Consider the following 111,000-nt stretch of genomic DNA (forward strand, 5'->3'; position numbering starts at 1 on the left):
GATCATGTTATGCTACAGTTACTACCCACTTATAAACAAAGGCAAAACAAGCTAAACCAGTAAAGAAACCGATTTGTTCATGGACTGATGAGTCAGGTGAAGCATTGCAAGACTGTCTGGACTGGACAGATTGGGACGTTTTTAAAACATTAATGAGATGACTGCCACTGTGACATCTTACATCAGCTTCTGTGAAGAGGTTTGCATTCCCAGTAATCTATTGTGATTTATAACAATGGAAAGCCATGGCTCACCAAAGATCTAAGGAATCTCCATCAGGTGAAAGAAAAAGCCCCTAAAACTGGTGATAAGGACACCTAGAGACTGGCCAGGAATCGGCTAAACAATGCAGTCAGATAAGCTGAATGGAAACACAGAAATAAACTGGAGCTTCAGTGTAGAGCAGACAGTTGCTCCTCTGTGTGGAGAAGGCTTCAGTCTGTTACTAATTCCTAAAAGTCATCTCCCAATGCTCACTCAGATCACAGGCCTATTTCTCTTACGTCAGTTTTAATGTAAACATTTCAATGGCTTCTTCTAAGCCATCTGAAGTCTGTCACTGCTACTGATCTCGACCCTCTTCAGTTTGCATATTGAGCACACAGATCTGTGGACGACGCCATCAACATGGGCCTTCACTTTGTGTGGAGCACCAGGCTGTAAAGGAACTTCTGCCAGAATCCTGTTTGTAGATGTCATCTCCGCCATTGGGCCTGCGCTGTTGTTAAATAAATTTCTACACACTGAACTGAATCTTTTCATCTGTGAATGGATTTACAGTTTTCTGTTAAACCTGAAACAATATGTTTGTGTGGACTCCCACCTCTTAGACTGTCTCTGTATCAGCACAGGTGCCCCTCAAGGATGTGGACGGCCCCCCTACTTTACTCCTTGTACCCCAATGACTGCAGGTCCACTGATCCTTCAGTTAAATCATTAAGTTCACTGATGTCACCACCATTATTGGTCTAATTACTAACAGCAATGAAATACCTTCTAGAAAAGAGGGGTCTTGTCTTGTGTCTTGATGATCTTCAACACCCTGCTGCTCAAGGCCCCCAAGACAGTTTAAATGGCCATTGACTTTCACAAACAGCAGTCACAACCTCTGACACTAGTAATGAATGATTCAGCAGTCAATATGGTGGACTCCTTCAAAGTTCAAAGCACAACAATCACAAACACTCTCAGCTGGGACATGAACACCACCACATCACTAAGAAGGCACAGCGGCGATTGGACTTCTTACGCTAGATAAAGAAATGAAATATTTCACAGCCAATTCTCGGTCAGTTTCACAAAGCCGTAATTCAAACTGTAATCACATTCTCCATTGGTGTCTGGTTTGGCTCACCAATGGGACACTCCATAAATCAATGAGAGCGTGTGGTGAGGTCTGCTGTGCTCTTCATCTGTGCAGACCTGTAGACATCTCGTGTCACTAACCGTGTCATAAGGACCACCACGGACTCATCTCAGCAGCTCAGCACTTCTTCACACAAACTCCCAAACGCTTCAGTCAATTCAAATTCAAACTAACAGACACCTCCAGAGTTTCTTAGCCAGAGCGACAGCCTCTCCCAGCAGTGACTTAGCCGTCTTCTGTGTGTCTTCATGTGTTCTGTCAGAGACTGTGTGAAGGTGTGTGTGTGTACAGTGTGAGGACATGTGTGTGTGACACGGGAATACACACTCCACACTACACACTCTCACTGGCACATCACTATCAGCACATCTCCTTTATAATTGGATTATTCAACAACTTGGTTTGAAGTTTGTCTTTTTAACTTTAGCTATTTCTGTTATTTGTCTGTGATGTTGTGTTCTGTTATAAGGAGCTCCAAATCTACCAAGTCAGATTCCTGCACACGAAGTACTGGAGAATAAAAGGGATTTGGACTTATTGTGATTCCAGAATTTTATTTAAAATCCCCACAGATTCTGTCCAATCAGATGAGCTCTTTACTATTAGTGTCTCATCAGAGCAGCTCCTGATTGGTTCTTGTTAATTGTCTGTGTTGTGCTCAGCCCCCAGTCCCGTTACACACTCCCAGATTTCTTCACTCATTTTCTTTTCTCTCCTTTCAGACTTCTGTCCCCTCACACTGGACATCAACACGGCACACAGAGAGCTCCGTCTGTCTGAAGAGAACAAGAAGGTGACACGTGAGGGGACAAAAGCCGAATATCCTGATCATCCTGATAGATTTGACCACTGGCCTCAAGTTATGTGCAGAGAGGCTCTGACTGGGACTCGCTGTTACTGGGAGGTGGAGTGCAGTGGAGACTTCATGAGGACTGGAGTCGCATATAAAGGGCTGGGCAGGAAAGGACTGTACAGTGAGTGGTGCCTAGGAAAGATTGACAAGTCCTGGTGTTTGCTGTGTTTTAATTCCCAGTACTTTGTGTGTCACAATAACAGGGAGGCTGAAATCAGCGCCCCCTACAGCCCCAGAATAGGTGTGTATCTGGACTGGCCTGCTGGCTCTCTGTCATTTTATAGCGTCTCACACACAATGACCCTCCTGCACAGGTTCAACACCTCCTTCACTGAGCCCCTCTATCCAGGGTTTTATCTTAGTCGTAACTCCAGTGTAACAATCAGCCAATTGACACCATGTGACCTCTGACCGGTACCCTCCATCGGTCAATTGATGTCCCACAAGCGCAGGTCCTCTTTGTGTTTGTAATTTGGGGTGAAATTAAATTCACAGGATGGGTGGGTTTGGGGGGGAAACACCTCTGTGAATGAATTTGTTGATGAGAATGCGGGGTGATTGCGACTGTCAGGGTCTCCATTATTATTTGGTTTGAGTAGCCAATCAGGTGTGTGTGTCATAATGAGAGGTGGTGACACCTCAGACCTACAAGATTTAAATGAATTAAGATGATACACGATCACACAGTCACATGACCTTCAGAGTTGACAGGTGAGCTGACTCTTCTGTAGCCAAACTGCCCCCTCTAGTGGCCACTCTCAATATTAAATGAATGGCAAGGCTGAGGGGGAGGAAAGATTTGACCACTGGCCTCAAGTTCTGTGCAGGGTTTGATCAAATGGATATTTAGTGGAGATTTCTTAATATTGTCATTACATTTAAGGACAGTGTAGCTTTGTTAGGTTATGTAAGATTCTCTATGGGAAAAGAACATTTATTTTAATTAATCTTTATAATAAGTTTAATGTATTAACAAAACACAAATCTAATAAGTGTTGACATTTTGTATAATAAACTCCCAATGGTGTTTGGTGAATCAACAATAAGGATGACTGACATTTGTTAAATCTGCTCATCTGTGACCTTCTGACTTGTCACCACCTCTGGTCACATCTCCTGTGTTGTCTGATCTGAAGATATAACACTCCTTATTGATGATCCATTTCTTAATAGCGCTGGAAAAGTCAGAATATGCTTTTTAATTCTCAAGACAATGGGGTGAGTAACAAATAAGATGTTGATTTGGATTGAATATTTGATTTGTACGTCTAGCAGTGAAATCGATCATTTAGACCTGAGCAGTGCTCTCCATTTCACATCTGAGTGTCTGCGCTCTGTCATGTGTCCCGTGTGCCCCTGTGTGTGTGTGTGATGTTGTTGTGCCAGATATATTTTTGTTTTCCTATATTTACATTTACTCCCTTAGGAGTCGCTTTCATCTTAAACACATTAAGAGTAATAAAATAAAAAGTATACTGAAAACTCCAAAGCTTTCTTTCTTTCTTTCTTTCTTTCTTTCTTTCTTTCTTTCTTTCTTTCTTTCTTTCTTTCTTTCTTTCTTTCTTTCTTTCTTTCTTTCTTTCTTTCTTTTGTGACTGTGTCCAGAGCCTTGTGTGAGTGCTGGTGTCGTAGCGGCTGTGGTGATGCCAGTGACATCATGGTGCCAGTGTCCCTCAGGGTCATATGACGTTTGACATGAGCCTCTGTCGTGGTGTGTAAAGTCTGTAAATTGTGTTCTGTATCTTCATGATATTTAGCTCAAGACTAAACAGATGACCTTAAACACAGGGCACTGCCATGGACAGTTAACATCAAAGCCAGTCTGTTCTCCAGAATTGTACCCATCACAGTGCCATCTGTTGGAGCTGAGCAGGAATTCAGGAGACCCTCCAGCTGTACTGATGATCTGATCACATGTGGAGTGAAAGGCACCAGGACTACATTGGTGTACAGCTTGGGAGATGAAGACATGCTGTAGTCCAAGCTGTGGCTGATTACTTTACAACCTGTGAACAGAAGGAGATGCTATGGGACTGGAAATTACAAATTTAGACTGGAGATTGTTAAAAAATTAGAAACTTTATTGATTCGTAATCTTTTCCTAAAGACTTTATATATCCAGACTTTGCTCTCCACGTTGTGTTTGATGCTTTTCTCTACTGGTATCATTGCTCTTTAATAAACACCACACTGCTTTTAACTTTATACACTTTGTCTTCATATCCAGAGTGATTGAGGTACTAAAGTAATTTATGAAGAGCGCCTGCCGCAGTGTGAAGTGCCATATGATCCAAACTGCCAGGTTTATCGAGCTGCAGACAAAGAGCTCAGTCCAGTAATGAAGAGTGTGTTAAAGTCAAACATTCACTGCTGATAAATGGCCGATAGCTGGGGATGTTGAGCCTTTGCATGTCTGAATATACTGTTGGAGACCAAAGGTGATATTTAGGTGTGAGATATATCGGAGACATCGCCCGTTGTTCGTGCCTATGATAAGTAAGTCTCTCGGAGTGCTGGGGAGAGCGGACTGTGCTTGTGTTATTCAGACGACACTCGTGTGTGTTAAAGTGCTGAGAATAACGTGCTGTGTGTACGTCTTTCATACGGTACTTGTGTGCTGAGGGTCTGTGTGTCTGCGTATGTCTCTGTCTGTGTGTGTTCATCTTAAAGTGCGACAGGAGACCAACCCGGTGACGAACTTGACGAGCACACTGACCATTAAAGAAAAGAGGTAAAGGGTAAGGAGAGGGAAATGCCACAATAATACAGCCTCGAAGCGACACTTCAAACATCTGCGCTTTGAAATCTCGACACGGCGTCGACACGTCAGTATTGAGCAGACCACCGCTACTTGTGACCCCCTGGAATTGGGGTAACAGTCAATAAAAAGTGAAAGACTCCGAGGTCAGTGAACATCATTGGAAGAAATTACTTTCACTGCGGACAATGTAGACGTCTAACGTTTTTGTGAAATTAAAACTAGCTATACACTGAGGACACGGAGTGTTCAGAACTTTGAAAAATCCTTGTTATTCATGTTCAATTATGCCATCCATTCAATGCGCCCATCCCAGAAAGCATCGCGTGCTGGCAGGAACAATTCCTGAACGGGGCGCCAGCTCATCGCAGGGTGAACACGAGCAGCACTTACACCAGGAGGCAATTTAGCAGAACAAAACCTCACATCCTACATGACTTTGAAAGGACACAGAAGCACGCCGAGCAAACCCACCAGAAAAACTCGCAAACTTAAGGGAGAGCACACCCTGGACCCCCATGCTGTGAGAGAGCAGTGTGTTGTGTGTGCTGATCGTAGTGATTAACAACTGGCTCGGTGAACACTTCATACAAAGCATCTGTAGTGCCGTGCGAGAAAAGAAAACACGCCAGACAACGTCTTCATAATGCAGGCGAAAACTACTGACTGTTTACTGAACGGCCTTAAACTTTATAGAACTGTCACCTCTGCACTCGTCAACCCGCCTCCTCCCACAGTGCACTGCGCGTGGATCGTGTCTTTAGAGGCGGAGCGCCGCCAGCCGCAGCTTCACATTTAATGTGCTGCATTAGTTATGACGGGGTGGAGAAAATCTACGAAATTAAAAATTGATTTATAATTGAAGTTTAGGACATGGCAAAGTTAAACTAGAGAGAGAAAACACAAGGGTTTAAAGTGGAAATATCGACTGTAATCTGGACCTAACGGCGAGAATGAAGTGGAAATGTCAGCTTTATTCTCGACATACACCTTTTTTTTTCTTCGCTGTGTCCCTAGTTTTTTTCTTCTCCGTGGCCCTAATATGTTTCGGTAAGTCCAACATAAAATTGGTAAAATAAAAACACTATATAAAACAAAGATTGAGTAGTAAACAGGAAAAGCATGATCAGAACGATAAATAAGCATGAGCCGAAAGAAAGAAAGAAAGAAAGAAAGAAAGAAAGATTTTTTTGAGTTATAAATCTACCTTTTTTTAAACATCAACAATCATTAGAAAGCATCAAACCAGAAAACATCAAAAGAGACAAATCCTTCTGTAACCTCTGACTGTGTACAATGTCATAGTGTCACACAGTCATTAAGTCACAATAGTCGCAAATCCTCATTAACAATTTTATCACTGTTCTATAAAAGTTTATAAATTGTCGGTCATCTTGTAAAACTTATAATCTCCTGGAATTCTCCATTTTAATTGTTCCCTACAGAAGCCCCCCAAGTCAGACTCTCTGTCTCTCTTCATCTTCTCCTTCCTAGTCACATTAATGGCCACCTTCTCCTGACCCCATTAAACTTTTGCTAACCTCCTAAATTCTTTTTTGCAGCACCATAGACCCAAACCTGATCATTAACACAGACCCCCAAACTTTTCCAAACCCCACCAAGTTCAGCTCAAAGAGGTTGACTCCTCACCAATCCAATAAACAGTGAAGCTCAGTCTCTCTCTGCTGTCACAAAGGACTCGTCTCTGAGACGTCGGGTTAATTAAAGACAACACAGAATGAGCCCCACAATGCCGTGTCCAGTTCTCCATTGCAGATGGCCAGTTCTCTTGCTCCATGGTGGTCTGTACAGACTGTCCTAAGTGTGCCGGCTCCCCCAGTGTATCCCTCAGGGGTATCTTCATATTTCAGACTGGTATCGGACTTGAACTCACACTTTTTCTACTGGAGCTCCTTCCCTTCTGCAGACTCAGATGGCAGATGTTTAGTCTCTCGGTGTCCTGCAATTTTTCTCCATCAACTTCTCTCTGGGTTTGAGTAATAAATTTAGAATAGCAGACCAGGGCTCTGATAATCCACAGCTTTAATGTCGTCTTGCCACAAACCCTCAGTGGCTGAAGGCCCATTCAATCAAATCAGTCATCCAAACCTCTCTGCTAGGCACAAAGAGCTCAGACCTAAAGCTGCAGACACCTTCTGTGCGCTCAGCCAACTGAGGAGCTGTGGTTCAATCAGATGTTTGATTTGTAAAATGCCAGCACTGATCAGGTGTCGTCTCAGAGATGTTGGCTCTGCTGCCATGTTAGAGATGTCTGGCATTTCTAAAGTCCAATAGCAATTCTGAGAACTTTCCTCAATATGACAGCCCAGTTGTTGTCAGATTCTCAGCACACTCAGTGAAAGTCTGAAACATTTCTAATGTTGAAGGAGCCACCTTACATTAAGTAAAGTGCTCTGTCCAATTTCAGGTTGCACACTTGGCACAGGAGGGTACACACTTATGTCTTCCAGGACACAGCCGTATGACCAGAGAGCAGCTTTGGCAGAGTTTGTAGTCTGAAATCATTTCTTCTTCTACAAATGTCTGCCAGTCCTTGTCCTCCTTCACTCATCCTCAAGTACAAAACACCTTCATTCAGCCAATGTCTGCCATTCCAATAAAGTTAATGAACTCTCTTTACACTTCAGTAATCAAATCAGTTGGGGGATCCAGGCATGCCAATCTGTGCCAGAGAGCAGATGCCATGCGACTGTTCTTAATTGGTGTCTGCCCTTCTGTGTGACAGTCAGGTGAGTGGCCATCACCAGCATTGTAGTCACTTTCTGACATTTTCTACAACTCCCCCCCAATTCTTATCGTCCCTGCTTATTCCTCCCAGTTCTTCATACCATCCCTTGACCATTTCAGTCCAGATGGTAGTGAAGGTAAAGGATTCATCCAGTTTCCCAGTACTGCAGAGCTCTTGGTCCAATTCATGTGAGCTGAGGACACTGTTTAGACCTCATCCAGCACAGATAGCAGCCCACCTACATCTTGTCACTTTGCACCTACCACTGTGAGGTCACCTGCTATGTCGAGATCTTCAAAGGAGCTTCACACCCAGGGACAGACAATCCAGCCACTACTCTCCTTCATTTGATAAGCAGAGTCTTCATAGTGAGGGCTTACAATGTCTGACATGGAGCAACCCTGCCTGACCCCTCGGTCAACTCTAAACGGAGCATTGAGACCACCACTGATTATCAGAACACCCTGAATTTCACTACAGAGCACCTGAATCATGGAAACTAAGGAAGGTGGGAATCCAAATCCCATTAGTACTCACCACAGGTACGGTGCTCCACCCGATCAAAAGCCTTCTCCTGGTCCAAGGAAATGAGACCACCATGTAATCCAAACAGTTAGGAGATATCAAATGTATCCTTAATAAAAAGATGTTGTCATATTTGGTTTGGTAGACAGTGACTCTGATCAGGATGGACCACACACCCCAACAACTCCTTCAGTCTCGTAGCCAACGCTCTCAAAAGTAATCTGCACAAAGCAAGGCTACTGGCCTCCAGTTCTTATTGTTACGCGGACCACCTTTATTAGAATGAGGCAAATAACAGCTCTTCTACAGCTCAGGGGGTGTAAACCGTTATCAAAGCACTCTTGAAGAACAGCAAACAGGTTAAATGTCATGGACCCCCGAAACAACCTGTGAAATTCTACAGTGAGCCCATCAGTACTGCGGGCTTTACTAGTGTTTAGACTTCCATCACCAGTTAGTGTTCTTCAAGGGTAAGCCCACCCTATAAAACTGTTAACTCTTCCTCAGTCACCTGTGACAGCCCATTAATAAAACTCTGACCAGTGTCATCCTCCTCCATCAGCTCAGACGACAAAAGTTTAGAATTAAACTCAACAGCAAATGTCCTGATGTGAGAAGATCTTCTCAATTCACTTCCAGAGGTGATCACACACACAATGGATCAGCCTGCTGTGGCCCCGTTTTCTATCCATCCTCTTAAAGTCGTTGGCTGGAGCATCACACTCAGTCTGTGCTTCACATCGAGCTCTGAGCAGAGCACCTTGGACTTTCTAATCAGTCAGCCTTTGTCATTTTCAACATGTCCGGCTGCTCACGGCCCCTGGAGGAGTCAAAGTCCTGCTGGAGTGCTGCTGTCTCGTCCTGCAGGGCTGTCATTGAATCATTCAAGCTGTGTGGGACAGAACTAGTAAATCTGCACGTCACCGACATCCCACCGCTGACTGGGAGCAGAGGACTGATTCATCACTTCATGCCACTGAGTGCAGAAGTATTTAACACAGTTTATAAAATGGGAGTCCTGACACTAAAGGCTATTAAAGTGACAACGAGGACTTTAAGGTGACATAAGAACATTACATGCAATCAGCGTGTGACCAGACAGACTTGTGGGCACAATGACACACGACATAAACTGAGGAAAATGATAATCAAAAGTATAAAACTGATCAAGTCTGATGAGATAAAGAGTGTCACCTGACACCTGTGCCCACAAGTGCTGCCTGTCACCTCCATTCAGAGCCCACCACACATCCTTCAGCTCAAATCACTCAATGAGCCCCTCAGCACTCTAGCAGATCACTAGTGGGGGGCTCTGCGTGATTTCTGTCCAGTGCTTCATTAAGGGTGCAGTTGAAATCCACACACATCATCGGGGTCCCACTCTGATAAAGTAAACTCGGCATTTTAAAAAGCGCACTCTTTATCTGCCAATTGTTGGTGCATAAACGTTAATAAAAACCAAACGGCTCTTGTCTAAGTCAGCCTTTACTTGAAGTATCTGCCATTTTATCACTTCGATGTCGGACACACTCGCCTTGACATCCCTATCCCTATCCCTCCTAAACCACAGTACTCCATTAGAAACAAATTAAATTCTTTCACCAGGATAGATGTACCTGATTTACATAAAATAATTTCTCAACTGAAACCCTCCACCTGCGTCCTTGATCCAATACCAACAAGGTTTTTCAAAGAAGTATCAGCCGTGCTAATTGATAATGTTCTTGACATAGTAAATTCGTCATTAGATACGGGGGTCTTCCCAGACTGTCTTAAGACTGCTGTAGTTAAACCCCTTCTTAAGAAACATCTTGAACCCTCGGCTCTTGAAAATTTTAGACCCATCTCTAACCTGTCTTTCTTAAGTAAAGTTCTAGAGAAGGCAGTCATTATGCAGTTAAATGACCACCTCAATAAACCTGCTATTCTTGATAAATTTCAGTCGGGTTTTAGAACAAATCACAGCACAGAAACGGCACTCGTTAAACTAGTAAATGACTTGCGAGTGAATGCAGACAGAGGCCATTTATCTGTTCTCATCCTCTGAGATCTGGGTGACGCATTTGACACCATTGATCACAACATTCTTAGAAATCGCCTTAGTCAATGGGTGGGCCTCTCTGGCAGGGTCTTAAATTGGTTTGAATCCTACCTGGCAGGGAGAAAATTCTTTGTTAGTTGTGGTAATTACAACTCAAAGACACGTGATATTCTATATTGTTTTCCACAAGGCTCTATCCTGGGTCCGCTGTTATTCTCAATCTACATGCTTCCGTTAGGTCAGATTATCTCAGGGCACAACGTGAGCTACCACAGCTATGCTGATGACACACAGCTGTACTTATCAATAGCACCTGATGACTCTGATTCTCTTGATTCACGAACACAATGTCTGACTTGTATCTCAGAATGGATGAATAGTAACTTTCTCAAACTAAATAAAGAGAAAACTGAAATTTTAGTGATCAGCAATAATGGATACAATGAGGCTATTAGAAATAAACTGGATACATTAGGATTAAAAGTCAAGACGGAGGTAAAAAGCTTAGGGGTGATTGTTGACTGTAATCTGAATTTTAAATCACATATTCATCAGACCACTAGGACAGCATTTTTTCACTTAAGAAACATAAGTAAAGTTAGACCTCTTATATCATTGAAAGATGCTGAGAAATTAATTCACGCTTTTGTTTTCAGTCGACTAGATTACTGTAATGCACTCCTCTCAGGACTACCCAAAAAAGACATAAATCGTTTGCAATGAGTGCAGAATGCAGCTGCTAGAATCCTAACTAGGAAAAGAAAATCCGAACACATTTTTCCAGTTTTAATGTCACTACACTGGTTACCTGTGTCATTCAGAATTGACTTTAAAATTCTGCTTATGGTTTATAAAGCCTTAAATAATCTCGCTCCATCTTATATATCGGAATGTCTGACACCTTATATTCCAAATCGTAACCTCAGATCCTCAAATGAGTGTCTCCTTATAATTCCAAAAGCTAAACTTAAAAGAAGTGGTGAGTTTAGATGGCCGGCCAGCTCTAGGAAGAATCCTGGTGGTTTCAAACTTCTTCCACTTACGGATGATGGAGGCCACTGTGCTCACTGGGAACTTCAAAGCAGCAGAAATTTTTCTGTAACCTTCCCCAGATTTGTGCCTCGAGACAATCCTGTCTTGGAGGTCTACAGACAATTCCTTTGACTTCATGCTTGGTTTGTGCTCTGACATGAACTGTCAACTGTGGGACCTTCTATAGACAGGTGTGTGCCTTTCCAAATCATGTCCAATCAACTGAATTTACCACAGGTGGACTCCAATGAAGCTGCAGAAACATCTCAAGAATGATCAGGGGAAACAGGATGCACCTGAGCTCAATTTTGAGCTTCATGGCAAAGGCTGTGAAAACTTATGTACATGTGCTTTCTCAATTTTTTTAATTATAATAAATTTGCAAAAACCTCAAGTAAACTTTTTTCACGTTGTCATTATGGGGTGTTGTGTGTAGAATTCTGAGAAAAAAATGAATTTAATCCATTTTGGAATAAGGTTGTAACATAACAAAATGTGGAAAAAGTGATGCGCTGTGAATACTTTCTGGATGAACTGTAGATAGATAGATAGATAGATAGATAGATAGATAGATAGATAGATAGATAGATAGATAGATAGATAGATAGATAGATAGAGCTGTAGATTGTGGTGGTGAAGGCTTTGACCTTCAAACCCTGAGGCTGTCTGTTCAAATCCAACTCCTGACACCACTGTCTGCCCCTGAGGTGGTCACTTCACCTGCCTGGGCTCCATTTGGAAAAAGAAAAGAAATGGAAGTAATTGTATCACAACAGTCAGATAAAGACATCAGCCCAATAAATAAATGTACATTTACAAATAATTCAGAGCAAAGTCAGGCAGGTGTAGCACAGAGTCATACACATCAGTCAGGAAAGGCAGGAAAAACCAAAATGGTGGAGGAGTCGCCATTGATGTCAAAGAGAAGTTCAACTCAGTCAGGTGGAGAGCGGCGTCTCAGTGTGGATGTGTGGATCTGACTTGACCTCATCAGGGATTGAGGTGTCATATTAGGACGTTGTTAGAGACAATGCTGATAAGTTAAATAGTTAAATAATATTAAAAAGGCAAATTTAAAGGGGGATATTATAGTCCTGGTGGGCTTGAATTGCCCAAATATGAACTGAGCTAACCTGACAAACAGTGCAGCAGAAGAACAGGAGTTTGTAGACGTAACCAGTGGCTGATTTTTAACACACCAATGAGGAGCGATTGTCCCGATGTGAAGGTCTGTAATAATTAGAGTGGAGGTGAGGACTGTTGGAATGCAGCAGCGCTGTGTTGTGCCACCATGCTGCCTCTCAATTTAAGCGTCATATCTCAAAATACAGTGAATTGAGAAAGTCTTCAGACTCTTTCTTCACACTTTATTGTGTTATGGATTTAATTTGTCATGGATGAATTTCCCATTTTTGTCCACTGAATCAACATTTAATAACTCATCATGATAAAGTGAAGACGTGTTAACAGAAAGGTTAATAAATTTATTCGGAATCACAAAATGAACTCTTTCCTTCTTAGACGTATTCAGACCCCTTCTTGTGTAACTCATACTGCACTCTGGTCCATCCTGTCTGCTTGAGATGTGTCCAGAGCTTCACCGGAGTCCACCACTGAACTGAGTGGCCGTCGTTTAGAAAGTCAGTCGTGTTTCTGTGTCTAGAAGGTCCTACAATTCACACAGCATGTTAGGAGAAAAAGTAAGCCATGAAGTCCAAAAAACTCTCTATAGACCTCCACTAAGATCACATTCTGGCAAGATGGAGATCAAGGTGAGGGGATCAAACCATTTCTAAAACGTATGAGTGTCCTCTGGAGCACAGTGGTTTCAGAAATTGAGACACAGAAGACGTTTAGGGCCACCAGGACTCTTCTTAGAGTTGACCATCCCGTCAAACTGACTTAATGGACAAGAAGGGTCTTGGGTCAAGGAGGTGACTAAGAACCCAATGGTCACTCTAAGACAGCTTCAGAAGTCCTCTGCTGAGATAGGAGACTCTGTCAGAAGGATGACCATCTCAGCAGGAGTCCAACAGTCAGGTGTTCATGGTTGAGTGTTTAATGGAAGGAACTCTTGACAGTTTAGAGGACTCTGAGGACATGAAGAGACTCTCTGGTCTGATAAGACTCACTGACCAAGAGCAGGCACTGCTCATCACCTGCCTAATACCATCATTAAGATGAAGAGTGGAGGTGGCAGCATCATGCCAGGGGGACAGGGTGACAGGACAGAATGAAGGGAAGGAGGACTGCAGCCAAACACAGAAAGGTCCTTAAAGAAGACCTGCTGCAGAGTGGGCTGACAGTTCAATGACATGAAGTAACGAGCCAAGACAATGATGGAGTGGATTCGGGACAAGGGTGTCCTTGAGTGGTCCTGGTTTAGACCTCATCAACTGAGCAATTCATTTTCTGAAGAAGATCCAGAAGTTAAAATCTGTGCAGTCAACATGACACGAATAGCGGAGTTGACTGAGCCCCTCAATAAACTCATCACTTAGTTTTCAGAATGGCAACACTTGAAGAAATCAGTGGATTGGCTCCTCAACTTTAAAGACTTAAAATGAAAGATAAACATTTCAAGTAGAAGTCAGCCAATCTAAAGGTAACCCCGAAGAACAAGAAACACTCTCCGTCGAGCACATGAAGAGGTGCAAACTGACAGTAACACGAAACCCGATGTCACCAGAAGACTCGGCTAAAGATGAAACAGAACTTAGCCACCTCAGTCAATGGCAAGAACTTCTAGAAGAGTTAAAGGCTTTTAAGAAAAGGGCTTGTGAGATAAAGAACAGAACAAACTGGATTGAGTCACAATAGATGGAGTAGTGAGAGCTGGAGGAAGACTCAGCAAAGCTGCAATGCCAGAAGAAGCTGAATGTCCTGCAATTCTACACAGATATTCACATACTGACCACCTTATATTTCAGCACATTCATAAAGAAATCCGCCATTGTGAGCACAACTATATACTGGCACAGCTACACCAGGAATACTGGACACCTCAAGTAAAGTCAACTAACAGATAAATCATTTCAAAGTGTCCAACATGAGAAGATACAATAAGAAAGCAGGGGAACTAAAATGGCAGATTAGCAGAAGATCATTTGTTTCCTCACCAGCCACCTTTCTCCAATGTCAGAGTTGATTATTTTGGTCCTTCATAAGTTAAAAGATGATGAAGTCAGGTCAGGAGGTGCGGAGTAATCTTCACGTGTCTGACAATCAGAGCTGCACACACAGAGACGGCACTCAGCTTAGACTCTGATTCTTATATCAATGCCACACACTGATTCACATGCAGAAGAGGACAAGTTAGAATGACACGATCAGATAACGGGACAAACGTCATTGGAGCTGAAAGAGAGCAACGTAAAGCAATTAAAGATCTTGAGCAAGAAAACATCAGCAATGCTGTGATGAAGAAAGAATTCAATTTTAATGTCTTTAGATGAAAGCGTCTCTTAAGTGAGTAAATGAAAATGTAAAAAAAAAAAAATATATCACAGACAGAGCTTACTGAACATTTAAATGATAAAAAATTAAAGAAAGGATTAAAATGCACCTAGAAGTAAAATAAAAAGGCAGGCATAATAAAACAAAAACCTCAAGTGACCAAAATCCAACAAACCTAAACCAGAGCAGGAGACTAAAAGGACCACTAAACATAAAAACCTAAAGCAGAGCCCACCAGACAGGACTGAGCCCAGTGTTGGAGCGACTCTTTCATCTTCAGCTTCTTCTTAAATACCCCTGGGGGCGGAGCTCCAGCTGCAGTGTCAAGTGGCCCCACCCTCCTGGGCTCAACATGAACTACACAAAGAAAAAAATTAAGGACAACAAAACTAACCAAATACATAAACATGAGAATAATAAAACAAAATACACACCAGCACACCTTACATACAACAAAATTAATACCATTTAAAAAACAATACATAAAAATAAGAAAAAGATTAAAGAAAAATCAGAAAGGCAAAATGAAACCCAAAATGAAACATCACAGCTGACTTCAGATCAGACAACACAGGAGATGTGACCAGAGGTGGTGACAAGTCAGAAGGTCACAGATGAGCAGATTTGACAAATGTCAGTCATCCTTATTGTTTATTCACCAACACCATTGGGAGTTTATTATACAAAATGAAAACAATTATTAGATTTGTGTTTTGTTAATACAAATTATTAATTCAAATAAATGTTCTTTTCCCATAGAGATTCTTTCATAACCTAACAAAGCTGCTCTGTCCTTAAATGTAATGAAAATTTTTAGAAATCTGCACTAAATATCCATTTGATCAAACCCAAATCTCTCCTCCCCCTCAGCCTTGCCATTCATTTAATATTGAGAGTGGCCACTAGAGGGGGCAGTTTGGCTACAGAAGAGTCAGCTCACCTGTCAGCTCTGAAGGTCATGTGACTGTGTGATCGTGTCTCCCTTATTTTGCTCTTAATTCATTTAAATCTTAATTAGTTTTAGATATAATATTTAAAGTTCTTTATTTCAGGTGTTTTATTCTTGTGTTTTTACTTTATTCTTATTTCTTTTACACTGCACTGTATTCTGTCCCCTTCACTGCTGACCTTTCCCATGTGTGTAATATAGCGGGTGTCCACTAGAGGGCACCACTGCACTTCAGTCCCACCCCTCAGTCCTCCTGTTAAAGTCTCCATTCGTCTGACTCTCTGATTGTTTCTCATTCTCTCCTTTCATGTTTCACTGCTCAGGATTTCACTGAATGCTTTCTGCTTTTATCTTTTAGATTTCCTTTTTATATAAATTGCTGTTTAATATTCAGAGTGGCCACAAGAGGCAGTAGTTTGGCGACTGACCAATCAGTGACGCCTTCTCTCCATTCCTTGTCTTTCTTATCCGCTTTTCAATTTAAGGTTAGTTGACAAGGTGGGCCAACCCTGGACGGGGTGCCAGTCCACTGCAAAGCCACACATGTGCACCCATGTCAAGTGTGTAACCAACTGACTAGGAATTCATTTTGTGAAGATTTTGGAGCTTTCAGGGTACCAAGAGTGACAAATCTGGGGACAAGGAGGAGGTGCAGTTTAAAGTTTAATGTGACATCAACTAAAACACCAAACTCTGTCAGTATGGCCGACATCTGACTGACTGGTGATTCCTCGTCTTCAGACATTCACACTGAAGGACCCTTTAAGTGACCAATGGAGTGTCACAAAATGTCTGGTGAGTGGACAACACTCTGGTCACATCTGTTACTCTCTGCTCCTACATATAGTCACTATTCAAGAGCTCTCCATACTGAGCCTGTATAGCGCCTTTCAGTTGTGCTGATCCAGCAGGACCACATGCCTTTCGTACTTAACAGGTGACATTCAGTGACACTTGGGGGCCTCAGTAGTTGTTGGGGTGTCAGCCTGAAGGACATGTGGCTGTGAATCAACAGTGACCCCTGCTGATCAGTCTGGTATTTGTATGCCCAAGGTGTCTCAGCCCCTCATTATGACACACACACACCTGATTGGCTATTCAATCCCAATAATAATGGAGACCCTGACAGCTGCACTCGCCCCGCATTTTCATCCACAAATTCAATCACATTGGTGCTGCACACCCCATTCCACCCATCCTGTAAATTAATTTTGATCCCAAACTACAAACACAAAGAGGACCTGCACTTGTGGGGACATCAAGTGACCGGTGGAGGGTACTGGTCAGTGGTCACATGGTGTCAGACAGCTGATTGTTACACTGGAGTTATATTTAAGCCCAAACCCTGGATAGAGGGGCTCAGTGAAGGAGGTGTTGAACCTGTGCAGGAGGGTCATTGTGTGTGAGACGCTATAAAATGACAGAGAGCCAGCAGGCCAGTCCAGATACACACCTATTGTGGGGCTGTAGGGGGCGATGATTACAATCTCCTCATTATTGTGACTCACAGAGTACTCAGAATCAGTTCACTGCAAACACCAGGACTCGTCGCTGTTGATGTCCAGTGTGAGGGGAGAGAAATCTGAAAGGAGAGAAAAGAAAATGAGTGAGGAAATATGGGAGTGTGTAACGGGACTGGGGGCGGAGCACAACACAGACAAATAACAAGAACCAATCAGGAGCTGTGCTGACAAGACTCAAATGTTGTCTTCCAGAAATGGGGTCTTCTACCATGAAACCCCCTTTCATTCATTAAGTGATTGACGGTGCTACTTGAAGCTGTGGTACTTTGATCGTGGTGGTCAGCCTGACTCTGTCCTGATGACTGCCTCGGTTTGTTCTTCACCTCTTAAACTGTCCTTCTCATCATTATGGGGTCATTTTTTATTTGTAGTGATATCCAGTGAGTTGGGCTGCAGTCCCATGGACCTTCAACTTCTTGATATTAGCTGCTGTGGCCACATGAATATGAAGCTCTTTGGAGGTGGTCATGTAGTCTTGACCTTGACCTGTTCAGTTGTGACCTTTGACCTTTCCCCTTCTTCCCTTGTCCATGTTCAGTGTGAGGCACACAATGACATATCACAGCTAAGTTAGGACTTTACTAAGTGACTGAATACCCCTGAGATTCTCATTAGAGGGATGATTCTTATCCAATGATGTATTTTTATATCTAAGGTCTCCCAATATTTTCTTCTGTTATTTTGATTTAGTTTTATTCTTACAATATGTTAAGTTATGAATCAAAATCAAAGTGTCAGCTCTATGGAGAACAGAATGGCCAAGTACTTTAGTCAACTTTAACTTATTTCACAGTAAAGCTGGGATTCTTTTATAAAACAGTCCTTTTGTCTTCATCTTTACAAACATAGACTGTATATGTAGATATTAATGGGAGTGGACGTTGTGTTTTTATGGGAAGCACACTGAGCTGCTTTCATTGTGTGCCTTATGCTGTGTAAATAAATAATTATTATCAATATTGTAAAGGAATGACTAAAATTAAAAGAAACAGAAAGGAGAAAAGGAAAATAACAGAAAGGGAAATGAAAAAAATGAGACAAAGGAAAAAGAACAATGGAGGTAGGACTGGAGTGACAGGAGGACTTGGCGTAGTCGGCAGGATTTCATTTTTATTTTCTGTGAGTGCACTTGACACTTAAGAAACTCAAGTCCAACAGACTGCTTTGGTGCCTCCCTATCCTGAATTTCAATATCCCATAATGTACCAGTCACTGGACCCCCGTCACTTTCAGCTCATCAGTCCCACCATACTCACATAATGCTTTCATATCATAAGTCTGGCCTGAGATTTTAAAAGTGAAATGATGATAAACACCATGAATTGAAAGACTCACATTGTAAAAACTCCTCTCTGCTCTGAGGTTCAGGGGGCCGTAGGGTGAAGATTGAAGCTTCATGACCTGAAAGTACAAAGAAAAGAGAAGAATGGAGAATGTTAAGATGGAGTTTTATAATGTTACATTCTTAGACACTTATTACAAACACAGTGCATTTGAATAAAACAACAAGACATGCAGATCAAGTTTGTGTACTGAGCCCACTGGCGTGTGGATGATGACGTGAATTTTATTTACCACCACCTTGATCAGCCAGAGCAGATGTCAGGGTCTCGTTTGTGGACCTCTGCTTTAGATACCAACATCTCAGAGCTTCAGAGTTCAGCCTGCCCAGTCCAATCCACCATTGGATCTCAGACTTTCTTCCAGGTAGTAAACAGTGCCGGTGCAGTTGCACACACATGTCTGACCTGTTAACCCTCGTCACCTCACTTTCTGTGTTGTCAGTTGGCCACAGCTCAGCAGTTCTGTTCATGGACAGCCATTGTTAGGTTCCATTTATGTTCATCAGAGCAGAACTGCTTTATCTTGCTGTGTGTTTAAACAAATCTGTACAGCACTTTATAACCTCCACAGATTATCTACTACGTCAGGTTAGGTTAGGTCAGGTAGGGGGGCATGCACTAGTACAGCACATTGCTGCACCCACCACACGACAAAACAGCTTGAGATTCTGGCTGGAAACCCTCCAGGCAGAGATGCAGTCCAGTCCTACCCTCCGGAAATGACGCTCTATCTACTGCAGCCAGGTGTTATGTGGGTGTCCCCTTGGCTGGGTCCAGCCACTCAGGTCCTCAACAATGATGGTCACCCTTGGGGAATCGCGCCACATGGCCACAGTGTCGTAACTGACGCTCCCGCACAGTACAAGTACAGTCGACCCCGCAAAGTCACAGTTCAGAGTTTGCAGCCTCAGTTGTTTGCGGAGTTTTCTTCAGAACCTAACTAATAGTTGTTGGCGGAAACTGCAAATATCCTCTGCAATTTTTTTAGGCCTTTTTTGTGGCAATATATAATTTTTCATGCGTTTTAACGCTAAATTATTAAGAACAATATAATTTACTAATTTTGAACACAAATATTAACGTAAATTCATCTAAATTTCCAAATAAAATAAAATACTGTATACATTTTTTAGTACTGTAGAGAGAACACAAAGCAACCATAGAGGAAAACACAGCTTGGGATGGTGAAATACCCCTCTACTCAGCGACGGGAGGTATGAAAGTAGCCAATCCGAGAGCGTTATTCATTTCTTCTTGCTGCTGATTGGCTGCTGCCTGTGACACTTCTCCAGCAGATGCAGCCTAGTATTCCCCCATCATAACTGTTTACCGCATGTAGCTCTCTTGAGTGTTTCGCTGAGTGTTCTCGTGTTTTCTGTTTTGTTCTTCTTAAAGCTCTAAGATGCCGCCCAAATACCCTGCACATTCTAAGGCTTCTGGCAATGAACCAAAGCACCAGAAGAAGTTTAAGACACTCCAGAAGAAAGCTGAACTAATGGATTTGTCCCAGGAAGTAAAAAGTTATGCCACAGTAGCACACCATTATGGCATCAACAAAAGCACCGTACGCTACCTAAAGAAGAATGAGGAAGTGATCAAGTATACCGTATCAGTAAGTTTCTGTGATAGTGCCAAAAAGGCAACGACCACAAGAAATAAAAATATCATCAATATTTTTTTTTTGGGTAATGTATTAATCTGAGATTGAAATGAAATCAAAGTGTTTTCGGGGGATATTTAGGGTTTCAACTATAAAAATAGGCATTTATAGGCATTTTTTGACCACATCCAAAATTTGCTGTTTTTCACAATTCTCGGGTGCTCTAGGAACATAACCCCCATAACCCCCAAACCAGCGGTACCCAAGGATTCTCCGAAGAGTCACAGTATACTTAGTAATGACAAACTCTACATTTGGCCTGTCGTTTAAGGCAGAAGTCATTTTTTCTTCCAGTGTCCATAGACCTCCAAGTATTTCACTTTTTATTGACCATAGCACAATTCCAGTGGGTCACAAATTTACAGACACTTTGCTCATATTTGCCAACGACCTCCTGACCCCCCATGCTTTCCCAATCCGTCTACAGACTTTACAAGAAGAGTCACCAGAGATATGAATGTCACTGCCAAGGTAAGTAAACCTCTCAACAAGGTCAACACTCTCTCTGCAGACAGACACACTGCTGATGGCTGTGCCCAAGAGGTCATTAAAGGCCTGGATGTTGGATTTTATCCAGGACACTTACAAGCCTAGACACCAAGACTCCTCGCTCAGTTTCTCAAGCACCCCACGATCAGAGTCTCCATTGAAACGTGAAGATCACAGCATCGTCAGCAAAGTCAAGATGCGTGAATCTCTCTTCACCAATAGATGCCCCACAGCCGCTGGACCCCACGACCTTGCCCAATACCCAGTCCATACAAGCATTGAACAGAGTAGGAGCAGAACACACCCCTGACGAACCCCATAATCAACTGGGAAAAACACAGAGGTCCTGGCTCCACTCTTCACAGCACTCACAGTACCAGTATAAAGGTCAGCCCTGATATCCAGCAACCTCGAGGGGATCCCACAGACCCTTAGGATGTCCCACAGGGCAGCTCGATCAACTGAGTCAAACGCTTTACGAAAATCGATAAAGGCTGCAAAGAAACTGCTGATATTTGCGTTTGCGCTTCATGAGAACCCTCAGTGCCAGGACGCAGTTGATGGTAGACTTCTTAGGCATAAACCAGACTGTTTTGGTCACTGGTAGGTGAGCAGTTGATCACGGATCCTATTGAGGACGACCCTAGCAAGGACCTTACCCGGCACCGAGAGCCATGTTATCCCCCTGTAGTTGCTGCAATCCAGGCTTTCACCCTTCCCTTTCCAGATAGGGATGACAAATCCTATTTTCCAGTCAGTTGGGATGGTGCAAGTCTCCCAAATGGAAGCAAAGATTGCTTGCAATGCCAGGAGGACAGTCTGGAGAAGTTCACCCCGGATATCACAGATCCCTGCTGCTGGTTCCCCCGCTTCAGCTGGTTCACCACCTGTGCTATCTCAGTGAGATTGGGTGGTTCACAGCTAATTGGAGGATCAGTATACAACACCACACATATAACACACTCAAGTCTGTGGAAGAATGGCTGACAGTGGCTTACTGTGAACTTTTAAAGAGGAGCCCATCTGAGTGAATGTAAAGGACAGAGAAGACAGCAGAAGCTCCTTCAGACTTCATGATATCACAAAGCACTGAAGTTGATCCCAATTCGATTTCATTTTCCTTTATGTCTTCATTTGTACGCTGAGATGGCATACAACTTTAACACAACTTCCCGCTCCTTATTTTATGTTGGCCGTTACACAGAGCACATGATGGGAATTGTGGTGTTATGGGTCCACAGCTCGTTGAGTAAAGGCCATTTTTTAATAAATAATCACCGCACCCGAGGCGGCTTCGAGGGGGGGCGTTGTTCTAGCGAGCCGCGGGCCGGTCGTCGATGTGGGCGTTTCTCACCGTGTGCACAGGTGAGGAACTGCCCACATTTGTGATTGTCCCGTGACTAATGCTACAGCTGTGATGGCCCTTCACATTTTAAAAAGAAGCGCGAGTCGGTTTTAAAGGTGTAAAAACGATCGGAGAGAAAAAGGAAAGGAAAGAGAGGACGGAGGTTACAGGGAGTGTGGAAGCAGGCGGTGCTGGAGAGAGACAGACACGCTGTGCGTGCATGTGGTGAGCGATCGATTGGCTTGTGGGTAGCTGTATGGAAGCTGGGTGTTAGGCCAACACCTAGACGTTGAGTTGAGGTTGCTCCCGCTGAGTGAGCAGGTAGCGGGAGTTCCTAGAGGAAAGCGACGGTGTTGGGTTCAAGTGCTTCCAATAGCAATGGGAGTGTGGAGCCAGAACCCACATCGTCACATTTGGTGGCAGCGGTGGGATGAGCTAGCAGTGGAGGCCAGAAGAGGAGACAGAGCAGCAAGTGGGATTGGTAACTGACTTTGAAGAACCCATGTACCCAAGCCGGAGGAGGACATTTTTAAGGACTGAGCTTTTTAAGGACATTTATTTATTGCTGTCGTTTTTAATTGTCTTTTAAAGTGCTTATTCTGTTAATGTCCTGTTTTTATGAAGGGGGCTTGGGTTGGTTTGTTTAAAGTGGGATTGTTTTAGTGCTTTTATTGTTTTAGTGCAGTGTAGAGTGGCCGAGCTGTGGACCTGAGCTCCAGTTGCATTGGGTTGGCAGTGGAGTGGAGCCTTCCCATGCAACTGGAGTTTTATGGGGGGTGGAATGTGGTGTTATGGGTCCACAGCTCGTTGAGTAAAGGCCATTTTTTAAATAAATAATCACTGCACCCGAGGCGGCTTCGTGAGGGGGGCGTTGTTGTAGCGAGCGGCTGGCGTGCGATGTGGCGTTTCTCACCGTGTGCACAGGTGAGGAACTGCCCACATTTGTGATTGTCCCGTGGCTAATGCTACAGCTGTGATGGCCCCTCACATTTTAAAAAGAAGCACGAGTCGGTTTTAAAGGTGTAAAAACGATCGGAGAGAAAAAGGAAAGGAAAGAGAGGACGGAGGTTACAGGGAGTGTGGAAGCAGGCGGTGCTGGAGAGAGACAGACACGCGGTGCGTGCATGTGGTGAGCGCACGATCGAGCGCTCGTGGGTAGCTGTATGGAAGCTGGGTGTTAGGCCAACACCTAGACGTTGAGTTGAGGTTGCTCCCGCTGAGTGAGCAGGTAGCGGGAGTTCCTAGAGGAAAGCGACGGTGTTGGGTTCAAGTGCTTCCAATAGCAATGGGAGTGTGGAGCCAGAACCCACATCGTCACAGGAATCACAATGTCAAATGAAGAAGAAGCTTTTAAGGGAGTAAATTGAAAAAGCATCCTCTACATATAAAAAGAAATAATCGGTCCAATGTGCGACATCTGTGCCAGGGCATAATGTCATCGAGCGTCCAGCAGAGGCCAGCAATGTCCAATGAACAGAGGAAACAAAAGCACAAAAAAACTGATGGCTGTAAGGCCTAACATGTCTGATGAGCCAAAGGAGCACAAAGTAAGAAGGACGTAAGAGTGAGCATGTCAGGTGAACAGAGCTCCATAAATATGCGACATGATCAGAACAGACGGACTTACTATTGTACCAGTAGCCTGTTTTAATGAGTGGCTGTTTCACTCTCCTAGGAAGAGATATATTGTGAACAGTAGGGGGCACTCCAGCTCCTCAAACACCCAACACAAACAGGCACAGACACAGGTTAAAAGGCAAAGAGTGTTTTATTGTGGGAAAACTCTTCTTTTATAAGGGTTTCCCACCACCACAGCCACAAGTACACTAAGATCAATACTCTCTCTCTCTCATTGCCTCCTCCATTCATCTTGCAAGATTTGTCCTTCTTCCTCCAGACTCTGGCCCCCTGACACAAGTTAGGCAGTCCCTTTTATATTAGCTACCCCAGAAATGGTCTGTCAGGACTTCAATGTGAGGCAGAAACCCCATGACATAACCATTCCCCTGTCATGCACCTCCCCCAGGTGGCCCCCATGGGACCCAAAAGGGCTGTCCCCTGAGACTACAATACCCAGCATGCACTGTGTGCACTCATGTGGGATTCTGAGGCTGGGCTCACTGCCATCTAGTGTCCTGGGGAAGAAAAAGCCCTGTGTAATCTGTCACCCCCTGTTGTTCTATCCTAAGGGTGTCCTGGCTGGGCAAAGATACCGGCCGTCCTTCACAATATCAAGAACTCTGAATAAAAGCTGCTGCTCTATAAGAGATGCCCCTTCGGTCTCAGCTTTTAAATCCTGGCTGAAGACTCACTACTTCAGTTTAGCACACCCTGACTAGTGCTGCTGATTAACTGTACAGACTGCATCTCTGTTGTTAGTCATTAGCACTAAAACACAAGTAACATGATAGTTTTAATTTGATACTAACCCTCACCTATTCTGTTTCTCTTCTTGGTACTCAAATTTGGCACTTGGTGCCACGGCCCACGTGCCAAGTTGTTTTGCCTGCCTAAGGTAAAGTCATCCCTGATGGAGGATCGCAGGAATCATTGGAAAGAGGGGTTCTTTCTTCGGAATAGCGCTATTTCAGCTGTGGAATGGTCAAATGGGGGAGGCAGTTTGATGAATGAGGTCTCCAGGACTCTAAACAAATCCAAATCATATTATGGGATATCATTTACTGTTAAATTCTGCTACGTACTTTTAAAATTTATATTTTTATACTGTATTGAGGATTTATATGTATTGTATTGTACCCCTTCTTTTTTGACACCCACTGCATGCCCAACCTACCTGGAAAGGGTCTCTCTTTGAACTGCCTTTCCCAAGGTTTCTTCCATTTTTCCCTACAAGGTTTTTTTTGGGCGTTTTTCCTCGTCTTCTTAGAGAGTCAAGGCTGGGCATTGTCAAGAGGCAGGGCCTGTTAAAGCCCATTGCGGCACTTCTTGTGTGATTTTGGGCAATACTAAAAAATAAATTGTATTGTATTGTATGTATATTATCACATTTGTCCAAACCAGATTTAGTTCCTACCAGAAGAACCTCTGTTTTATCACTATTTAATTTAATAAAATTAACAGACTGCCATGATTTAACTTCCTGAAGACAGTCAGAGAGAGAAGAAGGTGGAAGAGTGGAATCAGATTTAGTAGACAGACAGAGCTGGGGCTCATCAGCATAACAGTGAAAGAGAATATCAAATTTCCTAAAGATACAACCAAAAGGCAGAAGATAAATAATAAATAGAAGGGGGCCCAAGACAGAGCCCTGGGGAACACCACTAACAACTAGGCAAACTTGGGATCTGAAATGTTTTAGTTGTACAAACTGTGCAAGATGTGAGAGATAAGATTTGAACCAGGCTTGTGGAGTGCCACTAACACCAATCGATTTTCATCTCTCGAGGAGAATACCATGAGATATTGTATCGAAGGTAGGGCTCAGATCAAGGAGCACAAGTGTGGTCAACAGCCCCGAGTCAGCTGTCATCAGCAGGTCATTGGTGATTTTAACCAGGGCTGTCTCTGTACTGTGAAATGGACGAAAGCCACACTGAAATTGTTCAAACAAATGATTGTCAGTAAGGTGAATGTGAACCTGCACGGCAACAGTTTTTCAAGTGTTTTTTAAAGGAAAGGTAAATTTGAGATTGTATAACAATTATTTAGATTGTAGAGATCCACACCAGATTTCTTGAGCACTGGAGGTATCACAGCCATTTTAAGAGATAAAGGAACAAGAACAGAGATAAGGGAGGAATGTGTGATGTTAGTTATTAGAGAGGAAAGAAGAAATCAGTAGGAACTGGAGCCAGCTGACAAGAGAGCTTGGGATTTCTAATAATATCAGATATTTCAATCACAGTTGAGAGTTTAAAAATAGTAAGAAAAGAAGAAGAAGGGGGATCATAAAATGTTCCATGTACAGAGTTTACAAGAGAAGGCAACTGCTGGTGGATATTTCCAATGTTCATATTAAAAAAGGTTGCAAAAGAGTTACATTGATCAGTGAAGTAAAACTGAGGTGGGAGGTTGTCAAGTGGCCATAGGATACCATTTGAAGGCTGTAGATAAAGGCAGGAACTTTGAGAGTTTTGCATAAATTGTGGCAATATTAGACAAATGTGAAATTGGGTTGAATGACCCGTTCTTGCCATTTGTAAAAATTTCTCAGATCCTTTGAATTTGACTCTAAAGTTTCTCATGTCCCACACACCCCAGTCTGATCAGATTCTCTGTGAAGTGTCACTCTCACCTGCAGGAAGTGGAGATGGTCCTTGGTCTCTGAAAGCTCCTTCAGCTCAGCTCAGCTTCTCTCCTCTTCAGCTCCTCAATCTCCTTTTCCAGTTGCTCCATGACTCCTTAAGTCTTCTCCATTTCTCTCTTTTCTTGTTCTTTGGTCTTCTCAGTCAGTTTCTTGTGGGCTTCCTCAATGCACCGTATTAGATCAGTGAAGTTCTTATCATATTCCTCCATCACTCTTTCCACAGAGATCTGGTTGGATAGTGGAAAAATATAAAATTGAGTCACCAATTAAAAAAAAAAGTCATAAGACACTTCTCTTGGTATTCTGATGTAGTGATGGATAATTTGAATTAGAATAAGGGCCGTAGCAGACCCTTGGTACTCTGGGTAGCAGCATCTTCTAAAGGCACCTGAAAGACCATATGGAATACCGTATGGAATATGCAGTCTAAATAAGGGGCTCTGTATGATCTGTGAGAGTCATTGTCAGGACAGCTCTATTGTCCAGTGAGGACTCTGGTAGTGTTACAGAGGTGTGTCTTTAAAAGAGCCTCTCCTGGTCATCCTGGGATTGAGAGTTGAGAAGTAAGGAGAAGAAGAATTGGTATTGTGGAGAAAAGCTGATCTGTTGTAATTGAATTACATTAATTGTGTCTTTGCTTATTAACCTTCACCCAACTGTATTCAATTGTAATCCTTAGAGTTGTGAGTCTTTATATTTAACTTTTCATTATTACTAATAACTGCGACTGTGAATTATATTTGTGCAGCTCACTCGAGTGTCATTGGGGTGAAGGTTAGTGTGCAGGTGGGTCACAGTAGGGTATGAGGTGCACACTGTCCATGATCACCAACCCCAAAGCCGGAGGTGTTCAGCTGTTTTCAGGACCTTGCAGAGCTGCACAGTGACTGTGATATCTCTGAGACAGTAGGTAGGGATGAGGAGCTCTGAAAGTGGTCATAGTCAGGGATTCAGGTATTATGGGAATTAAGATGAAGTTTTGCTCCAGATACAGAGAGGCTCACATGCTGTGTTGCCTTCTTGGTACACAGACAGAAAACCTTTGTGGGTGGCTGGGTAGGCTCCTAGCCAGAGCAGTGAAGGATGCAAATGTCATCATCAAGCTTGTCTAGTTGTCTTGTACAATTGAAATATGGAGATCAGACATACACTTTTACTGGGCAAAGAGTTGGGTGCAAAGCTAAGAAGCAGAACTGACATGGTGGTCACCTCAGGATTTCCACCTGTGCCACACACACACCGGTACACATGGGATTAAATAGATTAGAAGGCTTAGTGCACATCTGAACATCAGAACATCAGTGACAATCTTCATTATGAGTTGTTGTTAGGGGGAGTTAAGTCATCTTTAAGTGGTGGAATTAGAAACCTGAGGATATTAAAATGTCGCTGTCTGAATTCCTAATAAATAAACCATAAAATGCTGTCAGCAGTGAAATGCAATGAAGGACACAATAAACCACCTTCTCTCATTCTGCATCTCCCTGTCTCTACATGACATTAACAGAAACTTTGACAAAGTTTTTACTTTTTTTCCTTTCTTGTCTTAATTCCACTCACCTTCATCTGTTCTATTGTCCTCCTCGTCTCCTTCATTTTCTTCTCTTTCTTTTCAAGTCTCCTCCTAATTTCACTCAGTGTCCCCCCCAGCTGTTTCTGTTTGGAAACACAAAAGGACACATGGGGTCTTATTAGAATTTACTTTTCAGTTTTGGTGTCATTCATGAAGAAATGCTCGCAGACCCAGGAAATCCTTGACACATAATGGATGCAAGTGTAGGATCTACAAGGCCATTGTGGAGTTCAGACTTGTGAGAACTTTGTCAAGTCTTTGGCCATTGTTTGGATCAAGTGAGATAACTGAGGCCGAGAAGACATGAGTGAGTTTGAGGAGTTCAACGAAAAGTTAAATCTAAAGAGGAATTTAATGAGCTCAGATAAATCTGACAATAAAACAAATTAATAATAAATGATAATATTTAAATACACATAATAACTAAAATGTGTGAGAGCAAGGAAGAGATGAGGTGAAGGTAAAACAATTTAAATACTTGGTTTCAACAGTCCAAAACAATGGAGAGAGTGGCAGATAGATGTAGAAGAGAGTGCAGTCAGGCTGTATGATTTGAAGACAGTGGCACTGACCAAAAGGCAGGAGAAAGAGCTGGAGGTGACAGAGTTCAGTATGCTACAATTGTCACTTGGAGTGACAAGGGTATTCAGAATTAGGAACGAGAATATCAGGGGGACAACACAGATATGACAGATTCGGCACGGGTTACACTGGAACACATTGGGCACTGATGTTTTGGGGGTCAGTCATTCACAAGGAGTTTTAGAAGTATGGGGTTACACACTTATGAAGAGAAACAGGCAGAGATATTAATAGGACTAAAGGATAAGCTGGGCTGGATATTAGTATGAAAGTCAACAAAGTAAATATATATATATATATATATATATATATATATATATATATATATATATATATATATATATATATATATATATATATATATATGCTAATACAAATACAGTAGAACATAGTAATTTGTTCCAAAACTCTGGTCGTAAACCGATTTTGTCGTGAACCGAAGTAATTTCCCCCATAGGATTGTATGTTAATACAATTAATCTGTTCCAGACCGTATGAGCTGTATGTAAGTATATTTTTTTAAAGATTTTTAAATACAAAAATAGTTAATTATACCATAGAATGCACAGTGTAATAATAAACTAAATGTAAAAACATTGAATAGCACTGAGAAAACCATGAACAAAGAAAACTAACCTTGCAGTCTCTTTATAAACAAGCCCGGTTCATTCTTTAACTACCTTCTTGCGCTCTCTCTCTCTCTCTCTCTCTCTCTCTGTCTCACACTCTTGCTGAACAGGGAATGCACAGGGAGAGACTGAACACATGCGGAAATCAGCAGTGTGTGGTTGTGAACAGATGCAAAAGTTTGGCAAACTTTTTGGTCGTAATCTGATTTGTACGTGGTCCAAGGCATTCGTGACCCGAGGTTCCACTGCATATATACATAATCTTAATCTTAAATTACAATTATAACAAATTTTAAATTATGTAAAGCATTAAGTGTCTTGGTGTTAATTCAGACAGACAAAAAGCTGAAATAAGACTGCAGATCTTGAACAAGTCTTAACATAATAAGAAACGCCATCAGACTCTGGACTGAAGGACACTGATGAAGATGTGACAGATGGCGACCTGCACGTATCAGGTGAGTCAGATTTGGCAGATCGGTCCACTCACTTTATGGCTTTATCATTTTTATTAAGTCTTCTGACTTCAAACATCAAGCACTTCAAAAATGCCAATGTTTTTCAAGGGCACAAAAACTTTTTCTTCCGGGCAATGAGCCCTTAATTTTGTAAGTAAATGAAATAGAATAAAGAATAAAATAAGAGGTGACAAGAACTAAACACCTGTTCATAAGAGGCAAACATCACAACCAAAATAACAATGTGTGACATGGAAATTGGAAGAATGAAATAAGAAGTAAAAAAAAGAGACAGAAAAACAAATACAAGAGAATAAGGTAATGAATAGTGAGAAATGAATGATGATGGGGGGCTCACCTTGTAATTTGAATGGCCACCAAAGTAGCACAGGAGGGACACATGACAACAAAATCAAACTCCTGACATATCGGGCGCTGACTGGGCTACCACGTTCTCTGTGCATATTGAGTGGTTAGTTTGTGTTTTTTGTTGACTCCAAGAATTACTTTTACTTGTGAAGAGCTTTTAAACATACAGGCCTTAGTTCCATCTGATTTTTTTCCTCTGTTTGCAATGAGGGAGATTTACCACAGAAGTTGTCCCTGTCTGCCTACAGGAATGTCGTCCGTCGATCCCACTTCAACAGGCGGTACTGCGGTAAGCAGGCTGGCGCTCAGGTGTGCTGGTGGTGCTGAGGCTTTCGTGCTTCACTCTCGACAATCTGCCTGTCAGATATTTAACATTGGTGTCTTAATGGCAGGATATCAGTTTTTCAGAGTGGACCATAGCAATGGACTTTGTGACAAATCTTGAGGTGGCACAGTGTGCCTGATTATTATCAATGGTTGATGCATGGATATGTCTGAAATTCTTTCCTTTTTTCCTCTGCTGATTTTGAAGCTCTTGTCGTTCATTTGAAAACTAATCTATCTACCCTGGGAATTTCATTCTGTTATACTGGTTGGTATTTACATTCCTCCTGAAGCAAATGCTCAATTGGCAGAACAGTTGTTAGCTGATAACATTCATCATTTGGAAAATCAATTTCCCAGTTTTTTCATTTTCATTTTAATTAAAGTAACATGAAAGACGATCTGCCCAGATACCACCAACTGATCAACTAGCCCACATGTGAGGGCAGAACATTGGATCACTTTTACACCAACATCAAAGGGGCATTTTACCATTTCTCCGGTACACCTCTTGCCCACTCTGACCACACCATGATTTGTTCCCAGTTTGGCAGTCTGTCAGGGCCCTTACCCTTATGAAAGGCCTGGGGGAGAGAGTACTTCCGGGACAGTTTCACCCCCGAACCAACAGAGGGCAGCACCCTTGGTTTCCAGCAGGACCCTGGGCCATGAGCATAGAAGCTCAACTCTGTTGTGGCCCGTGGCCAGTGTCAGGGCACACATGGACATTTGAAGTGCCCTATTTGGCAGCACTTTCACCTCCAGAAGAAGCTCGTTGGGAAACTGGAGTCATTCTGGGTGGCCTATAAAAGGGGCCAGTTGCCAGTATCCAATGGTCAGAGTCAGAAGGAAGAGGACAAAGCCTGTGTGGAGGACTGAAGGGGTGGCAAAGGGACTGTGGTGGTGCTTTGCTGTACTGTGTTGTGCTGTGGGGAGAAGAGAAAAGTGCTAAACATCTGTAAATAAAAGTGTGTGTTGTGTCCTGAACCCGTGTCCTGACTGTCTGTGTCGGGGTATGCACCCAGGCATCACACAAGCTATAAACAGAAACTGGAACCATCAAAGCCCACCAGGACTGTTAGCCGCAGTTGGACTCCTAAGGCTGTTGGAAGGCTGATGGACTGTTTAGGCTCCATGGAGTGGAAAACCATGGATGGCTGGTGTAGCAGCAGAGATGAGTACGCTGATATTGTAACATCTTACATCTCCTGCTGTGAAGATGTGCGTCTCCCTAAGAAGTCCATTATGAGATACAACAATGCCAAGCTGCGGTTCACCAAGGAGCTGAGGGCTCTCAGTGCTGCTAAGGCTCAGGCATACAGGTCAGGTCTGGAAACAGGGATGAAAATAAATCTGCAAAGCGGCAGTTTAATAAAGTTCTGAGAGCTACAAAAACACTTCTAAAGATCAGCTGGAGAGCTTTAGCAGTAAAATGCAATAATGTGGAGATCTCTGGAAAAACTTACAAATCACAGGCAAAAGAGCTCCCAGGCCTCATCCTCCTCCATTTTAGCTAATCAGCTGAATGAGTTTTATTGCTGGGTTGACAAGGACATGAGCCCCTGCTTGGACTCTGACCCTCTGCCTTTTATATCAACATTGCCCCCCTCTCCTTCTCACAACCATTTCAGTGTCACCCCCTCAGACCCCCTTCACTGAAGTCTGATTCACCTTCTTCAACTTCCCTCCCCTCAGTCATTATTCTCCACCCCACCATGGAGGTACAAAAACCTTTTTAGGAAACGGAATATCAGGAAAGCAGCAGACGCTGAGGAGTCCAACCTGGTACTCTTAGACCAGTAAGCACCTGTCTTTACTGACATATTTAATATTCTCTGATGCTGGGCAAAGTCCCAGACTGCTTTAAGGTATCTACCATCATTCCAGTTCACAAGAAGGATAAAACCTCTGAACTTAGAGAGGCCTGAGGCACTCAAGACACAAGTGATCAGAACACAAAGAACCTCCGCTCAGTTTAATGAGAGCACTCAGCTCACTCGACTGTCCATGGATCACACTGTGGATCTCATCCTGGACTGTTTCATGTCTTCCACCCAGTCTCACCAGGATAAGCTCCAGCTCCCTGCTGTCCTATACAAGCAAACTGAGACTCCTCAACATGAACTAAACTACATTTACGTATCACTTAACTCATTTTTATCGAGTTTCTATTAAACACTAAACTCCACTCACCTGTTTTCCTTCTCTTTCCGTCTCCAGCTCTACCTTTTCATGACCATCATGTTCAGTTATTCCACACAGCACACAGATACACATCTCATCAGTTTTACAAAACATCTCCAGACTTTTCTGATGTTTCTTACAGAGTTTCTCCTTCAGATTTCTAGCAGAATCAACCAACATGTGGTGTCTCCTTCATAGTGAGGCTGCAGGTGAGTCTAACAGTAGGAGGCTATGCAGGTTAGACAGGACTTCACCGCTCTGAACTTCTTCCCAGTACAGAAGTCAAACTTCACATCTTCAGGGCCGGCATAATTCTGAGACTGAGGAGGACTGAGTGTTGTCTTCTTAAATTTCTTGATGACTTCATTCAGTAGAGTGTTTCTGCTCAGCTCAGGCCTTGTGGTGAAGGTGTGTCTGCACTGAGGACAGCTGCACACTTGGCTCTGATCCCAGTAGTTGGTTAAGTACTTTAGACAGAAATTATGACCACAGAGGATGGTGACAGGGTCAGTCAGGGTGTCCAGACACACCGAGCAGGTGAACCCATCATGTGAAACAAACAGCTGGGCTTCAGTCATCGTCAGTCTGAGGAGAGGCAGGCAGAGAGAATCAATCAGGAAAACAAGGAAGTGACTTGTGAAGAAACCAAAGTGAAAGTTTGTCTGTGCTCAGTGAGGAGGAGGAGGAGGAGGAGATTTAAAGAGAAAGCTGAGAGCTCACAGAGAGAACATCTGAGGAGACACTGAGGGTGAACAGTTAATGTGAGATAGGAGCTCACAAAGTGAGAGAAGAGATGACCTGTCTCAGGGGGTCTGCTAAAGTGTAATTCAAGTCAGTATTTATTTATTTATTGCACACTGCAATCCACCTTAGACAGACTCAGAGCTCAGTGCACATTTACAAATGAAATAAAATTAAAATTAATCACAACACAACACATGAATCACTATAAACAGATTTGTAATGTGATGGCATGGCAGCCCTCAGCAGACCGAGACAGCGAGCTGTTAAACTGAGGATTCATTCTACTCATACTGGTGCTGTTTATTAATCAAAATATCCATCCCATAGTAAGTTCTCTTCTCTAACTTATTAAAGTTATATGAATGTTAGGAGGAGAAAAAGCAATTGATTGATGTTAATTGAAGATTGATGTAGTTGAAGTTCCCAGCTGTTAGACTTTCATCAATGTTGGCAAAGCCCCTCATTTTAAGATACAAAATAATCCATCCATCTATCCATCCATCCATTTTCCAACCTGCTTACACAGTGCAGGGATCTAGGGAAACTGGAGCCTAACCACTGGGGGGAGGCAGGAAAAACCTATGGACAGGGTGCCAGCCCATCACAAGGTGAACACACAGTCACACACACTCATGCGCACACACACACACACACACTCGGGCCAATTTACAATTTATTATAAAGACAAGGATTACAGAAGTATGACCCTGTTTATATACTGACATACTGTAATTGGCCCAGATGGCATCCACGTATGTTTCTGTGTGTGTGTGTGAATGTGTTCACCTAGTGATGGACTGTCACCCTGTCCAGGGGTTCTTCCTGTCTGCCCTCAATGGTTACTGAGGTAGACTCCAGTTTCCCCAGAGCCCTGCACCATGTAAGCAGGTTGGAAAATGAATGGATGGATGGATAGATGGATGGATGGATGGATGGATGGATGGATGGATGGATGGATGGATGGATTTTTCTGTTTCTTAAAATGAGGGACTTTAGTTACGCTGATAGAAGTCTTAACAGCTGGGAACTTCATCTACAGAGAAACGTAAGGAAAATAAAGTGTGAGCTTTACTGAATAATAAAATGAATAACTGGTATTGACAAAAGGCACAACTGGTTATGAGTTATTTGACAGATTAACATCAATTAATTGGTTCTTTTCCTCCTAACATTCCTATAACTTTGATAAGTTAGAGAAGAGAACTTACTATGGGATGGACATTTTGATTAATAAAGAGCACCAGTATGAGTGGAATGAATAATCAGTTTATCAGCTCACTGTCTTGGTCTGCTAAGGGCTGACAGGCTCTCACATTACAAATCTGTTTATGGTGATTTATGTGTTGTTTTTTTATTTCAATTTTATTCCTTTTGTAAATGTGCACTAAGTTCTGAGTCTGTCTAAAGTGGACTGCAGTGTGTAATAAATAAATAAGAAATACTAACATAAATTAATCTTTAGCAGACCCCCTGTGACAGGTCATCTTTTCTCTCACTGTATGTCTTCACTCTCTGAGCTCCTGTCTCACATTAACTGTTCACCCTCAGTGTCTCCTCAGATGTTCTCTCTGTGAGCTCTCAGCTTTCTCTTTAAATCTCCTCCTCCTCCTCACTGAGCTCAGACAAACTTTCACTTTTGTTTCTTCACAAGTCACTTCCTTGTTTGTCTGACTGATTCTCTCTGCCTGCCTCTCCTCAGACTGACGATGGCTGAATCCCAGCTGGGTGGATTACAGGATGAGATCACCTGCTCGGTGTGTCTGGACAACCTGACTGACCCCGTCACCATCCCCTGTGGTCACAGTTTCTGTCTGAAGTGCCTCACGGACTGCTGGGATCAGAGCCAAGAGTGCAGCTGTCCTCAGTGCAGACATGTCTTCATGCTGAGGCCTGAACTGAAGAGAAACACTCTGCTGAATGAAGTCGTCAAGAAATTAAAGAAGACGGCACTCAGTTCTCTGCCATCTAAGAATTTTGCTAGCCTTGGAGACGTGGAGTGTGACTTCTGTACTGGGAAGAAGTTCAGAGCGGTGAAGTCCTGTCTAACCTGCTTGGCCTCTTTCTGTCAGATTCACCTGCAGCCACACTATGAAGTAGCAACCTGGAAGGGACACAAGCTGACTGATCCTGATAGAAATCTGAAGGAGAAACTCTGTGAGAAACATCAGAAAAGTCTGGAGATGTTTTGCAGAACCGACAAGACATACATCTGCATGATGTGTGGAATGACTGAACACAACAGTCATGAAAAGGTTGAGCTGAAGACAGAAAGAGAAGGAAAACAGGTGAGTGGAGTTTAGTGTTTAATGGACATTCAAAAAAAAGGACTTAAGTCAGGGGTCCTCAATCGCGGTCCTGGAGAGTCGCAGTGGCTGCAGGTTTTTGCTCCAACCCAGTTGCTTAATAAAAAGCACTTATTGCTAAAGTAACACTTCTGCTTCACTTTAGTGATTTTGAGCCCTTATTGCTTAATTTTGTCTTAAACAGCTATTTGAATTGCTCCTTATTATCAATAACATGCAAATGACAAGAGAGAGCAGCATTTCTCCATTTAGCTTATTTACATTTACACCTGTGTGTATTTATCTGCACTATTGGGTTTAATTAAATACTTGGAAGAAAAATGAAGAGAAAAAAGTGAAGGACTGAGAATTACTCGTCCATTTTAGCCTTCAAATCATTTGCATGATAGAAAGGGAAAGAAAATCTAGAATATGAGAATGACCTGACATAGCAGAGTTAATTTAATTTCATAGCTTGTTAGTGCTTTATTGGCAAGAATTGCTTTCTAATTAAGCAACCAGGTCAGAACAAAAACCTGCAGCCACTGCGGCTCTCCAGGACTGGGATTGAGGACCCCTGACTTAAGTGATACGTAAATGTAGTTTGTCAGAGAAATCTATTCCTTCATGTTGAGGAGTCTCAGTTTGTTTGTGTAGGACAGCAGGGAGCTGGAGCTTATCCTGGTGAGACTGGGTGGAAGACATGAAACAGTCCAGGATGAGATACACAGTGTGATCCATGGACAGTCGAGTGAGCTGAGTGCTCTCATTAAACTGAGCGGAGGTTCATTGTGTTCTGATCACTTGTGTCTCGAGTACCTCAGGCCTCTCTAAGAGACACGTTACACTCACATGTCAGTTAATATTGACTAGCAAATCGTGCTTTCGAAAATTTCACAAGAATAAAAGCATTAATGAAATGATGATGAATGAGAAGAACATCACATGTTACAGTAAGAAGGGAAATTATCTTAATAAGTGGTGACTTGTGAGAGGACTCAATATTAGAATAGTTCCATGATTAGTATAGGATGTTATTATAGTCATTTGCAACAGCATTAATATTTACAATGCAAATTGTAACATACAGATAGATAGATAGATAGATAGATAGATAGATAGATAGATAGATAGATAGATAGATAGATAGATAGATAGATAGATAGATAGATAGATATTATCATTGCCACTTTTACAAAGGAACAATGAAATTGAAGGTGCAGTCGACTCAGTGTGAGGCATAAGAGTTAAAAAGACAAGAAGGGAGAAAATCATAACAAACCGAATAGTAATAAAAGTACTTTACAAAATATACAAATTGCACTGGTTGACTTAAGGTCTATATTGCACATTGAGATAATGATGTCAAGCAGTTTTATTCTGAGTTCAAGGCCATGATTTCTTTTGGATATAAGCTGTTTTTAAGGCGGTTTGTCCTGGTTTTCATTGCTCTGTATCTCTTGCCCGATTGCAACAGCTGGAAGAGGCAATGACCGGGATGTGATGAATCCTGTGAAATGTTTGTTGCTTTTTTGCAGCATCGGGAGGTGTAGATTTGTTCCAGAGTGGGGAGGGTACAACCAGTTGTTCTCTCCGCTGTCCTGTTGACCCTGTGGAGCTCTTTCCTTTCTGAGGAAGTGCAGCTGCCGTACCAAACACACAGTCCATACTTGAGCACACTATCGATGGAACAGTGATAAAAGGAAAGGAGCAGATTTTTGGGGAGATGGTTCTTTCTAAGGATTCTCAGAAAATACAGTCTCTGCTGCACCTTTTTCAGCAGCTCCTTGGTGTTGGCGCTCAACGTCAGGTCATCCTCCAGCTCAGTGCCCATAAACCTAAACACCAGGACCCTCTCCATAAAGGCCCCACCGATGATGAGTGGCTGGATGTCAGTTTTGTTTTCTCTAAAGTCAATAACAAGCTCCTTCATTTTTGTGCACCACTCTAACAGCCGCTCCACCTTGACCATGTATGCCAGCTGACCCTCCTCCTGACCATCGTGGTGTCATCTGCGAATTTTATGACCTTGTTGCTATGGTGAGTGGGGACACAGTCATATGTGTAGAGGGTGTAGAGGAGCGGGCTGAGCACATAACCCTGCAGCGTCCCAGTGTTGAGGCTGAGAGCAGTGGAGGTATGGGGACCCAGCCTGACCCATTGGGAGCGACCAGACAGGAAGTTCAGTATCCAACTGCAGGTGAGTGATAGAAGTCCCTGATCTGCCAGTTTGGACACCAGTCATTGTGGGAGGATGTTGTTAAACGCTGAGCTGAAGTCCACAAAGAGCAGTCTACCGTAACTCTCCTGCTGCTCCAGGTGGGTCAGTGCAGCATGAAGGGCTGTGGCCACAGCATCCTCCGTGGATCTGTTTGCTTTGTAAGCAAATTGAAATGGGTCCAGGTCTGCTGGCAGGCAGGTGATGATATGACTCAAAGCATTTCATGATGACAGATGTGAGTGCCACTGGGTGGAAATCATTCAGACTGTTCATGATGGATTTTTTTGGCAGCGGAACAATGATAGAGGACTTGAGGCAGGATGGGACAGTGGCCTGGGACAGGGACTGGTTGAAAACCTTAGTGAAGATTCCGGCCAGTTGATCCGCACAATCTTTCAGCACCCGTCCCACCTCCACTGTGAGTGTGTTGTTGTTGTGACAGGCGGCTGTGATGGAGCTGCTGTTGGTGTCGCCAAAAAACGGGCAAAGAAGATATTCAACTCCTCTGCCAGAGAACTGTCTCTCTCAGTGGCCGAGGAGCTGCTGGATTTGTAGCCGGTGATGTGCTGGACACCCTGCCTGAACCTGCCTGGTGTTGTTGCTCCTCAGATGGTCCTCTATCCTCCTTCTTTATGCTGCCTTGGCCTCTCGGATGCCTCTCTTCAGGTTCGCTCTGGCTACACTGTAAAGAGCCCCATCCCCAGACTTGAAAGCAGTATTCCTGGCTTTCAGCAGACTCTGGACCTCTCTCTTCATCCAGGCCTTCCTGTTGGGATAAATCCTTATGCGTCTGTCCCTGGTGACGTTTTCCATGCAGAACCTGATGTAATCCAGGACTGCCATAGTGTGGTTCTCCAAGTCTTGGTGATCGAAAACCTCTAAGTCAGTTCTCTGGAAGCAGTCCTGCAAATCCTCGGGCCATATGGTAACAGTCCTGGTCATAGTGGGAGCTTGTTTCCTGAGAGGGGTATATGCAGGGATCAGAAGCAGGGATGTGTGATCAGACTGGCCAAGGTGTGCTAGAGGTTTAGCCCCATAGGCCTGTCTGATGTTTGTATACAGCTTGTCCAATGTTTTTACTCCCCTGGTTGCACACTTTATGTGTTGATGGAATTTGGGGAGAACTGCTTTCAGATGTACATGATTAAAGTCCCCAGAAATGATGCGAACAACCTCAGGATACTTGCTCTGTTTACTGCTGATGGTGTCTTGCCAAAGCCCCAGAGACGAGCTAGCATTAGCATTTGGTGCTATGTACACAGCAGTTAGCAGCATGGCATTGAATTCATGGGGGAGGTATATGGGTCTGCATTTAATTGTCATAAACTCCACGTCTGGAGAGCAATGTCTGGTGACTATGATGGAATTTGTGCACCAGCTATTGTTCACATAAATGCATAGCCTCCCTTCTCTTTTCTTACCAGAGTTCTCTGTCCTCTCTTGCCAGTGTACTGTCTTGCCTGCTATCTCGATAGCCGTGTCCGGTATGAGTGGATTCAGACCAGTGCTGGATTAATCATATAAGCAAAGTAAGCACATACTTAGGGCACCAAGGGTAAAGGGGGACCACAAAAATTTAAAGGCCGAATTTTTCACATAAATGATCAAATTAATTAAATTTATAGTCATTTTCAAAATTTAATGAAAAATGAATAATGCCTCCCTGTACCTCCCTATGCCGTCACTGTTCGTAGATGGCACCTTACACAGTGCGTTCTGCATACTGGTGCCATCTACGATGGGGAATTCCCGTTTCATGGTGATTCCCTTAAACGCCATGGTATGTCAAAATATTATGAAAATAACTTGATTCAAAACAATATGTTTTTATGTTTTTAAATAACAGTTAATAGTTGATTAAAAATGATTATCATGTAACTGTTGTGTTTTGTGAATTATCTGTTATTTAACTTAAAATACATTTCTAGTGCATAGAAAGCATTATTTTCTGTTTTAAGCAAAAACAAAAAATTGTCCCAGTTTGAGGAAGAAACATTCTGGTAAGTCTATTTAATTCTATTCTTGGATATTTTTAAATTCATTTACATTATGTAAGAGTGAAACTCATACAGCTGATTACTATTGGATAAAATTGTTTATAACTTTTTTACTAATAAAGATTTATGAACAAACTTTTCACAAAATATTCTTCAAATCTTGTACTAAGAATATGTGTAAATAAATTTTCTAAATTGACACAAAAGCAATAAATAAATTAAATAATCAAAATGGTCAAAATATTTTGCTTAATTCCAAATTTTCGATAATAAAATAACATTTTATTTTCTAGTTTGTTATTGTTTTAATATTTTGAATTACTAGTGTAAGGGGGCACCAAAATTACTTAGTGCTTAGGTTAGGGCATCTTAATCTGGTTCTGATTCAGCCACGTCTCCATGATAAGCAGAATGCTGCAGTCCCTGATGATCTTTTCCGTTGCAATCCGCAGCTTCCACTCGTCCAGTTTGTTCACCAGAGACCTCACATTTGAGGAGAAAATGCTTGTAAGCGGTGGTTTCTGTGGCTGCTTCCTTAGCCTAGCTAGCACACCGCCTCGGCACCCTCTCTTTTGTTTACGTTCTTTGCGACGCAGCCGGCTCCTCGAAGCTGGGATTGTAATCGACGGAGAGCCCGTTGTCCGTGCGATGTCGTCCGGAATGTTGTGGACTCTCCTTCCTTAAGCCGATAGATAAAATATCCTGTCGACTATACGTGTATTTATCCAGACAGGGTAGAAAAACCAAACTCTGAGTCTGAGTGCACACAGCCGCAGTCAGTATGTGTGAAGTGTGGGCGTCAGGTCATGTAGTATACCGAAGTCTATAAGAATTGTCGAAAAACGCAATTTGTTGCATAAATGTTATTGTCAGCGAAAGCGAGTTATTAGTGTTATGGAATCCGTGTAGTGTTTCTGTCTTAATGTTTCTTGTTGTCTGGCAGTTTGCCGCTGCTCTTCATAAATGTTGAGTGTGTGATTAGTTTTTTGTTCATTGTCCAGGTGCAAGACATGTTGCCACTGATCTTCGGATAATGTCTCTCTGTAGTTTGTGATACGCTCTCTTTGTTGTTCTAAGGTATCTTGCCTGTGCTGGTTGGTCTGGCGTGATGTCCAGGTTTATGCTTCTGTGTGTTGGTGTGAGTATGTAGGCCAGCAAGACCGTTTCTGTTGGTCACAGCTACTCTGTATTTGCCTTTTCATTTTATCAGGAGTGTTACATTGAAGTGAAGGAAAGAGATGGTGTAAGATGATAATGTCATAATGCAGTTTCAGTCAGTAACAAAGTATGCACCAAATAAACAGTCAAATACCACAGTCGATGATTGGTTACAATGAAGAATTGAAGACTTGAAGAGAACCCTAAGACTAAAACTCTGAACCCTAAGACTAAAACTCTGCCAGGAATACGGATTCCTCACTATTGTTGTGGAGAGATAGTTTATATCGAGCACAAACGGACACAAGCGAAATAATGTAATGAGGTTTAGAATTAGATCTAAAATTCTCATAATATGCACAGATTTTTAAGTGGCTCTGTAATAAAGATGTTCTCACTTTATTAAGTTATTAAGTAATTCTGCACCAAATTAGTGATCAGACATAATTTCATTTAGTCATCTCCTTGATAATTACACTGTATGATTGTGTGATGAACTCTGACTTTTAACAGTTTGGAAAGAACCCAACAAAGTTTATCAGTTCTGAAAATATTTGTTAAATGTGTGTATTTCTACATTTATATGAAGATTAAAACTCACCGTCTACACTACATGATCATCGTATAGTGAAGTCAGATAAAAGGCCGGCACATTCAGTTGTCATTAGGAAATATGGCCCAGGGGGTCATAAAATTATTAGTAGAACAGAAGATATTTGGCAAACAAGTGGAGATCATCAAGGCCGTTATTTTTGCTATTAATTATGCTATCCCAAAATCTCCTCCAGATTATTCTTAAAACCCCTTAACATGCACACATACCGGTCCCGGTACATAACGACGATTTTACGACGTCACAATCATATCACAGCCATGTGTGCATGCCCCTCTGTCATGCACCTCGACATACTACACATCAAATGAAACATCATAGTCTCGTCTTTCCGATGATATAAACCATTTTGACACACAACAACCACAGCACTGACACTAAATCCTTTTTTACAGGGAAGTAAATACTTTTAAGAGCTGACTTTTCCTACCTTTGACTACCTTTGAAGGCTCTCTGCGAGTCAAACATCAATATTTCCGAGCAATATTGATCTCATTCTGTCTGTAAGGCTCCAGGGAATATAATCCAGTAAAACGATTAGGTCCAAAACACACGATAGATCCTCAAAGGGACAAAAACTCCAGAAAACGTTTTTTGACTCAAGACTAGCTCCGACATTTTTTTTTTTACTTCTATTGGTCATATCAGACGTAATTTGTTTCTGTCGGCAATAACCATGCTAAAGCATGTTACACGGAAGTGTTAGCTTCTGATTGACACCTAAGTTGGCCAATTACGAGGGGTCTGGGGGGTGACTGGCACCTCGTATAGCCAACGAGTGTCACAGACAGCTGACTGATGACGCACAACTCCAAACCCTGGTAGAATCTACCAGTTTGATTGGACGCTGTGAGTGACACTCCAAACTTACAGCCAATGAGCAGCTGAGCACGCCGATATGTAACTTGCCATACCAACTTGTAAACAAAACCGATCGGAGCTGCGCGAAGCTGGCATTTGTGCCAGTCTGCAGACTTGGTGCGTGGTTGTTTATTGTGATTTCACCTAGTTTTTTCGCATTTTAAATATGGATAAACGTACAGATAAACATAAATACACTCTCCATTAAATAATAGAGGCATGTACGCGGCGTCACAGTAATCAATCGGACCAGGAGACGTCTGAGGCAGAGAGCGACATGTGACACGCCCTTGTGCTTTCTGCCTGCTAGGGATTGCTACAATCAGTGGCACATGGAAAAACGCTGAGCTGTATTGTAACAGTTTGTAAAACAATGTATATAGTTTGTGTGCATTTTATTAAAAAAAAAAGTAAAAAATAAAATATATTTTTTTTTGGCCCATAAGACTTGTTTTGACTATTTTTATATTGAAATGTGTATTTTTTATTGTTTTTATTATGGAATATGAATTTCCATAACTAATAGAGTGACACTGTGTGTAGATATAGATTCCTTTAGGTGTAAGCTTTCAGTAGAGCCCTCATTGATATCTGTGGGTTGAAGCATTCAAAAGTTATTACACTTTTAACATACGTTCCAAAATGTGGATAATGGTCCCTCTAAAAAGCCCCTGGACATGCCCACATAAAAACTGGTGTAAAAATGTCATTTGTACAGGTATTCTTTACAAATTTGGAATGTGAGTAGTCAACAAGTTATTCTGTTGGTACATAGTGTGTTTCTGTCCCCACCTACCTACTGCAGCTATAGAGGCCTTTATTTTCACAAAAAAAACGTAGGCGAGAACAAAAAAACTCATTTTTTCTGTGAGTTCTAATGTGCATAACTTTGGATCAGTCACACCTACAGTGATTCTGACTACTAAGGGTGAAACTAGAGAATGTGACCTTTACAAAGAGACCAAACGTGTATTTATACTCCAGATAGTTCAATAACAGCAATGATTCTAATTTGGAGAGGTCGAATTACAGGCGATTTAGCAAAAATGACCCCGCTTGATAAGGGGCAGATTGTCAAGATTCTCGTTAAACTCCATGTCTCAATAGTTTGTTCCAAAGTCCCACAACTCTTTGTGTAAAGAAGAGCTTCCTGACTTCAGTTTTTAATGCATGTCCCCTTAATGTCCAGTGATGTCCTCGAGTGTGTGATTCACCCTTTAGCCCAAAGAATGTTGCTGGTCTGCTTTATCAATGACTTTGAGGATTTTAAATACCTGGATAAGGTCCCCATGCTGTCTCCTCTGCTCACACTAAACAGGTTTAACTCGCTGAGTCTGTCACAGTTGGCCTTGTCTTGAAGTCCTGGGATGCTCATGGATGCTCTCCTCTGCTCAGCTTCATGTGCTGCTTTGTCTTACTTCTGTTTCACTTGAAAATCAGCACCTCAGAAGAGTCACCCACATTTTTAGAAGTCCTGTGTAGCTCATCACATAAACTGCCTCTTGATTGACTGACGTTTCTTCATTTATGAAGTCAAAGGATTCTAATTTTTCAGGCCAGGCCATTTTACTCTTCTTTCTGCCCTTTACTCCAAGAAAGCAAATTTTTATTCAAGCAACATTTTATACAGTTGTGGTATTTATGGGCTGTTCTTCTCTTTATTAAATTCATTTGAATCAGTTACCTAATTCATGTTGGAGAATCTGATTTTCACTCCTGGTCTATTTATGTCATCCATTTTTTAACTGTTTATTCATTTGGGTCAATTTCTGAGATGCCCCAAAGGTAAACTTCTGGGTTTCAATTTTCAGAAGTTGTTTAATTTAATATATTCATCCTGAAGTATCTGAGTTTCCAAAGGTTCTGTCGTGTTTGGATGATGAAGAAGCTTTTGACGAAGATGAATGAGGATATCTGTGTACTGAAGTGTGCAGATCTGGGCTTGTGTGTGGCGTAAGTTACTGTACTGTAGTTCACAAGTCTTGGTTTGTGTAAATAAGATCCATTGTGACTCTTTCAGTTTAGAAAGTGGAACCAGACAGGGATGTCCATTATCACCAATGCTTTTGATAATTGTAATTAAACCCTTAACTTGTAACGGCCGACCCCTTTACCCAGACCGGCAACTACACAACCAACACTATTGACTTGGCTAACTTGAGGATTCTGCAGATAATAACAAGCCGTACTCCATACTAACAGTCCTTTTTTCCCCAAATGACGGAATAACAGTCAATACATACTAATGATGTAAAATAAAGGGCAGATATATTGAAAGTGAACAAATATATATATACACAAGCACAGACAAATACTCAATATTATATATATATATATATATATATATATATATATATATATACACTCACCTAAAGGATTATTAGGACCACCATACTAATACGGTGTTTGACCCCTTTCGCCTTCAGAACTGCCTTAATTCTATGTGGCATTGATTCAACAAGGTGCTGAAAGCATTCTTTAGAAATGTTGGCCCATATTGATAGGATAGCATCTTGCAGTTGATGGAGATTTGTGGGATGCACATCCAGGGCACAAAGCTCCCGTTCCACCACATCCCAAAGATGCTCTATTGGGTTGAGATCTGGTGACTGTGGAGGCCATTTTAGTACAGTGAACTCATTGTCATGTTCAAGAAACCAATTTGAAATGATTCGAGCTTTGTGACATGGTGCATTATCCTGCTGGAAGTAGCCATCAGAGGGTGGGTACATGGTGGTCATGAAGGGATGGACATGGTCAGAAACAATGCTCAGGTAGCCCGTGGCATTTAAACGATGCCCAATGGGCACTAAGGGGCCTAAAGTGTGCCAAGAAAACATCCCCCACACCATTACACCACCACCACCAGCCTGCACAGTGGTAACAAGGCATGATGGATCCATGTTCTCATTCTGTTTACGTCAAATTCTGACCCTACCATTTGAATGTCTCAACAGGAATCGAGACTCATCAGACCTGGCAAAATTTTTCCAATCTTCAACTGTCCAATTTTGGTGAGCTCGTGCAAATTGTAGCCTCTTTTTCCTATTTGTGGTGGAGATGAGTGGTACCCGGTGGGGTCTTGTGCTGTTGTAGCCCATCCGCCTCAAGGTTGTGCGTGTTGTGGCTTCACAAATGCTTTGCTGCATACCTCGGTTGTAACGAGTGGTTACTTCAGTCAAAGTTGCTCTTCTATCAGCTTGAATCAGTCGGCCCATTCATTCTCCTCTGACCTCTAGCATCAACAAGGCATTTTCGCCCCCAGGACTGCCGCATACTGGATGTTTTTCCCTTTTCACACCATTCTTTATAAACCCTAGAAATGGTTGTGCGTGAAAATCCCAGTAACTGAGCAGATTGTGAAATACTCAGACCGGCCCGTCTGGCACCAACAACCATGCCACGCTCAAAATTGCTTAAATCACCTTTCTTTCCCATTCTGACATTCAGTTTGGAGTTCAGGAGATTGTCTTGACCAGGACCACAGCCCTAAATGTACTGAAGCAACTGCCATGTGATTGGATGATTTGATAATTGCATTAATGAGAAATTGAACAGGTGTTCCTAATAATACTTTAGGTGTGTGTATATATATATATATATATACGCGATTCCCCCTATCCCAAAGACACCAGTGAAAAATTATATACATTACCTATTTGCCCCAAGCACATGAATTTACAGTTATAAAAGAAAATTCAAAGCCCTGCCTTGCCCCTAAACAATAAATGAATACACACAGAATACAAAACGCAAACACAGATCAAAACAAATGACAATTGGAATGGATGTGATATATGACTCCAGAGTTATTAAACTTAAATGAATACTGTCTGAAATATTTTGCTTCATCCCAAATAAAACGCAAACAATCTCACTGTGTGAGTCCTCAGCAGTGGCAAATGAAATCTAAACCTCTGTAAATTTGTATTTTTACAAATTGTTAAAAACTTGAAGATATTTTTTCAGTTTGCAGTTTTTTTTTTGTATTGTCCTCATCGCTGCAGGCTCAGTTCCCTGGAGACAAGCTGACAGTTAAACTAAAATTACAAACTTTATAAATTACAAAATATACACACATAAGAATAAAGATTACTTTAAACAGACATTAAACAAAGCAACAACACTAAAGGATCAAATAGGACACGTCCATTAATATCATCATCAAGACGAAGCCAGTTAACAAAAGAGGAGAGGAAATTAGAAACTACAACTGTCAGCAAATCTGGAAGAAATAAACCTCTGGAGGTTCAGCGGCCATTATGAACAGACAGACATCAGACACGTCTGAAGACCTCAGCCTACTGGCCCTCCACCTCCTGCTGGTCCTTCTACCGGGCACATCTGTTCTGGGCAGGCTAATCAGTCCTTTAACTCTTCAATTCCAAGGCTCCCGATACCTCATGTGTCTTAGTCATCAGCTACTAAATAGCTTGGCATTGAAGAAGTGGAACAGCAGAATACTGAAATGTGAAAGAAAAAGAATAGAGAAGGTTTAGTAAGAGTTCATCATGATTATTATACACTTATTATACATTATAATTGTTAAACACTTTTATACAAATGACTAACAAACAGAGATGTAATAAGCACAGCTAACAGTCAGTCCTACCAGCTATGCCAGGCTAAAGTGGTGAGTCCACAGCTTGAGAGTGAAGGGGCAGCTCTTATATGAGCAGGCCGATCAGATCACAGATAAAAGTGTGACATCCGTCTATTGTTTTATTAATCCTTGGACTCTTTAGTGGACTGAAATAACAAGATCTAAGGTGCACTCGGTGTGAATGTGCAGATAAGTTCAGATACGTACAGTAAGTGTGGTCTCAGCCATTTAAAGCTGCATATGTCTGTTTGACACTCCTATTTGTATTTGGTGGTCTTTAGCCCACTCCTAATGTCAGTCCTGTACTCTCTGGTCAAATCTCTATACCCTCACAGATTTGAAGAAGTCGGTTATTAATGAAATTCTACACCACCGACACACGCTGTCATTTCTAAATCTTGTGTATCCATTTCTGTTCTTGGCTTCCCTTGGCCTTAGTCAGGTTTCATTTCTGCCATTCATTTGTTTTCTTTTTGATGACCTCGCATATTCAGATCTCCCATTTGAAATGTATAACCAATTTTATTTTGATTTATCCCCTGTAGTCAAGAGTTTTAAGCCCGACTCTTTGTAAACTCATGCTCATGTTATTTGTGCTCACTTTCAATTTCTGTTCTCTTTTATTTGTTTTTCTCTTTTTTTTTAGTTTTTGTTTCACTTTTCCATTTTCCAAATTACGTGTTCTTATGTTGGTTGTGATGTTCACTTCTTATTTACAGGAGTTTAGTTCTCATCACCTCTTATTTTTTATTTTTTATAATTAATCTTTTCAGAAAATTGATCTCATTGTTCTGAAAAAAGAGTTTTTATGCCCTTGATATGCGTTTGTTGTGTTTTTTGAAGTGTTTGATATTTGAAGTCTGTTGATTTAATAAAAATGTTTCTTCCCCACTGATGTAGACGTGAAGTGAGTGGACTGATCTGCCCAATCTGACTCACCTGATACCCACAGATCTCCATTTGTCACACCTGTTCTTCAGCACAGACTCACATCTTCTTATTATTTCTGATTTCTTTTTGTCTTCTGCAGTTTTATTCCAGCTTTTTGTCTAACTGATTATATGCCCAGATTTTCACTCCTTTAAACAATTTAAGATTTGTTACGTCTCTCTCATTCATTGGCTCATTTATCACTGTATTGATGTTCTTTTACCATTTCATATTTATATATATGTACTATTCTGATTTTGATGTTATTTTTTGTTCATCTTATATTAATATATTTCTCTTTAAAGTATATGATTTGTTTTTTGTAATAGTATACTTTTTTATTCTTTGACTTTCATATTAATTTCCAGCCCAGCTTATCCCGTAGTCTTATTAAGATCACTGCCTGTTTCTGATTATGAGTTTGTAAACCTCAACTTCTTAAGCTCCTTGTTAAACGTCAATGACTGACCTCCTTGTTTGCATTCCAATAACATCAGTGGATCCCATGCCAGGGGTGCTGCTGCCATCTGCTCTAAAAATCACCCTGATGCCCCTTAGCCCTGTGCCCCCCCCATTTTAAACCCAATTTGAGCCTCATGTGAAACTCTCTGATCTCTCCAGTCCTCCCAGGAGTGTCTTGTGTCACAGACAGCACTTTTGATAAGACCACCGGGTGTCTTCTACTCCTAATCTTAGCTCCTCCATTTTCACTCTTTTCTTACACAATTGCCAGCCTGCTCTCACTTTTGTTACTTACTGTGACGTTGACAATGACAACTGGATCTGTACCCCTCTGTAAAATAGCCAAGCCACATGCCCTCCAAGCCATAAAGCAGCCCACTGTGTGTGACTCATTTGTTCTTCTTCATATTTTAACTCTGAGTTATTTAACTTTCACTTGTGTTATTATTTATTTCTCTGATCTTCAGTTATAATGTTTTATTTAAGTATTTCTATTAGTAACTCCTTTGATTTTTTGTCAGATTTCTCTGAGCTCATTAAACTCCTCTTCAGATTTTTCCTGAACTCCTCAGACTCACTCGTATCTTCTCGGCCTCAGTTATCTCACTTGACTCCATAAAATGACCAAACACTTGACAAAGTTCTCACAAGTCTCAACTCCACAATGGCCTTGTTGGTCCTACAATTGCAGTCCTTAGCCATCCGAGGTCTCCTGGGTTTGCAGGTTTCTTCAGTTTTTATGTGTGAAGCTCTGATATCCTGGTTGTCGATGTGATGTCCTCTCAATCTCAAGGACTGACTCGTACACCAGTGAGCCTTCAGAGTGTCTCCTTTATTTGTAGCTCTCTTCAAGCCCAAATTCCATCTTGAATTGAACTGTTAAATTAAACCTTTATTTGAATGTTTTTGTGAAATTCATTTTTGTTTCATTAAATCTACTGTGTCAATATGAGGAAAAGTGTGACAGAAAATGTAAGTTGTGTCATGGAATGTGAAACAAATGTGTTGTACAAATTTAATCACTCAAAATGACACCACAAGCTCAGAAAGTGGAAGAGAATTCTGATAAGACCCCCGTGTGTTCTCTTGTGTGTCCAAACAGAAACAGATGGGGGCGACACTGAGGGAAATTAGGAGGAGACTTGAAGAGAAGGAGAAGAAACTGAGGGAGACGAGGAAGACAGCAGAGGAGATGAAGGTGAGTGGAATTAAGATGACACTTCATATCAAAGAGAGGAGTAAAACTAAAATGGTTGTGAGAGTTTGTGGTGATGATGTGTGAGGAAAGGGAGATGGAGAAGGAGAGAAGATGGTTTATTGTGTCCTTCATGGCGTTTCACTGCTGACATCATTTCATGTTTTAGAAATTATGAATACAAACAACAAGACCCTCGTGTCCTCAGGTTTCTCATTCCTCCACTAAAGGTGACTTCACTCCCCCTAACAATAACTCATAATGAAGGTTGGCACTGATGTTCTGAGTTGGAGCAGTCAACACAACATTCACGAATGGACTTTCTTTGTTCATTCTGATATGTCGCAGCTTTATTGGACTCCATAAGTGAAGGTGTTAGGCTGCTAGACTGAGTGCCGATAACGCGCACCTCCACCTGTTTTTTAAGCATTCATATTTTATGACAAAGGACAGTAAGGTGGTGCAGTGGTCACTTATATTGCCGTCCAGACCACCATTCATTTTCCATATGGAGTTCACCACTCCAGTTCTTCTCCCACATCCTCCATGCCATTCTGGTTTATTGGCAGAGATGTAAATTGCTCCATAATGATTTCTGGTGTGGATTTTCTTTGTTACTTTGCCACACATTTGACTGCCACATATCTGACTGTCTAGAGTTGCTTCCTGTTTTACGTCCAATTCTTCCAGGATCCATTTATCCATCTGTTTACACATTTCTGAACCTGGACAGACAAAATTCTTCCAATCTGATTTATCTGGCAGACTTACATTAAACAGTCTAGCTCCACATGGTGTCTTAAAGGACTTAACACAGCAGGACCAGACAACTAGTGTGTGTCCTTCTTGTCAAAGAAAGTGGGCAGAGCACAATATGTCACTCATTGTGGTGCAGTCCAATAAAGAGACAGAAGTGGCAGTCAAGGATGAACAAGTGACTGAACGTGAGCCCTCCTGCCAAACAGACCTCCATACTGATTTATACTTTTATGTTTTTCTTGTTGTGTTATTGAATTTCTACACATTAATGTAGACATAACATAATCCCCAGTCTAATCCCACACTGACTGCTCACTGACACACCTCTTCTCGATCTTTGTTCCACAGTCTTTTCCTAATAATTGCTTTCATTAATTTATTTGTGATACATATTAAACTTACATTAGTGCCCACCCAGTTAATATAAGCCTTCCCGACTTTTCTGACACCAAAATTTCAGATGTGCATTAAGCCTTTTAATCTATATAACCTTATGTGTACTGAGATGATCACTTTGTCAGTTTTGCTTCTTAGCTTTTACACCCAACTCTTTGCTCTGCAGAACTGACAGTCTGATCTCCATATTCCAATTGTGCAATGACAACTAGACAAGCTTGATGATGACATTTGTATTCTTCACTGCTCTGGCCAGGAGCCTATCGAGCTATTGACGAAGGATTTCTATCTGAGTACCCAAAAGGCAACACAGCATGTGAGACTCTCTGTATCTAGAGGAAAACTTCATCTCAATTCCCATAATACCTGAATCCCTGACTAAGACTACTTTCAGAGCTCCTCATCCCTGCCTCCTGTCTCAATGATATCAGAGTCACTGTGCAGCTTTGAAAGGTCCTGAAAACAGCTGAACACCTCCAGCTTTGGGGTTGGTGATCCTGGACAGTGTGCACCTCATACCCTATTGTGACCCACCTGCACACTAACTTTCACCTCAATGACACTCAGGTGAGCCGTACAAATAAAAGTCACAGTGGCAGTTATTAGTAATAATAAAAAGTTAAATAAAGAAAATAAAAATGCTGCAACCTGATATATAAAGACTCACAACTCTGAGAATTACAGTTGAATACAGTTGGGTGAAGGTACATAAGTAAAGACACCATTAATGTAATTAAATTACAAAAGATCAGCTTTTCTCCACAATTCCAATTCTTCTTCTTCTTCTTGCTTCTCAGCTCTCAATCCCAGGATGACCAGGAGAGGCTCTTTTAAAGACACACTTCTGTAATACTAACAGAGTCCTCACAGGACAATAGAGCTGTCTTGACAATGACTCTCACATATCATACAGAACCACAGATTAAGACTGCACATTCCAAATGGTCTTTAAGGTGCCTTTAGAAGATGCTGCTACCCAGACTACCAAGGGTCTGCTACGGCCCTTATCCTAATTCAAATTATCCATCACTACATCAGAATACCAGCAGTCTTATGACTGCTTTTTTTTTTTTTTTTTTAATTTGGTGACTCAATTAAATATTTTTCTCATATCCAACCAGATCTCTGTGGAAAGAATGGTGGAGGAACATGATAAGAGCTTCACTGCTCTGATATGGTGCATTGAGGAAGCCAACAAGAAACTGACTGAGAAGATCAGAGAACAAGAAAAGATTGAAATGGAGAAGGCTGAAGGAGTCATGAAGCAACTGGAGAAGGAGATTGATGAGCTGAAGAGGAGAGAAGCTGAGCTGAAGGAGCTTTCAGAGACCAACGACCATCTCCACTTCTTGCAGGTGAGAGTGTCACTTCACAGGGTGTCTGAGCAGACTCGGGTGTGTGGGACCTGAGAAATTTTAGCGTTAAATTCAAAGGATCTGAGGAGTTTTTACAATTGGGAAGAACAGGTCTTTTAACCCATTTTCACATGTGCCTAATATTTCCACAATTTATGCAAAACTCTCAAAGTTCCTGCCTTTATCTATTGCCTTCAAACAACATCCTATGGCCCCCTGACAAACTCCCACATTAATTTTTCTGTGCTGATCAATGTAACTCTTTTATGACCTTTTTTAATATGAACATTGGAAATATCCACCAGCAGTTGACTTCTCTTGTAAACTCTGCACTTGGAACATTTTTTGACCCTTCTTCTTTTCTTAATATTTTTATACTCCCAACTGTTGTTGAAATATATAATATTATTAGAAATTCCAAGGCCTCTACCTGTCAGCTGGCTCCAGTTCCTACTGATTTCTTCTTTCCTCTCTAATAACTAACACCATACATTTCTCCCTTATCTCTGGTCTTGTTCCTTTATCTCTTAAAATGGCTGTGATTACTCCAGTGCTCAAGAAATATGGTGTGGATCTCTACAACCTAAATAATTATCATACAATCTCAAATTTACCTTTCCTTTAAACAACACTTGCAAAACTGTTGCCATGTAGGTTCACTCTCACCTTACTGAAAATCATTTGTTTGAACAATTTCAGTATGGCTTTCGTCCATTTTACAGTACAGAGACAGCCCTGGTTAAAAACACCAATGACCTGCTGATAGCAGCTGACTCGGGGCTGTTGACCACACTTGTGCTCCTTGATCTGAACCTTGCCTTTGATACAAAATTTCATGATATTTTCCTTGAGAGATTAAAATCGATTGGTGTTATTGGCACTCCACATGCCTGGTTCAAATCTTATCTCTCAGATCAAACACAGTTTGTACAACTAAAAAGTTTCAGATGCCAAGTTTGCAAAGATGTTAGGGACCTCATGTATAAACGGTGCTTACACACAGAAATGTTGCGTAAGAACTTTTCCACGTTCAAATCGCGATGTATAAAACCTACACTTGGCGTAAAGCCAAGCACTTTTCCATGGTACCTCATACCTTGTCGTACGCAAGTTCTCCGCTCGGTTTTGCAGACTGGCGGCACCCAGCGTCAAAGCAATGGTACTGTTCCTGTGTGGTTACTCTTTACTTTCCTGACGTGGCATTATAAATACACTGAAACTAACCGCATATTGTTTATTAGTGTAACACATCTGATTGTAATTAATTTGTAACAATATAATGGTCCAGGGAATAGCCATAGTATTCCAAATACCAGAACTGCTTTAGCGTTGTTACTCTCACTGCACCTTCTTCTTCTTTCAGCTGTTCCCGTTAGGAGTTGCCACAGCGGATCATCTTTTTCCATTTTACTCTCACTGCACCACTCGGAGTATTTATATCACTGTATCTGAGTGTGAATCACAGCATCAGCTAATCGGAAAGAGAATTATCGGGATACAGCATCAAGCACATGCTACCTCAGCCACGGCAAAACGTTTCAAAGCCTTTCCTATATGGACCTCGCGGTTCAGAAACAGTTTCATCCCAAGAACTATAAATGCACTCAATCAATTGCTCCTTGTAGAACTGTTTGGACTTATAAGTACAATCACCTCACTGTAAACTTGCACTACAGTTATAATATCGCACAACCTGAGCCACTTTATAAAGCACGTATTTACATATGATGACGATATCATTTTTAAGATGAAATGCAGCAAAATATGTTTATTATATTATACAGGTAAAACTTTAACTTCATTTAAATAATCTATATTCTTCACTGGGACTGGCGTGAAGGATAGAATAATTAAACATGTACTACGAAGATAGTTCAATGTTCCTTAAACGTTTTGAAGAATCGGCGCTCTAAGCTTACAGATGGCTTAACGTCTATTACAGAGCTGATTGTGTGGCGATCGGTTATTTGGAGAAAGAAAAGCAAGGACTCTTGGGGCGGCCACGCCAATATATATTGAATATAAAACAGAAAGAGAAAATAATGACACAGCTAAAAACGCAGTGGCAATTTGGACAAAAGTTAAACGCTTTTGTCATGAGCACGAGGTGGCTATGCAGTGTCCACAACGGACGTGGCCATCCGCCGTGCATAAGATACCATATTGACATTGGCGGGCGAAGGAGCCACCGATTCTTTCTCTGCCCAGAGCCGCCACAAGCCTAGAGCCGCCCATGAGTACTGCTGCAATAAATAATTTCATCGAAGGTCGTGCAAAATCACTGTGCCATGAAACCCATGTTTAATAATGTGCTTTAACTCCTATCATCATGAAAATGATATCACGTATACAGCTCAGTATTTTAGTTATTCTGTAATAGCTGTAATATCACGAATGTAATGGATTCTGTGTCCAGTTGGAGGAAGAGAGCCAGTTTAAGAAGCAAGTAGTGATTCACACACACAGAGATCACATACAAAACAAAGCATTTAACGTGCTTCTTTAATTACGATGTGATTTCAGAAACTGGTTAATTAAACGATTTTAAAATGATGTTTATGATGTTCTACTCTAATGACAAAGTAAACTACATGATTAAAGTGGAAATTTCGAGATTGAAGTTGACATTTCGTGCTTTTTTCCCCACTGTGTGCCTTTTTTTTCTCTGTACCTTAATAAGCTTTCATATGACACTCAGACAGTGGGCTACGACTCGCCTTTTCACGACGACTTTGATATCTGAGCTTTCAAGTTTCTCCAACACGCTATGTCACCCGATCAACTTCCTTTTGTTGATTATACCACGGTTTAATTAAACAAATAGTATGTTTTTCCTTTGCCTCCACTTGGTATTCGCTGAAATTCTTATAATTTCCCTCCGTGCTTTTCCCATTGTCTTTACACAGAAGGCTGAGCTTAAGGGCGATTTATATTGATTTGCATATTCAAAGAGGCGTAATTCTGGGAGGAGTTGGGGCGGAACATAAAGTGCGTGCTCGAGCGTTACTTTTCACGCTGACCGGGATTTATGTAGCAGAAGAACGTGGAAGTTGGAGTACGCACAGATTCCTGCATCTGGATTTTTATGTGCGTAAGAACATTTTGCCTTTTGTGCTTACGCCATGTTATAGTGTGAATTCTACGCACGCTGTTATACATGAGGCCCCAGGGCTCTGTCTTGGACCCCCTTCTATTTATTATTTATATTCTGCCTGTTGGTCGTATCTTTAGAAAATTTGATATTCACTTTCACTGTTATGATGACGACCCCCAGCTCTGTCTACTAAACCTGATTCCACTCTTACACCTTCTTCTCTCTCTGGCTGTCTGCAGGAAGTTAAATCATGGCTGTCTACTAATTTTCTTAAATTAAATAGTAATAAAACAGAGGTTTTTCTGGTAGGAACTAAATCTGTTTAGACAAATGAGATAATATTTAATTGACTATTGATAATTCTGTAATCTCTTCTTCCTCCAAGATTAACAGCTTAGGTGTCGTTCTTGAAATTAGAAAATTTGAGATACATATTAAAATTCCATCTACGTAATATCAACTGTTTATGTCCATCTCTTTCAGCTACCAGCATTGCTATTCTCGTTCATGCTCTGGTCACATCTCGTACTGATTATTCTAAGTCTGTCCTCTCTGGTCTTCCTCACAAACTCCTTACAATTACAGTTTGGTCAGATTGCTGCAGCTCGCATTATTACCAGAACACCTTCCATTGAACACATCACTCCAATCCTTCAGCAGCTTCACTGGCTCCCTATTAATAATCACATTGATTTTAAGATTCTGCTAATTACTTACAAGACCCTCTATAATCTGGCACCTCCTTATCATTCTGATCTTCCTCACATCTCCATTCCTTCCCATATCCTTAGATCTTCTTCCTCTATTTATCTTATTATACCTCATGGTCACCTGACTACCATGAGGTTTAGAGATTTCAGCTGAATGGCCTCTCACCTCTGGAACTCTCTGCCCAAGATATTTGTAATATCGACTCTCTTCATATCTTTAAATCTCACCTTAAAACACGTCTTTTTAAGATGGCTTATTCTGTTTGATAAGAATTTTAGTTGAAAAAGTTAAATTTAATTTTATTATTGTACTAGCAAAATACCCGTGCTTCGCAGCGGTGAAGTACTGCATTCAAATTTTTATTAAGAAGAAAATTAAACCTTTTTAAACTGTGGGACAATATGCCAATAATTATTTGTTAAGGATCTCTTTGTATACCATGTTGTCAGTTCGGCCCTCCGGTTGTAATATGACCAAGCTGTGCGCTGAGCTTACTATAAAGCATGTAACTTACAGTTGGCCATGTGAACAGTAATCTTGTCTCAAATCTCACAGCTTGGATTGCTGCTGTCATAATCGGTTTGAGTTTCATGGTTTGTTTCAATTACGACAGTATTTGCAGGATTTGTTTTGTTGAAGTGACATTTGGCATCTGTCAAGCGTTGTAAGCACACAACCAGATTCAGCAATAAAATCACATCCAGCTTTTGAGAGTTTAAACATTCATAAACATCAAAGTGTCCACTACTGAAATCGTCACCTGTGAATCTAAGATGTTTAAGAGGCATTGGCGGTTGTCGAAAGGTGTAAAATATTTGGCCATTTTGGTACACTTGAAAGCGACAACCGAACAATTCAGTGGCAGCCATCAACTCACATGCAGAACCATAGGTGAAGGGCTTAAGCATTTCACTCTTCTAGTGCTCCTGTGTAGTCTAATTATCTCCTGTACGTCATCAGTCCACACCTTGAACCTGTCCCAGTCATTCAATACATAAGACACAATGTTCCTCCGGATATCAAGAGTGAGCCTGATATGGCCGTGCAATATGTAACAAAATAGAATGGAAAAGGTAGGTGGTATCTCCGGGCATGGAAACCACTCGGTAAATGACAGTTCTTTGATCGATAGAATTTCTTGAAGATGGGCCCATAAGTAACAAAGACTGTTGAAAAGTTCAATATGGCGGCCGACAGTGGCATCATACTACCGAAATAAGTATGTACATTGGTTTCAGTTAGTGGAGGAAAGCCGCCTACCAAATTTCGAGAAGATGGGGCCATAAATAAGAAAGTTCAACATGGCGGACGTTGTTGACCGTTATGACCAATACGCGTAGAATTTCAAAATGAAACCTGCTTAACTTTTGGAAGTAAGCTGTAAGGAATGAGCCTGCCAAATTTCAGTCTTCTACCTACACTGGAATTTGGAGAATTAGTGACGTCGGAAAGTTCAATATGGTGGCTGACAGTGGCGTCATACCACCGAAATAAGTATGTACATTGGTTTCGTTAGCGAGGAAGCCGCCTACCAAATTTCGTGAAGATAGGGCCATGAATAAGAAAGTTCAATATGGCGGACGTTGTCGACCGTTATGACTGTTATGCGTAGAATTTCGAAATGAAACCTGCTTAACTTTTTTAAGTAAGCTGTAAGGAATGGGCCTGCCAAATTTCAGCCTTCTACCTACACGGGCAGTTGGAGAATTAGTGACGTTTGGAAAATTCAATATGGCGGCCGACAATGGCGTCATACCACCGAAATAAGTATCGACATCGGTTTTGGTTAGCGCAGGAAGCCGCCACCAAATTTCGTGAAGATGGGGCCATGAATAAGAAAGTTCAATATGGTGGACGTTGTTGACCGTTATGACCGTTACGCGTAGAATTTCGAAATGAAACCTGTTTAACTTTTGTAAGTAAGCTGTAAGGAATGGGCCTGCCAAATTTCAGCCTTCTACCTACACGGGAAGTTGGAGAATTAGTGACGTGTGGAAAATTCAATATGGCGGGCGACAATGGCGCGCCATACCACGAAATAAGTACGTGACATCGGTTTTGGCTAGCCGGAAGCCACCTACCAAATTTCGTGAAGATGGGGCCATAAATAAGAAAGTTCAACATGGCGGATGTTGTCGATCGCTATCTAACACCGCTATGACCGCATGTGTAGAATTTCGAAATGAAACCTGCTTAACTTTTTTAAGTAAGCTGTAAGGAATGAGCCTGCCAAATTTCAGCCTTCTACCTACATGGGAAGTTGGAGAATTAGTGATAAGTGAGTCAGTGAGTGAGAGAGGGCTTTGCCTTTTATTAGTATAGATTTTATTCTGGTTTTATTGTACTGTAATATTTTATTAATTTTAAATTGTGGGTGTTGTTATGAATGTATTCTGTAGGGTGTCCTTGTGTGCCTTGAAAGGTGTCTATAAATAAATAAATACATACATACATTATTATTATTATTATTATTATTATTATTATTATTATTATTATTATTACCTGATAGGCAGGTAAATCTGCAGTTGTTTGTTTAAGGAAGCAGATTTGTATGAAATGTGTATGAAATTTTAAATGATGGCACCTGACTAAACAAAACATCAACTCCCTTCATATCTTTAAACACTCCTGTCATGTCACCTCCTCATGTCTCTGTCCTTTAACTGATGACATTCAAATCCTTCAGCATTTCCTCACAGCTCAAACCCCACAGTCCAGCCTGGTCTCTCTTCTTCGTCTCGACTTTCTTTTGTGCTGTTTTGTCATTTTTCTAACACACAATATTCCTGATGTGGTCCCACAAGTGTGTTCTACAGGGCAGATTACAGAACTGTGATGAGTGCACAAAAGGCTCCCAAGTCTTTTTGACAAGTCACACACTTTCTTCCAGTTATTCCAGATCTTCCCCCTCAGACTCACATTTTAATTTGTTTAAATGGCAGAAACACCAAATTGGCTCATTACGATTGCTAGTGTGGGTCTGACCCAGGAATGAGCTGGCAGACTGTCCAAGGTAGCACACTCCCTGATGACCAGTTCTGTCAGGATTCATTTATGAGAAAGTTCTCATCAAGCAGAGAAAGAAATCTTTACACACATTTCTGTGCCCAGACAGACCAAACTTATCCACCCTAATTTATTTTGTGCAGACTCACATTCCTGCACCATCTAGTGCACTAAAATATTAAACAGAGCCAGTCCAGACCATTGAGTTATGTATTTATTTCAAAGAAAGTAGGCGGGCACAATGTGTCACTCGACAATGTGTAGCCCATCTGCCAATGACTGCCAGGAGCTTAACTTTCACCCTATAAACACTGAAGGTCTCCCACAGTTTCATTGTGTTGTGCTCCGTGAGTTTGTCGAGTTCTTGTGTTTTTTTGGCTGTGTCTTATGCTTTTGAGATTTTCTGTATTTTTCAGCCAGTGCTTTATTTTTCAATTGCTATCTTTGGATTCTGTTTTTAAAATCTGTTTGCTTTGGATTGCCTTGTTTGGCTCAAAAGATTGTCTGTGTATTTGGAATACAACTTTGTGAAGAATATCTATCTATCTATCTATCTATCTATCTATCTATCTATCTATCTATCTATCTTATTAACTTCATCTCAGTACATTAAAGAGCCCAATGCCTTGTTCTTTCTGCTAAGTCAGTTCTTCCCCTGCCTGTCTGCTGCCCCCTCAGTCCACTTATCTACAGTTTGATGACTCGCCTCTCATAGACTTCTGTGTAAAAATCTTTTTGAATGTCAAGGCACCTAATGTCTTGTGGTCCACTATAATGAAACATCCCCCTATAAATAAGCAATAAATAAATGAAAAGCAATCAGTCTAAACCCAAACTCTCTGTTCACCACGCTGATCCTCACTTGAGAGGAGGTCCTTCTTATTAATATTACTTTTTATTTCTCCTTGTTCCCTCCTCTCTCCTGATGCAGACTTTCTCATCTTGCTGTGTCCTTCCTACTGATGAAGACTCACTCAACTTGACTTTCACTGCCAATTTCTCTGAGGACCTGCTAAAGGAGCTGTCAGGTCTGAAAAAGCATCTGGAGAAGGTCGGGCCAATGGGACATCCTGCCTTTGACTCCAACAGGTACAGCGTCTGCTCATGTTGTGTTCATTGTTAAAGTCCATTAGGAGGACCAGAGTGACAATAAAAAGTGAGGTACATAAAGAAGGCCTGTTCATTAAGATTTGTCTATTTTCTCTATTAGTAATTTTTAATAGAACTGTTTACAATGACATGCTGAGTGATATCACACTCTCACAGTAAGCAACTGCTTATATTCAGAGTTCTTGATATTGTGAAGGACGGCCGGCATCTTTACCCAAAAAGGACACCCTTAAAATGGAAAGACAGGGGGAGACAGATTTCACAGGGCTTTATCTCCCCCAGGACACTATATGGCAGTGAGTCCAGACTAAAATTCCCACATGAGTGCCTGCAGGGCATGCTGGGAATTGTAGTCCCGGGTGACAGCCCTGTTGGGTCCCATGGAGGATGCCAGGTGGAGGTGTATGACTGGGGAATTCCTACATCATGGAGTTTCCGCCTCACTTGGAAGTGCTGACAGACCACTTCTGGGGCAGCTAAAATAAAAGGGACTCCTTAACTTGCATCAGGTGGCCAGAGTCAGGAGGAAGGAGGACAAATCTTGTGATGAATGGAGGAGGCAGTGAGAGAGAGAGAGAGTATTGATCTTAGTGCACTTGTGCCTGTGGTGGTGGGAAACCCTTATAAAAGAAGAGTTTTTCCAAAATAACAGACTCTTTGCCTTTTAACATGTGCCTGTGCTGGTTTGTGATGGTTTGTGATGGGTGTTTGGGGAGCTGGAGTGCCCCCTACTGTTCATAATGTATCTCTTTCTAGCAGAGTGAACTCACACTGCTTGTACTCCCCAATATTAATGAACTGATACGCTGTTGCCCACTTAACTGTTCTACCTTCAATCTAAAATAAACAATTAAATAAAACTGTACTACCTTATCTGCTCCTTCAGCCCCTTGTGCCTGATTGGGGGTTTTAACACTGGTTGCTGACCTGCTCACCGCTGAGCCTTCACTTTTACTGCTTTGAAGTAAGCCTTGGCCTTTTTTCTTTTCTTATAAACTAAGCAAATCGCTGTTATAACAACGTGGTTATTAACTTACAGACACCAGTATCAGTTACTGCTGCTTTCTGTCTCCTCTATGCTAGTTCAAATACAGATAACAAGAACAAGAACATGTACAAGTACAACTAACTTTTCCAAGCACACCTCCAACCACCCAGATACTTTTGCTCTTGTGTGGGTGAAAAAAAAGAAAAAAACCCTTCTAAAGGGAAAAAAGCTTTAAAATTTTACTCGGTTCCTTAGCGCAACCAAAACCCAAATTTTTAAGAGCAAAATGTCTTTTTATTTAACTCTGTATCTGTAAACTTGTGACCCTCTGGAATAAATGATACGGTCAGTAAAAAGTGAAATACGCTGAGGTCTGTGGACATTGGAGCTAAAATGACTTCTGCCCTGCACAGTGTAGATGTCTTAAATGACAGGCTAAATTTATAGTTTGTTAGTACAAAGTATGCTGTGTCTCTTTGGAGAATCCTTGGGTACCGCTGGGCTGAATGAGACACATGACCTGCATTGTGAGGGAGCATCAGTTACGACACAATAGCCATGGGGTATTACCTGAGGGTGACCCTCATTGTTGAAGAACAGAAAGGCTGGACCAGGCCAAGGGGCACACATGTAACACCTGGCTGAGGCAGATAGAGGGTCATTTCAAGAGGGTGGGACTGGACCGCGTGTCTGCCTGGGGGGTTGCCAGCCAGGATCTCAAGCTGGTAGTGTGGCAACGTGCTGTACCAGTGCATGCCCCCCAACCTGACCTGACCTGACATAGTAGTAAATCTGTGGAGGTTATAAAGTGCTGTACAGATTTGTTTAAACACACAGTAAGATAAAGCAGTTCTGCACTGATGAACATAAATGGAACCTAACAATGTCTGTCCATGAACAGAACTTTTGAGCTGTTGCCAACTGACAACACAGGAGAAGAGAACAGAAAGTGAGGCTGAAGGGTTAACAGGTCAGACATGTGTGCAGCCAACTGCACCGACACTGTTTACTACCTGGCCATCTGCCAATGACTGCCAGGAGCTTAACTTTCACCCTATAAACACTGAAGGTCTCCCACAGTTTCATTGTGTTGTGCTCCGTGAGTTTGTCGAGTTCTTGTGTTTTTTTGGCTGTGTCTTATGCTTTTGAGATTTTCTGTATTTTTCAGCCAGTGCTTTATTTTTCAATTGCTATCTTTGGATTCTGTTTTTAAAATCTGTTTGCTTTGGATTGCCTTGTTTGGCTCAAAAGATTGTCTGTGTATTTGGAATACAACTTTGTGAAGAATATCTATCTATCTATCTATCTATCTATCTATCTATCTATCTATCTATCTATCTTATTAACTTCATCTCAGTACATTAAAGAGCCCAATGCCTTGTTCTTTCTGCTAAGTCAGTTCTTCCCCTGCCTGTCTGCTGCCCCCTCAGTCCACTTATCTACAGTTTGATGACTCGCCTCTCATAGACTTCTGTGTAAAAATCTTTTTGAATGTCAAGGCACCTAATGTCTTGTGGTCCACTATAATGAAACATCCCCCTATAAATAAGCAATAAATAAATGAAAAGCAATCAGTCTAAACCCAAACTCTCTGTTCACCACGCTGATCCTCACTTGAGAGGAGGTCCTTCTTATTAATATTACTTTTTATTTCTCCTTGTTCCCTCCTCTCTCCTGATGCAGACTTTCTCATCTTGCTGTGTCCTTCCTACTGATGAAGACTCACTCAACTTGACTTTCACTGCCAATTTCTCTTCTGAGGACCTGCTAAAGGAGCTGTCAGGTCTGAAAAAGCATCTGGAGAAGGTCGGCCAATGGGACATCCTGCCTTTGACTCCAACAGGTACAGCGTCTGCTCATGTTGTGTTCATTGTTAAAGTCCATTAGGAGGACCAGAGTGACAATAAAAAGTGAGGTACATAAAGAAGGCCTGTTCATTAAGATTTGTCTATTTTCTCTATTAGTAATTTTTAATAGAACTGTTTACAATGACATGCTGAGTGATATCACACTCTCACAGTAAGCAACTGCTTATATTCAGAGTTCTTGATATTGTGAAGGACGGCCGGCATCTTTACCCAAAAGGACACCCTTAAAATGGAAAGACAGGGGGAGACAGATTTCACAGGGCTTTATCTCCCCCAGGACACTATATGGCAGTGAGTCCAGACTAAAATTCCCACATGAGTGCCTGCAGGGCATGCTGGGAATTGTAGTCCCGGGTGACAGCCCTGTTGGGTCCCATGGAGGATGCCAGGTGGAGGTGTATGACTGGGGAATTCCTACATCATGGAGTTTCCGCCTCACTTGGAAGTGCTGACAGACCACTTCTGGGGCAGCTAAAATAAAAGGGACTCCTTAACTTGCATCAGGTGGCCAGAGTCAGGAGGAAGGAGGACAAATCTTGCGTGATGAATGGAGGAGGCAGTGAGAGAGAGAGAGAGTATTGATCTTAGTGCACTTGTGCCTGTGGTGGTGGGAAACCCTTATAAAAGAAGAGTTTTTCCAAAATAACAGACTCTTTGCCTTTTAACATGTGCCTGTGCTGGTTTGTGATGGTTTGTGATGGGTGTTTGGGGAGCTGGAGTGCCCCCTACTGTTCATAATGTATCTCTTTCTAGCAGAGTGAACTCACACTGCTTGTACTCCCCAATATTAATGAACTGATACGCTGTTGCCCACTTAACTGTTCTACCTTCAATCTAAAATAAACAATTAAATAAAACTGTACTACCTTATCTGCTCCTTCAGCCCCTTGTGCCTGATTGGGGGTTTTAACACTGGTTGCTGACCTGCTCACCGCTGAGCCTTCACTTTTACTGCTTTGAAGTAAGCCTTGGCCTTTTTTCTTTTCTTATAAACTAAGCAATCGCTGTTATAACAACGTGGTTATTAACTTACAGACACCAGTATCAGTTACTGCTGCTTTCTGTCTCCTCTATGCTAGTTCAAATACAGATAACAAGAACAAGAACATGTACAAGTACAACTAACTTTTCCAAGCACACCTCCAACCACCCAGATACTTTTGCTCTTGTGTGGGTGAAAAAAAAGAAAAAAACCCTTCTAAAGGGAAAAAAGCTTTAAAAATTCTTACTCGGTTCCTTAGCGGCAACCAAAACCCAAATTTTTAAGAGCAAAATGTCTTTTTTATTTAACTCTGTATCTGTAAACTTGTGACCCTCTGGAATAATGATACGGTCAGTAAAAAGTGAAATACGCTGAGGTCTGTGGACATTGGAGCTAAAATGACTTCTGCCCTGCACAGTGTAGATGTCTTAAATGACAGGCTAAATTTATAGTTTGTTAGTACAAAGTATGCTGTGTCTCTTTGGAGAATCCTTGGGTACCGCTGGGCTGAATGAGACACATGACCTGCATTGTGAGGGAGCATCAGTTACGACACAATAGCCATGTGGTGCGATTACCTGAGGGTGACCCTCATTGTTGAAGAACAGAAAGGCTGGACCAGGCCAAGGGGGCACACATGTAACACCTGGCTGAGGCAGATAGAGGGTCATTTCAAGAGGGTGGGACTGGACCGCGTGTCTGCCTGGGGGGTTGCCAGCCAGGATCTCAAGCTGGTAGTGTGGCAACGTGCTGTACCAGTGCATGCCCCCCAACCTGACCTGACCTGACATAGTAGTAAATCTGTGGAGGTTATAAAGTGCTGTACAGATTTGTTTAAACACACAGTAAGATAAAGCAGTTCTGCACTGATGAACATAAATGGAACCTAACAATGTCTGTCCATGAACAGAACTTTTGAGCTGTTGCCAACTGACAACACAGGAGAAGAGAACAGAAAGTGAGGTGACGAGGGTTAACAGGTCAGACATGTGTGCAGCCAACTGCACCGACACTGTTTACTACCTGGAAGAAAGTCTGAGATCTAATGGTGGATTGGACTGGGCAGGCTGAACTCAGTCAGTTTCTAATCATGAAGCTCTGAGATGTTGGTGTCTAAAGCAGAGGTCAAGTCCACAGAGAAGACCCTCACATGTGTCTGTGGCTCATCAAAATGTTGGTAAATAAAACTCACTACATCATCCACACACCAGTGGGCTCAGTACACAGACTTGATCTGCATGTCTTGTTGTTTTATTCAACTGCACTGCATTTGTGATAAGTATCTAAGAATGTAACATTATAAAACTCCACCTTAACATTCTCCATTCTTCTCCTTTCTTTGTATTTTCAGGTCGTGAAGCTCCAATCTTCACCCTCTGGCCTCCTGAACCTCAGAGCAGAGAGGAGTTTTTACAATGTGAGTCTATCAATTCATGGTGTTTATCATCATTTCACTTTTAATATCTCAGGCCAGGCTTATGATGTGAAAGCATTATGTGAGTGTGGTGGGACTGATGAGCTGAAAGTGACGGGGGTCCTGTGACTGGTGCATTATAGGAAATTGAGATTCAGGACAGGAAGCACCAAAGCATTCTCTTGGACTTGAGTCTTTTAAATGTCAAGTGGACTCACAGAAAATAAAAATTAAATCCTGCCAACTACGCCAAGTCCTCCTGTCACTCCAGTCCTACCTCAATTGTTCTTTTTCCTTTGTCTCATTTTTTCATTTCACTTTCTGCGGTTTTCCTTTTCTGTTTTCTCCTTTCTGTTTCTTTTTTATTTCAGTTTTTCCCTTACAATATTGATAAGAATTATTTATTTACACAGCACAAGGGACACAATGAAAGCAGCTCAGTGTGCTTCACATAAAAACACAATGTTCACTCCATTAATAATAATAATAATAATAATAATAATAATAATTCATTACATTTATATAGCGCTTTTCTCAGTACTCAAAGCGCTATCCACACAGGGAGGAACCGAGAAGCGAACCCACAATCTTACACAGTCTCCTTACTTTAAAGCAGCAGGACTACCACTGCATACAGTCTATGTGTGTAAAGATGAAGACAAAAGGACTGTTAAATAAAAGAATCCCAGCTTTTCTTTGAAATAAGTTAAAGCCGACTAAAGTACTTGGCCATTTTCTTCTTCATCGCGCAGACACTTTGATTTTGATTCATAACTTAACATATTGTAAGAATAAAACTAAATGCATATTAACGGAACAAAATATTGGAGACCTTAGATGTTTAAAGACATCACTGGATGAGACTTGACCCTCTAATTAGAATCTCAGGGGTTTTCAGTCACTCAGTAAAGTTCTCACTTAGCTGTGATATGTCATTGTGTGCCTCATGGACAACAGAAGAAGAGGAAAGGACGAAGATCACAGCTGAGCAGGTCAAGGTGGAAACTACAAGACCACCTCCAAAGAGCTTCATGTTCCTGTGGCCACAGCAGCTAACATCAAGAAGTTTAAGGTCCACGGGACTGCAGCCAAACTCACTGGATGTCACTACAAATAAAAAATGGACACCTTATTGAGCAGAAGGACAGTTTAAGAAGTGAAGAACAAACCAAGTGAGACATCAGGACAGACTCAGGCTGACCACCACTATCAAAGTTCAACAGCTCAAGTAGCACCGTCAGTCACTTACTGAATGAAAGGGGGCTTTATGGTAGAAGACCCTACTTCGGAAAGACAGCATTGGAGTCTTGTCAGCGCAGCTCCTGATTGGTTCTTGTTAATTGTCTGTGTTGTGCTCCGCCCCCAGTCCCGTTACACACTTCCAGATTTCCTCACTCATTTTCTTTTCTCTCCTTTCAGACTTCTGTCCCCTCACACTGGACATCAACACGGCACACAGAGACCTCCGTCTGTCTGAAGGGAATAAGAAGGTGACATGTGAGTGGACAAAAGCCAAATATCCTAATCGTCCTGACAGATTTGACTACTGGCGCCAAGTTCTGTGCAGAGAGGCTCTGACTGGGACACGCTGTTACTGGGAGGTGGAGTGCAGTGGAGATGAACTGGAGATTGGAGTCGCATATAAAGGACTGGAAAGGAAAGGAGAGGGTGAGGAGTGCGGCCTTGGATACAACGACAAGTCCTGGTGTTTGCAGTGGACTGATTCTGAGTACTCTGTGAGTCACAATAATGAGGAGATTGTAATCAGCGCCCCCTACAGCCCCAGAATAGGTGTGTATCTGGACTGGCCTGCTGGCTCTCTGTCATTTTATAGCGTCTCACACACAATGACCCTCCTGCACAGGTTCAACACCTCCTTCACTGAGCCCCTCTATCCAGGGTTTTGGCTTGATCTTCACTGCAGTGTAACAATCTGCCATTTGACACCATGTGACCACTGACCAGTACCCTCCACCGGTCACTTGATGTCCCCACAAGCTCAGGTCCTCTTCGTGTTTGTAGTTTGGGATCAAAATTAATTTTACAGGATGGGTGGATTGGGGGGGGTGCAGCACCTCTGTGATTGAATTTGTGGATGAAAATGCAGGGCGAGTGCGGCTGTCAGGGTCTCCATCATTATTGGGTTTGATGCCAATCAGGTGTGTGTGTCATAGTGAGGGGCGGAGACACCTCAGACCTACAAATACCAGACTGACCAGCAGGGGTCACTGTTGATTCACAGCCACATGACCTGCAGGCTGACACCCCAATAACCACTGAGGTCCCCAAGTGTCACTGAATGTCACCTGTTAAGTACGACAGGCGTGTGGTCCTGCTGGATCAGCAAAACTGAAAGGTGCTATACAGACTCAGTATCGAGAGCTCTTGAATTAACAACAACAACATTTATTTCTATAGCACATTTTCATACAAAAAGTAGCTCAAAGTGCTTTACATAATGAAGAAAAGAAAAATAAAAGACAAGACAAGAAATTAAAATAAGACAACATTAGTTAACATAGAAAAGGAGTAAGGTCCAATGGCCAGGGTGGACAGAAAAAAGAGAAAAAAAAAACTCCAGACGGTTGGAGAAAAAAAAAAAAAATCTGCAGGGGTTCCAGGCCACGGGACCGCCCAGTCCCCTCTGGGCTTTCAACCTAACATAAATGAAACAGTCCTATTTGTAGTTAGGGTTCTCACGGAGTCACTTGATGTTGATGGTCATACAGACTTCTGGCTTTTAATCCATCCATCATTGTTGGAACGTCACGGTGCTTTGAGTATATGGTGGTGGCGCAAGCCACCACTAAAAGTATACCGGAAAAGGAAACAGAAGATAGAGTAGAGGTTGGTACAGATTTTAGAGCCACCATGAATAGTTATTATAATGAGCTGGATATACAGAGTATCAGGATTTTAATTACAGTGAAGTTATGAGAAGGCCATGTTAAAGTAGACTAATGTAAATTAGGTAAATTAGTGACTATATGTAGGAGCAGAGAGTGACAGATGGGACTGGAGTGTTGTCCTCTCACCAGACATTTTGTGTCCCTCCATTGGTCACTCAAAGGGTCCTTCACTTCAGAATGAATTCACTGTGAATGTCTGAAGACGAGGACTCACCAGTCAGTCCGATGTCGGCCATACTGACAGAGTTTGGTGTTTTAGTTGATGTCACATTAAACTTTAAACTGCACCTCCTCCTTGTCCCCAGATTTGTCACTCTTGGTACCCTGAAATCTCCAACATCTTCAAAAAACTACTTCTTGTTCAGTTGGAGAAAAGAATACAGTGCAGTGTATAAGAAATAATTACAAACACAAGAATAAAAAACAGAAATAAAGAACTTTAAATATATCTAAAACTAATTAAGATTTAAATGAATTAAGAGCAAAATAAGGGAGACACAATCACACAGTCACATGACCTTCAGAGCTGACAGGTGAGCTGATTCTTCTGTAGCCAAACTGCTCCCTCTAGTGGCCACTCTCAATATTAAATAAATGGCAAGGCTGAGGGGAGGAAAGATTTGGGTTTGATCAAATGGAGATTTAGTGGAGATTTCTTAATATTGTCATTAGCTTTAAGGACACTGTTAGGTTATGGAAGATTCTATATGGTAAAAGAACATTTATTTGAATTAATCTTTTTAATAATAGTTATGTATCAGCAAAATACAAATTTAATAACTGTTTACATTTTGTATAATAAACTCCCAATGGTGTTTGGTGAATAAACAATAAGGATGACTGACATTTGTCATATCTGCTCATCTGTGACCTTCTGACTTGTCACCACCTCTGGTCACATCTCCTGTGTTGTCTGATCTGAAGATATAACACTCCGTATTGATAATCCATTTCTTAATAGCGCTGGAAAAGTCAGAATATGCTTTTTAATTCTCAAGACAATGAGGTGAGTAACAAATAAGATGTTGATTTGGATTGAATATTTGATTTGTACGTCTAGCAGTGAAATCGATCATTTAGACTTGAGCAGTGCTCTCCATTCCACATCTGAGTGTCTGCGCTCTGTCATGTGTCCCGTGTGCCCCGCTGTGCCCCTGTGTGCCCGCTGTGCCCTCGTATTCCCACTCGAGCCTGACCCCCTCCCTACACTACTGTGATGTTCAGTTACTAATAAAGATGGACATTAAATGGTAAATTTCACCCACATGGACACCGCAAAAGTTGAAGTGCAGTTAGGTCTGAAGTCAGCTTGTTGGTTGATTTTGGGTTTAATTTCTGCATTAAATGAGTTTCCATTTTCTTAAAACTTTTTCTTATTTTTGAATAAATTGTTTTGTAAATGGAATTGATTTTATTGTTTTATGCATGGTGTGTTGATGAATATTTTGTTTTTTAATCATATGTTTACGTATTTGGTTAGTTTTGTTTTGCCTCATTTTTTATTATATATGTTCCTTGTGTAACCCGGGGGGTGGGGCCACTTGACATTGTATCAGAAGCTCCGCCCCCAGGGGTATATATAGATAGACGCCGCATTCACTGTGTTGCCCAGTCGACATGCTACGTCAACGCGTCTGCCATATTGCGAGAGGCAAAAGTGCCACTTAAACTAATACAAGTAGACGTGGAAACCGGGTTTTCTGATGAAAAAACAATAACGTTTAAAACAGTGTCGTTTACATACAACAGATTTTAGGGAATCGTTTAAATGCAATAATTTATACATTAATAATGGAAATTATTAAATAATAATAATAACCTATACTAATAAAAGGCAACGCCCTCACTGACTCACTCACTCACTGACTGACTGACTGACTGACTGACTCATCACTAATTCTCCAACTTCCCGTGTGGGTGGAAGGCTGAAATTTGGCAGGCTCATTCCTTACAGCTTACTTACAAAAGTTGGGCAGGTTTCATTTCGAAATTCTACGCGTAATGGTCATAATTGGAACCTATTTTTCTCCAAATAATGTAATGGAGTTGAGCGCGATGGCCATGGGGGGCGGAGTTTCATGTGACATCATCACGCCTCCCACGTAATCGCGTGAACTGACTGTCAAGGCATTACGTAGGAAACAAGGAAGAGTTTCAAAAAGCGCTGAAGAAAACATGCATTATACAATTGAGAAGGCAGCAAAAAAATAAGACACGAGCGAGTGACACATACTGTACAAGCATATTCATGACTGCAGTTACTTTGGAAACAAAGCACGGTGTAAACCTAAAGTTTAAATTAAGTTCATAGACAGGCTGCCGCTGGCGTTTGTCATGCCCATGGCTAATGCGGGATACAAGTTTAATGAGAGGACGCAGGATATAAACGACAGTTTTGATCACTTTGTAACTAAGTTAAAATTGCAGGTGAAGGGGTGTGCTTATGCAAATTCCGAGAGACTGTTTTGTGGGGGGATTGACAGTTAAGGCGGGTGGAGGAGTGACATCACCTCCCATTCACCTCATTTCGCTCTGAGCTGAGCTCTGCGGCTAACGCTGTCTTCCGAATCAACTTCGTCACACTGCCACCAAATACTCACAGAAAAATCCACAAGTTAATACACACGCTGTCTCTAGAGTTTCTCCACACTCAATGTATTCCTCGCGTCACTGTTATACCCTCTGATCTCCCAATTCAATTGAAATGCTTCAAATTTCCAGTAAGGCTCTGCTTCGCGATGACAATTAATAAGTCTCAGGGTCACACCCTACAAAAGGTTGCCATTGATTTCAGGCAAGATTGCTTTCCTCCTGGACAAAACTATACGTTGCATTCTCAAAAGTTATAAATATTTTAGGGCGAAGCACGTGCCACGTACTGTTTGCATTATTTGACAGTAAAAATATTTCAATATATTCAATATATATATATATATATATATATATATATATATATATATATATATATATATATGTATATTGAAGTTTTATGAATAATGGATACTTTTTTCGCCTTCAATAATTGCTTTGGTAAAGCCATACTTAGTGTAATCCTCCTTCCATGTTATAATTTTTCCGCGACTAACCATGATTAAATGAACGGTAAAAAAGTAAGAGCGAAGCGAGGGTGACTTATTCAGGCAGGCAGGCAGGCGACAGCTCAATTGCTCAATTTTGGATATAAGTGGGTTCTATTTGGTCGCCAGAAATATCTTTCGTAGTAATGGAAGTTGGATTTAGTCTTTAAATTTCTATGGTGAAGAAAAATTTATGCAATGATGATTAAATTTAACTTTCATTCCAACTAAACATATTTCTGTCGACCAAATAAAAATTACTTATATTTAAAATGTAAATAGCACTTGAACAGATACGATAGTTCATAATATCCACGCATTATTGCATGTAAGAGCAGGAGTCATCCGTTTTAACAAGCAACGTATTGCACTGATACGAAATAGCCTGCCCATTTAATTATTTTGGAATGGATAGATAAATTAATAAATTTAATTTTTTCTTCCTCAATGGATTCTGGCACCCCCAGTAACAGCTGCTCGCACCCCAAAGGAGATATATATATATATAGGTGTGGCAGAAAAGTAATGAGACTGGCAACACTGGAAGCGATCTGGCAACGCTGCACTGTTGTCCTTGATAGAGCACGTGTATCAGTATCCTCCCATAGCTCAGTGCGAGTTTCAACTCCTTTCGTTAACTACGTGATTTTTGTGACTGCTATTAGCGAAGTTGTGTTTTTGGTTGTGCGTCACGCAAAATGGAACAGCGGAATTTGGAACAACGTTGTTCCATTAAATTTTTTGTTAAGCTTGGGGAATCGGCAAGTGTGACGCTTGAAAAGTTAAAACAGGCCTATGGGGAACATTCTTTATCCCGAGCTCAAGTTTTTTGCTGGCATAAATCATTTTTGGAAGGCAGAAAATACGTTGAAGATGAACACCGTTCAGGGGGGCCTTCAACTTCGAAAACCAATGAAAACATCGAATGTGTGTACACTCTTGTGAGATCAGACCGTCGTTTAACATTAAGAATGTTGAGTGAACAATAAAATTTGAACAGATTTACCGTTCATCAAATTTTGACTGAACATTTGCACACGCGAAAGGTCTGTGCCAAAATGGTGCCGAAAAACCTCACAATTGAGCAGAAGAACAATTGAAAAAACAAGTGTCTTGCTAATGAGCAAGATTTCTTTAGTCGTGTGATCACAGGTGATGAATCATGGATTTTTGAATACGATCCTGAGACCAAGAAGCAAAGTCAGGAGTGGCACACTGCAAACTCTCCTCGACCAAAGAAAGCTCGAATGAGCAAATCGAAAATCAAATCAATGCTGATTTGTTTTTTTGACAAAAGGGGAATCGTCCACAAAGAATTTGTTCCTTCAGGACAAACTGTCAACCAAGTTTTTTATAAAGATGTCCTTGAAAGGCTCAGAAAAAGGGTCATTCGCATGAGACCAGACATAGCAGAGAAATGGATGCTCCATCATGACAACGCCCCATGTCACACTGCCCTCTCCATAACAGAATTTTTGACCTCAAAAGGCATTCCTGTGGTTCCCCAGCCCCCTTATTCACCTGACCTCAGTCCGTGTGACTTTTTCCTTTTTCCTAAACTGAAAATGTCCTCAAAGGACGTCATTTTGGGACTTTAGAAAACATCCAAAAGAGTGTAACGGACATGCTGAAGACCATACCGGTTGAAGACTTCCAGCGCTGCTACCAACAGTGGGAATAACGTCTCCATCAGTGTGTAGCTGACCAAGGGAACTACTTTGAAGGGGATAACATTGATGTTTGAAAAAAATAAAAACTTTGGTAAATAAAAAATCAGTCTCATTACTTTTCTGCCACACCTCGTAGATTTATAGATAGATAGATAGATAGATAGATAGATAGATAGATAGAGGTGTATGTATATGTGTGTATATATGTAGATGAAGGCAGTCCTGAGGCATGCCGGGATGTGGCAGGGTGCACTGACTCTTTTTCTCCCTTCCCTGTAGACCATTCCTGGGAGATTCCACCTGGCTCTCTTGACATCACTTCCGGGATCGAACCAATGGAAACAGATCTTACCAGCTCCGGCCCCTCTGATGTCACGTCCATGCATGACCCAATGAGTGATTAGCACGTGCCCAATCTCTATGACCTCACTTCCTGTCTTCCCCTTTAAAAGCCTGCCCTTTTTCCCTTTTCCCTCAGTCTTGTTTTGGACTCGGTTGTATGCACTTGAGTGCTCTGTATTTATACAAAATGATTTTGCAGCCAGGATACCAGATTATACGGGTGGCTGCCCCAAACCTTTATCTGAGTATGTCTCATTCTTGTGACATTGGCGTAGTCGGCAGGATTGAGAAGTCCTGGAAGAGAAGGGGACAGGATCTGTAACACATCCAGGTGGGACCGTACCGGGGCCGAGTTTCCAGGCGGAGAGGGTGTCCCGTGTTTCGGAGTGGCCCGGTACAGGCTCTGCTCCCGGCATGCTCCACTAGGCAATCTAGACAGGCCAGGGAGTGTTCGGGAGGGGCTCACAGACTTGGGCTGCTTCGGAAGAGGGATGCGAAGAGGGTTGTTTATGCTCTCTCGGAGGAGAGTGCCCTGTGAAGCCAGAGCCCCGATTTCCACCTAGGGGTGCCCCAGACTGGCAGGTGAGTAGCCTGAAAAACTGGAGGTTTGACCCAGAGCGGCCAACCCCACAGCAAGCCTGGCCCTATGGGCAAAGGTAGGGCAGTGGCTGCGGCCACAGAAACTTAAGCCCTTCCAAATAATAGAGCAGGTGCCTTGCAACCTGCTTCTGGACACACTACCACGGGGCTTCACCCAGCCGGTCTGGGGTAGACAATTCAAAAACTTGGCAGAGCTCATTGATGGCCTCACAATCTGGGGGAGCTGAACCGTCCACTTGGCCAAACTCGGCCGTAGTACATCCCAATACCTAGCCCCCCACTGTACAACCCAGAGCGCGAACCGCTTGGGGATAAGGTGGAATGCAGGTGGAGGAGAAAAGGGGTTGGTGTGCTCTGACAAACCCGCTGGCGGTTCCTCACACAGGCGTGGTGATCGTCAACGGGTTTAAAACTTCAGTTCTGTTCGATTCCGGCAGCAACATTTCCATTGTTCCCTGTCGATTTGTGCTACCGCAACAGTGGTTAAACTTTAAGGCCGGTATAACCTGTGTCCACGGGGAAACCCACTGGTGCAGGGCCGCTTGTGTCATCAGCTATGGAGGATCAGTTCAGAAAGTAACCATGGCAGTTCTTCCTGATCCTCCACACCTGGTGATACTAGGGCGGGACTGGCCTAATATTAAAAGCGGTGAGACACATACCACTCCCGGGGTTAACTTGGGCCTAGTCATGGACGGAGATGAGCCGTCTCAAGCTGCCTCCATGCCGTGTAATCAGCCGGCAGAGAGAGACGAAGTGGCCGTCCTTGGTGACGTGGCAACTCCCGGGCCGTCGTATGCTGACACATCAACCACCAGAGCCGCGGCAGAATGGGAGGAAACCACGCCCATTGAGATCGGTGCAGACCCTCTCTCCCTTTTGCGGTTCCAATTTAGAGAGACGCCGGCCTCCTTTAAAAGGGAGCAGTGGAGTGACGACTCCCTGAAATTTGCAAAAAATGCAGTGGTCCTTGTCAATGGCCAGCGCACTAATCAGTTGATGCCACAGGGCCCTCATTTTGTATTAGACAACGACCTTCTTTTCTGTGTAGCAATGCATGATGGGCAGGAGAGAAAGCTGCTGCTAATTCCACGCACCTTCCAGCGGCAGGTCTGCGAGCTAGCACACGGCCACCTCCTAGGTGGCCACTTGGGCACCGAGAAAACTCTGGAGCGGATCAAGCTTCGTTTCTACTGGCCGAGAATCATTGAGGAGGTTCGTCGCTTTTGCGCTTCCTGCCCGGAGTGTCAACTGCGACAAATTCCTAGGAGGGACCATGCTCCTCTCGTTCCTATTCCCCTGATTGATGTTCCCTTCCACAGAATCGGGGTCGACTTGGTTGGACCCCTAGAGCCCTCAGCCCGAGGACACAAGTACATTTTAGTCCTCGTGGATTATACTACACGATACCCCGAAGCTGTTCCGTTGCGCTCAGCTACCTCCAAAGCCATCGCACAGGAATTACTAGGGGTATTTCCGCGCGTGGGTATTCCCAAGGAAGTCTTGACAGACCAGGGGACACCTTTTACATCGGAGACATTCAAGGAGACTGCCAAGTTACTGAGAATAAAGCATTCAAAGACTGGGGTGTATCATCCTCAAACCGACGGGTTAGTAGAGAGGTTTAATCAGACTCTCAAACAAATGCTGCGTAAGGTGCTCAGCGAGGATGGAAGGAACTGGGATCAGCTCCTCCCCCTCATCCTTTTTGCCTATCGGGAAGTCCCACAAGCCTCCACGGGGTTCTCCTCTTTTGAATTACTGTATGGTCGACAACCTCGGGGCATATTAGACATTCTGAAAGAAGGATGGGAAGAAGAGGCTCTTCCCTCTACAAACATATTAGAGTATATTGCGCAGTTACGCGATAGATTTGGAAAGATTCGGCCTCTAATTAAAAGTCACATGGAAGAAGCACAAGCAGCACAGGCCCGTTACTACAACCACAGCCCGTCTCTTTGGGAGTTGCACCCGGGAGATCGGGTCATGGTCCTAGTGCCTACCTCCCACTCTAAGTTGCTTGTCCATTGGCAAGGCCCCTACGAAGTTAAGGAGAGGAAGGGGCTGGTCGACTATTTGATGAGTGAACCCAATCGCCGGCCGAAGGAGCGGGTTTATCATGTGAGCCTGCTGAAACCGTGGAAGGACAGGGATCCCGATCCCTCCTCCGGCCAGCCCCGCTCACTCTTTGCTCACACACACAGCCTTAACTTTGGTGCGGACTTAAATCCCAGACAATGGCAGGAGCTGGAAACAGTTATCCGGGCCGTTCGGAAGGTAGTCAGTGAAAACCCCGGAAGGACCTCTCTGGTTGAGCACAACATTGTGATAGAGCCCGGGGTTATTGTCCGAGAACGCCCGTATCGTCTTCCCAAAGCAAAAAGGGCTGAAGTGGAGCTTGAGATCAAGCGCATGCTGGAGCTAGGTGTGATTGAGGAAAGTTATAGTCCCTGGTCCAGCCCAATTGTGCTCGTTGGTAAGCCTGATGGGAGTTGGAGGTTTTGCAATGACTTCCGTCTGCTTAATCAAGTCTCCCAATTTGATGCCTATCCAATGCCACGAGTGGACGACCTCCTCGAGAGGCATGGACAGGCTCGATATTTGACCACACTTGACATGATAAAAGGGTACTGGCAGGTTCCTTTAACGGACTCCGCGAAGGAAAAAAATGCGCTTAGTACCCCTAGCGGACACTGACAGTATCGTGTTCTTCCATTTGGGTTACACGGGGCTCCAGCAACCTTCCAGCGTCTGTGGACAAAGTGCTCCTGCCTCATAACTCATACAGTGCTGTCTACCTAGATGACATGATCATCTATTCCAGCACATGGAGGGAACACCTACAGCATGTCCGAGCGGTATTGCGGACACTTGGTGAGGCCGGGCCTCCGGATTAATCCCAAGAAATGCTTCTTTGGATTAAGCGAGGCCAAATATTTAGGCTACCTGGTGGGTCGGGGTACCGTAAGGCCACAGTGCTCCAAAGTTGATGCCATTTTGAAATGGCCCCGTCTGCGAACCAAGCGGCAGGTCCAAGCCTTTCTTGGGCTAGCTGGGTACTACCGCCGGTTTGTACCCCGGTTCTCGGAGAGAGCGGCGCCCTTGACTGATTTAACAAAGAAGAGGGCCCCGAACATTGTGGTATGGACTGAGAAGACAGGCGCTGCATTTAGTGACTTAAAGCAGGCCCTTACATACGCACCTATTTTGATGGCACCTAACTTTTCTTAGCCCTTCATCCTCCAGACGGACGCTTCGGACACAGGCCTGGGCGCCGTGCTGAGGCAAAGCGTCGATGGTGTGGAACACCCCATCATTTTCCTGAGCCGGAAACTGTTGGACCGGGAGACCAGGTAAGCAGCGGTGGAAAGGGAGGCTTAGGCGATGAAATGGGGGATTACTCATCTTAGGTACTACCTGTTGGGCCGGGAATTCAACCTTGTCTTGGACCATGCGCCTCTACAGTGGATGGCTCTGCACAAGGAGTCGAATCTGCGGGTCACCCGGTGGTTTCTTGACCTGCAGCCGTATAAGTTCTCGCTCATTCATCGCCGGGGTGCTCTCCATGCCAATGCTGATGCTCTTTCTCGGATTCACGACCTCTCGTTTAGGGTCGCCCGACCAGATGGGTCTGGGCTGAGGGGGGGGCCTTGTCACACACGTGCGCATGGGAGGCAGCTAAAGGGCTTAAATGAAGGCAGTTCGGAGGCATGCCGGGATGTGGCAGAGTGCACTGACTCTTTTTCTCCCTTCCCTGTAGACCATTCCTGGGAGATTCCACCTGGCTCTCTTGACATCACTTCCGGGACCGAACCAATGGAAACAGACCTTACCAGCTCCGGACCCTCTGATGTCACGTCTGGGCTTGACCCAATGAGTGATGAACACGTGCCCGATCTCTATGACCTCACTTCCTGTCTTCCCCTTTAAAAGCCTGCCCTTTTTCCCTTTTCCCTCAGTCTTGTTTTGGACTCGGGTGTATGCACTTGAGTGCTCAGTATTTATACAAAACGATTTTGCAGCCAGGATACCAGATTATACGGGTGGCTGCCCCAAACCTTTATCTGAGTATGTCTCATTCTTGTGACAATATACTATATATATATATATATTGTGACAGTAGGGGGCAGTAGTGCACCCTTGAACCCTCAGGTACAACTCCAGACACCAGGTAAAAGTCAAAGACCTTATATTTATGTTTTCCTCAGTGCACCAAGCACCTTCCACACTACTCATTCAAACCACTATCAATACTATAACAATAAACACTCCTCCTCGCCCAGACACTTGCTCCTCTACCTCCCAGCTCAGCTCAGTGTCTGGACTGAGGCTACCGACCTTTATAGCCCCTGACCGGAGGTGTTCCTGTCCCAGCAGTCCACAGTTCCTTATTCCTTCCGGGTCAGGGCAATCAGTCTTTCACATCACCCCGGGAGCACGCCATTCCTTCCCGTCACGTGACTGTGACGTACTCCCGGGTCATAGGGCACAACAGATCCCACAAGTCCCCCCACAGCGACTCCTGGTGGTCCCCAAGGTATCCAGCAGGGCTGTGTATAAACACTACAGAGTCCATAAGGCCCTGCTGGACCTCGGGCATGATCGTGCTGTCGGAGAGCTCCTCCTGTCGGCCTGGGGGTGCGGACCGGCCTGGGAAGCCGGCAGTCTTCCACAATTCCCCTTAGCGGCGACATCTGGGGCGGGCGTCCGTGAGAGGGGCGTCCTCCTCCAGGAGGACGCGTCGTCCGGGCCTTGAGTGCGTTGCCCCTGTCCTCGAGCGAACCTTGGGGGGACGGTGTACCTCCTGTCCCCCGGGGACAATGGCGCTTCTCGTGGCCCGGTTGCCGGCAATTATAGCACCGACGAAGCCCTCCTGGTTGCTTCCCTCTGCGGGACCAAAAACACCTCGGGAACTCCGTCAGCGTCGTCTCCGCCCCTTCACCTGCCAGGGAGGGCATTACGGCCGCTTGGCTGCCCTCAAGCCTTCTCTCCATTATGTCGGAGACCCACCTTTCCTTTGGGGATCTCCGCTTGATCTGGGGCTTGCACTCAGCCTGAGGCTCTCTATGGAAAGGAGAGAGCCTCTTTGCTGTCTGCACACCCGTTGTCCTACGCTTATTAGGTTCCGGCGTCATTAGTACCGACTGCCCGATGTACAGCACCAACCAGCTGCACCGGCACGAGCGGCGCTTCCCCCGGCACTCCTATCACCGGCGTTAACCCGAACTTAAGACCGGTCGGGTCCTCGAGAGCCGTACTGCTCCGGAAAGCCACGCCACGCCGCATGCCCCGGCGTTTGCTCCAGTCCCCGACCATTCGGTCATCATGCCCCAGTCTCTTGTCGGGCACACAGTGCTTTGACACGCGCTACTCATTCTCAGCGGTGCCCGATCGCACTGTGTCCCCTTACACTCTACGACACGGGAGGGACTCACCTGTACTCCCGCGATCGATCATCTCCGGGCTTCCCGGCCCAGCCGCTGCACGTAGTCCTGTAGACCCTTTAACGGGCTGCGCCGCCGCCTCCCAAGTCCTCCACACGTTCCTTCAGCTGTTGTAAGTCCTGTAAGAAACACCGTAGGGGTGCGAGGTATTCCTCGAGCCCCCGTAAGTCCAGACAGTTAATGTTTACGGCCGGAGTTGTTTGCGCTTCGCATTTCGCACCCTCCGGCCGGGAACCAATGAGCACGTCCCCTCCTGGCACGTGTTCAGCTGGGCAGCAAGAAAGGCTCTTGGGCCTTGGAGTCCTCAGAGGGCACGAGTGGCTACTCCAAGCCGGCTGAGATCTGCCTTTTTCTTTTCACCGGCAGACCCTTCAGCCACAACCCGTCCCTCTTGGTCGATTGCTGTCTTTGTAGGCTGCTTTGCACGCCTTCCCTCCCTTCCAGGAGGCTCGGACCCGTCAGGGAACGAACGACTTCGTCGGAGGACTCCGGGTTACTCACACCTTCCCTGCTTCCATCGCGCGAGGTCACGTGGTGGCTTTCGCCATATGGGCTTCCCTATTCGGACTCCTAGACTGGCGGGCTTCTTCTTGTCGCGGCCATCTTGCCTAGGTGTGAGGCGGGCGTGCTCTTTGTCCGCTTTGTGCAGACAGGCCTCTGCAAAACAAGAAATTAAAGGCTCCAGCGGTTCGAGTGCTCTCCCAGCACTTACCTCGGAACGTAGCCGATCCCGCTCCAACTCCGGTAGTAATCTTGGAGTCGCGATCCTCAACGCTCGGCTCGCCCGCTCGGATTTGCTCGGCTTTAGCCTGTGCCCGATCTTCCTCGTGGGGAGCCGTCGCTAGCCGTCTCGCGTCCTGGTCTGCCTTCTGGGAGCCGCGGCCCTTTTGTTGGAGCATGAGGCAGTCATCTGAGACGCTGCTGTGATTTTCTCGGCGGCGCCTACAAAACATGACAAGAATAAACCCGAAACATCGGGCGGTTCACCTGCAGCTCCCTCCATAGGGATGGCGGAACCCCGGACTATCTAGGAATCCGAGGCGCCGACAGCGTCCGTGTCCCGATTGGCGCTACCCGGCTAACTCAGCCCGAATTAGCTCTCGGTCCTCCTCGCTCCCGGTCAGGTAGGTCCAGGACCTCTCGGCGTCCGTCAGGCCCTGCAGCCAGCTGGGACTGACCTTCTTTTTCCCGGTCTTCTTGCCCATTTTCCTGCAGAACGGGATGGCGCGCACAGTTGCAGCTTTCTCGGTAGCGGGTGGTGTTTGCACCTCCGTGAAAAGATGGGGAATTCCCCGAGGGTTGTCTGCCCACACAAAATTTGTTTTTAATGCAGGTCCTCTGCCAACAGACGGCCAGAGTATCCTGCCGGCTACGCCAGTGTGACAGTAGGGGGCAGTAGTGCACCCTTGAACCCTCAGGTACAACTCCAGACACCAGGTAAAAGTCGAAGACCTTTTATTTATGTTTTCCTCAGTGCACCAAGCACCTTCCACACTACTCATTCAAACCACTATCAATACTATAACAATAAACACTCCTCCTCGCCCAGACACTTGCTCCTCTACCTCCCAGCTCAGCTCAGTGTCTGGACTGAGGCACCGACCTTTTATAGCCCCTGACCCGGAGGTGTTCCTGTCCCAGCAGTCCACAGTTCCTTATTCCTTCCGGGTCAGGGCAATCAGTCTTTCACATCACCCCGGGAGCACGCCATTCCTTCCCGTCACGTGACTGTGACGTACTCCCGGGTCATAGGGCACAACAGATCCCACAAGTCCCCCCACAGCGACTCCTGGTGGTCCCCAAGGTATCCAGCAGGGCTGTGTATAAACACTACAGAGTCCATAAGGCCCTGCTGGACCTCGGGGCATGATCGTGCTGTCGGAGAGCTCCTCCTGTCGCCTGGGGTGCGGACCGGCCTGGGAAGCCGGCAGTCTTCCACAATATATATATATATATATATATATATATATATATATGTATATGCCAGCGACACTCATAACAGTGACAAAACAATTACATTGTCAATCATGTTACGTTATTATTAAAATGTTTCCTTTTCTTTTTCATTACTTCTTTAACACACTACTTCTCCGCTGCAAAACATGGGTATTTTCCTATATATGTATATGTATATGTGTATATGTATATATGGGTATATGTATTGTCGTGGATGCCAGGGGCAACGACCCGGCCGGGACGCCTTGGAGGACCGGAAGTGGCCGTGTGCCCATCTGGGATCACGTGGGGGCCACCTTCCTGGTTGCTTTGGGGGCCACGGGTTCAGGGCATGGAAGCCCCACCCTGTAGGGGCCCGTGATCACCGCCAGGAGGCGTCCCAATGCCTTGGGGACTTGTGACCTTAGCACTTCCGCCACACCAGGAAGTGCTGGGGGGAAGATTTAGAAGGGCACCCAGACAGCTTCCGGAAGAACAACTGGCAATTCCGCCCCATTGGGGCGTGTCAGCGGGAGATTGCCAGGGAGCACCTGGAGATCATCCGGGTGTGGATAAAAGGGGCCGCCTCCCTTCATTCAGGGCGAGAGTCGGGAGTGGAGAAGACTGAGCTTGCTGGAGGAGGCAAGGAGGAGGCCTGAAGGTGAAGACGGCATTGTGTGGCCAGGACTTTTGGGGACATGGGGTTTTTGTGGTGCACTTGTGTGACTTTATTAGTGTAAATAAACGTGTTTGTGGGTGACATGAACGTGTCCGCCTGTCTGTGTCCGGGCTGTACTCCACAGTATATATATATGTATATGTATATATATATGCATATATATGTATATGTAGATATAAATATGTGTGTGTGTGTGTGTGTGTATGTGTGTCTGTGTCTATATATATGACAGCAACACTCATATCAGTGACAAAACAATTACATTAACAATAATCTTACGTTATTTTTAAAATGTTTTCTTTTCTTTTTCAAAACTTCTTTAACACACTACTTCTCTGCTGCTAGTATATACTAATAAAAGGCAAAGCTCTCACTGACTCACTCACTGACTGACTGACTCACTCACTCACTCACTCACTCACTCACTCACTGACTCATCACTAATTCTCCGACTTCCCGTGTAGGTAGAAGGCTGAAATTTAGCAGGCTTATTCCGTAGAGCTTACTTACAAAAGTTAAGCAGGTTTCATTTCGAAATTCTACACGTAACGGTTGATAATGGTCGACAATATCCGCCATGTTGAACTTTCTTATTTATGGCTCCATCTTCACAAAATTTGGTAGGTGGATTCCCTGCGCTAACTGAAACCGATGTAGTATCTTATTTCGATGGTATTACGCCACTGTCGGCCTCCATATTGAACTATCCAACGTCACCAATTTTCAAACTTCCCGTGTAGGTAGAAGGCTGACCCCATCTTCACAAAATTTGGTAGGTGGCTTTCCTGCACTAACCAAAACCAATGTACGTACTTATTTCGGTAGTATGAAGCCACTGTCGCCCGCCATATTGAATTTTCCAAACATCACTAATTCTCCAACTTCCCGTGTGGGTAGAAGGCTGCAATTTTGCAGGCCCATTTCTTACAGCTTACTTACTAAAGTTAAGCAGGTTTCATTTCGAAATTCTACACGTAACGGTCATAACGGTCGATAACGATCAACAACGTTCACCATGTTGAACTTTCTTATTTACTGCCCCATCTTCACGAAATTTGGTAGGCGGCTTCTCTGCGCTAACCAAAACCGATGCACATACTTATTTCGGTGGTATGACGCCACTGTCAGCCGCCATATTGAAGTTTCCAACGTCACTAATTCTCCAACTTCCCGTGTAGGTAGAAGGCAAGAATTTGGTACTTATTTCGATGGTATGATGCCACTGTCGGCGGCCATATTGAACTTTTAACGGAAACCGATGTAATACTTATTTCGTTTGTATGACACCGCTGTCGGTCGCTATATTGAACTTTCCAACGTCACTAATTCTCCAACTTTCCGTGTAGGTAGAAGGCTGAAATTTGGTAGGCTCATTCCTTAAAGCTTACTTACAAAAGTTAAGCAGGTTTCATTTCAAAATTCTACACTTAACGGTCATAAGGTCGATAACGGTTGACAACATCCGCCATGTTAAACTTTCTTATTTATGACTCCATCCTCACGAAATGTAGTAGGCTGCTTCCCTACGTTAACCGAAACCGATGTACGTACTTATTTCGATGGTATGACACCATTGTCGGCCGCCATATTGACCTTTCCAACGTCATTAATTCTCCAACTTCCCGTGTAGGTAGAAGGCTGACCCCATCTTCACGAAATTTGGTAGGCGGCTTCCCTGTGCTAACCGAAACCGATGTATGTAAATATTTCGGTTGTATGACGCCACTGTCGCCCGCCATGTTGAACTTTACAACGTCACTAATTCTCCAACTTCCCGTGTAGGTAGAAGGCTAAAATTTGGCAGGCTCATTCCTTACAGCTTACTTACAAAAGTTAAGCAGGTTTCATTTCGAAATTCTATGCGTAACGGTCATAACGGTCAACAACGTCCGCCATGTTGAACTTTCTTATTTAAGGGCCCCATCTTCACAAAATTTGGTAGGCGGCTTCCGTTCGCTAACCGAAACCAATGTACGTACTTTATTCGGTGGTATAATGCCACTGTCAGCCGCCATATTGAACTTTTCAACAGTCTTTGTTACTTATGGGCCCATCTTCAAGAAATTTGATACACGGGTTCCCAAAGCTACTTACGTACATATATACGTCTATAGCCTGCAGCTCGGTCACCGTGTGAGGTGGCGTTGGGTCCCCCATCCCAGCACCTCCCACGTTTTTGGCTGCCTGCCTATATAAGGCTATCTGTCACTCCGGTCTCTACATTCCCTTCCTTGCTTCGCTACGGGATTCACGTCTCCCTGCTGATAACTACAGCCTTTTTATTTAATCCACGGCTTCTCCGCTGTTTTATTGTTCATTTATTACAATTATAGTTATTGTGTAGGTATTTTAGACTTACTTTACATTGCTCAGGTACCCATTTCCTTTATCGTTCCAACCATACCCCCATTACCATGTTTATCAAGGTAATCACCATTGATCAAAGAACTGTCACTTACCAAGTGGTTTACATGCCCAGAGATGGCACCAACCTTTTCCATTCTCTTTGTTACATATTGCACGGCCATATCAGTTTCACTCTTGATATCCAGAGGAACATTGTGTCTTATGTATTGAATGACTGGGACAGGTTCAAGGTGTGGACTGATACAGGAGATAAGGTGTGGACTGTGTACAGGAGATCATTAGACTACACAGGAGCACTAGAAGAGTGAAATGCTTAAGCCCTTCACCTATGGTTCTGCATGTGAGTTGATGGCTGCCGCTGAATTGTTCGGTTGTCGCTTTCAAGTGTACCGAAATGGCCAAATATTTTACACCTTTCGACAACCGCCAATGCCTCTTAAACATCTTGGATTCACAGGTGACGATTTCAGTAGTGGACACTTTGATGTTTATGAATGTTTAAACTCTCAAAAGCTGGATGTGAAGTTATCGATGAAACCGGTTGTATGCTTACAACGCTTGACAGATGCAGAATGTCACTTCAACACAAGTCCTGCAAATACTGTCGTAATTGAAACAAACCATGAAACTCAAACCGATTATGACAGCAGCAATCCAAGCTGTGAGATTTGAAACAAGATTACTGTTCACATGGCCAACTGTACGTTGCATGCTCAAGAGTAAGCTCAGCGCACAGCATTCTCTAGATGAGCTTTAACAGGTAGTCACAGGTAGTCACTTGAAATGGTTTTCACTTCACAGGTGTTCGAGAGAATGCCAAAAGAGAGTAAAAAAGTAATCAGAGCAAAGAGTGGCAATTTTGAAGAAACTAGAATATAAAACATGTTTTCAGTTATTTCACCTTTTTTTGTTAAGTACATAACTCCACATGTGTTCATTCATAGTTTTGATGCCTTCAGTGAGAATCTACCAATGTAAATGGTCATGAAAATAAAGAAAACACATTGAATGAGAAGGTGTGTCCAAACTTTTGGCCTGTACTGTATATACACACACACATTATATCTATATCTATCTACATATATATATATATATATATATATATATATATATATATATATATATATATATATATATATATATATATAGCAAAATACCCACGCTTACGCAGCAACGGAGTACTGCCTTCAAAGTTTTATTAAGAAGAAAATTAAACATTTTTAAACTGAGGGAAAATATACCAATAATTATTTGTTAAAGATCTTTTTGTTTACCACATTGTGAGTTTGGCCCTCCGGTTGTAACATGACCAAGCTGTGCGCTGAGCTTATTCTTGAGCATGTAAAGTACAGTCGGCCATGTGAACAGTAATCTTGTCTCAAATCTCACAGCTTGGATTGCTGTTGTCATAATCGGTTTGAGTTTCATGGTTTGTTTCAATTACGACAGTATTTGCAGGACTTGTGTTGAAGAGACATTCGGCATCTGTCAAGCGTTGTAAGCACACAACCGGTTTCATCGATAACTTCACATCCTGCTTTTGAGAGTTTAAACATTCATAAACATCAAAGTGTCCACTACTGAAATCGTCACCTGTCAATCTAAGATGTTTAAGAGGCATTGGCGGTTCTCGAAAGGTGTAAAATATTTGGCCATTTCAGTACACTTGAAAGTGACAACCGGACAATTCAGCGGCAGCCATCAGCTTACATGCAGAACCATAGGTGAAGAGCTTAAGCATTTCACTCTTATAATGCTCCTGTGTAGTATAATTATCTCCTGTACCGTCATCAGTCCACACCTTGAACCTGTCCCAGTCATTCAATACATAAGACACAATGTTCCTCCGGATATCAAGAGTGAGCCTGATATGGCCGTGCAATATGTAACAAAGAGAATGGAAAAGGTAGGTGGTACAGTATCTCCGAGCATTGAAACCGTTCGGTAAGTGACAGTTCTTTGATTGATGGTGATCACCTCGATAGACATGTTGATAGGGGTACGGTTGGAATGATAAAGGAAATGGGTACCTGAACAATGTAAAGTAAGTCTAAAATACCAACACAATAACTATTATCGTAATAAATGAACAATAAAACAGCGGAGAAGCCGTGGATTAAATAAAAAGACTAGTTATCAGCAGGGAGACATGAATCCCGTGGCGATGCAAGGAAGGGAATGAAGAGACCGGAGCGACAGACGAATTTATATAGGCAGGCAGCTAACAACATGGGAGGCGTTGGGATGGGGGACCAAATGCCGCCTCAAACGGTGACTGAGCTGCAGGCTATGGACGTATATATGTACGTAAGTAGGATTCAGTTAGCATTGGGAACCCACGTACCAAATTTCTTGAAGATGGGCTCATAAGTAACAAAGACTGTTGAAAAGTTCAATATGGCGGCTGACAGTGGCATCATACCACCGAAATAAGTACCTACATTGGTTTCGGTTAGCGTAGGGAAGCCGCCTACCAAATTTCGTGAAGATGGGGCCATAAATAAGAAAGTTCAACATGGCGGACGCTGTTGATCGTTATGACTGTTACGCGTAGAATTTCGAAATGAAACCTGCTTAACACTCGTAAGTAAGCTGTAAGGAATGATCCTTCCAAATTTCAGCCTTCTACCTACACGGGAAGTTGAAGAATTAGTGACTTTGGAAAATTCAATATGGCGGCCGACAGTGGCGTCATACCATCGAAATAAGTACGTACATCGGTTTTGGTTAGCGCAGAGAAGCCGCCTACCAAATTTCGTGAAGATGGGGCAGTAAATAAGAAAGTTGAACATGGCGGACGTTGTCGAACGTTATCGACCGTTATGACCGTTACTTGTAGAATTTCAAAATGAAACCTGCTTAACTTTTGTAAGTAAGATGTAAGGAATAAGCCTGCCAAATTTCAGCCTTCTACCTACACGGGGAGTTTGAGAATTAGTGATAAGTGAGTCAGTGAGTGAGTCAGTCAGTGAGTCAGTGAGGGCTTTGCCTTTTATTAGTATAGACTAGCAGAATACCCGCGTTTCGCAGCGGATAAGTAGTATGTTAAAGAAGTTATGAAAAAGAAAAGGAAACATTTTAAGAATAACGTAAGATGATTGTTAATGTAATTGTTTTGTCATTGCCATGAGTGTTGCTGGCATATATATATATATATATATATATATATATACACACATACATATATACAGACACACACTTACATACACCTATATCTATCTATCTATCTATCTATCTATCTATCTATATCTATATCTATATCTATCTTATATATCTATCTATCTATAAATATATATATATATATATATATATATATATTATGAGGGGCTGTTCAGGAAAAAAAGATTGGTTCTTAAATATATACATTGGTTCAGATATATATATCGGTTCGGATACATTGGTTTGAATATATACAGTGGTTTTAATACATCCGTTCAGATATATATGTCGGTTCAAATATATACATTGGTTGGGATATATTGGTTAAAATATATACATCGGTTTGAATACATCCGGTCAGATATATACATTGGTTTAGATACATTGGTTGAGATATATATAAATTGGTTTGCATAGATCCGTTCAAATATATACATTGGTTGAGATATATATATTGGTTGATATACATTGGTTTAAATATATATATTGGTTAAAATAGATTGGTTTAGATATATACATCGGTTCAAATACATCCGTTCTGATATATATATTGGTTCAGATAGATCGGTTCAGATATATACATTGGTTGGGATTTATGGGCAGACACAACGCGGCCACCCATGTTTAGCATCTCCCTTTTGCTTCATCATTGCTTCAACACTGTTGTAATTATTGTGCACATTTTATACAAGTAGCATACGCCTGTCTGTCGCGTTTTGTTTCGTAAGCCCTATTTGTTGGGGGTCCTCGATTTCAAAGCACTTTTTTTCCTTTCATTGTTTAAAACACTCGCGCAGATACCCGCCTCTTCGCCTCGCTCCGGCTCATTGTACCCGCCTCACTCGCTCCCTCTTGTCCCACCCATGACAGATTCTTCTCAAAAGCAGAGTTACCAGAAAGCAGTAATCGCAACCAAGTACGTCCCATTTTTCACCTCATCAGACGCTGGTTTATCATTAGTGGAAAGCCGCCCGCTGATATCTGTTATTCCGTATTGGCAGCATTTCATTAAAGGGAGATCTGCTTCAGCAAGGAACTTAGTCCTGTTTTCTGAAAGGATGTTATGAAGGAAAACACTGGAGTTCTCTGTTTCTTTAAATGTTGATCAGGGATCAAAATGACCAGAATATTCCCGCATCACAAATAACTGATGTTTAACTATTTTTATAGTAAAACTAACAAAACCACACACAAGCACGTATACGCACACACACACTCACACTCACAAATCGTGGGTCGCACGTACTACTGATTAAGCGTATCTGTCAAGGACGATTATTTTTTCACCCCATAAACAGATTCTTCTCAAAAGCTGAGTTACCAGGAAGCATTGATAGCAACCGCAGTACCTTCCATTTTTTCACCTCAACAGACGCTGGTTTATCATTGACGAAAGCCGCCCGGTGATTTCTGTTATTCCGTATTGGCAGCATTTCATTAAAGGGCGATCTGTTTCAGCAAGGAACTTAGTCCTGTTTGCTGAAAGGATGTTATGGAGGAAAACACTGGAATAGCGCTGTTTCTTCTGAATGTTTATCAGTGATCAGAATGATCAGAATATTCCTGCTTCACAAATAACTGATGTCTGTTTTATTGTAAAACTGAGAAAACCACACACGCGCATACACACAACACAAACACTCAAACTCACAAATCGTGGGTCGCACACACTACTGATTAAGTGTATCTGTCACGGAAGATCATTTTTTTCACCCAATAAAACTTTAGTTTGTCAAAGTTAGAAAGCAGCGCGGTGATTTCTATTATTCCTTATTGGCAGCATTTAATTTAAAGATGATTCACGTCAACAAGGTGAAAGAGTCTCTTATTTTGACAGGCGATCTTTTTTTAGGCTTAAGCATTTTTGATTGACTTACAAAAGAAAATAGTTATTACTTACCCTCTTTGCTTCAAATTGGCTTTTTAAAAAACCTTTTTGATATAATTTATTTATGACAGTATAAAATAAAAAAAGTAGTGCTCAAAATTATAATGCGCGTATCTAACAGGAAGAGGTGGTGGTAAGAGTAAGATTGCTGACTCGCAGTTAAATGATCACTGGTTTGTGTCCGGGGGGCTTCCATTCTGTTATTTTATTTATTTATTTTTACAAATTGCTTTGAGTAGTAAGAAAGGCGCTATAAAAACGTAAGGAATTAATAACAATAATAATAATAGTAGTAGTAATATTATTATTATTATTATACGTGAATGCATGATCAAATTCAGCCGCTGCGTGTGGGGTATGAATAGGGACAATACCACGAGTTCATTGAAATAATTACACAGCAAGGTGCACACGCAATGCAAACATAATGTGTATATTATTGAAGTAAAGGTTCATATAAATTAATTATATACAACTTTTTAACAAGTTGAGAGATGTCAACTGGTTAAAATGCACGAAATTATACATGTATTGCTTTATAGTCCACACATAGTGTATGTATATTATTAAAATAATGATATAAAAATCCTATAAAATGGTATAGAATCTGCGTCTTAGACTTATGTTGTGTCAAATTTCTTCAAAGAAGTTTTAATTATTTGCTTTAAAAATCTTACGCAAACATGTGAACCGTTGAAAATCGCTGATCTTAATCAATTTGTTTTAACGCATGCTCCGTGCAAAATGCTGTCATATCTGTTAGTAAACACGCACGCGCAGCATGTCCTGATGTCTGCGTTCTAAGGCTGCAGGTATTAAACGCTATTGATTTACTGGGGTGCTCTGTGATTGAGGGCGGACAGTAAACTTTGTTAAAATGATATCGAAAAATACCAGTCGTCAGTTGTGTTTTCAGTCGTTTTGGCGTGTTTACTGTTCTGTTACCAAAAAATTCTTCAACTGGGCTCATCAACAAAGAAACGTGGATAGTAAGATTTAGTAAAATATCAGTAATAATAATACATTGCTCGACACCCAGTAACACTTTACAAAGACATTTAAAAGACAGCTCGTTAAAATAAATGTAGCAATCCATTGTCATGCTATAAGTGACAGCTTGCTCTTAAACATTTACACAGGTGGTTTTTCCTGGGAATAAAAAAGGAGAAAAATCCACGGGAAATGTTTTGTTGTTGAACTCAAATTTCACCTCCGCCATGTGAGTCATTAAAACTATTGGAATGAAATATAGTTCTATATAAATAAATAAATAAATTTCCTATCACACCCACCCTTTCACCCTGTACATTGGAGAGGAATCTCATTTTCACAGCAGGTGCAATTATCCTATAAAACACATAGGAGTTCTGTGCACCGTTTTTCATGGAGATTAAAACTCATCAAATGTATTAAAACTTTTAGCAGCCTGTGGCATTCCTCATCTGCTGTGGTCCATTTCAAAATGAACACCAGGCAGTTGAAATTGTGCACAGTTTCTTTAATAAGCCTATCAGACAGTCTTTTATAGCACTTTCATATCTCTTAATCCCTTTTAGCAGAGGAGACACTTTTTCCACAGCTCCTCTGCTTGTAAATTAATACTGGAATTACAAAACTGTCCACAGTTTATTTAAAGAGATTGAAGGAAGTCTTCTATATCACTTTTTTGTCTACTATGTCCTTACTCATCCACTAATTAAAAAAAAAAAATCAAGCACTTACACTGTCTTTTTTTAAGTATGTCTATGAAAATCGCTGTGAGTAGCCAGAAAAATGCTATATAAATGTAAGATATTATTATTATTATTATTATTATTATTATTTAGGTTTTTAAAATCCAAATAAACCTGATAGGACTTCTTCCAAGATATGTGCCACTCTAGGGTACCAACAAAGTCAAACTGATTAGGAATTTTGTGATCAGTTTGTTTAAGCAAAAATAACTTTTCATCATCTTCTCATTTCTAATTTGGCATTTCAGGATACAGTATATACTGCAAATATACATTTAAATTGTAACCGCTGACAATTATTTACTGTGTGCTTGCATTTTCCATAAAACAGCTTCAATATGTGCACAAAGTATAGGTGATAAAACACACAAATTCTGACATTAGCATGACTGTTGAAGGAAAAACATGTATTAGAAAGTATTCTATGGAGTTTTCATAAATTAATCATTATATACCTTTTGAGGTTTCTTGATATATTTTGTAATCAGGTTTTTAATTTTTTTTTTTTTATTTTTACTGCCACTTCACAGATCAACAATCCCCAACATGGTCACTGTCAGAATAAGTCTTTCAACTTTTTTCCTGTATCCATTAATACATTTTCGGTTTCACTACCCATCTGAAAGAGTTGGCATCAGGTTGGGTGGCACTTTTAAATTGTAGTAGTATGAGCGTCAGTGTGGTAAGCACTAGATTGGCATTTCTTTCCGTTTCATTTTTTTTCTTCTGGCCCAAGCCTGTAAATCTCTTTTGTAAATGGGTGGCTTGGATAGAGGACAGATACTAACAATTTTCAAGGCTATATTAAAACAATACTAAAAGATATTTGTGTATGTGTGTTGTAGTGCCCCATGTTGTAAGTGTTAGATCCATTGAAGAAGTCAACTTAAACAAAGAAAATGTACATTTTGCAGGTTTGTTTGAAGTGTTTTACATTATAACCATATTATTAATTGCTGCGTGAATATAATTTTTTCAAGGGATGACCTTTACTATTGTCAAAAAGACAAGCAGGCAACAGGAGGAATATGAAAGTTATTTGTTGAGTTTAGGAGACAAAGGATACTTGTAAGGAAGTTCATGCCAGTGCTATTGGTGTACATTCTGGAATTTATAAAACTGCTGATATTATTTCACAAAGATGTTACTGGCCTGGTTTTATGCTGACATTAAAATGGCTATGTTTTCTGATAATTATAATCATTATTTTAATTAAAAGACTATAATTGTCAGAACAGATTCAATAAAATGTTTTAATATCTCAGTTGCTGTTTGTCGGACTCTTTAATTGACTTGTCCTACAAATGTGTATCAGTGGATATTTGGTACTTCATTTGACAAATAATATTAATTTTTCCAAGTCTCATATATTTCAGATAGATAGATAGATAGAACTTGTCCTCTAAGGAAAATGTGCTTCTGTTTTTTTTAACAGAGGCTGAATGAATAAATAAATTAATATTAATATAATGAAAAAAACAGCCAATCCAATAACAATTGTCTAATGTTCATTCTGCAAGCAACAGTTGGGGCTCACAACTCTGACAAAAGCTCAGCTGTAGAAGTGAGTGTCCCTTTGAGTGGAGAGGACAATGGGACACAGTAGACTTGAAAGTGATGTAGAAGACTTTCATCAATCTTTTACCATGGATTTCAGATAATATTAGTTATCCAGGGTTCATTTTGAAAGCAGCAGACAGTGTGCACACAAGCCCATGGATCTGCTCCAGCCATGGAAATGAGTGTTGCCTGTAGGGAATAGGATGCAGACACATAGTGGAGAAGATTATATAGAAAACTATACATACGACCTTTTAAAATCAATTTTACATATTTTTCCTCTCCAGTGTTCATTTTGTAATCAGCAGTCAGAGGGCACACATTTTACGCTCTACAGCAGCCATGGAAAACGAGCGTCCGACCAGTGGATGAGACATGCGTTTTCATTCCAATAGTTTTAATGACTCACATGGCGGAGGTGAAATTTGAGTTCAACAACAAAACATTTCCTGTGGATTTTTCCCCCTTTTTTATTCCCAGGAAAAACACCTGTGTAAATGTTTAAGAGCAAGCTGTCACTTATAGCATGACAATGGATTGCTACATTTATTTTAACGAGCTGTCTTTTAAATGTCTTTGTAAAGTGTTACTGGGTGTCGAGCAATGTATTATTATTACTGATATTTTACTAAATCTTACTATCCACGTTTCTTTGTTGATGAGCCCCGTTGAAGAATTTTTTGGTAACAGAACAGTAAACACGCCAAAACGACTGAAAACACAACTGACGACTGGTATTTTTCGATATCATTTTAACAAAGTTTACTGTCCGCCCTCAATCACAGAGCACCCCAGTAAAACGTCAATAGTGTTTAATTTACCTGCAGCCTTAGAACGCAGACATCAGGACATCGCTGCTGCGTGCGTGTTTACTAACAGATATGACAGCATTTTGCACGGGCATGCGTTAAAACAAATTGATTAAGATCAGCGATTTTCAACGGTTCACATGTTTGCCGTAAGATTTTTAAAGCAAATAATTAAAAACTTCTTTGAAGAAATTTGACACAAATAAGTCTACGCAGATTCTATACCATTTTATAGGATTTTATATCATTATTTTAATTATACATACACTATGTGTGGACTATAAAGCAATACATGTATAATTTCGTGCATTTTAACCAGTTGACATCTCTCAACTTGTTAAAAATGTGTATATAATTAATTTATATGAACCTTTACTTCAATAATATACACATTATGTTTGCATTGCGTTTGCACCTTGCTGTGTAATTATTTCAATGAACTCGTGGTATTGTCCCAATTCATACCCCACTACGCAGCGGCTGAATTTGATCACGCATTCACACGAATAATAATAATAATAATAATAATAATAATAATAATAATAATAATAATATGTTATTAATTCCTTACTTTTATAGCCTTTCTTACTACTCAAAGCAATTTGTAAAAATAAATAAAATAACAGAAAGGAAGCCCCCCGGACACAAACCAGTGATCATTTAACTGCGAGTCAGCAATCTTACTCTACCACCACCTCTTCCTGTTAGATACGCATTATAATTTTGAGCACTACTTTTTATTTTATACTGTCATAAACAACTTATATCAAAAAAGTTTTTAAAAAGCCAATTTGAAGCAAAGAGGGTAAGTAATAACTATTTTCTTTTGTAAGTCAATCAAAATGCTTAAGCCTAAAAAGATCGCCCTGTCAAAATAAGAGACTCTTTCACCTTGTTGGCGTGAATCATCTTTAAATTAAATGCTGCCAATAAGGAATAATAGAAATCACCGCGCTGCTTTCTAACTTTGACAAACTAAAGTTTTATTGGGTGAAAAAATGATCTTCCGTGACAGATTACACTTAATCAGTAGTGTGTGCGACCCACGATTTGTGAGTTTGAGTGTTTGTGTTGTGTACGCGCGTGTGTGTGGTTTTCTCAGTTTTACAATAAAAACAGACATCAGTTATTTGTGAAGCAGGAATATTCTGATCATTCTGATCACTGATAAACATTCAGAAGAAACAGCGCTATTCCAGTGTTTTCCTCCATAACATCCTTTCAGCAAACAGGACTAAGTTCCTTGCTGAAACAGATCGCCCTTTAATGAAATGCTGCCAATACGGAATAACAGAAATCACCGGGCGGCTTTCGGTCAATGATAAACCAGCGTCTGTTGAGGTGAAAAAATGGGACGTACTGTGGTTGTGATTAATGCTTTCTGGTAACTCTGCTTTTGAGAAGAATCTGTCATGGGTGGGACAAGAGGGAGCGAGTGAGGCGGGTACAATGAGCTTGGCGGGACGGGCGAGAGCGGGTATCTGTCGAGTGTTTTAAATAATGAAAGGAAAAAAGTGCTTTGAAATCGAGGACCCCCAACAAATAGGGCTTCTGAAACAAAACGCGACAGACAGGCGTATGCTACTTGTATAAAATGTGCACAATAATTACAACAGTGTTGAAGCAATGATGAAGCGAAAGGGAGATGCTAAACATGGGTGGCCGCGTTGTGTCTGCCCATAAATCCCAACCAATGTATATATCTGAGCCGATCTATCTGAACCAATATATATATCAGAACGGATGTATCTGAACCGATGTATATATCTAAACCAATCTATTTTAACCAATATATATATTTAAACCAATGTATATCAACCAATATATATATCTCAACCAATGTATCTAAACCAATGTATATATCTGACCGGATGTATTCAAACCGATGTATATATTTGAACCGACATATATATCTAAACGGATGTATTAAAACCAATGTATATGCCAGCAACACCCATATCAATGACAAAACAATTACATTAACAATCATGTTATGTTATTTTTAAAATTTTTCCTTTTCTTTTTCATAACTTCTTTTACACACTACTTCTCCGCTGCGAAGCGCGGGTATTCTGCTAGTTTATATATATTTTTAAACAGAGCAGCGGCCACAGTGCGGACCCTGAGGGACACCACTTTTAATGTCACTAACTCGGAAAAGGTGCCCTGCACATTAACCCTTTGTGAACAGAAATTAAACCAATTGGGCCCACTTCTCCCTGTCACACTTGTACCCAAACAGTCCCCAGACTGATGTTAACTTTTAATGTCTTTTAGATGAAAGCGTCTACTAAGAGAAAAATGTAAATGTAGAAAACAAAAATATATCTGGCACAATAAAATCAAATACAGTTTACTGATTATTAAAATAATTATTTTAGAAATTAAAGAAAGGATTAAAATATGCTTACAAAAAAAGACAGACATAAAAAAGCAAAAACCTCAAGCGACCAAAATCCAACAAAACGAAACCAGAGCAGGAGACCAAAAGGACCACCAAACATCAAAACATAAAGCAGAGCCCACCAGACAGGACAGAGCCCAATGTTGGAGCGACTCTTTCATCTGCAGCTTCTTCTTAAATACTCCTGGGGGCGGAACTTCAGCTGCAGTTTCAAGTGTCCCCGTCCCCCTGGGCTCCACACAGAAACAGAAAAGAAACACACAAAAGAAAACGAGGCAAAGCAAAACTAACCAAATACATAGAAAGAAAATATTCATCAGCACACCATACATAGAACAACAAAATCAATACCATTTACAAAACAAATCATACAAAATAACAAAAAGATTAAAATAAAAGCAAACTCATTTAAAGAAGAAATGAAACTCAAAATAAAACATCACAGCTGACTTCAGTCCTCAATGCACTTCAACTTCTTGTGGTGTCCATGAGTGTCAAAGTCACCAATTAATGTCCATCTTTATTAATAACCTAACATCTCAGTAGTGTGGGGGGGTCAGGCTGGAGTGGGCATACGAGGGCACAGCGGACACACGGGGCACACAGGACACATGACAGAGCGCAGGCACTCAGATGTGGAATGGAGAGCACTGCTCAGGTCTAAATGATCGATTCCACTGCTAGACGTACAAATCAAATATTCAATCCAAATCAACATCTTATTTGTTACTCACCCCATTGTCTTGAGAATTAAAAAGCATATTCTTACTTTTCCAGCGCTACTAAGAAATGGATCATCAATACGGAGTGTTATATCTTCAGATCAGACAACACAAGAGATGTGACCAGAGGTGGTGACAAGTCAGAAGGTCACAGATGAGCAGATTTGACAAATGTCAGTCATCCTTATTGTTTGTTCACCAAACACCATTGGGAGTTTATTATACAAAATGTCAACAATTATTAGATTTGTGTTTTGTTATTACATAATGATTATTAAAAAGATTAATTCAAATAAATGTTCTTTTCCCATAGAGAATCCTACATAACCTAACAAAGCTGCACTGTCCTTAAAGGTAATGACAATATTAAGAAATCTCCACTAAATATCCATTTGATCAAACCCAAATCTTTCCTCCCCTCAGCCTTGCCATTCATTTAATACTGAGAGTGGCCACTAGAGGGGGCAGTTTGGCTACAGAAGAATCAGCTCACTTGTCAGCTCTGAAGGTCATGTGACTGTGTGATCGTGTCACCCTTATTTTGCTCTTAATTCATTTAAACATCTCTACAGTGAAGATGGAGGTGACAGCATAAGGCTATGGGGACAGAGTGACAAGCGAGAATTGAGGGAAGGAGAAGTGCAGTCAAATACAGAAAGGACCTTAAAGAGAACCTGCTACCACAGACTGGGTGATGGATCAACAACCTGTAGACTACAGCCAAGACAACTCTGGAGTGGCTTTGTGACAAGTCTGAGTGTCCATGAGTGACCAGATTGAGACCCCTAGTGAAGAGGTCTCAATACTCTCTGACTCCCTGTATATTTATCATTAATATGAATATTCAAATCTACATTTAGCCTAATTTGCCAGCCCTTGTATATTTTATAAATGTTTTATTTGAACTCCTCTGCATTTGTAATTCATGTTTAAGAACTAAACTAAGATCTCACAATGTCATCTTCACAGTTTCCATTCTTCTTCTCTTTTCTTTTTATTTTCAGCCCATAAATCTCCAGTTTTCGCCCTCCAGCCTCCTGAACCTCAGAGCAGAGACGACTTTTTAAAATGTGAGTTTGTGCTTTGACTGAATGGATCATCACAATAAAAATCATTGAAGTTTTAATAGAGCAGGACAGGCTTAGGATATGAAAGTCTTTGTGTTGTGTGACTGAGGGGCTGAGAGTGATAGGGGTCCTGTGACTGGTGCATTATGGGATAGGGAGTATCAGGCAGTGAATCACCAAAGTCATCTGTTGAACCAGAGTCTTGATATGTCCAGAAATGTTCAAAAAGGAAAAAAATTTTAAAAAATCCACGTCATGGGGTGCATACTTTTTCACACGACTGTATATACTTTAAGAATGAAGCACAATAGTATGTGAAATAATTTAAAGCTGACAAAAGTCCTCGTCGTCCTCCATTCTTTACTCCACACAGCAGACACTTTGCTTTGAGTTCTCAACTTCACAAATTTTAAAAATTAAAAGAAATAAAAATGGCAGAGAAAATTACATGACATCTCCAGCTGACTGATTCCTCTAATGAGTGTCACCAGGGTCTTCAATCACTCAGTCAAGTCCTCACTCTGCTGTGTTGTGTCATTGTGTGCCTCACACTGAACAAGGACGAGAGAAGAGGAGGAGATGAAGAAGGTCACAGCCAAGGGTGGTCAAGGTGAAGACTACAAGACCACCTCCAAAGAGCTTCATGTTCCAGTGAGCACAGCTGCTAATATTCTCAAGATGTTTGAGGGTCCTCTGGACTGAGTTTAAATGGAGGAGAAAAAACAATAAAACATCATGAAAGACTCAGGCTGACATCCAAAATCAAAGGACAACAGCGTCAAGTCACACCATCTGTTACTGTGTCAATGACAGTGGGCTCCATGGTAGAAGACCCCACTTCTGAAGGACACACACAGACTGGAGTTTTCTAAACTGTGTGTTAATCAGCCATAGTGCTGGAGATGAACCTTTGGATTGAAGAAACTAAATGAGAGCTTTATGGTGAGTCACAGCAGCTCTGTGTCCACAGAAGGCAAAGCGTCAACATTAATGGTCTGAGGTTGAAGTGCTGAATCTGTGAAGGTCACAATGAGATTAGGAGATCATCAAGGTGTTTGGGAGTGAATGTCACAAAGGTGAGACCACCAAGAATGGGGGAAAAGAAGACATTGGAATGTTGTGAAGTGTCTGCTATGAGCCCTGAACTGAATCCAAGTCAACCTCCATGGAAGAGCTGACGTCACAGCTGGGAGAAAAAGGCCATCAGACGTCAAGAAGAGTGGGCCGGGTGGGCAGTGACAGGAGTAGAAGTCTCAACTAGAGGCACAGGAAGGGCTTGTTGGCAGTTATTACCTTCAAATAATGAGCGACAAAACATGAGGTGAGGGTCTGAATCACTTTGTGTGAGCCATCAGAATTTGATTTATTGTTTCAAATAATCTGTGAAGTCAAAATACAAAGAAAGAGTCTGCTGTGTGGAAAAAGAATGGTGGGTGACAGTCACTGGGGTCACTTTACACTTATTTGACTGAAAAGTGGGATTCGTGTTTAAAAAGTGAAAGAGGACCAAAACTACTGGGGGCATCTCGGTGATACAAATAGTAGAGAGAGTGAGACGTGAAAGGCGCTATATAATATAGAGATATTAAAGTTACTATATACTGTAAGAGATGGGAAAGAAATGATGTGATAGATGGATAGAGCAAATGAGAAAGACAGAATATGACACATAAATATGAAAGGCACTATATAAAAGATGAGAAGAGCACTGAAATAATAAATAATAGGAAAGACATTATAACACTGAGAGAGAAAATGACAAAAAGGAAAAGGAGTTAATGACAAATACAGTAGACAGACGTGAAAGGCATTAAAATAGACAGATATACATGAAAGGCGCTATATAATAGATAAAGGAAGAATGCAGTGTGGTGGTGGTGAAGACTTTGGACTTCAAACCCTGAGGTTGACATACTGACATCATTGTGTGATCTGAGCAAGTCACTTCACCTGCCTGGGCTACAATTGGACAAAGAAAAGAAAAGGAAACAATGGAATCTCAGATGATGGAAGTCACCTTGGATAAGAATGACAGTCAAATAATAATAAGAGATGACAGGAAACACACTAAAGAGAGAAAGAGACAGACAATGACAGATGGGAAAGGCACATCCATCCATCCATTATCCAACCCGCTATATCCCAACTACCCGTGGGGTCTGCTGGAGCCAATCCCAGCCAACACAGGGCGCAAGGCAGTAATCAAACCCCGGGCAGGGCACCAGTCCACCACAGGGCACACACACACACACCAGGGACAACTTAGAATTGCCAATGCACCTAACCTGCATGTCTTTGCACTTTGGGAGGAAACCCACGCAGAGAACAAGCAAACTCCACAAAATACAGTTACATGTGTAAGCTACTATATAATAGATAGATAGATAGATAGATAGATAGATAGATAGATAGATAGATAGATAGATAGATAGATAGATTAAAAAATATACCAAATGCTGAATTATAACAGTTATTTAATTAATTTATTCCTTTGTAAAGTGTGACACCAAATTGATATTAAATTAATGATTTAGACTGTGACAATAAAAAGTGCAATTTAATAAAGCCAGTGGTCAGTGTGGACAGTACTTTAGAACACTGACCTTGACGGTGACATTATGGCATTTATCATAATTCCAGATTTTTTTTTTAAATCCCCACAGATTCTCACCAATCAGGTGAGCTCTTTACTATTGGTGTCTCGTCAGTGCAGCTCCTGATTGGTTCTTGTTAATTGTCTGTGTTGTGCTCCGCCCCCAGTCCTGTTACACACTCCCAGATTTCCTCACTTGTTTTCTTTTTTCTCCTTTCAGACTTCTGTCCCCTCACACTGGACATCAACACGGCACACAGAGACCTCCATCTGTCTGAAAGGAACAAGAAGGTGATATGGGAGTGGACTAAATCCAAATATCCTGATCATCCTGACAGATTTGATCTCTGGCCTCAACTTCTGTGCAGAGAGGCTCTGACTGGGACTCGCTGTTACTGGGAGGTGGAGGGCAGTGGAGACTTCATGATGATTGGAGTCGCATATAAAGGACTAAGAGGGAATGGAGTGGGCAGGGAGTGCTTCATTGGAAACAACGACAAGTCGTGGTGTTTGCAGTGGTATCATTCCCAGTACTCTGTGTGGTACAAAAAGAAGGGGACTGTAATCAGCGCCCCCTACAGCCCCAGAATAGGTGTGTATCTGGACTGGCCTGTTGGGTCTCTGTCATTTTATAGCGTCTCACACACAATGACCCTCCTGCACAGGATCAACACCTCCTTCACTGAGCCCCTCTATCCAGGGTTTTATGTTGGTCCTGACTCCAGTGTAACATACAGCCATCTGACACCATGTGACCACTGACCAGTACCCTCTATCGGTCACTTGATGTCCACACAAGCTCAGGTCCTCTTTGTGTTTGTAGTTTTGGGGCAAAATTAATTTTACAGGGTGGGTGGGTTGGTGGGCAGCACCTCTGCAACTGAGTTTGTGGATGAGAATGCAGGGCAAGTGCGGCCATCAGGGTCTCCATTATTATTGGGTTTGAGTAGCCAATCAGGTGTGTGTGTGTCATAATGAGGGGCGGTGACACCTCAGACCTACAAATACCAGTCTGACCAGCAGGGGTCACTGTTGATTCACAGTCACATGTCCTTCAGGCTGACACCCCACAACTACTGAGGCCCACAAGTGTCACTTAATGTCACCTGTTAAATAGGACAGGCGTGTGGTCCTTCTGGATCAGCACAACTGAAAGGCGCTATACAGACTCAGTATGGAGAGCTCTTGAATAGTGACTATATGTAGGAGCAGAGAGTGACAGATAGGACTGGAGTGTTGTCCACTCACCACACATTAGGTGACACTCCATTGGTCACTTAAAGGGTCCTTCAGTGTGAATGTCTGAAGATGAGGACTCAGCGGTCAGTCAGATGTCGGCCATACTTACAGAGTTTGGTGTTTTAGTTGATGTCACATTAAACTTTAAACTGCACCTCCTCCTTGTCCCCAGATTTGTCACTCTTGGTACCCTGAAAGCTCCAACATCCTAAAAAATGAATTCTTGGTGAGTTGGCACACACTTGAAATGGGTGCACATGTGTGGCTTTGCAGTGGACTGGCACCCCGTCCAGGGTTGGCCCACCTTGCCCACAAACCTGAAATTGAAAAGCGGATAAGAAAGACAACAAATGGACAGAAGGGGTCACTGATTGGTCAGTCACCAAACTACTGCCTCTTGTGTCCACTCTGAATATTAAACAGCAATTTATACAAAAAGGAAATCTAAAAGATAAAAACAGAAAGCATTCAGTGAAATCCTGAGCAGTGAAACATGAAAGGAGAGAATGAGAAACAATCAGAGAGTCCGACGAATGGAGACTTTAACAGGAGGACTGAGGGGTGGGACTGAAGTGCAGTGTCGCCCTCTAGTGGACACCCGTCATATTACACACATGGGAAAGGTCAGCAGTGAAGGGGGGAAGAGAAAAGAGTACAGTGCAGTGTAAAAGAAATAAGAATAAAATAAAAACACAACAATAAAACACCTGAAATAAAGAACTTTAAATATTATATCTAAAACTAATTAAGATTTAAATGAATTAAGAGTAAAATAAGGGTGACATGATCACACAGTCACATGACCTTCAGAGCTGACAGGTGAGCTGATTCTTCTGTAGCCAAACTGCTCCCTCTAGTGGCCACTCTCAGTATTAAATGAATGGCAAGGCTGAGGGGAGGAAAGATTTGGGTTTGATCAAATGGATATTTAGTGGAGATTTCTTAATATTGTCATTACCTTTAAGGAGCATGTGGCTTTGTTAGGATATGGAAGATTCTCTATGGGAAAAAAAACATTTATTTGAATTCATCTTTTTAATAACAGTTATGTATTAACAAAATACACATTTAATAATTGTTTACATTTTGTATAATAAACTCCCAATAGTGTTTGGTGAATAAACAATAAGGATGACTGACATTTGTCAAATCTGCTGAACTGTGACCTTCTGACTTGTCACCACCTCTGGTCACATCTCCTGTGTTGTCTGATCTAAAGATATAACACTCCGTATTGATGATCCATTTCTTAATAGTGCTGGAAAAGTCAGAATATGCTTTTAATTCTCAAGACAATGGGGTGAGTAACAAATAAGTTGATTTGGATTGAATATTTGATATGAAGTCTAGCAGTGAAATCGATCATTTAGACCTGAGCAGTGCTCTCCATTCTTCATCTGAGTGTCTGCGCTCTGTCATGTGTCCTGTGTGCCCCTGTGTGTCTGCTGTGCTTTTGTATGCCCACTCCAGATTGACCCCATCACACTACTGAGATGTTCAGTTACTAATAAAGATGGACATTAAATGGTGAATTTGACACTCATGGACACCACAACAAGTGCATTGAGGACTGAAGTCAGCTGTGATGTTTCATTTTGGGTTTCGTTTCTGCCTTAAATGAGTTTGCTTTTTCTTTAAACTTTTTGATATATTTTATGAATTGTTTTGTAAATTGTATTGATTTTGTTGTTGTAAGTTTGGTGTGTTGATGAATATTTTCTTTATAAGTCTTATGTTTATGTATTTGGTTAGTTTTGCTTTGCCTCGTTTTCTTTTGTGTGTTTCTTTTCTGTTTCTGCGTGGAGCCCAGGGGGGCGGGGCCACTTGACACTGCAGCTGGAGCTCCGCCCCCAGGGGGATTTAAGAAGAAGCTGCAGATGAAAGAGCCGCTCCAACACTGGGCTCTGTCCTGTCTGGTGGGCTCTGCTTTACGTTTTGATGTTTGGTGGTCCTTTTGGTCTCCTGCTCTGGTTTCGGTTTGTTGGATTTTGGTCGCTTGAGGTTTTTGCTTTTTCATGCCTGCTTTTTTTTTTTTTTTTTATAAGCATTTTTTAATCCTTTATTTAATTTTTAAAATAATTACTTAATTATTCAGTTAACTGTGTTTGATGTTATTGGGCCAGAGATATTTTTGTTATTCTATATTTACATTTTCTGACATAGAGACGCTTTCATCCAAAACACATTTAAAGTAATAAAAGGTATATTGAAAATACCTTTCTTTCTTTCTTTCTTTCTTTCTTTCTTTCTTTCTTTCTTTCAATCTAGACGCTGAACCATTAACGTAGTCAAAGTGAAAATAAGCCTGAATTTATACTCACACACTGAAGCTGATTAACAGTTGGATCAGCAATTAACCTTAATCTTAATCTTGGATTCTTAATCTTAATCTTGGATTCTGCCTCACGTGTGATGAAGGGTGTGAGGCCGAGCGTCGGTGATGTGGCACTTAATTCTAGGGAGGCAACAGTGCAACACATCCTAGTAACACAGTCAAGAAGGATAACACTACAAAATGGCAACAGGCCACACTTACAATTTAGCAAGAAAAACAATTTATTAATTTTCAATTCCTTATTAACACCAAATGCTCATGTATTAATAATCTCTAATGTACAAGGCCTACAAGAACTCAAAGTAAAGAAGCAGAAAAAATATTTAAAGCAAACCAAAATGTCAAGAAAGTTCTCATTGTAACAGGCCTGGCTCATCTTGGATTAACTCTGCTGGTTATCTGATGAAACGCAGAAAGCAAGCTGATGAAATGTCGGCTAACAGGAGCACCACAGAACAATCCCACCACTCAGGTGAGTCCTTCTGAATGAAGACAGACCAGGGAGGGCAGCTGGCTTTGTTCACATCTTACTAGTCTGTCCTTCTCAGAGTGCCATCCACTTTGTGCTCCAGTCCCAAACTCCAAATGTGCTACGGGGTGCAGTGAGGTTGCCGATCTGGAAGTGTCACTCTATACAGGGCTGATGAATGATGACATAAAAATCAACAAAAGTGATTGATCACAAATGCCACATTACGTGTTTGTGTGATCTTTGTGATGACATTACAGTTTCTGAACATGCTAACTGATAAATAACAGACTGATTCAGTGCATGGTCACAGATTGGAAATCAAAAACACAAACTTTGAAGTCTGCATGCCATGGCTGTCCTCAACAGTCCACTCAGGAGTGACTGACAGTTCTTAACACCAATCCACTTTCTTCATTTGTTTACAGTTGGTACCTGCCTTTTCTGATTTTGTCCATGTCATCTCTGCCACTGAGCGTATTACGTTGATGTCACATCTTCATTTTGTGGTTTCCATGTTTTATATTTGAAGAAACGTCTTGGGTATCGATATGAAGAAGGTGCTGAACTCCAACTGAAACCTGAACCAACACATTCAGAGTATAGAGCGTCTTTCACACATCACCCAGGATATACTGACATGGAGCAAAGTGACATCCGTTATATTTTTAGGTTAATTTATCAAATGAACAGCTGGGTCAGCAGAGATCCCTGTGTGTTTCTGCTTTATCTTCCCTTTTTCTCTTATATGTCACACAATAAAATCAGTTCATTTCATTTTCATTGTGTTCTGCATTCATTATGGTGTCCCATTTCTCATAACGTTATTATTATTATTTTAAATAATATTCCCTCTATACATTAATTGATATTCTTCACAACTGTTGTCCCCTGTGCTAACCCTAACATGCTGTTGCGACTCCCTCTTCAGGTCTTAAACATTTCTCTTTGAACCCTGAATGTTTCATTTTATTTGTATTTCGATCTTCTTAAATTCCCACTTTTGGACTCACCCTTGACACAAAGCTGATGAATGTGCTTGGTTTGTAAAGACTCTTTTCATTTATAAATGATAACCTAAATTAGTGTAAAAGTCTTATAAAGCCCCACTACATTGGTCTGTCATGTGACGGCTCTCTTTTTAGTCTCCTGTCCTCCTCGACTGTCCCTCCCCAGTATCTGATTGGACAACATTGGCTGTCAGCTGACGTCACTAAATGACTTCTTCATTATCAGGGTTAATTAAGAACAGCTGTCTGCACTCAGCCCAGGTGTCAGCAATCAGATGACATCCCAGAGACGGTACAAGTTAATGGCTAGTCAGATAAAGCCTCATCTCCAAAGCTCCAAAACAAAAATATTCCCCTTGTTGTCAGTGGCACCTCCTGGTAGTTGGCACTGCACTGTGGATTTGATTTGACTTCTCCATTTTTAATTATTACATTGAACTTTTTCAGTAGTGTTCTGTGGTTGAAGTTGTTATCACCGCACAGTACTGTTGCTACCTCATTCTGTTGTCTGGTGTTTGTATTGTTCACCATCTTATGTCACAGCACTGGTGCAGAGATGATCAGTCCCTGTATGGCTGACATATGGCAGTGCAGTTTCTGAGTCCTTCATGAAATCTTGTATTGCTGATGTCGGCTGATACAGGAGGACCACTTTCAACATTCAGAACAGCTACGAGGCTTATCACAAGTAAGCCAGTCAATTATGACAATAAAGGCCACTGCTGTATAAAAGCGTTAACCACATTTAGGACAACAATGAGGTTTTTTTTTTGCACCTATAAGTTGTTGAAGAAGATTCTTGCTGTTTATGAAATATCTGTTGTATTCCAGTGTGAATTCAGATGTGGCTGTGAGTTTACCTTACATCTACGATTAGTTTGCCACTTTCACTGGTTTCTCCACTAATCTTAGGTATTTATTAACTACTTTCAACTGGAGTCCTTTACCGCATTCAGAAGATTTTTCATTTTTTTGCCTGAGGATCCAATGGAAACATCATTTGACATTAATAAGAAAGGCTTTACTCCAATATGACTTTGTGTGTGTGTCTGAAAACTTTCTCTGGAAGAGTACCCTTTACCACATTCAGAACAGGTGTACTGCTTCTCTCCAGTGTGGATCCTTCTGTGGGCTTTGACATGAGAATCGTTTGCCAAACCCTGGCCAGCAATAAGGTTTCTCTCCAGCGTGAATTCTCATGTGATCTTTAGGAGTCATGCTGTCTGAGAAAAGCTTGCCAAAGTCAGAACAGCTTTGTTTCTTACCAGAATGAATTATTTTATGATTGTAAAGAGAACTGTTATATGAGAATCGCATTCCACATCTGTAAGGCTTCTCTCCAGTATGACTTTTCGTATTCTTATACAGAGAATTGAGGTGTGAGAATTGCTTGCCACATTCCAAGCAAAGGTGATGTTTCTCTCCGGTATGATGTCTGATGTGACTCTGTATGGTGCTTTGTTGTGAGAACTACTTGTCTCATTCAGGACAACAATAAGGTTTATCTCCAGTATGAGTTATGAAGTGGCACTTAAGTGAGTATAAATCTAAGAATCGTTTCTCAAATTCAGAACAGCAATGAGATTTGTCTTCAGTATGGATTTTGGCATGTCTGTAAAGACATTTCTGGCTTATATAAAATTAGCCACATTCAGAACATGCATACTGCATTATCGCTTTAGTGGGAGTTTGTGTGTTTACTTGAAAAGAGCTTATGTTTAAAACCATTTTCCACATTGAGAACAGTAATATGGTTTCTCTCCAGTATCAATATCTGTGTGCCATTGAAAACTGAATTTGTCAGAAAATATTTCGGTACATTCTGAAAAGCAATCAGGTTTTTCTCCTGTGTATTCTTCTGTGCCTCTGAAGATCACCGCTCCTTATGAACGACTTTCCACATTCGGGAAAACAATGAGGTTTTTCTCCAGTGTGGATTCTTCTGTGGTTTTGAAGATGGCTTCTCGTTGAGAATGAATTACTACATTCTGGACAGCAATGAGGTTTTTCTCCTGTTTGGATCATTCTGTGCCTCTGAAGGTGGCTTATATATGAGAACGACTTACCACATTCTGAACAGCAATGAGGTTTTTCTCCAGTGTGGATTCTTCATTGGTTCTGAAAATAGCTTCTCCTAGAAAACGACTTATGACATTCATGACAACAATATGTTTTTTCTCCTGTGTGAACCTTCATATGCTTATTAAGATCACTTTTGTGTGTGAATTGTTTGACGCATTCCAAACAACATTTTTTCCAGTATAAATTTGGATTTCTTTCTCCAATTGCTGTCGATCAGTTTTGATGGCTTCTGTCTTTGTTACTGCAGTAGAAGGGAGAGAACTGCACTGCAAAATGGCTGCTGTCAGGTTCTCTGATCCTCTTGTTCATTTCTTCTTTTATTGAAGGGAATGCTAACCAAATGAAGGTGGAGAGAAGCTGCCATTCTTCTGTAAATCTGAAAGAACACAAACATATTAAATATTGTTTTTTCCCTTACACCTTTATCCAAGTTGACTCACAACATTTGAGACACAATTGGTTACATTTCTCATGTTCTTCCAACTGGAGCACAGACAGGTCATGTGACTTGCTCGAGGTCACATGGTGTCAATAGCTGAATTTGAACCTGCAACTTCAGAGTTTGAGATCCAAATTCCTAAGCACTACTCACCTTCTAAAATAAATGAAACAGCACAAGTATAGTGGTGGCACAATGAGGTGCCATTTATGGTCTGGTCAGTCCGTGTGCATTCTTTACATGTTCTGCTGCTGTCTGTTCAATTTTTCGACCATACTGTCATATGTGAATGACAGGCCTGATCTGATTAATTGATCACAAATTAAAATCAGCCAATTGTCACTCCAAATGACTTAACCGAAGATCAGCAAATTAGCTGATCTTAACATCTTAGAATCCTAACTGGGAAAAGAAAATCCGAACACATTTCTCCAGTTTTGATGTCACTACACTGGTTGCCTGTGTCATTCAGGATTGACTTTAAAATACTGCTTATGGTTTATAAAGCCTTAAATAATCTCGCTCCATCTTATATATCGGAATGCCTGACACGTTATATTCCAAATCGTAGCCTTAGATCTTCAAATGAGTGTCTCCTTATAATTCCAAAAGCTAAACTTAAAAGAAGTGGTGAGGCGGCCTTCTGCTGTTATGCACCCAAAATCTGGAATAGCCTGCCAATAGGAATTCGCCAAGCTGATACAGTAGAGCAGTTTAAAACACTGCTGAGAACACATTACTTTAACATGGCCTTTTATAACTTCACTTTAACTTAATTCTGATACTCTGTATGTTCAATTCTTCATAATAACTATTCGCAGTGGCTCCAAAATCCATACTGACCCCAAATCTCTCATCTGTTTCTTTTTCCGGTTTCTTTGTGGTGGCCACAACCTATTTAAAGCATCATGATGCACCAACATTGATGGACTGAAAGCCAGAAGTCTACGTGACCATCATCATCAGGTCCTTCCATGAAAACCCTAAATACAAAGAGGACTGTTTGACTTATGTTAGGTAGATTGCCCAGAGGGACTGGGCGGTCTCTTGGTCTGGAACCCCTACAGATTTTATTTTTTTCTCCAGCCTTTGGAGTTTTTTTTGTTTTTGCTGTCCACCCTGGCCATCGGACCTTACTCTTATTCTATGTTAATTAATGTTGACTTATGTTTATTTTTTATTGTGTCTTCTATTTCTCTATTCATTTTGTAAAGCACTTTGAGCTACATTTTTTTGTATGAATATGTGCTATATAAATAAATGTTGATTGATTGATTGATTGATCTGATATTGAAAGATAAAAAGCATGTAAGACAAAGTTCCAAAATTACCAAAATACAGAAACAGATCCTCGCCAGTCTAACAGTTTCATTGCCTTCCTACAAGAGATAACAAATTTGCGGTTTGTAATATATGTGTAAAAAGAAGTCAGTCATGGAGGATTCTCTGCTAACACTTTCAACAATACAAACCTTATTCAGCATCTGAGAAGTCAACACAAAAGGGACTGGTGTGAAGAACGAGCTGTTCAAAGGCTGAGGAGACCAGCAAGCTTAGTCTAGCACAGTCGCCTACTCTCACTCGGCCTCCAATAATGGCAGCACTTAGAAAACTCAACCTTATAATACTGACAGCAAGAACTTATTGTGACAGCAAAAATAGTGGAATTCGTAAGCCTGGACAACCAGTCACTTTCATTTCTGGAAAATGTCACCTTCTAGATCATTTAGTTCCACGATTCCATCTGCCAGTGAGTGTTTGTTGACTGATTTATTTGTATAATTAATTAACCAGACATTAGCTATTTTGGCAAAATTCACTTTGATTAGCCTTTCAGTGAATGTGTAGGTAGATGGGAGGAAAGGGATACAGAGTTTTACCGCACTGGTACATAAATATAAATCGTTATCAAGCGGACATCGATTAGTTAGTAATTGTAATCGGCCCTCTTATTTGCTTGTTGGGCAGAATGGTACAAGCCTAGTTTTTAGAACTAAATAAAATAATGCTAATTATTCATAATAAGCATTGAGTGTGAATAGTCTCTATACAGTTACAAATTCTGTAACAGATATTATTATCATGATGATTTTTCCCCAAATTAAACAATGGTACAAGGACACGAATTTCACAGATGATTGAAAATCTAAGACATATAAACTACTTAGTGCCGGTGTCTTTACCACGCAGACGCACTCGGAGTGACAGAGGACAGCCGAGAGATTAAAAGAAACTCCCCGTCAAAAGAACTGCAGAATGCATGAAGAAATTGACAATAAATATAAAAACGATATTTGAGTCAGAAGCATCAGAGATGAATCTTTATCTCTGTGAACCTCATACCACAAGAGATGCTGGGCCACTGGCTGTCTGGAGGACCAATTAAAGTCACCGTCCTACCTGTGCCCTCCTTATACAAGTGGGGACAGCGAGGTTCTGTTCAGTACGGCAGCACATGTCGCGTGGATGACAGGAGGACTGACAGACTGTCCTCAGAACATGCAAAGTTGCTTATATTCTTAGATCAGAACCTGAAGCGTTCACCAAGACTGTCTCGTTTTCTTCTTGTCGGAGTAGAAGAAATATCTAAATGAACGTTTTATTTGATTAGAAATGTGGAGTATGATTAAGACATGCCTTTTGTTTTGCTTAGCTTGTTTTTGTTCCATTATGTGTGCATTATGGGTAAATGATCTTTGTGTATGCTGTATGCCGTAGTACTTTATTACAGAATGTGAAGTTTATGCATGGCTAAAAATACATTTATTATTTTGAATACAAAAAAGGTAATATTGATATCAGCCGATCCTAATGGAATGGAATGGGTGATCAATAACGAGTCAAAAGACTCCGATCAGAGTCTTCCTACACAAAAATGTGTCGAATTTGGGTTTTCTCTTTGTAATTGTAATGTATGTGATGATATTTCCATCATCTAGAACCTAATCTGAACTAAAAAATAAACATACAAATATATCCACCTGTGTTAGGAGGGCAGTGTTTAGCACAGCTGCTTTATTGTTCAGGTGTCCTGGGGTCAAATCCTGCCAACACTTGTTCTACATAAGGGCTCTGAATGGCATTTCTGGTTATTCTGGTTCATCCCCTCATCCCCAAAAACATGCAGGTGAAGTGGAGTGGTGACTCCAAATTAACCCGATGTGACTGTGGGAGACAGAAGGGCCCAAGATCATCTCCAAGTGAAGATTTCTCACCACTGCCAACTTGTCCAGGCCATGCTGCC

At 41.8% G+C, this 111,000-nt stretch overlaps 3 protein-coding genes across 3 annotated transcripts; 2 read left to right on the top strand and 1 right to left on the bottom strand.

Annotated features, from left to right (window-relative positions):
* Positions 1–26,445: 26,445 nt before the first annotated feature.
* LOC120528412 (E3 ubiquitin-protein ligase TRIM47-like) lies at positions 26,446–33,017 on the bottom strand. The gene is made up of 3 exons (XM_039752577.1): positions 32,485–33,017; positions 27,917–28,012; positions 26,446–26,583 (listed from the first exon to the last, which is right to left on the bottom strand). Exons 1-3 carry the CDS (start codon positions 32,653–32,655, stop codon positions 26,452–26,454), a joined length of 399 nt encoding a protein of 132 aa, XP_039608511.1. The 5' UTR covers positions 32,656–33,017; the 3' UTR covers positions 26,446–26,451.
* A 1,855-nt stretch (positions 33,018–34,872) lies between these two features.
* On the top strand, positions 34,873–61,101 carry LOC120529000 (E3 ubiquitin/ISG15 ligase TRIM25-like). The gene is made up of 5 exons (XM_039753062.1): positions 34,873–35,504; positions 49,449–49,544; positions 51,818–52,051; positions 59,794–59,951; positions 61,056–61,101. Exons 1-5 carry the CDS (start codon positions 34,926–34,928, stop codon positions 61,099–61,101), a joined length of 1,113 nt encoding a protein of 370 aa, XP_039608996.1. The 5' UTR covers positions 34,873–34,925.
* A 1,507-nt stretch (positions 61,102–62,608) lies between these two features.
* LOC120528404 (tripartite motif-containing protein 16-like) lies at positions 62,609–67,687 on the top strand. The gene is made up of 3 exons (XM_039752562.1): positions 62,609–62,803; positions 65,162–65,227; positions 66,644–67,687. Exons 1-3 carry the CDS (start codon positions 62,638–62,640, stop codon positions 67,183–67,185), a joined length of 774 nt encoding a protein of 257 aa, XP_039608496.1. The 5' UTR covers positions 62,609–62,637; the 3' UTR covers positions 67,186–67,687.
* Positions 67,688–111,000: the final 43,313 nt, after the last annotated feature.

The sequence above is a fragment of the Polypterus senegalus genome, chromosome 4 (assembly GCF_016835505.1).
Source record: "Polypterus senegalus isolate Bchr_013 chromosome 4, ASM1683550v1, whole genome shotgun sequence".
NCBI classification, from domain to species: domain Eukaryota; kingdom Metazoa; phylum Chordata; class Cladistia; order Polypteriformes; family Polypteridae; genus Polypterus; species Polypterus senegalus.

Coding starts and splice junctions, on each gene's coding strand:
- LOC120528412 (XM_039752577.1), bottom strand. CDS start 32,655: ATGTTGGTTGATTCTGCTAGAAATCTGAAGGAGAAACTCTGTAAGAAA. Junction 28,013..32,484: donor CGGAAAGAGAAGGAAAACAG/GTGAGTGGAGTT, acceptor GTTTCCAAACAG/AAACAGCTGGGGGGGACACT. Junction 26,584..27,916: donor GGACAATAGAACAGATGAAG/GTGAGTGGAATT, acceptor CTATCCAACCAG/ATCTCTGTGGAAAGAGTGAT.
- LOC120529000 (XM_039753062.1), top strand. CDS start 34,926: ATGGCTGAATCCCAGCTGGGTGGATTACAGGATGAGATCACCTGCTCG. Junction 35,505..49,448: donor CAGAAAGAGAAGGAAAACAG/GTGAGTGGAGTT, acceptor GTGTCCAAACAG/AAACAGATGGGGGCGACACT. Junction 52,052..59,793: donor ACCATCTCCACTTCTTGCAG/GTGAGAGTGTCA, acceptor CTCCTGATGCAG/ACTTTCTCATCTTGCTGTGT.
- LOC120528404 (XM_039752562.1), top strand. CDS start 62,638: ATGCAGACTTTCTCATCTTGCTGTGTCCTTCCTACTGATGAAGACTCA. Junction 62,804..65,161: donor CCTGCCTTTGACTCCAACAG/GTACAGCGTCTG, acceptor TTGTATTTTCAG/GTCGTGAAGCTCCAATCTTC. Junction 65,228..66,643: donor CAGAGAGGAGTTTTTACAAT/GTGAGTCTATCA, acceptor CTCTCCTTTCAG/ACTTCTGTCCCCTCACACTG.